The sequence below is a fragment of the Oryx dammah genome, unplaced genomic scaffold (genome assembly GCF_014754425.2).
Source record: "Oryx dammah isolate SB20612 unplaced genomic scaffold, SCBI_Odam_1.1 HiC_scaffold_28, whole genome shotgun sequence".
Lineage (NCBI taxonomy): Eukaryota > Metazoa > Chordata > Mammalia > Artiodactyla > Bovidae > Oryx > Oryx dammah.
In genome coordinates this window covers 112,327,558-112,471,070 of record NW_024070212.1, presented here as the reverse complement: position 1 = coordinate 112,471,070, position 143,513 = coordinate 112,327,558, and the positions used below count along the sequence as shown (strand labels likewise).

The window sequence follows — 143,513 nt, the reverse complement described above, 5'->3', positions numbered from 1 at the left end:
AGAGTCTCTTGATGAAGGTGATGAAAGAGAGTGAAAAATCTGGCTTAAAACTCAACATTCAAAAAATGAAGCTTATGTCATCTGGTCCCATCACTTCATAGCAAATAGATGGGGAAACAATGGAAACAGTGAGAGACTTTATTTTCTTGGGCTCTAAAATCACTGCAGAAGGTGACTGCAGCCATGGAATTAAAAGATGCTTGCTTCTTGGGAGAAAAGCTATGACAAACCTACACAGCTTACTAAAAAGCAGACATTACTTAACTGACAAAGGTCCATCTAGGTCAAAGCTACAGTTTTTCCAGTAGTCAAGGATGGATGTAAGAGTTCGACCATAAAGAAAGCTGAGTGGCCAAATATTGATGCTTTTGAAGGGTGTTGGAGAAGACTTTTGAGAGTCCCTTGGACAGCAAGGAGATCCAACCAGTCCATCCTAAAGGAGATCAGTCCTGAATATTCATTGGAAGGACTGATGCTGAAGCTGGAACTCCAATACTTTGGCCACTTGATGCTAAGAGCTGATTCATCAGCAAAGACCCTGATGCTGGGAAAGATTGAAGGCAGGAGGAGAAGGGGATGACAGAGGATGAGATGGTTGGATGGCATCACCGCCTCGACGGACATGAGTTTGAGCAAGCTCTGGGATTTGGTAATGGACAGGGGAGCCTGGCATGCTGCAATCCATGGGGTGGCAAAGAGATGGACACGATTGAGTGTCTGAACTGAACTGAACTGACTTTTTTGGAAGAAAAGCTATAACAAACCTAGACAACATATTAAAAAGCAGAAGCATCACTTTGTCAACAAAGGTCCATACAGTCAAATCTATGGTTTTTTCAGGAGTCAGGTACAGAAGCGAGAGTTGAACCATGAAGAAGGCTGAGTGCCAAAGAATTGATGGTTTTGAATATTGGTGCTGGAGAAGACTCTTGAGAGCCCCTTGGACAGCAAGCAGATCAAACCAGTCTACCCTAAAGGAAATCAACCCTGAATATTCATAGGAAGGACTGATACTGAAGCTCCAATACTTTGACCACCTGATGGGAAGAGTCAACTTATTGAAAAAGACCCTGATGCTGGGAAAGACTGAAGGCAGGAGGAGAAGGGGACGACAGAGGGTGAGATGGTTGGATGGCATCACTGACTCAATGGACATGAGTTTGAACAAGCTCAGGTAGTTAGTGAAGGAGAGGGAAGCCTGGTATGCTGCAGTCCATGGGGTCACAAAGAGCTGGACACGACCGAGTGACTGAACAGCAACAATGGCACGTTCACATGTTGTTGCAAGAAATAAGACAGAGACATCTTATAAATCTTTCATCCATTTCCTTAAAAGTAGCGCCTTGCGTAATTGTAGAACAACGCCATAGCTGGCATGGTACAGCGTGATGCTGATGCGGAGACAGAGAAGAGCTTGGGAAGACCGGGCTGTGATTAGCGTTACGCTTCCAGAAGCCAAGGAAGAATACGGCCACGGAAGCTGTAAGAGACAAGGACTCTCCCTTAGACCTTCTGGAAGGAACATGGCTCCGCTGACACCTTGCCGACCTCTGCTCTCAGAACCCAGAGAGAACAAGACGCCTGCTGCCTTCAGCTAGCTGGTTGCGCTGCTCTGTTACTGCAGGCCTTGGAAACTAAGGCTAACTTCCCTTGTGCTAAGTCACTTCAGCTGTGTCTGACTCTTTGCAACCCTATGGACCAGAGCCCACCAGGCTCCTCTGTCCATGGGATTCGCCGGGCAAGAATACTGGAGTGGATTGCCATGCCCTCCTCCAGGGGATCCTCCCGACCCAGGGATCGAACTCGGGGCTCTTCCATCTCCTGCATTGGAAGGTGAGTTCTCTGCCACTAGCGCCACCTGGGAAGCCCAGCCTCACTCAGGCCGCCTTATTTATGAAATGCACTGTGTGTGTGCTTGCATGCCTGCATGCCTGCATGCTAAGTCGCTTCAGTCGTGTCCGACTGTGTGCAACCCCATGGACTGTAGCCGGCCAAGCTCCTCTGTCCATGGAGTTCCCCAGGCAAGAATCCTGGAGTGGGTTGCCATTTCCTCCTCCAGGGGATCTTCCCGACCCAGAGGCTGAACCCAGGTCTCCAGCACTGCAGGTGGGTTCTTTACCGTCTGAGCAGCCAGGGAAGCCTGTGTGTTGGCTTGTCTTCCCACAATTTTATTTTGTATGTGAATTTGTGTGACATTACAGTAGGGACACAGAAAGACCTCATCCCAAGGATCCCTCGTGCTGCTCTGTCATGGCCAAAGCCACTTCCTTTCCTTCACCCTCCCTCCTCCCTGGGGATCACTCATCCGTTCTCATCTCCATAATTGTGTCCTGTCAAGACGCCATATAAATAGACTCACACAGCGCGTGTATCCTTTGAGATTGGTGTTTTTTTCCACTGAGCATGATTCCTTTGGGATCCTTCCTAGTTGTATGGGTGCCAACAGTTGGGGCCTCTTTTCATTACCGAGTAGAATTCCAGAGTATAGCCATGCCACCACTTTTTAACCACTCACCTGTGAGGGACATCCTGGTTGTTCCCAATCTGGGGCTATTACAAAGAAATCGACCATCAACATTTATGTAGTTTCGAGTGTGCAAAGGCGTTTTCATTTCTCTGGGATGAGGGCCCAAGAGTGCCATGTCTGGGTCGTATGGTGAGCACATGTTCGGTTCTGTAAACAGCTGCCCACGCTCTTCCCCAGTCTGGCTGTGTCACTACATTCCCACCAGTCTTGTGTGAGTGATCTGGTTTCTTCTCACGCTCATCAGCATTTGATGTTGCCATTATTTTTTGTTTTGGCCATTCTGATCAGTGTTTGGTCTCCTAACTCACTGTGGTTTCAGTCTGCATCTTTCTGGCTAATGGTGTTGAGTATCTTTTTGTGTGTTTCTTTGCCATCTCTATGCCCTCCACACCCTCTATGCAAAATGTCTGTTCCTGCCTTTTTGGATTGTTTATCTTGCTACTGATGCGTTTGGAGAGCTCCTTCATTTACTTTCGATGCAAGTCCTTAGTCAGATATGTGGTTTCCAAAACTTTCCTCCCAGTCTGTAGCTTGTCTTTTCAATCTCTTAACAGAGTCTTTCTCAAAGCAAAAGTTCTAATTTTTGATGAGGTCCAATTTATCGGATTTTCCTCTTATAGATCCTGATTTTGATGTCAAGTCTCAGAACTCTGCCTGAATCTAGGTCCTGAAGATTTTCTCCTAGGGTTTTTCAAGAAAGTTTTTTCTTTCTCTCTTAGATTTTTTTTTTTATTAAAGTTAATTTACAGCGTTGTGTTAGTTTCAAGTGTACAGCAAAGTGATTCAGTTATACACACATATATGTGTTCTTTTTCATATTCATTTCCTTTACAGATTATTATAAGGTTATTAAGCATAGTAACCTGTGCTATACAGGAGGTCCTTGTTATCAATTTTATATATAGTAGTGTGCATATGTTAATCCAAAACCTTTCATTTATTTCCCCCCCCTTCTCCCTTTGGTAACCATAAGTTTGGTTTCTATGAGTCTGTTTTGTAAATAAGTTCATTTGTATTATTTTCTTAGATTCCTCATGTAAGTGATATATCTGTCTCTGTCTAACTTTCTTCACTTAATAGGATAATCTCTGGATCCATCCATGTTGCTAAAATTTATTTCATTTTACATTTAAGGCCATGATTCACTTGGAGTTAATTATGTAAGGTGTGGAGTTTAGGAAGAGGTTTATTTGTTTGCTTGTTTGTGTTTTTTGGGGGAGGAGGGGATCTGCGGATGTCCACAGTTGCTCTGGGCTAACTTTTAATAATCGGTCTCCACCGTGTTATTGTTCCTTCTGTATTTCACTCCCGTAGGAGTCCCTTGCTCTGTGTGAGGTGGGGAGCGAGAGGGGTGTGTGGACGGTTGGATTGGGGAAGTAGAAACGGGAAAAGGGTAAGGCATCAAACGACGCACCAGCCTAACCCTCATTCCTGCCAACGACGGCTGTGCCCCCTTACAGTGCTGTGAGGATTAATTGAGGACATGTATGAGGAACGACAGGCTTTCCAGGTGGCGCTAGTGGTAAAGGACCTGCTTGCCAGTGCCAGAGACACAGGAGTTGCAGGCTGGACCCCTGGTTTGGGAAGACGCTCTGGAGGAGAGAATGGCAGCCCACTCCAGTCTTCTTGCCTGGAGAATCCCGTGGACAGAAAAGCCTGGCGGGCTGCAGTCCATGGGGTTGCAAAGAGTCGGACACGACTTAGTGACTTAGCATGCACATGTGAGGAACTATAACAACACAGCCCTCAGCAAGCCTGCAGATCTGTTTGACGTGAGTCCCGTGTGTGGTCAGGTGTTACACTGAAGCCCACCGGTCACTCACAACCCTCCTGTATTTGTAAACTGCAGTCCTCCTAAAGTGCTTTCACGTACTATCTGCCTTTGCTCTCAGAGATATTTATTCATTTTCAGGCAAAAATACTGAGGCTATTACTTACCCATCCATGTATTCACTTACTGAACATTTCCTTGTTCTTACAGAGAAATTAGACAGAAACTAGACCTAGGAAGCAAAGTAAAATCACAGATATTTACAAAAAAGAATTGGCAGTGTTGAAAAAATGATTCTTCAGCGATCGCAGACACTGAGCTTCCGGGGCTAGTGAGCCGGCCTCCGGGGGCTGCAGAGCTGGCCTTACAAGCGGGTGCCCCTGAGGGGCTCTGACATCGGTGGGTTCTCTGTACTTGCTTTCCAGTTCTTGTTTCCAGAACCTGATTTAGTTACTGCCGAGACAGGCACAAGTTAACTAGACTCGCAGCGACTGATGTGTAAACCCAGTACTGCTTTATCCGTCAATCAGGGGAGATGTGATTACTGAAAGGATGATGTGTCTCAGCTTATGGGGCTGGTTCTTCTGCAGGCTGGTCACAAGGGCATCTGGATGACAGATGCTGCTCTGTCCAGAACAGAATTGAAACAAGACCGGTGTGGGGATGTGGAAGCTCTCTCACCCTCTCCTAGCTAGAGATCCGAGAATGATTAGGCAAGCTTCCCTCACCCTCCTCACACCCCGGGGTGGCTAAGAATGGTAAAGAATCTGCCTGCAACGCAAGAGACCTGGGTTCGATCCCTGGGTGGGGAAGATCCCCTAGAGGAGGGCATGGCAGCCCACTCCAGCGTTCTTGCCTGGAGAATCCCATGGACAGAGGAGCCTGGGGGGCCACCATCCATGGGGTCGCAGAGTCGGGCACGACTGAGTGCCTGACACTGTCACCCCACCCTCACCCCCTGGTGGGCCTGGCATCACCCTGACTGTGTTTGAGCCCAGATTTCTACACCTGACCAACAGATTTCCTCCTCTGCCACAGCCTGAAACAATTCACCAGGTTTCTATTGCACAGTTGAAAACCCTTGCTTCCCTAACATCACTCCTAGCTGGGGTCTGACGTGTCCTCCGGCTCACCTTCCGCCCAGTTCGGGGAATCTTCCAAGCTGGCTGACTCAGCGGCTGGTGATGCCCAGTATGGGGACTGGACCAGCTCGACTCCAGGTTTTTAGGAAACTGTGTCAGTGCAGCCCCGAGTTCTGGCTACAGTTGGACACATGGGGTCGTCTGTTACACATGGGGTTGGCCCTGGCTTTCTGAAATGAAAAATGGAGACTCAGGAGGGGAGAAGCTGGGTGCTTTATTACAGCACTTTTTCTTCTCTTTTCCTCTGCCGTGGGTGGACCTCCAGGGCTTTGTCTGAATGCCTTGCTCCAGAACGGCAGCTCACCAGCAAGGAAAGATTCATGGACTAAGGGAACAAGCATGCATCTCCAGACAGACGCCAGGGCCAGCCTGCTATGGCGGTGACGGCGTGTTACCTGGAGAACACTTTTCCTTGTTTATGTCCCATCCCTCTGGGACCTGGCAGCTGAAGAATACCTGTTGTTATCCCCAGATCCCCATAGCGTGGTTCTCAGGAAGGCTTCACGCTACAAGGAAATTCACATCTGATTAATGATCACTTTCTGCCTGAGACAGGCAGCCCCTGCAGCCTGGCTGTAGTGGTCTGTGCAGAAAAGGACGCATTTTCAAATGCTCTTTCACAAGCAAACGTATTTCACTTGGAGCTTATAATCGCCCCTAAGGGCAGATAAAAATATGTGTTGCATGTGAGAAAATAAGACACCGTGACTAAATAAAAGCTTGCCCCAAGGTCACTCTGCAGCTGAGACTAGAGCCTGAACATCCGTCTTGGGGGCCAAACTCCTCAAATGTCCTGGGAGTTGCTCTGAAATGTTTTCAGTCTGCCTGACCTTGACCTGACCGGGGCAAGGGCAGAAGCAATTGGAATTTGCTTGGTCCACCATGGTCTTGCTGCTGGTTGGAAAATATTTGCTGGAGGGGGTTGTGGATGGGAGATGGGGATGGTGGGGTGTTCATGAACACCATCGAAATTCTGTGTCTTTGCAAAGTTATGAAACTTGGGAAATTTGCATGGCCTTCAGCAGATGCATATGGAGATCTGGCCCTTCCTCTGTCAACACAGGGTCCCAAGAAAACTTAACAAATGGGGATGGGGGTTCTAAATTGGCCTGGAGGAAAGTCAGCCAAGGATTCTCAGGGTAGAGGCTTCACGTTCTCCTTCTGGGGCAAACGGGCCAGGGCCTGCCCCTGACCTTCTTTGGCCTCAAGCAGAGAGTTTAGAGTTGACTCCAGGCCCTGAGTGGTCCCCTATAAACCTGATTTTCTTGTGCATTTGAGAGCTGAGCTTCATGACTCAGAGGTAAAGCATCTTCCTGCAATACGTGAGACCCCTGGGTTGGACCCCTGGGTTGGGAAGATCCCCTGGAGGAGGGAAAGGCAACCCACTCCAGTAGTCTTGCCCAGAGGATTTCATGGACAGAGGAACTGGCAGGCTACAGTCCACGGGGTCACAAAGAGTTGGACACGACTGAGCCGCTGAGCACACGCAGCACACGTCTTTAGTGAGAGGCTTTCTTGCTGTTACACGTTGGGAGGGATCAGTTCAGTTCAGTCCAGTCGCTCAGTCATGTCCCACTCTTTGCAACCCCATAGACTGCAGCACGCCAGGCCTCCCTGTCCATCACCAACTCCCAGAGCTTACCCAGACTCATGTCCATTGAGTCAGTGATGCCATCCAACCATCTCATCCTCTGTCGTCCCCTCCTCCTGCCTTCAATCTTTCCCAGCATCAGGGTCTTTTCCAATGAGTGGGCTCTTCCCATCAGGTGGCCAAAGTATTGGAGTGTCAGCTTCAGCGGCAGCATCAGCATCACTACCAAAAGCAATCTATTAATAATTCCAATTTTTTTGTGGCTCTTTTGTCCTCAAAATATATCCCACTGGAGGGTACACAGAGTAAACTTTTCAGAAATTACTTCAATTCACTGTTACTTTTCTCTGTGGTTAAGCTATTAGTTTGATCTATCGTTAGAATCGTCTGTTTCTGCTTGCAGTCAACTGTATTTGATCCCAGTCCAAAGCCCAGAAAAATAGAAGACAGTTACTTTATATAAAACATGTACATAGAACAACCATGAAAAATATTACTCAGGAAATGAAAATCAGTTTCAATGAAACAGAAGACATTTCTTAAGAGATTTACTAACATAGGCTGACCAAACTTATGTGCTTTTCCACCACTTTGTAAAAGATTTCTTTATTTATTTTGTTGTTTTTTGGCCGTGATGGGCCTCGTTGCTGCACCCACATGTCCTCCAGCTGCAGTGAGCGGGGGCTACTCTTTCTCATCGCGGCATCTTCCTTGTCTCGGAGCACAGGCTCTGGGGACAGTGGGCCTCAGTAGCTATGGCTCCCAGGCTCACAATAGGAAGGTGCATGGGCTTAATTGCTCCTTGGCATATGGGATTTTCCTGGACCAAGTATCGAACTGGTATCCCTTGCGTTGCAAGGCAGATTCTTAACCACTGGACCACCAGAGAAGCCCCTCCATCACTGTTCTTTTGAGCTATCTTTGGAGATATGGAAACTTCCTAAATAGTCACACAATGAACAAGGGCAAAGATGAATTTGAGATGTAGGGGTAAGTCTTAAAAGATGATCATGGACCAACCAAGAAAGGAAAAATACTGCCTGCAGAAGAAATACACAAACAGTAGTCTCAGTGGATGCAAAATAATAGAAAATAAACCCAGGTATGCACCGGGTTTATTGACTGGCCAGACTTTTTTTTTTTTTTTACTTAATACCTTCTATATTAAGGTATGGAAGTAACTGGCAATACAGGGTCACAGCAAATATGCTGTTGCCTCGTTTCTTCTGGAGACACTGCTGCCTTTGACTCTAAAATTGTTCTGATCAAAATTTGGCAGCTCAGTGACTTCTTAACATCTTCATTTTCCCAAAGTATAATACATAAGGTTAATTAAAATTCAATTCTGGAGTGATTCATACATTCCGTAATTTTCAAACTTTGTGATCCGAATTAGGCTGACCTCCCCCAAGGAGCTACTGTATGTACAACAAGGAAATTAAAATGTCAGATGTGAGTGAAACATGCTTTTCTGCCTTCATAAACAACTGAATACATGCACACTGTGAATTCAAATCCTTTCCCCTGTGCGTCTTCAAGTTACCTAGCAAGACCAGGATTCATCATCCTGGGTTTCCCTGGAAACCATTGATAAGATTTCAAAACACTTCAAAACAATGTAACCTTTCTCTGGAGATGTTTCCTTGGTTGCCTAGGAAACCTGTCTCTTGTTTTGGCTCCAGAGTGGATAGAATGAGATTCCTATGCCAGGAGCAAAATGGTATCTGAAAATTCCTGAAGGGTGGGTTGGCCCCAAGAACCTTAGATGTTTCCATCACTCCGCCTCCTGGATTCAGTCCACTGTCCTGTTAGGGGCCCTCCCACCCAAGACAAGAGGGCTGCCTGCTCTGAAGTCCACCACCCTCATTCCTCACCATCTTCCCGCACAGCTGGAGATGTCAACCTTTGGAAAATGTGTCCGTGATTCAGTGTATCAGTTTCCTGGCTTTCCTGCTGTTATCTTGGTTTCTTACTGTTATCCAGATAATTCACAGAAACTGAGTCTGCAAATCCAGGTCCCACCCTCCCCTCTTGCTCTAGCCCAGAAAGTTGTGGTTGTGGGAAGGGGTCTGGGGGTGGGAGGCAGGAAGTGGTTAATGACACAGGGAGGAAGTGATCACTGGTGTGGAGAGCAGACATCCATCAGAGCCTTGTTGGTCCCTTCCAGCCAGGGTTTGGAGCAGAGGGGGCATAGAGCCAGGGTCAATGTCAGCTTCTTCCTCTGGTCTGATCAGAAGGTGCCTCTGGGCTGGGAGGGTGCGGAGTGGGGGCAAGTGTCTCATGGGGATAAAGACAAGGGGGCAGATGGAAGGAACTGCGTGGAGCCCCGAATGGCCATGTGTATCCAGGAGTGGATGTGACCGGGCAGAGGGCCAGGATGGGCTGAGACCAGGACAGGAGTCCAACCCCCACTGATGGGAGGCTCCCTAGGGAGGGTTGGGAGGAATGTTCCAGAAGGAGCTGGAAGCATCCGTGTCCAGTCACAGTGAAAAGCCTCCTCACAAACACATAAATCCACTTTTATAGAGAAAACACAGTACTTCTTAGGAAAGTTGAACTGTGTCTCTCAGGCTCAGTTTGAATGATGAGTTCAACTCAGGGTGAGGCTTGACTCCCGGGCACCCCAGCCCTGTCTGGGGGCAGCAACAGGCCCACGGTGCCTGGGAGGGCAGAGGTCAGCTTTGGGAGCCTGGATGCCCCCAGGCACACAAGGTGCCCGGACACTGCTGAGTCCTCAAGAGACACAGGCAGGCGGGTAGGGGACCTGGGGACACTCATGGGGCAAAAGGCGCTTGCATGAAGCCTGAGGTCAGGTGCCCTGTTTCTGACCCTTGAGAAGGAAGGAAGACTGTCCAGGAGCAGTGTGATGGGAGAGTTGGGGGCCCAGTGTCCGGAGCTCAGGTTTTTGAAAGGGGGAGATACAGGTGGGTCCCAGCAGGTGTGGGGAGACTTGGGGTCCCTCTGTGGACAGCTGCAGAGCCCAAAAACCCATCGGTGGCTTCACAGCTGCTGAATATGCCCACCTTGGAAACATGGGGGATTTTCCTACTCTCGAGAGAAGGGGGATGAAGGCAGGATTTGGAGGAACCTCAGGCCGGTGGTGGAGACAGTTGGCGTCTGGGGTTTTCCACATCCTGCAGATGGGCCAAGGCGGCTGTGTGGGCAGGCTGGTGTGTAGGGGAGCCTCAGGGTCCCAATGAACCGAGGCACCCGCGCTCCTCTTACTGAGGACCACAAGTTGTCGGTGGGGACAAGGCTCCCTCACAGGCAGGGCTGATGCTCAGCATGTGGAAGGAGGCTCGGTTTGCTCCCCCAGCTCCCTCCCCGACTCCTCAGGGATGTCAGTCCTGAATCGCCCTTCATTCTGCATTATCAGTGTTTCCGGCTACAGGGTTATCCCCACTAGCGACTAAACTAAACACATACGCACACCAACAGCAAAGTGGTGACCTTCCCTGCTCCTCTGACCGCTCTCTTGTTTTCTCCTCCCCTTCGGCACTTAGCCTCCTGAAAGAGCAGTCTCGAGTGCTTTCTGCCCCTTCTCTCCTCCCAGCTCCACACTCTCCCTCTGTGCTAGTTTGAGCCCCATATACACAGAGCAGGATTAATCACGGTCCTTGATTCCTGCTCTACCCTCACAGTGGATCGTGGGTGACCCACACTGGCTTATTTACTCATTAGTCACCCTTAAGCACCTTTGGACTCACCGCCCAAAAGGAAAGCTGGCGCACTGACAGCGACCCGCCTGTCGCTACCTGCTTTTCTCTGCTTGCCCATGCTGCTCCCGGCTCCTGCTCCCGGCTCTGCTCCCAGAGGCTGATCATCACCCTGAACCCCGAGTCTGTCTCCCCAGCTTCCCTTCCTGTGTGGCTTTACCACCTGGCTGGGTGGTAGTGAGCAGGTCGCCTCTCCCATTGGTTAGCATGAGGTCGTGCCCATTCCTTGCTAAGGCCCCAGGGCTGCGGTGAACGCTCCTGTACAGGTTTCCTGCTGCACAATCTCGAGGGCTCACCTCTTTTCTTTTTAAAACACTGTATCCAGAACTATTTTCAATGCACACATATCTTTCTTCCTCGGGAAATGCCTGTTTCTACCATCCATGTAAAGCGGTCGCATAAAGTGATCGCAAAGTCCGCTTCATGGATGTGGCCCTTTACCTCTAACTTCCTTACTGCGTGACTCGTGGCTGATGCAAACGATCCCACCTTGAGTGTACTGACGGCATGACTTCCTGTGAATTCAGATTTTTGTCCCTTTTCCTTTTATATCATTGACCCCATGGACTATACAGTCCATGGAATTCTCTGGGTCAGAATACTGGAGAGGGCAGCCTTTCCCTTCTCCAGCGATCTTTCCAACTCAGGGATCGAACCCAGGTCTCCCGCATTGCAGGCAGATACCTATCCCTTCTCCAGTGGATCTTCCCAACCCAGGAATCCAACTGAGGTCTCCTGCACTGGAGGCGGATTCTTTACCAACTGAGCCATTGGGGAAGCCCTCACAGATAATTGAAGAGTAGTAAGTGGAAGTTTAGCAAATAAATAAAGCAAATGGCTAAACAGGGACCTTTCAATCCCCTCGACTGTGTGGATCTTCAAACCCCCCGTGGGTTTTCTCTTTGGCTTGTTTTCATAGATCTGTAGGGGCTGACTACGTTTTGTTAATAAATAATTGAAAGGCGCTCCCTTGGTTTTCTTAGGAAGGACAGGAAGCGTGCAGAACTCCTCCAGGCATAACAGATGTCGGGTGAGAGAGAGGGATGCATCAAGGAGACGAAAGGCTCTCCACCCATGTGCGAGATCGAGGAGCAGAGCTGCCAAGCAGTGCCCCAGCTATTTTGCTATAGAACCAAACTCCCTGAAAAGGTGAAGTGGAAAACAATATCATCATTCGTGTGGGTTTTGTGGGTCAGGAATTGAGGCAGGGTAATGGGCAAGGCTCATCACTGTTCTACCGTGTGACTAGGATCTGCTGGAGGCTGCTGCACTCATGTGTGCTTTGAAGGATGGAGTTTGACCAGAACTGTCCCCATGGCCTCTCATGTGATCTGGGCTTCTTGCACGGGTGGCAGCCTGTAGGACTCCTTTCATGGCTGTCAGGACGTCAAGCATCTTTGTGAAGTCACAGACACTAGGGGGCCCCTCCTGTCCTGGCTTCAAATGTCACACAGCATCACTTGGCTTTGCTCTGCAGGGTGAAACAGTCACAGTCCATGTAGCTTCAAGGGGAGGGTGCAGAGAATGCAGAGCAGGCTGGGAGGAGGGACCAGGTGTCATTTTTAAACTAGAGATAGCAAGGGAAGGAACTCTGGTCTCAAAGGGCAGCTCTGCTGTTCTGTGAGTCCCAGGAGAGAGCAGAGTGGGATAGAAGTGGGGGTGCTGGGAGCCCAGCCTGGGGAGCTCTGAAGACTTGGCACCTTGAAGACATTCTCCCAAAACATGAGAGCTGGGCGGCTCCACAGCATCCTTAATCCAGCCAGGGAGGGAGAAGGGCTGACTGTCCTGACTCAAAACTGCTGAACGGTCCATGATTCATGCTCTTCAGATGTCCTCACCACTGTGGTCCAGGCTTGGCAACCCCTTCCTGAGTAAGATAAAATGAGTTGAGAGTTCACTGGACTAAATGCATTCTAATGAGAAAGAAAGCCATGAAGTTAAAAAACACTTGCTCCTTGGGAGAAAAGCTATGACAAACCTAGACAGGATATTTAAAAACAGAGACATCACTTTGCCAACAAAGGTCCACAAAGGTCCATATAGTCAAAGCTATGGTTTTTCCAGTAGTCATGTATGGATGTGAGAGTTGGACCATAAAGAAGACTGAGGGCCAAAGAATTAATGCTTTCAAATTGTGTTGCTGAAAAAGATTCTTGAGAGTCCCGTGGATTGCAAGGAGGTCAAACCAGTCCATCCTAAAGGAAATCAACCCTGAATATTCATTCGAAGGACTGATGCTGAAGCTTTAATAATATTTTGGCCACCTACCTGATGCAAAGATCTGAGTCATTGGAAAAAATCATGATCCTGGGAAACATTGATGGCCTAAGGAGAAGGGTGTGGCAGAGGAAGAGATGATTCAATAGCATCACCAACTCAATGGACATGAGTTTGAGTGAACTCTGGGAGATGGGGAAGGACAGGGAAGCCTGGCAGGATGCAGTCCTTGGGATTGCAAAGAGTCAGACATGACGTAGTGACCAAACAAAATCAACAGTGGGAAAGGAAAGAAGAAAGAAGGCTGAGAGCCTGGCAGAGGGGAAACAGGGAGGAAGGAGGCGTGCAGTGGCTTTGATGGAGCCAGGAGCTGAGCGGGCTAGTAGTTTCTTAATAGTTAAGGTGGGAACAAAGGGCTCTATGTGGATATCCTGAAGATTAAATAAGCAGCTTATGTGAGTGATGAGTAGAAGACTTGTGTGTCCTTCATTTTTCTGGTTTTTAAGATGTGGTTTCCTCCTGGGGATCTTTTTAAGAGAAGTTCTGGGACCTGGAGCCACTCCGGGACCAGATCCTGCTTTCACAGCACTCTGGACTCAACCTTCTCCGTGCGTGTGTAAGCATCACTGCTGCCCTGGTCACTAGCGGGGTCCATCCCTGTGTCCCTCATCATTCCAAAGGGGACTCTGCATTGGAATCCCCTCAACCAGTAGATGACAGAAACTGGTAAAACACACACACACATAAAATGCACTCAACTCCAAAAGATGTCCTTGATGAGGCCCTGCAGCTCAGGGGGGCCTCTAATGGAGGGAAATGGAGACCCCTGTCCTGGAGGGGTTTGACACACTCTGGGGGTGGGGGTCGGGGTGGCAACAGTCACGACAGGGTTTCTTAAATCTTTCTTTCCTACAAAGTTCCTCGGGGGATTTTCAACATTTTTCACAAAGATGCCTGGATTACTAAAAAGAATTTTTGCATTGTTTTCCTTTGAGAAAAAAAAACTTTTGGAAAAACATTCTTTTGGTAGCAGCACGTTGTACCTCTGAGGGTACTGACCCTGCTGTTTACTGGGGTCAGGGCTCCCGTGGGCCAGACTGACTTGTGCTCATCCCAGGATTCAGACAGACTTGAGCATGTGTCTGCAACCTCTGGGCTGATGCCACCAAGGTCATATTGGCTGAGAGCCTTTGGAACTTCCTGCAAGATAAGTCATCTGAAGAAGAAGGAGAGAGGAAGAGCACAGGGTGACCTACAGCTAACTCAGGAGGGGAGGGGCCGCTGTGATTCAGAACGGCGTGTTCCACAAACTGTCCACAGCCCAGGCCACAGAGACTCATGCCTGCATCTTAGGAAGAGGTTCTGGAAATGAAAAAGTGAGTAGGAATGAACAGACTTAGTGTTTCACTAAACTTCTCCCATTTTGCAGTGTGGACCATGGTAGAGAAAGGATGTGCGGTTTGGTGGCTTTGCAGGCTGCCCATCAGGGAGCTGGAATCAGGGACTGACATCTCATATCTCCCTGTGACTCAGAATGTGGAGACAGTTCCTAGGAGCTGTGCATGGGATGATTTCTGCATCAAGTAGTCCTGAGGGCGTGAGGAGAAGGCCAAGACGAGAAATAGACCAGAGATGATCAAGGCTCAGCGAGGAGACTTGAGGAAGTAGGGAGATGAGTCACAGAGGAAACCCTTGACTTGAAAAAGAAGCAACAAATAACACCAGTTAAAACAGAAGGCTCCCATTTCTTGGCTATGACACTGGCAAGGGGTTTTAAAAATCATTATTCTAAGGGACATTGAAAACTGTTAGGTGAAACGCTGGTAGGCTGACAAGGGCTGATCCCACTCATCTGTCTTAATATTGCCAAAAGTGGGACTGCCAGACATCAACTACCCACTGAAGCTTTGCAATAGGAGGGTTACAGCCCCACTGGTGAAGTATCATTATGGAGAGATTGAACCTGAACCCAGTCGAGCCTCTAGACCTACTTGCCCATTCATAGCTAATGCGAGGCTGAGAAGAAATGTAAATGATGCCCAGTGAGTCAGCCGGCCAAAGCCAGAGTGAGACATTCTGTTGGACAAATGGCCTGGAAAATGATCAGATTGTTTCTAACAAATCACTGGCGTGGAAAAACTAGAAGAGGAGGCAAACTGCTAAGATTACAAAAGAATTAAGAGTCACATTATCTGAAAGCAGAGAGTAGAGCAAATGAACCCTAAAGGCACTTCTGAGACAATCAGGAAAAATTATAGATTGGTTATCAGGCAACATAAAGAGATTATTGCTAATCTTTTGGGTGTAATATGCTGTTACACGTATGTGTTTAAGCTTTGATCACTTATTTCTTAGAATGAACACTTGAATACTTATAAGTGAAATTATATGATATCTGAGATTTGTTTTCAGTACTCCAGATTTTTTTTTAAGTGTTCGGAGACCAAATGAAACACAGAGTAGAATCTGGGTAAATGCTGGAAATACGTGACAAGCACTGGAAGATCATCACCTTCTTTTCAGCACTCTTGTGCATGTTTGAGATATTTTCATATTTAAAGATAAAAAGAAATGGCTCCTCTGGATTGGCAAAGGTGTGGAGAATTTTCAGATTCAGATCTGTGTTATCCAGCTTACTTATCGGTTTCCTTTGGTTTTATCTTCTATTTCTCTCTTCTTTATGTTCTTATTTTCCTTAACATGCTTAAGCATATGTATAATAAGTTTTAAAGTCCTTCTCTGCTAATTCCATCAGTTCTCCATTATCTGCACCATTTCTGAGTCTGTGCCTGTGACTGAACTCTATCCTGGTGGTGTGGCACATTGTCTTTCACCGTTGCTTGTCTAGTAAAATTTGAGTGGATATTGGACATTATGACTATTATATAATTGAATGTCCAGATTCTTTTGGGAGGGGGCTTCCTTTAAATAGTATTGCAGGGTTTTCTTTTTGGCAGGCAGTTAAATTATTTTTTAGTCAGATTGATATATTTGAGTATTGCTGTTAAGTGTTTAGTAGACAGGTTTACTCTTGGCTGCTTTTATCTATGACTAATGCATGAACTTTCTGAGTTCTTTTCTGAATGTCCTGTAAATTCAGTGAGTTCTCTCCACTTGAGTGGTTGGGACTATGTGATCTCTAGAAATGGTTAACCTTACAAATCCCCTAATAGTTGCTCTTTCCCTGACCTTGGAGAGTTGGTCGTATGTATGCACAATATAATTTCCCCCCCGCAAGACTCAAGGACATTGAAGGAGACCTCTCAAAGAGCTTCCCCCCTCCCCCACCCGCCGTGTGGTTTATTCCACTCCCATACTCTGCTCCATAAATTTTGGCTTCCTTGGCCTCTCTGAATTCCAATTCCTAATGCTCAAGTCAATGAAAGATCTATGACTTGCTTGGACTCCCCCTCTCTCTGCTGTGGTCCAGAAAGTGCCTCCCAGTGGAAATCTGGGGCCATGGTGGCAGTCACCTCATTTGTTTTCCTTCTCTCAAAATCATGCACTGATAATCCCATTCACCATTGCAATAAAAAGAGTTAAATATCTAGGAATAAACTTACCTAAGGAGACAAAAGAACTGTACACAGAAAATTATAAGACACCAATGAAAGAAATCGAAGGTGACACAAAGATAAACTCAAAATGGATTAAAGATCTAAATGTAAGACCAGAAACTATAAAACTCCTAGAGGAGAACATAGGCAAAACACTCTCCGACATAAACCACAGCAGGATCCTCTATGATCCACCTCCCAGAATTCTGGAAATAAAAGCAAAAATAAACAAATGGGACCTAATTAAAATTAAAAGCTTCTGCACAACAAAGGAAAATATAAGCAAAGTGAAAAGACAGCCTTCCGAATGGGAGAAAATAATAGCAAATGAAGCAACTGACAAACAACTAATCTCAAAAATATATAAGCAACTCCTGCAGCTCAATTCCAGAAAAATAACCCAATCAAAAAATGGGCCAAAGAACTAAATAGACATTTCTCCAAAGAAGAAATACGGATGGCTAACAAACACATGAAAAGATGCTCAACATCACTCATTATTAGAGATATGCAAATCAAAACCACAATGAGGTACCACTTCACACCAGTCAGAATATCTGCGATCCAAAAATCTGCAAGCAATAAATGCTGGAGAGGGTGTGGAGAGAAGGGAACCCTCCTACACTGTTGGTGGGAATGCAAACTAGTACAGCCACTATGGAGAACAGTGTGGAGATTCCTTAAAAAATTGCAAATAGAACTGCCTTATGACCCAGCAATCCCACTGCTGGGCATACACACTGAGGAAACCAGAATTGAAAGAGACACATGTACCCCAATGTTCATCACAGCACTGTTTATAATAGCCAGGACATGGAAACAACCTAGATGTCCATCAGCAGATGAATGGATAAGAAAGCTGTGGTACATATACACAATGGAGTATTACTCAGCCATTAAAAAGAATACATTTGAATCAGTTCTGATGAGATGGATGAAACTGGAGCTGATTATACAGAGTGAAGTAAGCCAGAAAGAAAAACACCAATACAGTATACTAACACATATATATGGAATTTAGAAAGATGGCAATGATGACCCTGTCTGCAGGACAGCAAAAAAGACACAGATGTGTATAGTGGACTTTTGGACTCAGGGAGAGGGAGAGGGTGAGATGATTTGGGAGAATGGCATTGAAACACATATAATATCATGTAAGAATCGAATTGCCAGTCTATGTCCAATGCAGGATACGGCACGCTTGGGGCTGGTACACGGGGATGACCCAGAGAGATGTTGTGGGGAGGGGGATGGGAGGGGGGTTCATGTTTGGGAACGCATGTACACCCGTGGTGGATTCATGTCAATGTATGGCAAAACCAATACAGAATTGTAAAGTAAAATAAAAAATAAATTAATTAATTAATTAAAAATAAATAAATAAATAAAAGTTAGAATAATTTAAATATTAAAAAATTAAAATAAAATAAAATAAAAAGACCAAGTACTATAGAGTCCAAACAATAAAAACAGAATTAATACCCATGGATTTTTTTTAAAAGAAATATAGTTGCTTTATTTACATTGCAGTCTACTTATCAAATCAAAACAAATAATAAATGTAACAGTGCTGGGGAAAAAAAAGAAAGAAAGAAATCTAAGGTGACATAAACTGATGGAGAGATAGTCCATGTTCCTGGGTAGGAAGAATCAATATTGCAAAAATGACTATGCTACCAAATGCAATCTACAGATTCAACATGATCCCTATCAAATTACCAATGGCATTTTTCACAGAACTAAAAGAAAAAATTTTACAGTTCATATGGAAAGACAAAAGACCCCAAATAGCCAAAGCAGTCTTGAGAAAGAAGAATGGAGGTGGGGAAATCAACCTTCCTGACTTCAGATTCTACTACAAAGCTACAGTCATCAAGACAGCATGGTACTGGCACAAAAACAGAAACACAGACCAATGGAACAAGATAGAAAGCCCAGAAATGAACCCATGCATCTATGGGTACCTTATTTTTGACAAAGGAGGCAAGAATATACAATGGGACAAGACAGCCTCTTCAATAAATGGTGCTGGGAAAACTGGACAGCTACATGTAAAAGAATGAAATTAGAACACTTCCTAACACCATACACAAAGATAAATTCAAAATGTATTAAAGACCTAAATGTAAGACCAGAAACTATAAAACTCTTAGAGGAAAACATAGGCAGAACACTCGATGACAGAAATCAAATCAAAGTCCTCTATGACCCACCTCCTCGAGTAACAGAAATAAAAACAAAAGTAAACAAATGGGACCTGATTAAACTTAAAAGCTTTTGCACAGCAAAGGAAACTATAAGCAAGGTGAGAAGACTACCCTCAGAATGGGAGAAATAACAACAAATGAAACAACTGACAAAGGATTAATTTCCAAAATATACAAGCAGCTCATACAGCTCAATACCAGAAAAACAAACAACCTAATCAAAAAGTGGGGGAAAGACATAAACAGACATTTCTCCAAAGAAGACATACAGATGGCTAACAAACACATGAAAAGATGCTCAGTGTCACTCATTATTAGAGAAATGCAAATCAAAACTACAATGAGATATCACCTCACACCAGTCAGAAAGGCCATCATCAAAAAATCTACCCTGGAGAGGGTGTGGAGAATACGGAATGATCTTGCACTGTTGGTGGGCATGTAAATTGATACAGCCACCATGGAAGGCAATATGGAGATTCCTTTAAAAACTAGGAATAAAACTACCATATGACCCAGCAGTCCCACTCCCTGGCATATACCCTGAGGAAACCAAAATTGAAAGACATATGTATCCCATTGTTCATTGCAGTGCTATTTACAATAGCTAGGACATGGAAGGTGGAGAAGGCAGTGGCACCCCACTCCAGTACTCTTGCCTGGAAAATCCCATGGACGGAGGAGCCTGGTGGGCTGCAGTCCATGGGGTCTCGAAGAGTCAGACACGACTGAGCGACTTCACTTTCCCTTTTCACTTTCATGCATTGGAGAAGGAAATGGCAACCCACTCCAGTGTTCTTGCCTGGAGAATCCCAGGGACGGGGGAGCCTGGTGGGCCACAGTCTATGGGGTCGCACAGGGTCGGACATGACTGAAGCGACTTAGCAGCAGCAGCAGCAGGACATGGAAGCAACCTAGATGTCTATCGACAGATGGATGGATAAAGAAGTTGTGGTACATATACACAATGGAATATTACTCAGCCATAAAAAGAAATGCATTTGAGTCAGTTCTGATGAGGTGGATGAATCTGGAACCTATCATACAGAGTGAAGTGAGTCAGAAAGAGAAAGATACATATCGTATTCTAACACACATATATGAAATCTAGAAAAATAGTACTGAAGAGTTTATTTACAGGGCAGCAATGGAGAAAGGAAAGGGCAACCCACTCCAGTGTTCTTGCCTGGAGAATCCCAGGGACAGCGGAGCCTGGTGGGCTGCCATCTGTGGGGTCGCACAGAGTCGGCCACAACTGAAGTGACTTAGCAGACTTAGCATTGGAGAAATAGACATAGAGAATAGACTTTGGACATGGGGAGAGGGGAGGAGAGGGGGAGATGTATGGAGAGAGTAACATGGAAACTTACACTACCGTATGTAAAATAGATAGCCAAGGGGAATTTACTGTATGGCTCAGGAAACTCAAACAGGGGCTCTGTATCAACCTAGAGGGGTGGGATGGGGGAAGATGGGAGGAGGTTCAAAAGGGAGGGGATATACGTACACCTATGGCTGATTCATGTTGAGGTTTGACAGAGAACAACAAAATTCTGTAAATCAATTATCCTTCAATAAAAAAATAAATTAGAAAAAAAGAAAACCCATGCACTGACCCTGACTCTGGTCCAGTGTCTGAAAACTGCTATTTCCGGTATTTTTGTCCAGTTTTCTCATTGTTTATGGTGAGTAGATGAGTTCAGACCTGGTTATACCTTGAGGCTAGAAACAAGTCCAACTTAAACAAAAATAATTTAATCAATTTAGAAGCTTCTTCTAGAAAATGAACCAAGGCAGAAATGAGATCTAGACAATAATAGGTTCAGCACTGCGGGGAGGTGGGAGGGAGGTTCAAGAGGGAGGGGACGTATGTATATGTGTAGCTGAGTCACTGAGTACAGCAGAAACTAACGCAACATAGTAAAGCAACTAAACGCCAATAAGAAAAGCTATGATCAGTGTTTTATGGCCAGTATGAGGGCTGCTGAAGCGAAGAAGTGACCATGCTTCTTTATTTCTTCATTATCTTTGCAGGAAGAAAAAATAAGTGGAAACAGCCAGCAATAAACCAGAAGAGGAGAGGGAACCAGTTTCTTTAGGCCTGAAAGACTTTTAAAGGAATTCGATCCTTAGAATGAATAATAAACAAGCTTCCTGGTTAAAAACAGAAACAGAAACAGATGTATCCTTGTTCCCCAGCCACAGACCAACAGTAAATCCAGAGGACCTGATCTGCTGCTGCTGCTGCTGCTAAGTCGCTTCAGTTGTGTCCAACTCTGTGCGACCCCATAGACGGCAGCCCACCAGGCTCCCCTGTCCCTGGGATTCACCAGGCAAGAACACTGGAGTGGGTTGCCATTTCCTTCTCCAATGCATGAAAGTGAAAGGGAAAGTGAAGCCGCTTAGTCGCGTCCGACCCTTAGTGACCCCATGGACTGCAGCCCACCAGGCTCCTCCGTCCCTGGGATTTTCCAGGCAGGAGTACTGGAGTGGGGTGCCCTCGCCTTCTCCACCTGATCTACTACCCACACATAATAGTAATTGGATTCAATACATTGTAAACTTACAGTGATCTCCCCGGCACACACAGACAGCTTCGAATTTCTCATAACAGTACTTGAGTGGAGAGGTGTTGGTACAAAACCACTTTTATTAAGAGTGTGAATTCAAAACAAATGAGCCTGTTCAAGAGCAATCAACAGGGGCAGAGAGGATGAGCAGTGACATCCCACACATTTTCTCTTTAGGAAACTCTCCCCCATCCTCTCTCTCTCTCTAAGTCCTCAGATAGAGGGCAAACCAGGCTTCTCTAAGAGCTGGGGGTGTGGTGGATGTGGCAGAGATCACATCAGATCTTCCAGGATGGAAGCAGGGTTTTTCCAGAATGCAGTTCAGCCCAGAAGGACACTGGCCAACCGCTGCCCCTCAGTCAATGGATGCAGCTGTTTCTCCAGCACTCTGAGCCGACCTCCTCACGGATTTGCACTTTAACATGAAGAATCAAATATCTACCCCCACGCAAGGTTCAGGTTGACTTCACAGAGGTCATGTGTTGTTGTGTGTTTCTTCCCTTCACATGGGATGTGCGTGTATTAATATAATTCAGGAGGAAAGAGCAGCAATGGAAAATATTTGCTGCAGAGCAATGGCGAGTTATTGTCGTTTAGTCCCTAAGTGGTGTCCGACTCTTTGCGACCCCACAGACTGTAGCCGGCCAGGCTTTATGGAATCCCGAATACTGGAGCCAATTGCCATTTCCTTTTCCAGGGAATCTTCTTCGAATCAGAGATCAAACCCTTGTTCCCTGCATTGGTAGGGGGATTCTTCACCACTGAACCCCCAGGGAAGCCCAAGAAGGCTGGTAAGAGCAGTTAAAGGTAAAGTTTCCACCGAAGGCTGAAAGGAGCTTCAGTCAAGCTCCTGTCTATGGCAGCCCTTCATTTTGACAAAACTGAGCTATAAAACCACAGGTAATGGGATTCGAACCAGACGCCTGCGGGCAATTTTCAGAAACCTTACCATACATTCAGATCTCTGAGTATAAAATTTTTTTTTTTGTAAAATATGATGGCAGTTTTGTTCCTTTAAGCCACTCTAAGCACGATGGAAGATGCAGCTTGAGAGCAACTTTAAACAAGGGGAAGGCACAGCGGCAAGGAAGCTGGCTGAATTCTAGCGCTCGGGCTGGCGTTGATGGGCTGTCTGCCTCTGGCTAGAATCAAAGCACCCAGCAAAGTTCATTCTGGGTTTGGCTCCAGTTTTGAACTCTGTAGGGTGGTCAGACCAGAGCGTCCATGTGAGAATTTGGGGGGCTCATCAATGTGATGCCCGCCTCCCCAGCAACCTTCTCTTCTCCCCGCCCTTCTTCCTCCACAAGTGTTTATGGTGCAGCCGGGGATGCAGTGGTGAGCAGAGCCCAGAGTCTCACAGGGGAGGCAGAGGTCAAGGAAGCAATCACATTAAAGATGATTCTAGAACTTAGCTTCCCCTATGGCTCAGCGGGTGAAGAATCTACCTGCAGTACTGGAGATGCTGCAGAGGTGGGTTTGATCCCTGGGTCGGGAAGATCCCCTAGGGAAAGAAATGGCAACCCACTCCAGCATTCCTTAAAGGAACGGACCAAGCCAGGATGGAAGAGTATCCCTAAGACGTGCTGGGGAAGAAGCTCGCTGGGGGCTGGGCAGGAAGGAGACGACAGAGGGAGCCAAAAGAGGGGACCCCCCTCCCTGTTGTGTGTGTGTCTCCTCCCCAGGAGGCATCAGGGAACTGAAAGCAGCTTCCAGGTGTGATTTTTCGGGTCTCAGATGTGACCTTCCTGTTCATCTTTAACTCAGAGATTTCTTCTATGGTGTGGTCCTGTGCAGGCTGACATGATGTTGCTCTGGGCCTCCAGAGCCTGTCCAGATAAGGGGATTTTGGCTGCTTATCAGGGTGACCCTAGCACCTTGAGGAGGGGCTGTGCCAGACACCCAGTACCTATTTGTGGGCTGACTTCAAGACAGCCCTTACAGCTCCTACATTTTTTATGGAGTAACTCTTTCATTTTGTATGCAGCTCCCACGGGGACATTTTAAAAGATTCACAAGCTGTCGTAGAATGCTCCAAAATGCTCTAAAGAATCAGAGTACACGAAATCCACCTCTTTAAAATATTTTAAAGCTGTGATAAACAAAGAATTTTTATGTTAAAGAAACAAGGATGATAGATTTATCCTCAGTAACTAAATGTAAAAACTGATATTTCCCCAAATTATAGACTTCTGAATCACCTTACAGTTATTCCTTTAGGTGTATAGGAAACATAAATCAAAGGTACTTTTGGAAGATTTTTAAAAATACCATCATGTGTAACCAGGAAAGAGAAGCTATGATCTGAATTCCCTCTCAAATAATCTCTCTAAAACATTGAGCAAATATCCATGTATTTTGAATTTTCTCTTTTGGAGGCAAAGAAAGCGTTATTCTTTTTCTTAAGCTGTGGTTATTTCTGTAAGGATATTATTTATCCTCAATGTTTTTTTCCTTGTGTATTAGATCTTGATCTAACTGATCTACCATATTCAGGACAACCCTTATATTGTCATAAACAGGAGGGGAAACTTGAAGATTATGCTTTCCGGTAGCCTCGCTTTAAAATACGAGGTTTTCACGTTAAAACTTTGGAGTTCATGTGAAGAAAATGGAAGCTTTTTAAGGAAGAGAGTGCTTTTGAATTTGTACTCATACTTAGTTTCTGCGGAGATACTACCATTAAGTAGAGGTTGCTTGACCTTTGGAGAAATACCACACTGCAAATATTTCTTAGCAAACATTCTGAAAGGGAAGGCCATGTAGCCAAGAGCTTTCCTGGCAGTTTGATGAATGCAGCTTGGACTGTTGGACTGTTTGGATCATAGGAGAGGGGGCTGGGCTGTGGTGGGTGTGATCGTAGGAGGCTGGCTCTTATCCTCCAAAGAGACTGCTGTTAGTTAGAATACACAATAATAATAATGTCAATATGTTAGACACTCAGCCGTGTCTGACTCTTTGCGGCCTCATGGTCTGTAGCCCGCCAGGCTCCTCTGTCAATGGGATTCTCCAGGCAAGAATACTGGAGTGGGTTGCCATTTTCTTCTCCAGGGGATCTTTCCGACCCAGGGATCAAATACACAATAATAATAATGTCCATATGTTAGACACTCAGCTGTGTCTGACTCTTCACGACCCCATGGTCTGTAGCCAGGCTCCTCTGTTAATGGGATTCTCCAGGCAAGAATACTGGAGTGGGTAGTCATGCCCTCCTCCAGGGGATCTCCCTGACCCAGGGATCTAATATGGGTCTCCCACATTGCAGGCAGATTCTTTACAGTCTCAGCCACCAGGGAAGCCCCAGTAATGTCAATGTTACTTCCTTAAACTTGAATTCTATGTTATTGTCTGGACAGTCGCTGTCTGTACATCTGGACCACTGTTTGGCCATTTACATCTCATCACTTCTAGCTGCCCCTTTCCTTCCAACCTAATGCTTCTCTGGTGACCCAGCTCACTGCCTGCTCCTGCCCCAGGCTTTGGGCCCCAGTTGGGATAAACCCACCCTTGCTGGCTGGTAGCTGGTGGTGTCTAGGATGAGAGCTCAGAGAAAAAGCTTCCTTGTTTATTTTTCAGAGTGAGAAAGTGAGCCAGGCTCACGGAATCTTTTGTTGATAATAGAAGTGCCCTGGAGAGTGTGCAGAATTGGAACTTAGGGTGAATTAGGCACAGGTGGCTACTTTATTTATTCTTTTCTGGTAGGTCAGTTCAGCTCAGTCCCTCAGTCGTGTCCAACTCTTTGCAACTGCATGGACTGAAGCACACCAGGCTTCCCTGTCCATCACCAACTCCCGGAGCTTGCTCAAACTCATGTCCATGGAGTCGGTGATGCCATCCAACCATCTCATCCTCTGTCACCCCCTTCTCCTGCCTTCAATCTTTCCCAGCATCAGGGTTTTTTCCAATGAGTCAGCTCTTTGCATCAGGTGGCCAAAGTATTGGAGTTTCAGCTTCAACATCAGTCCTTCCAATGAATGTTCAGGACTGATTTCCTTTAGGACTGACTGATTGGATCTCCTTGCAGTCCAAGGGATTCTCAAGAGTCTTTTCCAACACCACAGTTCAAAAGCATCAATTCTTTGGTGTTCAGCCTCCTTTATAGGACAACTCTTACATCCTGATCTGGTAGACCATAACTCATCTGGTAGGTCATTTTTATTAAAATGCATTTTCCATTCAACTTAAAAACTGGCTAAACTCATAAACCTTCAACTTACTGCTGTATGTCAATTGTATCTGAATAAAGCTGAAGAAAAAACACAGTTTGCTCTATTTTTATAATCTTTATTTATTTAAAAATTTTATTTTTGGCTGCTCTGGGTCTTTCTGCAGTTGCAGCAAGCGGGGGTTACTCTTTGTTACTGTGCATGGGCTTCTCACGGCGGTGGCTTCTCGTGTTGCAAGCACAGCTCTAGGTGAGCTGGCTTCAGTATCTGTGTCTCTTGGGCTTGGTTGCTCCAAGGCAGGTGGAATCTTCCCAGACCAGGGCTCGAACCCGTGTCCCTTGCATTGGCAGGTGGATTCTTAACCACTGGACCACTAAGGAAGTCCAGTTTGCTTTCATCAGGAATGTTTTACCATATCCCAAGTTGCGCCATGCACTTTTATTGGAGTTATTCTTGAATAGTCTAAAATCATGTGATACTTGGCTTTGATTCTAATGGTACCAGTGGAAGCAGGTCTGTAATCACAGCCCTTGCCTGTACTTTCACAGTGAAGGTTTTAGGCCAGTTTTCATGTCCAATTGGCCAAATAATCCATGCTTGCCAGCACATGGTGGAGAAATAGGTTCAGACGCTCATGTGCGCGTGTACACGTGGGGCTTCCATTTGGGGCTGCATGAGTGGCACTGGCCCCTAGTTGTCCATCCTCACTGAATGTCTAGTTGGTTTGCGGCTACAGGACCACCAGCTAGCCAACAGACTGCTCCCCTTATGGTGGGGGGCGGGGGAGGTGTCACACAGGTTCATGGATCCCCCAAAGCTGAGGATCGTGGCGGGGACGGGGGGGCAGTGAAGCACAGTGGAATTCTACTGAGTGCAGTTATCAGAAGGTTTTGCTTCCCTTACTAAAAGAGACAGACAACTGGTAGACCCTATGCCCTTTGCCCTCTCCCCCTCTTGCCACCTGGAAAATGGACATGGTACCCAGAGATGTGGCACAAAGCCACAGGGTAAGGATGGCTGTGCGGGGAGGTGGGAGGCCGGTTCTCTGAGCAAGTGCATCAGCCCCGGAATAAGCACTCAGCCTGGGAAACTGGTCAGATGAGATAAATAAACCCCTTCCTTGACACAGCTGCTCTCGCCCAGGTTTCTGTTGCATTTGGCCCAATGCAGTTCTGGCAGACTGGTAGAATGATGGATGTGTAGAGTGATGGATGTCATGAATGTGATACACACAAGACGCAGTTGTGAAAACCTCCAGGCAGGGTGTGTGCTGGGCACTGGTGGGCTGCATTTGACCACGGCCGATGGGTGGGGCCCTCCTGCTATGTGTCCCCTTAATACTTATCAATGCCCTGAATAGGAGAGTCTTTTATACGGACATCACCATTTTTTTGTATCCTGTATGGTAGTGGTTGTTGAATTTCGGGGGATCATGAACATGTGTGAGTACGTAATAAAAAAAAAAAAATACTCTGGGACTTCACAGGTGGTTCAGTGGCTAAGACTCTGTGCTCCCAATGCAGGGGGCCTGGGTTTGATCCCTGGTCAGGGAACTAGATCCCACATGCTGCAACTGAAAAAGATCTCGCATGCTGCAACCAAGATCCAAGATCTCGAGTGTCCACAACTAAGATCCGGTGCAGCCAAATGAATAAATAAGAATGAATATTTTAAAAAGCAAACTCTAGACATCTTCCTTGGAAGATAAACAGACCAAAGTAAAGAAAAAATTAGCACCCGTTTGAGGGTTTCAGAGAAAGTCCTAAAACACATCTGGGGGTGCTTGGTGCAAGCATTCGGTTCCAACAGCCAAATCAATTTTGATGATCTCCCTCCACAGGCCCACTGTGCTAATTAACAGTATGCAAATTAAGTACTTGTATGATTTTTTGATTTTGCAAATTGGGGTATTCGTGCTAATCCCTGGATGCCTACTAATTCTAAATTACTCTCATTTCATGAATCATTATCTGCAGCATATAGAATTATGCAAATATCACTGATGCAGAGCAGGAAATGGCACAAAAAGGTGTGTGTTCGCACTAAGTCGCTTCAGTTGTGTCCGACTCTTTTTGACCCTATGGACTGTAGGCTCCTCTGTCCATGGGATTCTCCAGGCAAGCATACTGGAGTGGTTCACCTTTACCATGCCCTTCTCCAGGGGATCTTTCTGACCCAGGGATCAAACCCACGTCTCTTGTGTCTCCTGCATTGGCAGGAGGGTTCTTCACCACTAGCGTCACGTGGGAAGCCTAACACAAAAAGGTACACAAGAAAAACTGTGTCCTTCCCCAAAGGCAGATTGCCAGGCCCCAATAACCCCATGGCCACACTTCCTGAGTGTCATGCCAGGAATGCTTTTTGTGTGAGTTCCATAAATGGGAGATTTTACAGTCACGATTCAATTTTTTTTTTTTTTAACTTACTAGATCTTGGAGATCCTTTCACATCAATTACTGTAGATCTTCTGTTCCTTTTAGAGGTTGAAGAGTATTCCATCGTGTAAACATATTGTGACTTATTTAACCACCCTAGTATCAATGCACATTTCTGTAGAGGAAAATTTTAAAATCACTCTCACTTCAGCAGGCTCTTCGCTGTCTCCATACCAGCCATTGAATACGTAGAGGGAATATAAACTAATTACATCTTTTAAGCAAAGGAAATTAAAACAACAAGCAAATTACAAAACCTCTCTCCACTTCTCATTGTCTTCATGTAAAACATGCTGAACTCAGAAGTACAATGTTTGCTCTTTACCACGTTCAATCATGCAAGTCCCCATTTCTTTCTCTTAGAAAAACATAACTGGTATGGCAGGAATGGAGTCCGGCAAGCACCTTGGAGCCAGACTGTCTGGGTTTGAATCTCAGCTCCACACTTCGTAGCTCTGTGACTTTGGGGAAATTATTTAACCTCTCTGTGCCTCACATTCTCTGTAAATGTGGGTAACAATTTTACTGATCTCACGGATGTATCAAGAGGATCAAATGAGTTAAAATCTCTAAAGTTTTAGGGTGGTGACACACAGAGAGAGCGCTGAGTAAGTGTTGGCTCTTACTATCTGGGTGGCCTTGGAATAAAATGACGGTCAGTGGCTTCTGCCGTGGCATTGCTGCCCAAGGTGAGGAATGCCTGGAGGCTGTCTCAGAAGCCTCTGGACCCCTGGTGCAGGGACCCTCACGCACACACTCACGTACTCAGGCACACTTGTGCACACACAAGAACACTCTGTGCACACAGCCCCGGCATACCTGAGGTCTGCTACATGTCACAAACAGAAAATGGAGTTGCTATTTACTCGGGTATTAATGTTGGAATGCAGAACCGATTTATTTTTGTTTTGATGGTTTGAGCTACACTGTGCCTGGCATCCTGATACTAACCATCAGGACATCGCTACGTATTTTGCACAAACCTAATATTTGAAAAATGATGATTGTCTCCCAGGTCCTGGGAAAAACACATACGTCTCCAAGGCCTGTGTAAATTATTTCTAACTAGGTCAAGTGCCCTGAGTCTCTCAGTACAGATTCAGCGCCTTTCTGTCTTGAATTTCTCAACTTATCTGTCACGCAGAAAAAGTGATAATTAGAAATATGTAAAGGTGTTTTGAGAAATGACTTGCAGAAATGGAACCTGATTTTCCAAGATTTTTGACACATAATTGTTTCCCCACTAATTCACCAACTGCACAAAGAATACACATTCGTATGGCACTTCCATATACACACATGAGGTTGCAAGATCAACCCTGGGATTTCTTTGGAAGGAATGATGCTGAAGCTGAAACTCCAGTATTTTGGCCACCTCATGAGAAGAGTTGACTCATTGGAAAAGACTCTGATGCTGGGAGGGATTGGGGGCAGGAGGAGAAAGGGACAACTGAGGATGAGATGGCCGGATGGCATCACTGACTCGATGGACGTGAGTCTGAGTGAACTCCAGGAGATGGTGATGGACAGGGAGGCCTGGCGGGCTGCGATTCATGGGGTCGCAAAGAGTCGGACACGACTGAGCGACTGAACTGAACTGAACTGAAACTGACTTGTCAGCAGGGATTTTACTATAAATTCTTCATTCTGCAGATGTGGATCTGAACCAGGCTCAGGGTCAAAAATGAAAGTGACAGTTGTCCAGACCTTTTCTCTTCTAGATAAGGAGGACCCTCTGTGATTCCCCAGAGTTGCTAGGCAACCACCTGGCTGCTCTGCTCAGGTGTCAGGTGACGGTCCAGGGAGGCCTGTGACACCAGGACAGCTCACTTGAGGCTGCGGGTCTTCACTGAGTGTACCCGCGACTGTTAGTTTCACCTAGGTGTGATCGTCCACACTGTGGGTGTGCACTGATTTTATACTTAGAGCACAGAAAAAATATGCCCATGTGTAAAAAATAAAGCAAACACTTTTTTTGTTTTTTGCCCTAGTGTGAGCTTCAGCTGAGTTGAACATATGTAATGTCCGAGGTCAGGGGTGGCGGCCGAGAGTGCCAGGCTGCGACAGCACAGGAGCAACCGAGAGGAGCTACCCCCACCTGAGGCCAGGGGCGGTGGCTGGGAGGAGCAACCCCACATCCAAGGAGCGGTGGCTGTGCGGGCGCCAGAGGGCCTAGAGGAGCTATTCCACGTTCAAGGTCGGGAGGGGCGGCAGTGAGGAGATACCCCTCATCCAAGGTAAGGAGCAGCGGCTGCGCTTTGCTGGAGCAGCCGTGAAGAGATACCCCACGTCCAAGGTAAGAGAAACCCAAGTAAGACAGTAGGTGTTGCAAGAGGGCATCAGAGGGCAGACACACTGAAACCATAATCACAGAAAACTAGTCAATCTAATCACACTAGGACCACAGCCTCGTCTAACTCAATGAAACCAAGCCATGCCCGTGGGGCAACCCGAGATGGGCGGGTCATGGTGGAGAGGTCTGACAGAATGTGGTCCACTGGAGAAGGGAATTGCAAACCACTTCAGTATTCTTGCCTTGAGAACCCCATGAACAGTATGAAAGGGCAAAATGATAGGAAACCAAAAGAGGAACTCCGCAGGTCATTAGGTGCCCAATATGCTACTGGAGGTCAGTGGAGAAATAACTCCAGAAAGAATGAAGGGATGGAGCCAAAGCAAAAACAATACCCAGCTGTGGATGTGACTGGTGATAGAAGCAAGGTCCAATGCTGTAAAGAGCAATACTGCATAGGAACTTGGAATGTCAGGTCCATGAATCAAGGCAAATTGGAAGTGGTCAAACAGGAGATGGCAAGAGTGAACGTCAACATTTTAGGAATCAGCTAATTAAAATGGACTGGAATGGGTGAATTTAACTCAGATGACCATTATATCTATTACTACGGGCAGTAATCCTTTAGAAGAAATGGAGCAGCCATCATGGTCAACAAAAAGTCCGAAATGCAGTACTTGGATGCAGTCTCAAAAATGACAGAATGATCTCTGTTCATTTCCAAGGCAAATCATTCAATATCACAGTAATCCAAGTCTATGCCCCAACCAGTAATGCTGAAGAAGCTGAAGTTGAACGGTTCTATGAAGACCTACAAGACCTTTTAGAACTAACACCCAAAAAAGATGTCCTTTTCATTGTAGGGAACTGGAATGCAAAAGTAGGAAGTCAAGAAACACCTGGAGTAACAGGCAAATTTGGCCTTGGAATACGGAATGAAGCAGGGCAAAGACTAATAGAGTTTTGCCAAGACAATGCACTGGTCATAGCAAACACCCTCTTCTAACAACACAAGAGAAGACTCTACACATGGACATCACCAGATGGTCAACACCGAAATCAGATTGATTGTATTTTTTGCAGCCAAAGATGGAGAAGCTCTATACAGTCGACAAAACAAGAGTGGAAGCTGACTATGGCTCAGATCATGAACTCCTTATTGCCAAATTCAGACTTAAATTGAAGAAAGTAGGGAAAACCACTAGACCATTCAGGTATGACCTAAATCAAATTCCTTATGATTATACAGTGGAAGTGAGAAATAGATTTAAGGGACTAGATCTGATAGATAGAGTGCCTGATGAACTATGGACAGAGGTTTGTGACATTGTACAGGAGACAGGGATCAAGACCATTCCCATGGAAAAGAAATGCAAAAAAGCAAAATGACTGTCTGAGGAGGCCTTACAAATAGCTGTGAAAAGAGGAGAGGTGAAAAACAAAGGAGAAAAGGAAAGATATAAGCATCTGAATGCAGAGTTTCAAAGAATAGCAAGAAGAGATAAGAAAGCCTTCCTCAGTGATCAATGCAAAGAAATAAAGGAAAATAACAGAATGGGAAAAACTAGAGATCTCTTCAAGAAAATTAGAGATACCAAGGGAATATTTCATGCAAAGATGGGCTCAATAAAGGACAGAAATGGTATGGACCTAATAGAAGCAGAAGATATTAAGAAGAGGTGGCAAGAATACACAGAAGAACTGTACAAAAAAGATCTTCACGACCAAGATAATCACGATGGTATGATAACTCACCTAGAATCAGACATCCTGGAATGTGAAGTCAAGTGGGCCTTAGAAAATATCACTATGAACAAAGCTAGTGGAGATGACGGAATTCCAGCTGAGCTATTTCAAATCCTGAAAGATGATGCTGTGAAAGTGCTGCACTCAATATGCCAGCAAAAAAGGAAAACTCAGCAGTGGCCACAGGACTGGAAAAGGTCAGTTTTCATTCCAATCCCAAAGAAAGGCAATGCCAAAGAATGCTCAAACTACCTCACAATTGCACTCATCTCACACGCTAGTAAAGTAATGCTCAAAATTCTCCAAGCAGCAATACATGAACCGTGAACTTCCTGATGTTCAAGCTGGATTTAGAAAAGGCAGAGGAACCAGAGATCAAATTGCCAACATCCGCTGGATGATCGAAAAAGCAAGAGAGTTCCAGAAAAACATCTATTTCTGCTTTATTGACTATGCCAAAGCTTTTGACTGTGTGGATCACAATAAACTGTGGAAAATTCTGAAAGAGATGGGAATACCAGACCACCTGACCTGCCTCTTGAGAAACATATATTCAGGTCAGGAAGCAACAGTTAGAACTGGACATGGAACAACAGACTGGTTCCAAATAGGAAAAGGAGTACGTCAAGGCTGTATATTGTCACCCTGCTTATTTAACTTCTATGCAGAGTACATCATGAGAAATGCTGGGCTGGAAGAAGCACAAGCTGGAATCAAGATTGCCAGGAGAAATATCAATAACCTCAGATATGCAGATGACACCACCCTTATGGCAGAAAGTGAAGAGGAACTAAAAAGCCTCTTGATGAAAGTGAAAGAGGAGAGTGAAAAAGTTGGCTTAAAGCTCAACATTCAGAAAACAAAGATCATGGCATCTGGTCCCATCACTTCATGGCAAATAGATGGGGAAACAGTGTCAGACTTTGTTTTTCTGGGCTCCAAAATCACTGCAGATGGTGATTGCAGCCATGAAATTAAAAGACGCTTACTCCTTGGAAGAAAAGTTATGACCAACTACTAGATAGCATATTGAAAAGCAAAGACATCACTTTGCCAACAAAGGTCTGTCTAGTCAAGGCTATGGTTTTTCCAGTAGTCATGTATGGATGTGAGAGTTGGACTGTGAAGAAAGCTGAGTGCCGAAGAATTGATGCTTTTGAACTGTGATGTTGGAGAAGACTCTTGAGAGTCCCTTGGACTGCAAGGAGATCCAACCAGTCCATTCTGAAGGAGGTCAGCCCTGGGATTTCTCTGGAGGGAATGATGCGAAAGCTGAAACTCCAGTACTTTGGCCACCTCATGCGAAGAGGTGACTCATTGGAAAAGACTCTGATGCTAGGAGGGATTGGGGGCAGGAGGAGAAGGGGACGACAGAGGATAAGATGGCTGGATGGCATCACTGACTCGATGGATGAGTCTGAGTGAACTCCGGGAGTTGGTGATGGACAGGGAGGCCTGGTGTGCTTTGATTCATGGGGTCGCAAAGAGTCGGACCCGACTGAGTGACTGAACTGAACTGAACTGAATGTGAGAAGACCACTGAACTCAAACAAGTAGAGACAGAACTTTCTAGAAAGAAATCCAAGATTGGACTTGCCACAATCTTCTATTTGTTTGATTTTTAAAATCAGTACAATTGCACGCAAGGCTACTCAGACACTGGTATCTGGCCTTCATTCTCCCAGGGGAATTGGTCGGCAGTGTCATTGGAAGTTGTTCATTCAAAGGGCATTCATCCAAGAATGTACGGAGTGTGAGTTGCTTGAGTTTGACCTGGGCATGGGAGCATCTTGGTTGTCCAATTTACAGTCTGGGCACAACAAGCAAATGCGAAGCTCTAACAGACAGATTCGGGGTTTATTGTGGTAAGCCTGGAGGGCTGGCATGTGGGTTTGCGTTTTCTGGGTTCCATGTACAGCAAGAGTGTCCTCAAGAGGAGGACAAGCTGACCACCTGGAAAGCATGGTAAAGCCAAAGCACAGTGAGGAGGGTGGTCTAGGTAGAAACAGCCACGAGAGCAGAGCCACGGAAACCGTTCACCTTGTTTGTCCCTGATTCGTCCAATGATCTGAGTCATGAGAGATGTGTGGGGGTTTGCTCCTGGTGGCTCAGATGGTAAAGCATCCGCCTACAAAGTGGGAGACCCGGGTTCAATCCCTGGGTCGGGAAGACCTCCTGGAGAAGGAAATGGCACCCTACTCCAGTATTCTTGCCTGGAAAATCCCATGGACGGAGGAGTCTGGTGGGCTACAGTCCATGGGGCCACAAAGAGTTGGACACGACTGAGCGACTTCACTTTCCCTTTCACTTTTGTCATCAGCCAACATTGTACTTTGACAAGAAAGACATTAAGACAACTACGATCATTTACTAGGTCTATCAGTTACCAAAACAACTCTTTAGTTAGCGTTAAAAAGGAACGGAGGGCTTCATCTCAGGATCAGAAAGGTGTTTGCTTTCTGTAAATCTGGCTTTCGTGAAAGCCCTCTGAGCAGCGTCCCTGTTCCTCTCATCTCTTGGGGACAGGTGGAAACTTATCAGGGCCAAAAAGTGTCTGTGTATTTGGGAGGCCTCCATTTATCTGCTCTCAACATGGGGGGCCACACAAGATCAGGGTTAAGTAGGCAGGGGCACGTGTTTCTAGTCTACATGGACCATGCTGGTGGCCACATGGGCAATGCGCTGAGGAGGTAGGGCTGGGGTTGCAGGTACAGGGAAAGGTGACGTGACCAGGATCCAGGTGGAGCCCCGTAGACAGGAGGAGAAATGGGGGGCGTGACCCAGAAACCGCAGTGGTCAATGCACACTGGTGGTGGGAGTCGGGGGAAGCCCACCCAAGGACATGGAGGGTGTCCTTCCAGGTTTCCACACCGTCTGCACCAGCTTCGCACTGGTTTGTTTGTTTGTTTTGTCTAAAATTTTCAGTGATATCTTCCGTCTTTCTGTTGCTTCCAAACAGAAAGAACTCACCACTCTCCCCCGACATCCATGTCCACTGCCTGTAGCTTTCCTCCTGGACCATCCCCTCCCCACTTTCTGGTAAAGCTATTCACTGATGCTTGGAACCCGTCGTGACCCGCTGTGTTCTCAGAGGCGACCAGCCCCTCTTGGTCTCACTGCTGCTGTCCAATCAGAAGCCACACTGAGTCCATCTTCCCCGTCTGTCACCCACACCCTTCTGCCCCTGACATCCAGGTCAGTGCAGGGCCTTTGGGACTCCAGCTTCCTGTTGGCTAATCACACCAACACCTCCCGTCTGGGTCTGTCCCCCTCACTCCAGTCCCCCAAGCCCTCCCTCCCCCTGAGCCTGGCCTGGCTTCCAGGCTGCTCCTCCCTGACCCCACCTTCCCGCCCTGCTCTCTCTGCCCTTTGTAGGGCAGCATACAGCCCAGCCTCTCTGAACCTGTGCATGCGTGCATAGTCGCTCAGCGTGTCTGGCTCTGCAACCCTATGGATGCAGGCTCTCACATCCAGGGGGTTCTCCAGGCAAGAATATTGGAGTGGGTTGCCATTTCCTCCTCCTGGGGATCTTCACGACCCAGGGATCAGACTCAAGTTTCCCGTGTCTCCTGCCTTGCAGGCAGACTCTTTACCCGCTGAGTCATCGGGGAAACCCCACTGAAGCCTTCACTACTCCCCAGACTGTGCCTCAGCAGAGGCCTTCCAGGCTGTGCGGTCTACACGCACCCCCTCCCCTAAGGTCACAGTTTCCCTAGTTCCCCTCACAGCCCTTCCCTCCATCTGACCTCCAATGAGCATTGATCCCGGTTACTGGCCCTTTCCCTACGAGCATGTGGGCTCCATGGGGACAGAGGTTACGCTCCAGGCAGTGTCTCTTAGTAACCCCTTTCCCCTGCCCTTCCAGAATCTTCTCAGGATTTCCCCTCCAGCTTGGGGTCCCTTCTCAGAGCCCCCCAATACACAACCATACTCAGAGTCCCATCACCCAACAGGCTCCCTTCTCCTTTCTCGAATTCATTCTTGGTCCACCTCATGGCAGTGCAGGACACAGCAGTAGGAATGGTTGCGAGACCTACTAGCAGCTGCAGGGACCTGCTGACCGACGGAGGGGAGGTCTCGGGACTAAAACTAGTCTTGGTGGCTGTGGACAGGTGACCTGAAACTACCTGGGGGGTGGGGGCTCAGTGACCACGAAGTAAACAGTTTGGGGCCTGCCTCGTTTGCTATGACTGCACGACAGTCAGGTAGAGAGACCAAGACAGGAATGGACCATGGACAAAATTGCCCTCTTCTTGGGAAATCGGAGCACGGCTGTTTCCGATGTAGTCTTTCTCCTGGGTGTTACATCCTCGAAGTGTTAGTCGCTCAGTTGTGTCCAACTCCTTGCGACCTCATGGACTGTAGCCCACCAGGCTCCTCTGTCCAGGGGGATTCTCCAGGCAAGAATACTGGAGTGGGTTGCCATTCCCTTTTCCAGGGGATCTTCCCCACCTGGGTCTCGCTCACTGTGAGCAGATTCTGTACTGTCTGAGCCACCGGAAGTCCCTAGGTCCTCAAAGACATAACTTTCATGCCAACTATTACCATTTTCAATGTCAAAATCAACATCGTCAGGGACTGGAAATTTTATCTGAGCATCTTGGACCAGCTTAGAGAATATTCAGTAAAAACAGGACTAAGTCATTCATATTCAGACTGTTGCTGCTGCTGCTAAGTCACTTCAGTTGTGTCCGACTCTGTGTGACCCCATACATAGATGGCAGCCCACCAGGCTCCCCCGTGCCTGGGATTCTCCAGGCAAGAACACTGGAGTGGGTTGCCATTTCCTTCTCCAATGCATGAAAGTGAAAAGTGAAAGTGAAGTTGCTCAGTCATGTCCGATATTCAGACTAATAGTGCTCAATTCTGGACGTGGACAAGTAAAGAAAGAACAGGACTAAGTTCTCCTCATCTGCAACCTCGTGGACTATACAGTCCATGGGATTCTCCAGGCCAGAATACTGGAGCGGGTAGCTGTTCCCTTGTCCAGCAGATCTTCCTGACCCAGGAATCAAACCCAGGTCTCCTGCATTACAGGCAGATTCTTTACCAGCTGAGCCACCAGGGAAATGACTTTCACTTACCTGACATCATCCAGGTATGACAGGGATTTTTCCTTTTAAGAGCAAACCCCTCACCCCTCCAGCTTTCCCATTAACAGTAGTAATCTGAGAATACAGAACCTGGAGGAATGCCAGCTGCCCTTGAACCCCACAGCCTCAGAGGCCAGGCAGTAAACTCTGGTTTGAAGGGGTCATTTGAGGACCTGTGTCCTCATTTAGGTCCCTGGAGTTCTTTCTGCTCCATTGAGAGAGCAGAAGGGTGCTCAGAAGTTTCGACAGGCCAGGCTGATGCCACCTCTGGGTGGAGTCACTTGGCCACACTTTACTTGAAGGGAGGCTGGGAAACACAAGATGAGTCAGACACGGCTGAGCGACTGAACTGAACTGGGAAACACTTGAGCTGTTTGCTCAGGAAGGAAGTGGGTTTGGGTGAACCGAGCTGGTCCTGTCTAGAGTAGCTTCCCATTGTAAAGATTCACCTCCTGCCGCCCCTCTGGCTTTTGCTTAAACCAGGCAGAGACCCTGGAGACAGATCCAGCTGGATTTCTTCCCCATCCTCCTAAGCAGACCACCGCCAAGGTCTGGGTATAGGGGGCTGGGCTGCGAGTTGAGCTCTGTTTCTCAAGATCTGCTGGAAGTCCCATCCCATAGCCCGTGAATGTGACCTTGCTTGGAAATAAGGTCATTAAAGAAGATCAGTGGCTCAGATGGTAAAGAATCTGCCTGCAATGCCGGAGACTTGGGTTTGTTACCTGAGTCGGGAAGTCACCCCAGAGAAGGGAATGGTTACTCACTCAAGTATGCTTGCCTGGAGAATCCCATGGTCAGAGGAGCCTGGCAGGCTACAGTCCATAGGGTCACAAAGAATTGGACACTACTGAGCAACTAACGCGCACGCGCACACACACACACACACACACAGAAGATCGAGTTAAGATGAGGTCACACTTGATTCGGGTGTGCCCTCTCCCATAACTGGGGTCCTTAAAGAGAGGTGTGGACAGGCACAGGGGGATGGCCATGGGACACCCTGGTCTCGGGCTTCTGGCCTTCAGATCTGAGAAGATGGCACTTTGTGACAGCAGCTCCGGGCTAAAATCGCCGCCTCTGCTGCTAGCTTGTGTAAGTCAGGGGGCCTCGCTGAGCCCTTTCTCATCTGGCTGGTTCTGGCTGGTGGGGCTGGACTTGGCAAACGCTGAGGGGTGATGAGGAGGGCAGAGGTGCGCTCAGAGGCTCTCGCTTGTTCAGCACACCCCAGGCCTGGGGAGCGGTCAGCCTCCGGTGATCCCTGTGCCCCCTCAACGCTGCAGACACCCTGTTCCCCTGGTCTGGCCTGGCTGCTGCCTGCTGACCCCTTGACCCTGGATTCAAGTCACTTCTAAAGGAGGCTGGCCTCCTCCCCATCCTCCCCACCACCTCCAGGTGGGGCTGGGCCCCATCGGTTGCCCCCACCCCATTCCGTTTTCTCCCTGAGCTACGTGGTATTCCGAGAGTTAGGTGAGGGCAGGGCCTCTGGGAGTCTGTCTTGCTCTAACCTGTTGTCCACGCTCAGCTGTGTACGGTGGGTGTGGGACTGGCCAATTCCAGGTGCAAAAGACCGAGAAAAAGGCGAGCCACCTGCACTTTTGGGTACTCTGGGCCACACTGATTCCCATTAGTCAGCAATGGCTGAGATGCCTATATTCCAAGAGCAATTAAATCAGCAGCAAGAAAACAAGACCCTCACTAACCCAAATGTCACCCTGTCATCTGTGTCCTGTCACCTTGACCGTGGCGGGGGGGCGGAGTGGGGAAATGGGGCACTGTTCTGTGCACAGATACACTAGGTTTTGTGCTTTATTTAAAGTCTGGTTGGGTACAGAAAAACACACACACACAGTTAGGTTAAAATATCCAAAGAAAATTTACTGCAACTTTCGTACAATTGAATTTGTGCTACAAGACACGTTGCATAGGAAACTATTTAAAGCCCCTGAGGAAAAAAATCTCCGCATTTAAGGTGCGACTGGTTTTGTTTCTTCTTTGGGGAAAAGTGAGAGATGCTCTCTGGGAAGACTGAAGGCGGAGAGTGGAGCGAAGAATGTGAGATGATTTCATGGGATGATGGGGAGGGGAATCGTGGGGTGTCTCGGTTTTTGCAGCATAAAATCTGTAGTGTTTTTTGTTGTTTTCTAGCTGTGGGTCTTCCGAATCAGAATCAATAGCTGTAGAAGAATGTTTTAGCCCAATAAGGGATTTACATGGATTATACTAAGTAATTAACGCGCTTCCAGCAAGCAGATTTAGAGAATGAGATTCCGGAATCCCAGATGGCGCATCGCTCATGTAAGCACGGCGCATGGCCCGGCACCTTCCTGGGCATTGACTCTATTGATCCTCCAGATGTTTCTTCACGCCCATCCCTCACTTTCTTCTGAGATGATGCAACCACGCGACTGCAGAATTCAGCCCAGCAAGGCGATCTCCAGCCATCAAGTCAATCGTCAGCCAAGTGTCAGATTTTGTTAGAACATTTTCAGACAATGGTCATACTGCTCAGATAACCTTCATGCTGCTTTTTGTCTTTAAAGTTTTCCCTATGCTCTTTATTTCCAAGGAGAGGAGAGACAGACAGACTAGGAGGGGAGAAGGGCTCCATTTCAGGTGAAGTGGAGTTTGGCAAATGCCAGCAGGCATCTCTGGACATCAGCATAGGGTGTGCTTGTGGTGATGTGTTCTCTGTGCCCAGAAGAGAGGCTGTAAGCTCTGCAGCGAGCATTCCCTGCCCCCGGGAGAAGCTGGGCGCGGCCTCTCAGAGCTGCAGGGACCACTTGGCTCCGGGTGGCGAAGGGCACACAGGCAGGGGCTCAGAAAGGCTTCACCTGTGTCGTGGTTGATCCTTCCTGCAACACGAGGCCAGGGTCGGAAGGTAATAAAAATAGGAGGGAAGCGTAGGACCAGGACAGCCTCAGAAAGAACGGGCAGGCACCGACTGGACTCGTTTACTGAGACACCACGTTTGCTATTTGATTTCTTTTTCGTACACAGCCAAAAGGGTCCGGCGCCTGACAAGTGTCTTCCCGTGCTCAGTGGTGAAATGCAAAGTGTGTCCGACAACCAGAAACGCTCCCACAACCCTTAAATACATATATACATCTGTCACATAATTTAAAAAGGTCTTTATAGAACACAAAAACCTCAACAGTATCTGACCCTAAGAAGTGTTTTTTTCTTTTAATTTAGGGTCCAGTAAAAAATTAGATAACCACCTTTCTGGTACGCCCTACCCCCATACTTTAAAAAAAAAAAACCAAAAACTGATTTTAAATTTAAATTTATACTTAACAAATAGAAAGCTATTTGATTGGCAACTACCTGCAGTAGAAATTCCCTTCGGGTCCCCCCCACGATGGAGAAGGCAGGTGGAACATCATACGTGTGCTTGGTCCTGGGTGAGGGTCCAGTGGGGAGGGCCCCTGGGTCTGTCTGAGCAGCTGACCCACCCTCCCACCCCAGTGCCATGCGCCCACCTGGGCATCTGGGGCAGACAGAGGGTCTGCGCCCCAGAGCAGCAGGAGGTGGGGGACCCGTTCAAATCACAAAGTCATCATGGTCCATGGGACTGAAGGCAGAGGCTCGCAGGATGTCCAGGGAGTTTACCAGGATCAGGGTCCCTGTGAGGTGCTTCCAGCGCTTGGTGATGGGGTTTTTCATCTTGTCCAGGCCGATGTGCAGTTCCTGGATGACGTCCCGGTAGCTGTCCCCGATCTGGTGGCTCCAGGTGAGAAGAAAGTCATAGGCGGGCTTCCACATGGCCTGGATGGTGCAGTCGTCCAAAACCAAAAGAGAGAGCAAAGATTAGGAGACGGTGAGAGAGCTGGTCTGAGTTACCTCTCCTAGTACCAGCATCATGAACCCCAAAGCAGAGTCGACCCCATCCTGGGCTAGCACATTTCAGAGGGAAAAAGGCACTTTGCGTGAAAGTAGGTGGGCAGTGTTGAGAGTCAATTACTAGGTAGGTTGATAAGAAGTCCAGGGTCCCCGAGAAAGACAGAGGGGTCTGGGGCTCTCAAGGAGAAAAGGACAAACTTTCTTTTTCCCACTTTGCTTTGTCTTAGTCAATATAACAAAGTATCTTGCTCAAGTTCATATTTCTTCTTAACAAGAACCCTCTGACTAATCTTGTTATCTTAAGATGCTTATTGTGGGAGTGGGTCTGGTTAAGGCCTTTCTGTTGTCAGCTCTCATCTTAATTTGGGAGTGGGTCTGGTAAAAGTATATACGGCCTTGATAAGACTAGTGAGTGGGGGGCACTCTTCGTCCCCCTTCTGAAGTCTATGCCAGAAGATTTTTTTTGTCCTTTTCATACTTTAATAAAACTCTGCTATACAAAAGCACCTGAGTGATCAAGCTTGGTCCCTGGGCCCGAAGCTAAATCTTCAGAGATCATGAATCCAACACCATTCACTGTAAGCTATCAGTACCACGTAGTGGCCGAGCCAACAGAAGGGGCCTCTTTCCTTCCAACCCCCATAGCACTTTCCATTTATTTAGAAACTCACCATGTCAATTAAGGATGCCCTTATTCTGGGGACTTCCTGCTTCCTAGGTCTCAAGAGCCTTTCTGTCTTTCCAGAAGCTTAAAGTGACCTCCACAAAACAAGTGAGAAAACAGACTCTCTGAGCAGGGACCCAGCCAGCCTTGGTTGAAGCTGACAGCACACCACGAGCTGTCCACCCAACCCTGTGTGGGGCAGAGCCCCATCGTCCCGTGTCCTCCAACTGGGCTGAAGGTAATTTAAGATCAGGATCAGTGAGGGACCGGCAGTTCCAAGGATGCTGTTCCAATGTCCCGCCTGATGGCAGAGCAGCCTCACCACCACCCAGGGCCTGGCTCCCAACTAAGGATCCCGAGAAGGACGGATGTGCTCTCTCTCATCGTGAGCCTCCTCTGCACTGAGCACTTGCTTTCACACTTCATCATCTGTCCTCCTAAAAATGCTCTAATGTAGGTGCCGTCACCACTGCATTTGACAGGTGGAGGGAAGCGCAGCCGGGCTCACCTCACTGTCCACCACCCCGTTCCTGTCCCGGTGGGGAGACTCGTACGCGTCCATCTGCTGCTTGGACACCTTGGCGAGCTTCTCGGCCAGCTCCCGCCAGCGCTGTGCCACCTCGACCGCCGTAGTCAGGAGCACGAAGTCTTGGATGAGTCTGACCACCAGGCCCTGGCAGTCCATCTTCAGTAAGGCCTGAGGAGGAAGGGGCGGGGATGAGGCAGGGCTGAGAGCAGGCTCTGGGCTCCCGGGAAGCAGGCCTTGCAGAGACCACGTGCTGACTCCCTGGATGCTGTGTGGCTTGAGCACCCCCTCTGCTGGAACCCATGATTACAGGATGTACTGGGCACTCCCACCTGCACATCCTCGCCCTCCTGTAACCTCCTGGTGTGACTATAAATCACAGCAGGGTCTTTGCAGATGGAACCAGCTACCCAGTGGTCCTGGTGGACTAGGGTGCGTGCCCCTCACCCAACGACTGGTGTCCTTATGCGGCTGGCGTCCTTATGCGGAGAGAAACAGACACGCAGAGACAGAGGGAAGACTGGAGGTGGGGACAGGGTGATGCAGCTGCAGCACTGGAGCCCCCAGGAGCTGGGAGAGAGGCACGGAGACCCCTGCAGAGCCCCCAGAGAAGCCAGCCCTGCAACAGCCCCAGAACAGAGGCAGGATGGACCTCAACTGCTTGGAGCCTCCCGGCCTGCGGTTCTTCCACTCGGTAGCCCCAGGACACTGATGGGCGGGTGGGTGAGATGATGGCTGTTCATGTGTTCCCGCCGCCATTGGGGAAACTGGAGAAGTGATGCGCTTGACCCAGACGGCCAGTGCAGGACGGTCTGGGCGCAGAGCAGGACAAGCTGCCGTCAGCGGGTGGGGAGCCCTGACTCACAGAAGAGATGTGAGACGGGGCTCAGATTGGGACCTGGAGTGCAGAGCGAGATCCAGGACCCTTGGGATCTGGAGACACACAAAAGGCCGGGATACAGGGAGGCTGAGAGAGGCCAAACCATCAAGAGTCTCCAGAATCAATCAGACCCCACCCTTGTCAAAACTGTGACAGATTTCCAGTGTGTCTCTCCACAGGGCTCACTAACTGTGGAGGGACGGGGGATCAGGAGGAGAGAAGTGCTGTCAGCTGGGAAGGAGGCAATGGGCAGATTCCCAGGCCACGTCCCCGGGTGACCGGAACAGCATATGGCCCCTCCTTGGATGTCATCCCCCATGCAGGTGAGGGGCTGGTCCATTGGGCAGGCTTTCAACACAGGGCTTGCTGCCCCAGGGTTCTGTGCAGCCAGGCTGGAGGCGGCGGTCACAGTAACATTTCTGGCTTAAAGAAATGAATCCACATCAGTATCACAAACCCACAAGTCTGCTGTCCCCACACATCACCCCAAGCCACAGGGACGTCTGCTGGGTGTCGGGCTGTGGGTCCCACGGAGCCAGCACAGAGTGTGTGACTGTGGGCGGCTAGGATGGAGCCCCGGCAGGAGGAGAAGACGTGGTGAGGACCAGACCCACCTGAGCCACGGAGCCAAGGCTTACCCCAAACTCATTCACCCAGCAGATCCCCGGATTACAGCCTAACAGCTGCAGAAGGGAGCCTCTGGGGCCCCGGCGGTGGGGTCTGAGACGCCCTGGGGCCCTCGGACATGGCGGATGCGAATGAAGAGACACTGAGACCAGGCCCCGCCTCCTTTCTGTCCCTGTACGCTCTCTCCAAGCACCTGAGGCTGTCACTTCAAGGCTCTACAGAAAAAGTTCTAAAAACATCAAGACATCTACCAGCCAGCCCCTCCCCAGCTGAGCCAAACATGCCGTTCGCTTCAAACATTTTGTGAAGATGTGGGCAGCCTGGCATCCGAGCAAGGTCAGTCTGCTGGGCTGCTACTTGAAAGAACACAGCTATTTTAGACTAAGCGTTCTTGTTGAAGCTTTACATTTATCTGGGGGAACTTAACGAAGGGACGGTGACTTTGGGCGTGGGGGCTCTCTGAATGTATAGGCATCTCAATCTTTACCTTTAAAACATAAGCTCATTCTGAGACCATCCAGGGTCCAAGGGCTTAGCAAGTGGCTTTAAGGTGGGAAACCAGAAGAGAGAACCATGTGGTCCTTTTCTGATTTTTGTCTTTATAAATAAACCGCCATCATTGAGTCCTTCCGGTGAGCCAAGCACGGGGCTCATCTACTCCCCAGAAGCCCCATGGAGAGAAGAAAAGCTCACCCCAGTTTGCAGATAAAATCGAGAGGACAGGGGTCCAGTGTTGGAGCTGGTCTGGCCTCCAGGCAGCCTGTCCCTGGCTCCCACTCACTGTGCGGGCTGCGTGGTGTCTGATTTATAGACCCCGTAGACACTGGGTGGCCTGTCCAGGGCCCCACAGCTCGAGGGGACTGAGGGGAGGCAGGTAAGATTTCCCGGTGCTCAGGCCAATGGCCTTGCCAGCTCTGTGGGCACCACTGACTTCAGGACCTGTGCATGAGGCTTCAGCGCGATGATTTAGACATTTCAGAAACTGGTCTCTTTGAACTTAGATATCTTCAAGTGACACTGTTTGAAAAAAATGAAATGTTTACTAGATTTGTTCTGCAGAACATGTTCACAGTATGGCGGGGGGAAGGGGATGTGTGATATATTGGTAGAATTCAGGATTTTAGATTCTTTTGCTTGAATAATAATAATAATAAAGAAAACAAGGTCCTACTGTACAGCTCAGGGAACTATAGTCAATATCCTGTGATAAACCATAATAAATATGAAAAAGAATGTCTCTCTATATATGTATAACTGAATCACTTTGCTGTGCAGCAGAAATTAACACAACACTGTAAATCAACTATATTTGAATAATAAAAAAAATTAAAAGAAAACTTGTGGCGTGGTGTGGTTTGAGCCCAGATGCACAGGGGAAGCAGGGCCCCTGCTAGCCACGCTTGCTGTTCTGAGATGGATCCGGCCGACCCCCAGTGACAACGGTCCCTCCCAGGCTTCCTCATAGTGTCCCAGCAGCACGTGTGTGCTCAGCTGCCTGTTTTCCAGGTAACAGAACACTTCAGAGTCAGCTGCTTCTGCTTCGGGGATCCCTGGTGGGAGTGTTCAAAGCTGCTCTCTCCTCAGGGTACAGGGACAAAGGTCCTGAGGAGCTCAGATCCTCCCTCTGGCCCCTGAGCGGCTACAGCGGGGACCAGGTGCTGCCCACACCATCGCCAAGGGGTAGTTCATACATTTGTTTTTTTTTTCTGAAGGATGCATTTTGGGTGCCCATCAAATCTCAGAAATAACATTTTCTCAGCTGCAGGGGTCTGGTTCTGGAAGCTTTTCCCTGTGGCACCTCTTTAGTTTCCGCACACACAAGTTAACACAGGTAATCGCAGGCAACAGAACACACCCATGGAAGCAAAGCACAAAACTGGCCCCAGCTCGACTCTCAGTAGCTGCAGTGACCGTGCCTTAGGCCAGGGTGGCCAAGCTTGCTCTGTAGGGCGAGACAGGATCTGTTTCTGGCTCTGCAGGCAGGGAGGGGGTCTCTGCCTTGGCTACGTGACTGCGGTGGGGCGAGAGAGCACAGAGAGCACTTGAACGGGTGGACTCAGCTGTGTTCCAGTAAAACTTCCCTAACGAAAGCAGCTGGCCCTCCGGCCAGGGTGCCAATCCCCGTTTGAAAAGACATTCTTATGAGAATACGACAAGCATCATTCTGCGGTATGCTCATTCCAAGCTTCCATTGAGGAGGTTCAAACACCAGAAGGGCAGTCACCATGGCAACCCTGCTCCTCCCTGTATCAGCGCTCTCGGGGGTTCGGGACCACCTGGCAGGAAAGAGCCCAGAAACCTCCCTAAGTGCACAGCTGGTAGGTAGCGGCATCCTCTTCCAGGGGAGAAGGTAGTTTTGCTCCCATTTCAGAGAATTCCTTCATCTCAACCTCTCCAGCCCCAACTCTCCCTGATCTCAACACTCCCCTTATTTCCATTCGCTTCTCCAGGTTCTCGGTGTTGATTTCACCTACGACCTTACTCCTAAAACCACCACCTGCCTAGATTTGTATTCTACAGCAACTTTCTCTTTTTTCAGAGAAACTCCCCCGAGAGCGCACAGCATCCTTCCCTCCCGCTCCTGGACTCCCACCGCCACCACCCGTGACTCCTGGTCACCCACCCCGACGGCTTTGCTCCTGGTGGCCCCAGGACCAGTTCTGATTGCTGGCTTAGGCCCCTTCAGGAGAGGTCGCTCTGTCCACAGCCCGGTTCCTCCTGCAGTTCCAGCCAACTCTCCCTCCTTCCCTCCCAGCCCGGAGGGCAGACTTCTTGCTGCTCCCTCAGGGTGTAACCCCCAGAGTCAGGAATAATCTCACATGGAAAGAGTGTTGCTAAATGAAAACATTTCTAGTTCTTACAGAGCTAGGTTCCTGAGGGGTCTGTCCGCCACCCTCCACACACATGCGCGTGCACACACACACACATGCACACACACACACACACACACACACACGAGATGGCCATCACCCAAATCTTCACAGTCCTCGAGTAAGAGCCAAGCCTCCCCTCCACTCACTGTAGTCACCAAATCCTGGGACAAATACACAGCAATGCTTCCCACCTGGATTTTCAACCACACTCGGAAAACTCTTCCCCAGACCCACAAAGTGTGTCAAAAGCAGCACCAATGCCTTAAAAACAGAAGAACACACTCTTTCATTTCTCAGCCTCACGCGTGCTGCGTGTTCAGTCGCTCAGACGCGTCCAGCTCTTCCGCGAGCCCCTGGACTGTAGCCCGCCAGGCTCCTTTGCCCATGGGATTTCCCAGGCAGGAATACTGCAGTGGGATGCCATTTCCTTCTCCAGGGTATCTTCCCGACCCAGGGATCGAGTTCGCATCTCCCGCATTGGCAGGCGGGTTCTTTACCCCTGAGCCACCTGTGGAAGCCCTCTCACCCTCATAAAACAAAACTAAATCTCAGACGTGGGAACCCAAGGCTCAAAGAGGCGAGAAGGGTGCACACCCACCAGCAGGGGCCATTCAGTCCGTCGCTGCAGAGACAGAGATGGACACCAGTGGGCTTTTAAATCATCCCCCGTCACTCTCGGGCCTTGCTCGCCTCAATGTGACCCCGCTGCCACGGCCAACGCTGGCTCCTCCTTCTCTGGAGGGCGCCTGCAGCTGGCAGAATGCTGTCACGAAACGGAGGGGACGAGCCTGCAGAGTTGCGGGGCCAGGACCTGCCTCGGAGCAGTGTTGGTAACGGTGAGACTAGGCGCCACGGCTTTCCTGGAGACGGACGACCAGAGCATCTGCCCAGCTGGGGGCGGCAGCTCCGCACAGACCCAGAGCCGCCTGCTCACATGCTCCGGGGGGAGAAGCTGACCACAGACAGTGCAGGGCAAACCCAGGGAACAGAGGAAGCTCCATGGTGTCTACACTGCAGACCGCGAACACAGGCTGCTTTGGAAGATGGGCCCGGAGTGGGGGCCTTCTGCTGCTGTTTCTCAGAACTGGCAAATAACAGTGCAAAAAGAGCATCTGCCGTCTTCACAAACAGAAATTCCAATGAGGACTATCTTCATTTTGGAAAAAAACAAACCTGGGATGAGCCACAGCAGCAGGCCAGACCCAGGACCCCGGGGAGCTCTGAAGGTCAGTACGGCTGTGCACATGGCCTGGGAACCACCCCTCTGGGCCACAGCACAGACCTGGAGCCATCCGATCCCCACCCAGCATGGCAGGACGGAGAGAAAGCCCAGGGCCTCCTCGCAGGCCGCCCGCCCTCTTGCCAAGGTGGGCCAGGCTAAGGGTGGGGCGGGGGTGGGGGGCACTGCCTGTCAGCCATGTGGCTCGGAGGCCGGGAGGTGACAAGGTACAACAACACAGCTGGGTGGGTCCCCAAGGAGAAGGACACACCTGGGTCCCCTTCCCGTCCCCTAAAACACTTACCCCATCTGCTCAAGGAATAAAGCACGAGCGCCATCCAGCCTGGGCCACCCCCACCACCAGCACGCGGTCATCTCGACTCAGCCCAGCCTCTGGCGCTACCCCACCCCCTGTCCCCCTGCACCCTTGGCCCTTGCCCATGTTGCACCTTCAACCCAACAGCCCCTCTCTGCTGGGTGGGCCGCGGCCCATCCCCTGTGTCAGCCCCTCTCTGCTGGGTGGGCCGTGGCCCATCTCCCGTGTCAGCCCCTCTCTGCTGGGTGGGCTGCAGCCCACCTCCCATGTCAGCCCTCCCCCCACATTTGCCTTTCCCTGGCCCACTCACGTCAAGGGGATCTTTTCTTCGGGGCCCATCACTGATTGGTCCTGCACGCCTGTGGGTGTTCACTCTGCGTCTCCCTCAAGCAAAGGCGCAACACCCTACCCCCAAATAAGGGCACAGCAGACACCCGAGACATGTTTCATGAACATGGAGTACAGACACCCGCCCTGGCTGGACGGGGCGGCTCTTCAGAGCTCTGTTAGAAGCCGCAGCCATATGCCCGCCACCAGCTCCCCCGGCCTGTTTCTGACAACAGAACTTGACTTCAGAAGCTCTTCAAACATGTGCTGCCTCTTCCAGCATCTTCCCAACCACAAGTCCCGCCAGCCAAGCGATCCTCAGGGGGGTTCGTTCAAAGCTCTCTCATGCCTGGGGGTGCTCCGCGAGCTCCGTCCATCCTGGCTACTCTCCTCGGGGTCAGCGTCTTGCCTCCCCCCACTTTCATGATAGTTGGGGTGGCGGTAGCGTCACCCGGGTTGGACGGCCATCTTTTGTCACAGACAGGCAGGGCCTCTACTGGAGAGCTGGGCAGACCGGGGACAGAGGGGTGCTTTCCACGGTGGTTACACCGTGCGGGTGACACAGGGCTGCAGAGAAACAGCTGGAGGTCACAGCTACATAAGGTGCTGCTAGACCAGCTCTGATATTGAACAGATGCAGTAAAACGGTGAAAGAGGGAAGAACTGGAGAACAGAAACACACCTGACCTCAGGAGGCTTCGTCCAGGTCAGATTCTCAGCCTGCATCCCTCAGTCACTCACTCCTCATTCACTCACGTATTCACTCATTCATCAGGATCTGGGTGTTTCCTGTGTGCCAGCATCCTTTCCCTCCTGGAGTTCATATCCAATTAGCCTAATGATAAGGACCACGAATACGAGTAAACAAGAGCATTTCGGATTTGAGAGAGCGCCATGAAGACAAAGCTACAGTAACACAGGGAGTCTGGCGCGGTGACGCAGAGGCGCCAGGTCGCTTCACCGAGGGCGGCAGGCAAGGTCTGACAAGGACATCTGAGCCGGATCTGAAGGACATAAAACGCAACCACGTGAAACTGGAGTGGAGAGAATTCCAGGCAGAGGGAACAGCACGTGCAGAGGCCCGGGGCAGGGGCAGCCAGGTGTGTCCAAGACACGGAGAAACGGCCACCAGTGTAGCCGGTGTGCGGCAGCAGGTACGACCCCCAGTGATGGGCCAGGCGGGGCCGGGTCTTACAGGGCCTGTGGGCCAGAGGAAGGGGCTGGACCTTGTTCTAAGGGCAGCGGAAGGCTGGACAACTCAGTCCTTGGTTCCTTTTTCCTTCTCCTCTGCCTGCAAATTTACTGTCCGAAAATCTTCACCACTTTTAATTCATTCAATCACTGCTTTCAAACCAAGGAGTTATAACTGAACAGAAAGCTACCTTCAAAACGAGAGGGGTGGGGAAGAGGTGGTCTGCCTGTGACAGGGCTGGAGAGAGAGGGGTGGTTTAAATCAGCCACTGAGGCCACAGGAAGCCTGACTGCCCAGTGATTTGTTAAGTCCCTGGAAATAAAACACCTGGTTTCCAGCGACTCCCCAGACACGCTGGGATAAATCAGCCTGTGGTTTCTAGAAGTTTGGCCAACCATTCAAACCTGCCAGCCCACAAGATGAGGCGATAGAAGAGCCGGGGAGGGGCAGGAGAGGGAAACACTGCTAAACCAGTTCTACGGTTGCACCGCAAATCCAACCTTGTCCCGGGGCCACGCTCCTGCCAAGGTCGGGTTTCATTTCCTCCTTGCCTGGGAGTCCTGGGGGTGTGGGGCTGGCAGGGGATGGGGGGAGGTCCGAGTTGCACATGGAACCCCACTCCTCTCCCAACTAACCCAAGGAAGCTTCCCGAAAAACCCGCTCTCAGAGAAAGCTCCCCAAGTTGAACAAAAAGATGAAAAGAAACAAGTTGGAAATGGAAGTTGAGCACGGCCTCCTCAGTCCGCCCAGGTTCATTCATCCTGCCCCATTCAAGGAACGATTTCCAGCTGTGAGGAAGGAAAGATTAAATACCGTTCATGGTCCATGAATGCACAGCACTCCACCATCCTGGAGAATCCCTGCTGGTGGCTCCCTCCTGCCCCCCTGCACGAGGTCCATCCACGAGGGCACCGGGCAACTCAGGCTGGACACAAACTTCGAGAATTGATCTCACGGGTGGGCTGGCGGGATGAGCCCTGAAGGGGGTCCCTAGCTCCTTGCTGTGCGGGAGCCCCATCCAGGGGGGGGATGGGCAGGTTCCTCTGTTGCCCATCCCCCCTCCCCCAAGCTACCATCAGTGATGGATGCCCTCGGTGACCTCCTGGTTGCCACCTCCAGGTCCGGTCTCCCTCCTGTGGGCAAAGTCAGGCTCTTATCCTGTTCCATGTGTCTGGCACTTTGTATTATTGTGGGGCCACTGCCACGGGGTCTTTCTTGATGCCTTGCTTTCTGTGAGGCTGCTGTTCACGCTCCCTGCAGCAGGGGCCGTGCCCCCGTGGACCGTATCCCTCCTGCACCCCCCAGCCCCAGGGGGCAGCACGGGATGTGAATGCAACAGCTCCATCCACGCACACACCCTCACAAACACGCCAGGCCCGTCCATTCCAACAGGCACTCACTCAGAACGGCACGTGCTGGGGGAAGGAGGGGAGCTGAGGTGACAGAAATGCAGGGGCGCTGGGAGTCCTACCTTACAGGGCTTAGGAGGTGAAAAGGGCTGTGTGGAATGGGCAGAACGAGGGGAAAAAAAAGGTTATGACCGAGTCACCGGCTTCCCACGGAAACAAAAACTAGTGGCGTGTTCGTATCGGGGGACAGGGAAGGGAACTGAGTCGGCTTCTGTTACAGAAAGAATCAACAGAATGTCTGCTGGCATGAATTCAACCAGGGATGCCCAGAAGGCATCAAGCTTCTCCCAGGTAACTGCACCGGCAGTTAGAGGGACCAGCGCAGAGCCCAGGCCTGTTACAAGCTGTGAATGGGTAAAGAAGGCGCTTTCCGGTTGGTTTATAAGCTCGAACCAGCAGGGGGGGCTCTAACTGCCCCCTCTTTACTTAGGATTCCAGTTCCCAGTGGTGCTGGCAAAAACAGAGAATTTTCTGAAGGAAATTACCCTGAATGTTCACTGGAAGGACTGATGCTGAAGCCCCAAGAATACTTTGGCCACCTGATGAGCAGACTCATTGGAAAAGACCCTGATGCTAGGAAAGATTAAGGGCAAGAGGAGAAAGGGACGACAGAGGATGGGTGGTTGGATGGCACTGCCCACTCGACGGACATGAGTTTGAGCAAGCTCCGGGAGATAGTGAAGGACGAGGAAGCCGGGGGTGCTGCAGTCCATGGGGGTGGCAAAGAGTTGGACCTGTCAACAACTGAACAACAACAATAACAACCACAATGTCGCCCCAAATCAAACAGAAGCAAAACAGAGGAAGAGGAAATGATGCTGAGGAGGGTAGAACCTTCAAGTAAGAACCAGAGAGAAAAATTCACCTTGTGATCCAGTTAGACTTTGGGGCAGTGGTTCACCAAACTTTTATGTCACAGGTCCCCCTGGAGATCTGACGAAAGGATGGATTTCCTCCCAGGAGATCTAAACAGGAGCAGGTGGACACAGGGCCCCCTTGTGCCCCAACCCCCGCAACTGGCAGGGGGAGATGCATTCTGGACCTCTGAGGAGCTCACAAATTCAGCGGGAGGAGACCTGAACGACCCTCACGCCCCGGTGGTGCTGAGCTGTTTGGGGCTCCCCTCCCCGAGGCCCACGTAAATGCCTGTCCCCAGGTGTATGTGAGTGTCCGGGAGCAGAGAGGGGCCCCAGACCCCAGGCCCACCGACTGAGGAAACCACACCCGTGCGCGCGTGTGCCAGGGCTCTAAGGCCACACTGGGCTCCCAGCCTCCACGAAGCCATGCCCGGCCAGCCACTCACCATCATGAGCTCCTTCTGGAAGGACTTCCGGTCTTTGTTGTCCGTGTTGTTGCAGTCTTCCTTCAGCTTCTCCAGGACGGATGCTACCCGCTCGGGCTCGCTGTCCAGCTCAGCCCGGCAGAAGAAGGTGAGTGGCAGGTCCCCGTAGCCCAGGGCGTCAGCGAAGGAGCGCCAGCTGCTGACATTCTCCATGAGCAGCGTGCGGACGGAGGCGTAGATGTAGGTGAGGAACTTGCAGGGCCGCAGGATCTGCTCCAGCAGCACGGACGTGCTCAGCTCGGGCCCCGCGAGCAGGCTGGGCCGCGCCTTGCCCACCACCAGCACGTTCTTGGCGTGCACCAGGCCCACCCTGCCCTGGTGGTAGCCGATGTACCACTCCTTCGTCCAAAGCTGCCCCTTGAGCCGGATCTTCTCCTCGCTGAGGAGGGCGATGGCGTCGCCCTTCTTGTACTCCAACAGGTAGTGGTTCTTGCTCTGCCGCACCACCGTCTTGAGCAACTTGCCAAACTTGAGGCTGGACACGGGACGGTCCTGAAACGTTGGGTACTTGGTGGTGGCGGCCAGCGGGGACAGGATAATCTTCCCCACCTCGTTCTTCTTGAGGAAGCGTCTCTGCCCGGATGGCTTGATGGCGCTTTTGGGGGGCGGCTGGGGGGTCTGCACACAAAACTGGGTGAGGATGGCCTCCTGGTCGTCTTTCACCTGAACCCGCAGTGTGAAGTCGGAGAGCTCGCTGGGGTTCTGGCATGTGATGGGGAAGATGAGGCGGCTAACCTTGCCCAGCTTCACCTGGAACCCTCTCACGGCCTTGGCCTGATCGCTGGCTTTGACCTCGTAGTTGGTCATGTTGGAAAACACACAGACTTGGAGATCCTGGGGCCTGGATAGAACGAACTGGTGCTTGCCCCAGAGCTGCAGGGCCACTGGGGCTGGGGTAGGGGCCTGGCGGGTGACCTCGCTGACCAGGAGGGTCTTTGGGGCGCAGTCATGCCCGAAAATGGTCACCACTGTCTTGAAGGACGGGTGGATGTGTTTGGGGCCGTAGAGACCCACGGTGACTTTTTTATTGATGAAGTCCCAGACCGTGGAAGGGTAGAGGATGTTCGGGCCGTGGGCGACGATGGCCAGGTACATACAGGGCTCCAGGTTGTCCAGCTGGACCTGGACTGTGTCCCCGTAGCTGTAGGCGAGAGGGATGGGGACATAGGGCCCCTCTTTGGAGTCGCTCCTCAGGCACTGGAGGCCCACCGTGCTTTTGCTGAAAATGTCACTCTTCACCTCGGCTGACACCTTCATCTCCAGGATGAGGTGGGTCTTCACCTCCAGGGTGCTCAGCTTCACCTCCAGCACTGGGCTGATGGAGCTGCACCGGTCGCTGTTGAGCTCCAGCGGGGGATCCAGCAGAGCCTTCAGGGAGACCTGCTGCATCTCCCCGGGAGCCACGTGGCCCTCGGGCACGTGGATGCTGATGTTGGCGTCGGGCAGCTGCACGGCGCCCCCCGAGCTGTCCAGCTTGCACACGATGTTCGTCTCCACCGCCTGGGTCTGGCCCCACCCAGGGCTCTGGCCCAGCAGGTCCAGGTCGTGGCAAGACCGGGCCAGCTTCCGGTGGCTCAGCCAGGCGGCCCGGAAGTCCTCGCGGCTCTGGAACTGCTCGGGGGCCGGCGATTTCAAGCCCGTGAAAAACCCTGAGGACACGGGCGCATCGGACTTGGCCTGGAGCACGGAGAGCTCCGAGAGGCTGTAGGAACGCTTGCTTCGGAAGAAAGGGTTGTCTCGCTTGACGGGCGGCTCCGCGGGGAGGCGGCCGGCGGCCGGCAGCTCATCGAAGATGTTGCCGGTGCTGTTGGTGGTTGCCGAGCTGGACTCGGTGAAGGAGGATGTCCCCGTGTCGAAGAGGAGCAAGTCCACGGCGCTTCTGGGCGCCAGCTCGTCCATGCTGGGCATCGCCGGGATGTTTCCGTTGAGAAACGGGTTCGTCTGGACTCCGCTCCAGAAAGGATTATTACTGTAGGCTTTGCTGGATTCCTTCTTGGCATCCGTCCATCCCCCGAGCAAATCGAGCTCCTTGGCGACTTCATCCGGGCTGTCTGGAAGATTGTCAATCATCCCGCTGTCGCTGAGGGTGGAGTTCCGGTAGTTTAAGGGCTGCACGTAGGAGGAGGGGATGTAGCCCATCTCCGTGGTGTTGTGGGCGTACCACCACTCCCCGCCCGAAGTGTCCAGGACATATAGGTGGTCGCCCTTGGAGAACTTGAGGGTGGTGAAGTTGGTTGGGCAGTAGTCCTTGATTGCAATCACCTCCTTCGCGTTTCCAAAGGGTGTGGGATTGTCGACGAGCAAGGCACTGGGAGAAGGCACTGTGCAAAATAAAGAACAGGAGGTGAGGGTGGGCTCCCAAGAAGAGGCAGAATGTTGTCCCAAGCCACAAAGAAAAGAAGCCTGGGAAACCATCACCCCCGACATGGAGACAACAAGCCAGGCATAATTGATAGAAACCAACCAGTGAAATCTGGGGTCTGATTCACCTGGCTGAATTCTCCCCAAATTCCATCACATCCCAATCACAGTCTAAGTCAGGTAGAAAGCCTCTCCACCATCCACAGAAATACAAATCAGCATGATAGAATTATCCGATGTCCTGGGTTTTACCATAAAGCAGGCTGAGTGCCGAAGTATTAATACTTTCAAACTGTGGTGCTGGAGAAGACTCCTGAGTGTCCCTGGGACTGCAAGGAGATCAAACCAGTCAGTCCTAAAGGAGATCAACCCTGAATATTCTTTGGAAGGACTGATGCTGAAGCTGAAGTTACAAAAATACTTTGGCCCCCTGATGCAAAAAGATGACTCATTGGAAAAGACCATGATGCTGGGAAAGACTGAAGGCAGGAGGAGAGGGAGGCGGCAGAGGATGAGATGGTTGGACGGCATCACAGACTCAATGGACAAGAGTTTGAGCAAGCTCCGGGAGATGGTGAAGGACAGAGAAGCCTGCAGTGCTGTAGTCCATGGGGTCACAAAGAGTCAGATGTGTCTTATTGACTGAACAACAACAACTGGGGTTTTAAACATCTCCTTTTAACTGGACTTTTCTTGATTTAACTAACTTACTGGGACTGCTGCTAGGTCAAAAGAGAAGTTGAAAGTGATTTAGAAAAACAGTGTTAAATGACCCAATGCATGTAACCAAAGACCAGAAAAGCCCTCCAGCAGAAATCTCTTTGTGTCTAAAAACCAATTCCACTCTCTCCCTTCAAAATGAAATACATAAACAGAGGGGAACGTACCCTTGATAATCAGACCCGTTTCCTGGTTCCCAAGTTGAACCCATTTTTCATCAAACTGTTTATATGAAATAAGATTTTTGAGTCGGGTCTCTTTCAGCCTCTTTTAAACAATCGTTCAGAAGAACACCATGAAATCATTTCTCTCTCATCCCCTGAAAATTAAAGGTTGAGGTTCGGTCATAATTCACGTTCTTTTGAACAACTCTTTAAGCAATCTGAAAAAATGCCAACACTTTAAACAATTGACTCAAGGTAATTTATGGCTCTTGGTGTCCAACTATGTGTTACCAACGTAGACAGCAATTGGAACAGCAGAAAAAAAAGTCATCTAAACAAGCAGAATGTATTTTGAAAAATAACAGATAATTAAAAACCTCCCATAGGTGACAAAGTACATATACCTAAGTAGAGGATTAGGGTTAAGAGGATGAAGACATTTCTTTCTGATGGAAATAACCCCATATATTGGCTCCCTTCCTCACCCCAGCTGTGCCTTGTTTTACAGAGTTTGCTGCCTTCCTGTTACAGAAAAATGAAAGCAGATTTTCTTAGTTGTCTTAAATGAACAAGCAAAGACAGGACATTTTTAGTGGAATTACACTTTCATCTTGTCTAATGTATGACTAAGTCGACAGATATACTAGTCTATCAAATCAGCAGTCCTGCCAAAAAAACTCACCTGCCCATTTCCCTTTCCTAAAGGAAATAATAATAAATTAAATTGTATAAAGGAAATGATAATAAATTATATTGTATTTCTTCAGCAAAGTCTCAGGAAATAAGGTAGGAAGTTTCTATTTATTTACACTAACTAAATTACAGAGATATGCTTGGCAGGGTGTGTACCTGGGCCTTGGGGAGGCTGTCACCTACCACCAAGTCTGGGGTGTCAGAGAAAATCTGGCTCTGGGATCATCAGACCTGGGCTTTTAATCTGCACCCTTAGGGCTTCCCTGTGGCTCAGCTGGTGAAAGAATCCACCTGCAGTGCGGGAGACCTGGGTTCGCTCCTGGGTTGGGAAGATCCCCTGGAGAGGGGAACAGCTACACACTCCAGTATTCTGGCCTGGAGAATTCCATGGACTGTGTAGTCCAGGAGGTCACAAAGAATTGGATTACGACTGAGCAACTTCTTTTCACTTTTGCAGCTGTGGGATCTCTGGAGCCTGGGATTGTTCATGATGGATAAACCATCTATCCTCAGTGGGCTCTGGTGAGGATTAAATGAGATGATGCTGATGAAGTGATGAACATAATGATACTTAGTCCAAGCAAAGGACTCACAAAACCAATGAACTTATGGTTACTGCAGGGAAGAGATAGTTAGGGAGTTTGGGATGGACATGTACATGCTACTATGTTTAAAATGGATAACCAACAAGGACCAACTGTATAGTACTGAGAACTCTGCTCCGTGTTATGTGACAGCCTGGATGGGAGGGGAGTTCAGGGCAGAATGGATACATGTATATGTATGGCTGAGTCCCTTTGCTGTTCACCTGAAACTATCACATTGTTAATCAGCTATCCCCAATACAAAATAAAAAGTTTTAAAAAGAAAGCAATAAACATATCGAGCCCCCTCCTAATTTAATTTTTCTCCATAGCATTTATCATCAACCAATACAAAATGTCCCTACATATTTATTTTGGTTTTGGGGGGAGGGTTCCATTGCCCCACTAGGCTGTATGCTCCGTTAGGGTATGTCTTGCTCACAGTAGTTGCTTACAGCAGAGAAGCAACATCCATGTTATTGAAACAAGGTGTTGGCCGAAGTCAAAGTTAGTATTCCCCTGGCTTTGCCCTTCTGTAAAATCACACTGGAGAGAAATCACTTAACACAGAAAGGAGGGAGTGAATAAAAACAGCCAAGCCAAAGATAACAGCTTCGAGGCGGGGTGGGAAGAAGGGAGCTGGGTCAGCTGAGGTCCAAGGATAGCATAAGATCTTCCCTGCTACTTTGTTTTCCAGTCACAGGCTCCAGGAATACAACAATTTTTTGTTTCCTTGACACGTCTCATGAAAGTGTCACATAAAAATTAAAACCAAACGAAAATTAAAGAAAGCTGGCCGGCTATTAAAATCTTGTTAGACTTCCTCAAAAGTTATATCCCTATTACGTTCCTCCAGAATAATTATCTTACAGTAATATTTTTTAAAATTAAAAACCAAAGCTATTAAGCAGGATGTAGCCTGAGAAAATGTATCAGAGCAAATGAAGAATAAAAATGGTTTTACTTAATATTCCAAGCTTTCTTCTTAGGAGAGGAGTGGCTGCAGACCTCACTTAAGGATGAGGCTCATCTGATGGGAGACCGCGCCCCTTCCAGTCGGGACCCTGCGGAGGTGGACCTCGGGGTGAGCTCCCTCCTAAGACCTGCCTCTTTATCAGTTGAGTGCCACAGACACCCGGGGACAAGAGGCTGGGACTTCCATTAAGTCAGATGCAGGAAAATCCCTATCAAGCTCCATCTTAATGAATTCTGAAGAGTGCTGCCCAGATTCACAGGTACCTTGATTTTTAATACAAAAAAATATCCCTGAGTGTCAGGAGGTTCAACTTACTGAATGATACATTTCCTACCCTTAGGCCTTGGTTCTTATACAGGAAAAAACATTTGTTAGGTGTGGAAGACATTGTGCCAGATATTTTGCCTGAAATAAGATCCCACCTTCAAGCTGGCTTTATCATCAGGATGTGCAGGGAGCTGCTGGGCTGAAATGCTGCCTGGGCCACTGGTTGCCCCCTCGGGAGTGTGGTCCAGGGGTCTCTCCCCACTCCATCCCCCTGAGCTAACTGGCCCTGCCTCACAGTCCCAGCTGTCTCGCCTGCCTTCCTTCCCAGCTGCAGCATTCTTTTAGGATCAGCGTCATCGTCTTTCAACGTTCTGCTCTCTTCCCTTCATTTCAACATCCCTAGCCCAAACCCCACAACTTAAGTTCCCAGTTTCCCGCTTCAACTGTGAGTAGCTGGGTTATAAGGAAAACAGTGCCCAGTACCCGACTACGAAAAATTAATGGCTCGATTATTTATAGCAACACCCAATAGGTCCGCTGCTCTTATTAATAAAGCCTCCTGCTTCCTTGGGGCTTCAATTCAGGAGATGTAACAGATGCGGGTTCAGTCCTGGGTCAGGAAGATCCCCTGGAGAAGGGCAAGGCAACACACTCCAGTATTCTTGCTTGGAGAATCCCATGGACAGAGGAGCCTGGCAGGCTACAGTCCATAGGGTCACAAAGAGTCAGACAAAAATGAAGTGCCTTGGAGCACACACGCATGATTCCTTGGCTAGTCTTTTCTTTAGAAGAACATTTAAAGCTATACTCAGGGCCACAAGAATAAAGCACAGACAGGAAGAGGAAGAAGTTGAGGATTAACGGAAGAGAAAAGGCAGAAACGTGCACATATGTTTACTACATCAGGGTAAAGTGTCATGATTTTATCTGGGAGAAGGCAGTTTAGCTCAAGAAATATTTATTTAGCGCCGACTTTGTGCCAGGGACTAACGATATAAAGGTAAAGAGAAAGCTTTTGCTGTTGAGCTGTCTGTAGGCAGCACAGTGGATCATTTCAACAGAATTCACTGGCAAAGTCAACTGATGGTGGTGGTGATGATGATGACGAAATGTAAGATGCCAGGAACCTCACAGGAGACGCACCATGATGGCTAGTGAGGGCAGGATGAATTCTAGGAGAAAAATGACCCACCAGCATCCTCTTTAGTGTCTAAGAATAGATTTCATCTCCAGCCCAGTTTTATGGAGCTGCTAGGAAAACCGAGACTCAGTAATTAAACCCCAGGTCCACCTCTAAACCAGGGGTGGGCAAACTCTAGCCCCTGGGTTTGTCAGCTGTTTTGTGATCCAGGTGGTGGTTTTTGTCAAGTTTTGTTGGAACACAGCTATGCCTACTTGTTTACTTTCTTCTATGACTGCTTTCTCGGCACAATTGCAGAGCTGAACAGCTGTGACAGAGGCTGTATGGCCTGCAAAGATTTGAGTATTTACCCTGTGGCCTCCTCCAGAGAAGGCATGCTGACCCCTGTCCCAGACCACCCTTCCATTCTCCAGTGGCTCTCAGGACCTCATTGGCTCACCACACTCTCCTTCCCCCTGGTTCTCTGTTCCACCATGCTCTTGTCTTAATGTCACCAAAACTCACGCAAAGAGAAAGAATATTCTTCATTAAGAAGCTGTTTCATTACTAAGGGGAAAATTCAAAACAACCTCCCTGCACATCAAAACCAAATCAAACATGAGGTTGTCGTTCCAGGGCTGAATCCATAACCTGACGAAGTTTAGGCAGCTCAGATTCAGTTATCTGAACGTGAAACCTGACAGCCTGTAATTAGGAGAGTCTGTGGGTCTTGAGCGCTTGTATGTTGCGTTTTCTCCCTGAGCCAATGCCTTTCCCGGGAGCTCACCTTTAACATCATTAAAGCTCGATTCTGAAAACCCTTCGCTGAGGTCAATCAGGGTCCCCTCGGACTTGCACCGCGGGAGGCCACTGGAGTTGGCAGCCCGGATGCGCTGAGCCGCCATCCTGAAACGCTTTTCCCCAGGCGGACGGGCTAAGGTTTCATATTTCTCCCTCCAGTTATTCCAGTGAGTGCAGAAGCTGCTGTCTCAGGCAACCATGCTGCACGACGGCGTCGGCTTGGCAATGTGCTTCTTCCTGTGAGGGGTGGAAGAAAAAGAGAAATTTCCCTGGAGCAAGTGAAAAGACACGGGTTAAAGAGCAAATCAACGGCAAGAGGGACTCCTCGTTCTTCCAGAGGCCGTGTCATTTTTCCTGGCCCAAGAGAACACAGCAGGGCTCAGGCTCCAGCTTCTATGCCCCCCTTATGCCTGTCTCATGGGTCTCTGCGTGCACACAGTCCCAGCAGTGTCCCCTGGCCCGCTCTGTGCACCCCCTCTTGCTGGGGGGCCACAATGAGGTTTGTGAAATCTGCTCGAGCACCTGGCTGGCCCATTCATTATAGCCAAAGACGAGGACAAAACAGCATCTGTCCACGCTGCTAGTTCCAGGGCTCGGAAAAGGGGGACTAGAGCTCAGTGTGTACAGAAAGTGACTGGTCCCCTTGACTCCAACCCGGGGCGGGCTGTGCTTCACATCACAGCAGTGGTTGTGAAGGGCCCACTCCCTGCCCACACACTCCCCTAGATCCTCCCTGGACCCCCAAATAAACACAACACAACACACACGTGGGCACCTGTGCAGGCAAGGTGTTCTCGTGAGACTTTTGCAGACGGAACTTGCTGCACTTAAGAGTCCCCGTGCTGACAGCACACCGGGAGAGGAAGATTTTGTGGGAAAGAACACAGCTTCCCTTCGGAAGCCTCGGTTTTCCTGGGAAGGGGCACCCAGGTGTGTGTATGTGTGTGTGTGTGACAGGGGAGGGGGTGGTAGTTGGAGATGAACAAGGCAACTGGCTGTGAACAAGGCAACTGGACCAACGGACAGGAAAGGACCATCCAGGAGTCAACTTCAGAGCAGAGAAGGTCACACGCTCTCCCAGGGCAGACCTGGGCCGATGTTGCTCCGGCTGGCCACAGGTGACCACCGCACTCAGCTCAGCGGGCAACCGAGGGCAAGTGAATTTCACCCAGTAGAGCCGGGTTCACGAACCCTGGCTGCAGGGCCCCTCTTCCTGGATTGCTCCGTGCACAAACAGCGGGAGATGCATCGTCTTGACGCAGGAGGGTCGCCCTTACTCATGAGCGGGACCTGGGGCCCCAGCACTGCCCTGCGCAGCGATGCTGCGGTGGGCAGGACGGAGCCTGGCCCCAGGCTCTGTGTGCAGCGGGCAGACCCAGATTGCATGTGTGCTGTCTGCTGGGGAGGAGCCCGTGTTGAGCACCTTACACGAGGTTCGCTTTCATGTTGGTAATGTGGGACAGAGAGAGCGCCGTCCTGATTTGTCTGAAGGAGAGAGAGATAACATGGGGAAGGTGCTGAGAATGAGGGGCCGGACCCCATGACTCCTGGACCCCCCGCCTCGGCCTCCATAGCCCCTATCAGCAGCCCCAATCCTGGCTCTGAGTGACCCATGGGCAGTGGCTCAAGGGCAGAGTCCAGGCCGTCTCAAAGGATGCCACATTCCTGCAGCCTGGGGAGAAGGCTGGCTGTGGGCTGAATGCATCTCTTTTGTCAGAGCTCTGACACCCTGCAGGGATATCTGGAGATGAGGAGGGGAGGAGGGGGTGGGGTGCGGTTAGGTGAAGTGGGTGGAATCAGTGCCCTTACAGAAGGAGACCCCAGAGAGCTTGCCTCTCTCTCTCTGCTGCCTGCCAGGTGAGGTAAGGACGCAGCGAGAAGACAGCCAGGAATGAGGCCCTTAACCCAAGATCTGGGGCCGGGGGTGGGGCGGGTGTGTGCACAAGGGGCAGGTCAGGAGCGGTCGGCTCCCTGGTGGGACACTTTCCCTAAAAGCAGGCCCAACCTGAGCCCAGACTGTGGTCCCTTCCACCCGTCTCCCATCCTGGTGTCCTGCAGCCTCTGGAGTTGCCCCATCTCACACACACACACACTAGCACTCTCAGGCATGCCAGATATTTGAAGGACGATGGGGTGAAGCACCTGGATGGTTTCCCTGATCAAGTGGCTCCCACATGACTTCCATTCCTTCCCTGTGAGGTTACAACTGACCACATGCTCGGACTCCCCTGCCCCACGCCCGGGTTCCTCTCTGCAGAGAACTGAGCTGGGCCTCCATGAGAGAGGACGGTGGCAGGGACCTGGACTGGAAGCAGGAGGGCCTGAAGCCAGTCCCGGGATTGGTCTCCTGCCCCCCAGCCTGCCCCCAACCCAGAGCCCACCCTCCAGGTGGGGACACAGCCTCACTTCCCCATCAGCCACGGCGGCCACACGACTATGCAGAGGCCGTCAGAGCCAGACCGGATGGCCAGTGACCAGGCAGCCTAGGGCCCTGAGATGAGAGGACGTGAAAACATTTCGGATCCAGAAGTCGAAGCCTCATTTCCTGGAGGGAATCAACGCGGAGGATGAAATGGGATTTGTGGGCGGGTGGATCGGTACGGGGAGAACTCTGTGACGGTTCTGCGCCCATAACCTGTGTTTGACAGGTGGGCTTTTTTTAAACTAAGGACAATTCCTACCTGGGATTCCCGGCCTCTTGGGGAAGCAGCAACAGGGAAAGGAGGTGGGGGTTGGTTAAAGCCAGGAGATGCCGTCAGCTGTGGAACCTGCCAGCCCTCCCCCCACCGGGCCAGGCTGCTCCCAGGACTCACCAGCACCAGGGACGGTGCTCGGGGTCACGCTCTTAGTCGGACGCACTTCCTGCCCCACGCCCCCCAGTCCAACGCCCCTCCCACCCACAGGCTCCTGGTCAGGACCCAGGAACCCCAGCAGCAGTGTGCTCCTGGAAACAGGATCCCTGGGGCTCCCCAGGGCAGTTCACCCTGATCACCTCTCTTCAGCTTTGAGAGATCAGGATGAAAGGAGCTGCCCCCGCCCCCTGCCTTCCCTCACCTCCCTTTTGGAGCATCACTGAGCCGCCGCTCACATCTGGGGAAGCATCTAGCAAAGGGAATAAATAAAAGTGAGGATGGGCTCAGTCATGAGGCCTTACTGCTCCTGAGGACCCCAGGGCCTGTGGGACCGGTGAGGGTCCCCAGAGACGGGCTGGCTGCCCAGAGCAGGGGAAGCGGCCCAGGGTTATAAAGTTCGAGGAATCAGTGCCAGGCAGAGCAGGGCCCGTGAGTCTGGGCGACACGGCGGCTGAGCACCGCAGGAGAGGCAAGGCAGGGGCCAGTCTCGGCCCTGGATGCCACGGGAAAGCCACCGAAGCTTTCTGATCCAGAAAGATGACTTTGGCTGCTGATGACACGGCTGGAAGCACCAATGCTGTTTTGTCTTTGAAGACTGCTAACACAGTTTAGGAGAAGCCAGCGACAGACTCAAGTGGACTTGGCAACGGAGAGGGGATATCAGACAAGCCCCACCCCCTCAGAACCTTGCACAGACACCCATGTCCTCAACAGAGGAGCTGGATGAAGTCTGGATGGGCTTTTACGCAGGGCTGGGAGACTGGTGGCCAAAAAGTCAGCTGAGGCCCAAAGAGGACACACGGCCTCGTGGGAGCAGCCAAGAAAAGCAGAGATTTAAGAGTGATTGGATTCCCGCCGCCCCTGTCACTGCCAAGAAGGCAGTTGATGGGGAACCAGGGCCTCAGGGTGGGCAGGAGAACAAACCACAGAACACCCCTGGGAGTTCGGGAGACTGATCCCTGTTTCTGTTGTGTTATCGATGGCAGATACAACCATGACCCCGAGCCAGTGCAGGCAGAAAGCGTGCTGGCAGTTACAGTAAGAGACCTGTGGTCCTTGTAAAGTACAGACACCCCTCACTGCGGCTGTCGTGCAAGGAACCTGGAAGCCACCAACTGTGTGGTCCTCACATCGTCGCCACTTACCAGCCAGAGCTGAGGACTGAGGCCTGATTCCCCAATGACCAGGAGCCTCATTCACAGGAGGATGAACGCACTCATTCACGCCCTTCCTTGGGACCGGGGCCCTTTGGTCCGGAGTACTCAATGCCCTGTGGAAAGCCCAGAAAGGCTACTTTCCCCAGGGCAGTCCTGACATCCACCCCAGACACCAGTCTTCACCTGGGGATGTTACTTCACAGCAGAGAAAGAGCTGGGCCGGGCCACGCCTGTTGGGTGTGCTCCTCCCGGCACCTCCCGACCTGAAACCGTCAGGGTGAGGGTTCACGGTGAGGCTGTGAAACTCCTCCTCCAGAGATGCCTGGAGGAACTCTTCCACCCCACCCAGCCAGGAGGGCGCCAGGAGGTGTGGCTGCAAAAAAAACGCTCCCTGCTTCCCGCCTGCCTAACACCAGAGCTCACTTTATTGCTCCTGGCTGTCAGACCCCTGATTACCACCCTGGTCCAATCCATGAAAATGAAATGAAAGGGAAACGGGCTCGGTCGTGTCCGACTCTTTGCGACCCCGTAGACTGTAGCCCGCCAGGCTCCTCTGTCAGTGGGATTCTCCAGGCAAGAATACTGGAGTGGGTTGCCATGCCCTTTCTCCAGAGGATCTTCCTGATCCAGGAATTGGACCCAGCTCTCCTGCGTTATAAGGGGATTCTTGACCATCTGAACCACCAGGGAAGCCCATGCCCTTAATTTTCTCACAGGTCCCTCCAGCTCAAACCGCCCCCCGACCCGCACCCCGCCGGGTGTGGTTTGCTGCATTTAAACCTTCGAAGGTGGACTTCCCGCCCTGGTACTCAGAGCACCCCCATCGTGCAGCTCACCTGGGCATCCGGGTTTACTCACCTCCACCCCGCGTGAACCGGGGACCACTCCTCCGCCCACCCTGCATATCCTTTGCACCTTCTGCCCCTGGAATCTGCTCGGTGCCCTCCCCTGTGCCTCCTGGAAACTGTCTTCTCTCTCCCCACCCTCCTAGGGCTCCACCCTCCTCCCCACGGCCCTGCAAGCTGAGCTCCAGGTGACTCACGGGCTGGCCTCAGCCCTGCAACCAGCAGAGGAGTTCTGCTCCTCTCCTGGAGGAACCTCCGATTCAAGTGGCCCAAGGTCAAGAGCCACGCCCCCTGAATTAGTCCTTGCTTTATTCAAATAATAATAATAATAAGGTGGGGGTAAATGGCCTGATGCTCTGATCTGCTTGGCAGTGAGTTCACCAAGGTTCATCAACACTGTATTTTACCATCTGTTATACTATTCCCAGGGCATCCTTGGTGGCTCAGCTGGTAAAGAATCCGCCTGCAATGTGGGAGACCTGGGTTTAATCCCTGGGTTGGGAAGATCCCCTGGAGAAGCGATAGGCTACCCACTCCAGTATTCTTGGGCTTCCCTTGTGGCTCAGCTGGTGAAGAATCCGCCTGCAGTGTGGGAGACCTGGGTTTGATCCCTGGATTGGGAAGATCCCCTGGAGAAGGGAATGGCTACCCACTTCAGTATTCTGGCCTGGAGAATTCCATGGACTGTATAGCCCATGGAGTCACAAAGAGTTGGATATGACTGAGCGACTTTCACTTTTCATACTATTACTATATATTACTATACATTATGCTTTCTCTACTTTTTTTTTTTTTACCATTTCTCTACTTTATTATTTTTTATCATTATTACTTTCCTTATGTATTCCTTTTACTATTATCTTATTTAGGCATGGGTTTGAAAATGTTCCAAATGAAACATTTTACAAAATTAGGGAAGTATTATTAGGAAGCCTCCATCATTCGCCTCTCCAGGAGGGATGTGTCAGGAATGAAGGTTTGAATATATGTGTGTATCTGTCTCTTTGAAAGAGAAAACCTCTAAGGAGCACTAAATGCAAGTGCCCAGTGGTCTCGCGGCACAGCGGGACATTGCAGGGTCCCCGCTTGGTTGACAAGTGGCCCCAAGCTCCAGACGTGGCCACCGGGGGCTCCCCTCAGGACTAGCAGGCATCCTGTTCCTCCCAGTCCAAACCCAACTCCGGGTTTGCCCCAAGCCTCCTCCCCAAAGCCGCTACCTTTAGTCAACAGGAGAAGGGCTCACTCAACCAGCCCCAAAGTCCCTGTCCCTCCCCAGGGCCCCTCCCTCCCCGGCTCTCCACAGTAGGGGTGCACAGTGGTGTGTGCTCACACAAAGGAGCCTGCAGCCCGCCAGGCTCCTCTGTTCATGGGATTCTTCAGGCAAGAATACTGGAGTGCGTTGCCATTTCCTTCTCCACGGGATCTTCCTGACTCAGGGATCACCCCCACACGGTAGAAGTCAGGTCTCAGAGTCAGGAGGGAGCATTAAAGCTTACTAATGTCTGACTCACAATTAATGAGGTTTTCTTTTCTTTATATACAGGCCAATTCATTCAGAGAGAAAGGAGCCCATTGCCAGCTGCCTCCCTGGTAACTAGGGGGCTGGCTTCTGGACAGCCAACACCTTCGTACAAGGTCACAATTATTTACAGATGCTGGTGGCACAGTCAGGAACCCACACACAGCTGCTCAGCTGCCCCAGGGGACTCGTCACTCCCAGGATCCTGGAATCCCAGAATACTACTGTGGGGGGGGCCTATGTGCCAACATTCTGCCCGACGAACAATTAAAAAGCAAAACAAACTGGGCTTCCCTGGTGGCTCCACGGTAAGACTTCGCCTGCCAATGCAGGAAACACAGGTTTGATTCCTGATCAAGAAAGATCCCCTAAGCGGTGGAGCAACTAAGCCCAGAACGACGGAGCCTGGGCTCTAGAGCCCGGGAACTGCAACGGCTGAGCCCACGTGCCTCATCTACTGAAGTCCCCAAGGCCTAGAGCGTATGCTCTGCAACAAGAAAAGCCACAGTGAGAAACCCGGGCACCGCCACCAGAGGAAAGCCCGTGCAGCAACAAAGACCCAGCACAGCCAAAAAATAAATCAGTGAAATAAAATTATACAGAAACGCAACAAAAAGCAACCAGGAAAAAGGACAGAAGCATCTGTGGCGTGCAGACGCCCTGCAGTCGGGACCCCAGTGTGTGCACCAGCCAAGCACCAGGCCCGCTGGATGACCCGGCCCAGGAAGGCACAGGAGGCAGGCGCTGGGCCTGGACCCCTGCTGCGGGAGGCCCCGGGCGCCAAGACAGCCCTCGGCCTCCCCTGGGTGGATTCCGGTCATGCCTTGTTTTTAAGATGAGTCACTCTCCACGTCGGATTTTAATTTCTGGAGTGGGAGTATCATGTGGATTTCATCAGATTTCCTCCGGCTGAAAAGAAAGCACGAGTTTCGACCGGCTCCAGGGCGCCTCGGTCAGCAGGCTCTGTGGACACACACTTCATCCCGTCTGACATCGCCTCCCCACCCCCCCACTCTCTGCCCAAGAAAGAGTGTGATCCCGAGGACTTAAGTCAACCAGAGCTACGCTCCCTCCCTCCCCCAGGAGATCCGCTTCCAGCAAGCAGCCAGAAGAAACCCAATGTCCGGGGCTGAGGCTGAGCCGGCTGCCGCAGAGAGGCCCACACTCCACACCCGGCCAAGGCTGCGGGGAGGAACCTAGCTTTATGGGTTCCTCCCCGGGATCGAGGCAGAGCCCTGAGGGAAGCGGGCTGGTAGTGACCCAGCAGGTGAGTGTGAGCCCGTCTGCACGCCTGGAAACGTCTACAACAGCCTCTTCAACACCCTCTTCCCTCCAACGCCAACAGCCAGAGAGGGAGATGTATCCCCCAGCCTAAACAGCACCCTATCTCCCTCTGCCTCCTGACTTCCTGACCCTGACCTTGGCCAGTCTGGGCAACCGGCCCAAGTGAAAAGGCAGCACGTGACTGGTGTCCCTTCCCGGCTTCTGCTCTCTTGGCTGGGAACGCACGGGCTCCAGGTAGGAGAGCTCCGTCCCGCACAGGGAAATTTGAACCTTCCTGTCGTGGGGCGGGACACTTCCTCCCACCTTCAGAACCTTTCTGCGTCCTGCATGCACTTGGAGCAGAGATGAAGGACCACGGTGCTGCCCTCTGGTGTGGCCTGGAGAAAGGCTGCCTCCTTTGGGGGTAAAGCCCACGGTCCCATCGGAGAATCGGGACCACGGGGAGCCCAGCTGCTTGTTCCAGTGTCTGTCTGCGACGTATTTTGCTTTGGTTCAACGAGGACCTTAACTTAGGAGATAAGCATTGGGAGGGAGGTATCAGAGCACCCCGCAGCCGGCTGTCTGTGCAGAGTAATGAGGTTCGTGGGCAGAATCATCCGTCCTGGCCCCTGGGCATCTCCCGAGCAGGGGACCACATCTCCTGGGTGAACAGCTGCTGAGAGCTGCACCTGCTTCTAGAACAGGCTCTGTGCACACTGGGCTGGCAATGTGTCCATGTTCAAGGCCTAACTCTGTTCACCCAAAGCTGGTGATCAAGTTCAACCCCCCATGGGCTCTACGGGGTGCACGGGAGGGACCTCGGTGTTGTGGGCACCACTTTCCAACTGCTGCTTTTATGGTGTCAAGTGTGATGGCTGGAAGGACCCAGCCTGAGGACCCAGCGTTTCACCTAGTGCTCAGTCATGTCCGACTCTTTGTGACCCCAGAGACTGTAGCCCACCAGGCTCCTCTGTCCATGGGATTTTCCAGGCAGGAATACTGGAGTGGGTTGCCATTTCCTCCTCCAGGGGATCCTCCTGGCCCAGGGATCAAGCCTGTGCCTCCTGCATTGGCAGGAGGATTCTTTACCACTGAGCTATGGGGGAAGCCCCAGTGTTTTCATTGGCCAGTGACAAAATAAGAAAATCTGAGACTGGAGAATTGCAGGGTCATGGGCAAGGGTCAGGGAGGGGAAGCGATGGCCAAGTGCCTTCCACTGCCTCTGCAGGGCCTGAGCTTCTTACTCCCTGGCCTCCTGCCTCCAGCCTCCTGGATGCCCAGCTGTAGAATTTTTCTTTGGGGTGGGCTGGACCAATCCCACCATTTCCTTGAGTCAAAACAACAATCTCAATCCGTTCAGGGGCTCCTACAGTCTGTAGAAGACAACCGACACCTGGCTTGTCTTTCCAGACCCTCTCTACACTAAGCCACCCTCCATGTCCGTATTACACTCACCTTTGTCTGCCCTGAGCTCACCAAGCACAGTGACCAATTCTCCCACTTGGCTCTAAACATCCCTTGACCACCTTGCAATCTCAAGCTTCCATCTCTCTTTCCACCCCATGGACTTAAATGACCCAAGGGAGCCCCCAATTTCTGCTCTGTTAAAACCTACGCATCTGAGAGGACCCTCATCATATGGTGCTTTGGAAGACAGAATTCCACCTTTTCTCTGAGCTCTCTTGGGCTTTATCCACCATCTTGTCTGGGCACTTACTGCTTTCACTCTGGGCATCAGAGCTGTGATCCTGCACACGATTTCATAGTTTCTAGACAGCTACCCTCACGTCCTCGGAAGCCAACTGGATACCTCGCTCCTCTGTAATCGTCCAGCACCAAGCACATGGGCCTGGCCCCAGCTGGGGTTTAGTCCATCTGCTGAACAGACAAATGCTTCATTCAAACATTTGTTCAGCATCACAGTGCATCGGGGGACCACCAAAGTCACAAGCGGATGGAGATCCAGTCTCTTCCCTGGACTGCTCATCACTTAGCTGGCGCGACAACGTGCAAGGAGCTGACACCGAGGGGAGGGGAGGGCTGAGGTCTGCCCCACGCCTTCTGAGCCTGCACGGGACGAGAAGCCTGCATGCCTTGGATTGCCAGCACACTGCATGTGCCACACGGACACCCTCTATCCACCTGCCCTCCTGTGCCCTCACCCCACTGCTGACGACCGCAGGGAGTTCAAAGAGGACCCGACCTGTGCATGTCGAGTGCTCCCCAGGCACGGGGTTTAGCCGCTCTGGTGGGGTGGGGTTGCCCCCACCGAGTCACATGGGAAGAGCTGTGGCAGACAGGCTGGGAAGTAAAATCTTGTGATCAGCCCAGACTAGAAAAACTTCCCCACTCTGGTACCCAGCCAGCAACGAGAAAGAAAAGGCGTGATTATCTCTGAAGATGTTATAACAGAGATGAGAAGAGAGGCCCATTCACTTGATGAGCCGGAGGGAGGGAGACTCAGATTCTTGACTCTCATCTGACACAGTCAATCAAACCGCAAAACATCAGTGCTGGGAGGACTTGTGGTTTCCAAGCATTAGTCTCTGATTTACTGCTTTCCTTTAAAAAAAAAATCAAATTATTTAACACTTCTCTTTAAACCAACCTACTTTCTAACAACGTAAGCTTATTCAAAAAATTATTTTAAAGGCAGCTTTCTATAGCTTTAAAAAGGAAGTTTCTAGATTGTTTTTTCCTTTTTTTAAAAAAGTCTTCCTTAGACTGATAAATCTTTTCTAGTATATATTAACTTAAAACATTTTTTAAAAGCAAAGGGATGGGGGTGGGAGGAGGGTGATGAGCGGGCAGAGAACAAAGCCACACCCACCAGGAGGCACTGCTGAAAACGACCAGCAGATACAGTGCAGGGCTGACACTAACCCCAGAGCCTGTCCGCGAGCCTGGGAAGAGAGGGCTGGCTCCTGAGGACGAGGGGCTTACTGCTGCCCCTCAGCCAGGCCCTCCCCAGCACCCAAGGGAACTGCGTCAGTTTCATTCACCTGCTTATCTAAGAGCCAGCAACTGGCATAGTAAGCAACAGATGAAACTCAAGGAATGAATGAATTTCTTTACAGAAAACCTGCCGTGTCCATGGCTAGTTGAGATATCCTGGGCAATAAACCAATCACCAATCTCGACACTTCTTCAGTATTTATTAAGGGAAGGAGAGAGGACAGGACTCTTATTCCTGCGCCCCTTCCACTGCCCCTCAGGCTCTCTGTCCTTAGGAGAGCAAAGCTGTAGGCCAGGCGACTTCCGCATGGCGGTGTTTACAGTGGTACAGGAGAGCTGCTGTTGTTCAGCTGCTTGCTCAGCCGTGTCTGACTCCCTGCGACCCCATGGACTGCAGCACGCCAGGCCTTCCTGCCCATCACCAACTCCCGGAGTTCACTCAAGTTTACATCCATTGAGTCGGTGATGCCATTCCCCTTCTCCACCCCCTTCTCCTTTGGCAGGTATGGAAACAATTAACATGTGGCCTGAGGGTGTTCTAACTCCAGCCTGGGTTTATGCAGCTGTTAAAATTAATTTTCTAATACTCAGAAGAATGGAAAATCCACACAATAGAACTTTGAGAAAAATGAAACCCACAAATATTACAATAATTTGTTCTTAGAAATGTGTATTTGCTAGATAAAGAAGAGTCAATTTCACACTGAATGCTGATAGTGATTATGTCCATGTGGCAAGCGTATGGATCATTTAGTTCTTTTTCTCTAAAATTTCTACTTTTTGTAATTAAAACACACACACACATTTTATAAAATAAATTTCCATCCTCCTTCCCAAACACCATGATTCCAGCAGGTCATTTCCAGCTTTGCAAGACCATTTTCTAAGTATGTATAACAACAGTATGCCATCTGCCAAGCTGATTACACTTTCAAACACTTGACTGAGCATCTAGAATGATGCATTCATTAATCCCCATGGATCTAAAGCCAGCCTTCCCAATTCTAGCTCCATGAGTTCCTATTCCTCCTGGCCTCATGATTCTACCAACTAGGAAACACAGGCTATCTGATTTGCGATAGTGTGATTTATTTTATATACATATGGGCTTCCCTGGTGCCTCAGCGGTGAAGAATCTGCCTGCCAGTGCAGGAGACACAGGTTCGATCCCTGAGTCGGGAAGATCCCTTGGAGAAGATCGTGGCAACCTGCTCCAGTATTCTTGCCTGGAGAATCCCACCAGAGGAGTCTGGTGGGCTATAGTCCATGGGGTCACAAAGAGTCGGGCATGACTGAGCAACTAACACTTTCCCTTTCTCCATAAGCTCTCTGTAAAAACCCAAGGCTGGAGTTCTGAAGGCTTCAGGGCTGGTGAGCAAGTGGAGATTTGGGGAGGGGGTGCTAGGAGAGGGAGTGGAAGCCCTGCCTCCTTTTCCATACCTTGCTTTAGGCAGCTCTTCTGTCCGGATGTTCCTGAATTATATCCTATCTACCCTGTTGGAAAAATGTTTGAGTTCCATGAGCCTCTCTAGCAAATTAATCAGACCCAAGGAGGGGATCATGGGAAACTGCAATCTCCAGCCAGCTGGTCAGAAGCACATGTAACAACCTGGACCTGCGATGAATATCTGCAGTGGGGCGGTGGCAGCAGTCTTGTGGGACTGAGCACCCGGCCCGGGGGACCTGAGCTCATCTCCAGGTACAGTGTCTGAATTCAGCCGCACTGCAGGACTCCCAGCCCAAGTCTGGGAACTGGTGGTGGGTGGGGGGAGTCCTCACACGTGTTGGAACCACTCGTTCCCGATGGGGAGTCATCAGCAAAGACACAGCACAAAGGAGCTTGGGCTGCACAATGTCCTTGGGCACAAAGGACTCACCGGGCTTGTTTCCAGGTCTGTGGAGGGGGGAGCACCCTGACCTGTGGTTGCCCACAGGCTCCCCGCTTTCGCCCACAGACTCCCCGCTTTCTGCGGCTATACACGGCAGGGTGGTGGCCGTCTTCATCCCTAATCTCCAGACTGTGGATCATTTTCTTAAGATGAATTTCTAGTAGAGTATGAAGCGTTGCCAAACTCTTTCCTGGAAAGCTGTAGAGAGTTACCCTCCCAACAGCAGCAGACATTCCTTCCCACCCTTCTGATGGAGGTTCAAGAAAAGGTTCGCTTAGCTGACAACTGGACGATGAAATACCAAGTTTAACTCCACATTCCTTCGAAACCATCTATCAGAAAATGTTCAAATGTTGATTACATCTTGTTTGCTGCTTCATGACTATCATTACGCATCCTTTACTCGATTAGACTGTAAAATTTCATTTGTTGTCGTCCAGTTGCATCAGAATTTTATGACCCCAGGGACGGTAGCCCTTCAGGCTCCTCTGTCCATGGGATTTCCCAGGCAAGAATACTGGAGTGTGTTGCCACTTCCTTCTCCAGGAAATGTCCTATCAGTTACAAATATCTTCCCCACCGTTGCTCACACACATGAATCCATTTGCTAGCTGAATGAAGTCTCAATTATCTCACCCTGTCAATCTTTCCTTTGTGATTTCACACTGAAGCGCAGAAAAGCCTCCCCCATTGAAAAACTTGATAAACATTCACATCTATTTTCCTCTATTAAAAAAAAAATGGCGTGTGGACTGACATTAATGTACAAAGAATTTATTTGGCTGCTCAGAGAGGAACTTCACAAAATTAATTAGCAAACAGCTAGGCAATTACCCGTTCACCAATTCCTGCACAATCTGTCCTCTCCGTGATGTCACTTGGTGCTTTTTAAATGTGTATAGATACCAAGGTTTGAATCCGCCCGATTCTGTGTCGTGAGTCTGCCTATTTTTATCACAACACCAGTCCTTATGTAATTCCCAGAGTTTTACCACAGTTGGCCATCTAGGAGGACTAGCCTCCACGACTCCTTCTATTTCAAAGCCTCCTATCAGTTATTTTTACCTATTTTTTTTCCTTCCAAATGAACTTCAGAATAATGTAGTGATATGTCTTTCCCACCTTTTCATTCCTTCAGAAAAATTAACCCCACTGGGTTTTGCTTTTTGCTGGCATGGCACTGGTGAGAACTGAAAACTTTTTACTATTTTATCTTTTCCTCCAGAAATATGGTGGGTCTGTTTATTTAAAAATGAGTGCCAGAACAGTGTGTGTGTGTGTGTGTGTGTGTGTGTGTGTGTGCGCAGTTGCTCAGTCGTGTCTGGCTGTTTCTTACCCCATGGACTGTAGCCTGCCAGACTCCTCCATCCATGGGGATCTCCAAGTAAGAACGCTAGAGTGGGTTGCCATTTTCTTCTCCAGGGGATCTTCCTGACCCAGGGATCAAACCCGGGTTTCCTGCATTGCAGGCAGATTCTTTACCTGCTCAGAGCCACCAGGGAAGCCCAAGGAAGCCCAGCTGGTTTATAGCTGCTGCTGCTGCTAAGTCACTTCAGTCGTGTCTGACTCTGTGTGACCCCATAGACGGCAGCCCACCAGGCTCCCCTGTCCCTGGGATTCTCCAGGCAAGAACACTGGAGTGGGTTGCCATTTCCTTCTCCAATGCATGAAAGTGAAAAGTGAAAGTGAAGTCGCTCAGTCATGTCCAACCCTTAGTGACCCCATGGACTGCAGCCTACCAGGCTCCTCCATCCATGGGATTTTCCAGGGAAGAGTACTGGAGTGGGGTGCCATTGCCTGCTCTGCTGGTTTATAGAGGCTTTATTAAATGAGGACATATACTTTCTTTATAAATTACTGATCACTTCATAAATTCTACCTCCACTGCTATTTATTACAACTGTGGGTTGTGTGTAGTGAAGGTTTAATATCACTGCACCTAACTTCCATTACCTTGAGCTATTTAAGGCCCAGCCACAGGGTTAAGGTCAGGCACTTGAGCAAGCATCTCTTAGCTAAAACCTAAAAACCACCAGGCTGGGGAGAGCAGTCCTGAGCAGTCACACATGTTCACACCTTTCTCCTACCCTCACATTATGAACTGAACTGTGTCCCCTGCCGACGATGCTGAAGTCCCAACCTCCGCTACCTGCCAACACAACCTTATCTGGAAACAAGGTCTTTGCAGATGACCGAGTTCAGATAAAGCAATGAGGGCGGGCCCCCATGCAATATGACAGGCATACTTACAAAACGGGGACGCTGGGCACAGAGGGAAGGTGGCATGGAGGCACGGGGAGGAGGCGGCTGTCCAGAAGCCCAGGAGAGGTGCCCAGGACGCTTCTCCCTTGGGCCTCAGAAGGAGACAGCCCTGCCGCCACCGCAGCCCTGAGCCTCAAGCCTCCGGAGCCGTGAGAGACAGAAGCTCTGCTGTGCTGAGCCCAGTCCGCGGCAGTGTGCTCTGGGGGCCCCTGGAAGGTTACACAGCCTCCTGGGAGTGAGGACACTGATCCACCGCCTCAGCCCCTTGCGCTCCTCAGCTGGCGTGGCCTCCCGCCTCCCGGGAATTCCTCTTTTCCAGCCCCTCTTTGTCCCAGCTGACACAACCGGAACTCAAGAAGCAAATGAGCGTCCGGCCTCTGCAAAGTGTGGTCTTACCCCGACACTTCTGGAATGTTCTTTCCTAAGATCCCAAACTCCCAGGCCATCGGCTGGAGTGCTGCTCACCCCACATTCCCGAAGGCGGAGTTGGACGTCGGCGGAGAATGGCACCCACAGACCCGGAGTGCTTCTGCAGAAAACCTTGCCACCTCATGGGCCCTGCAGAGGCATTTCTTTGCAGCAACCAAGTACGTGGGGGTTGGAAAACAAGCAAGTTTCACCACGATTCTGGAGCTCTCTGAACTTTTCCACTCACTGAGAACACAAGGGAACCACCAGAAAATAGGGTCAGGGGGAGGGCAAAGCAGGTCGGTGTCCCCTAAGCTACGGGGAGACCCTCCCCACCAGAGGGCTCCATCTCCCGTGGGGGAGTCCAGCCCGCTTGCAGCAGGAAAAGACACCCTTCGTAGTCACAGCACAGAGGCAAAACCTTGGCTACAAATTTCCTGCAGCTGGCGGAAGCCGAGTGAGAAAGCAGCTGAGGGCAAGAGAGGGGGCTTCAGGGGGCCCTGGGATCCCCCAGGGACATGGAGACAGAGCGGGCAAGACAGCACAGCTCAAAATACAGCGAAGGTGCGAGGGACCTGCTGTCGAGAAGAAAGGCCGGTGAGAATGACAGGCCCACAGGAAGGGCAGCGGAATGGAGGCCAGACAGCCCAGAGGATCGGCATTGAGGGGTGTGCTGTGTCTCCTGGCTTCCCTTGTAGCTCAGTCGGTAAAGAATCTGCCTGCAGCACAGGAAACCCGGGTTTGATCTGGGTTTGGAAGATGCCCGGAGAAGGAAATGGCAACCCATTCCAGTATCCTTGCCTGGAAAATCTCATGGACACAGGAGCCTGGTGGGCTGCAGTCCATGCAATTGCGAAGAGTCAGGCACGACTGAGCAGCTAACTTACACTTGTGTCTCCTGGCACAAATCGAACCCCAGCTTCACTGATTCCTCAAGATGCAATCATTCTGGAAAAGACCAGCGCAGGGAAAAAGCTGTTCTGGAAACATCTGTTTCCAGACAAAAGCTCATCTTCTCCTGCGGGCCTGGGAGATATGGAGGCTGTCGGCCTCACCAAGGGGAAGACCCTGTGGTCTGTACGCTTGGCACCCTGCCTCCAGCCTAGCTCTGTTCCCAGGCTCTGCTCGCTCCTCTAGCATGTGGCTTCCTCACCCGATCCTTTTATCACCATCTTCCTCCTCCTCCTCCTGGCCTGCAGCCGGGACTAAACCAAGGTGATGCCACCATACCAAGAAGGGAACACGAGGTTTTGGAGTCAGGCCTGAGTGTGACCAGCCGCTCTAGCTGTGTGCTCTTGGACACATTACTTAGCCTCTCCGAGCCTCTATTTGTATCACCTGCAGCAGAAAGATAGTAAAATCTGGCTTGACATGTGAGCACATAGTAGGTGCTCAATGAGGACCGTTCCTAGTCATCACTGTGCCTGGAGATGAAGGCCAGCTGGCCCAGCACGGATGTCCCTGAACAGCGACCTGCCAGGGGCTCAAACCCACTCACGGATTCTCTGCATTGGCAGTCAGAGGCGCTGGCATGTACTCGAAACCAAAGTCACTACCTTCTCACCTCGATGAGCTCTCTCTTTACTCCACCGTGTCACTTGGCTCTAGGTGGGGAAGCCCTCTGGCGAGCAGAACTCAACTGCTTGGCACCTCCCTTTCTCCATCTATAACACAGGGATGACACACTCTCTGCCTCTTCCAAGTGTGTGGGTAAAGTCGGCTGGTTCATGCCGAGTGCTTACTAAGACCCAGCAGGCGCTCTGTCCCCAAGTCAGGGCTTCCTGCTCTTGATGCTAGAAACATTTTGGATGTGTGTGTGTGGTTGGGTGGGGCCTAGCTGGGGGGCGGGGGGTGCCCTACCCACTGCAGGACTTCTGGCTGCATCCTTGGCCCACACACCCAGAAGCCGGGAGCATCTCCCCTGGACAACCCAACTCCAGGCACCACCATGTGTCCTCTGATATCACCTCTTTGAGAACCACCGTCCCTGGTGAGGGCTACTGTTATTAACGTTATTTATCCTCTTCCTTTACCGTTTGGGGCTTCCCTTGTAGCTCAATCGGTAAAGAATCTGCCTGCAGTGTAGGTGACCTGGGTTCGATCCCTGGGTTGGGATGATCCCCTGGAAAAGGAAATGGCAACCCACGCCAGTATCCTTGTCTGGAAAATCTCATGGACAGAGGAGCCTGGTGGGCTGCACTCCATGGGGTCGCAAACAGTCGGGCACGACTGAGTGACTAACATACTAACACACTTACCTTTAAAACTGAGCTGCCAGGTCGTGTTTCCACCTCTCCTCTCTGGCTCAACCTCCACCCCATGGCCACGCCTGGCACCCCTGGGCCCCAAAGGGCTCCCCTTGACAGTTTCCCCACCCTGGATGTCGATGACAACCGCCTGGGGAGGCTTTGGACTAACACGGTCCCACCCAGACATTCAGCAGCATGTTTTCAAAGCGCTCACGCGCTCCCAATGCACACACAGGGCAGAGGGTCTCTGTGCAGCCCAGACTCACCTATCAGTCAAAGAATTCTACAACAGTCCTTCCTTTAGAACCCAGACCCCGATCGCTCAGCCTCCACTGTGAATGGTGGTCCAAGGTCGCCCCTGCCAACCCCACACCCTGGCCTCCTCAAGCCCCAACCAAGCTCTCTCTCCCTATTCAAGACCTGGCCTTCTCCAAGGTCCTCCAGATCCCTCGCTATCTGTACGGCCTTATTACTCAGAAGAAAGCCCACTTGCTCAACCCCTGAGATACCACTGGTCTCACCCCCCCCAACCCCAAGCCCCCAGTTGCAGGCCCTAACGACCAGCTAAAGGCCCCCTCCTCAAACTTTGCACACTCAGCCAGGCATGCCGCTCTCTGGAAGATGCTCTCTGACTCTTTTAAGCCTGACCAAACCCATCTACCCTTTAATAAATCCTCCCTGGACCGCTCTGCTGTCACTGACCCTAACCCCGACTCCATCACAAAAGCACCCAAGGGCAGCGGCACTTTCTGGGTGTTACTCACAAGGTCCTGAGTCTGTACACTCAGGGCACTAAGTCCTGGAGGCGAGCTCTGCAGGCACACACGAGGTGCACACAGGACCCTCAAGTGACTCCTACGCGGGGCCCAAGCCCGCAGGGCAGGCGATGGCAGCTCTGCGAATCCGCCGGCCACTGTGCCGGAAAGAGCATTTTGACCTTGAAGGGATCAAGGTGTGTTTTAACAGGTAAGTAAGGGCTGGAGGCCAGACAGAGGGTCATGAAGGAGCAGACTGAAGTGGCCCCAGGAATTCCAGCAGCTTGGCGTAGCCTTCAACCCCGACTCCCAGTGTGACTATTGCTGCCTGCAGAACAGATCCAACCAAACGTCTCTGGGCCTGAGTCTGAAGTGAAGCAGATCACAGAAATACAAGGCCAAGCACTGGGGAGAACTCCCTGTAACAGGAGGGCCCCAGGGGCAGGCAAGGTTTTATTTTTAGAAGCAGGACACATTCTTCAAAGGAAATCTTTGCAGAAACCTTGAGCCAAAACCTCGCCTAGGTGTCCTGGGGTCAGCGAGGCCCAGATGCGTGGGTTCCCAGGGCTGGTGTAAAAAATAACCACAAACTGGGCGGCTTAACACCAAGAAACACTCCTCCCCGAGTCCTGGATGCTGAAGGTCTGAACTCAAGGTCTCAGTGGGCATGCTCCCAAAGGCTCTGGGGTGAGCGTGTCCTAGGCTCCCTCCTGGCTTGTGGCTTCACGGCAAGCCTTGTCCTTCCTTGGCTCGTAGATGCCCCTGCAATCTGCCTCTGTCATCCCGTGCCTTCTTTCCTGTGTGTCCACACGGCCGTCTTCTAAGGACACCAGTCACGGGATTAGGGTCCACCCCTGGTGGCTCAGTGGCAAAGAATCTGCCTATCAATGCAGTTGCTGTGGAAGATTCAGGTTTGATCCTTGGGTTGGGAAGATCCTCTGGAGAAGGGCATGGCAACCCACTCCAGTATTCTTGCCCGGAGAATCCCATGGGCAGAGGAGCCTGATGGGCTACAGTCCAAGGGATTGCAAAGAGTCAGACGCAACTGAGCATATACACAGACTTCAAGTCAATTACATCTGCAAAGACCCTACTTCTAGATAAGGTCATACTCTGAGCTTTTGGTAAATGTGACTTTCCGGGGATACTCTGACCCTGGACATCGAGGTACGGGGGACAGGGTAGGGGCAGGAGGCGAGGGGAGTGGGAGGAGGCAGGCTGGCTCCTGGCTAGGGCAGGCAGGAGCTGCCAGAGGTCCGAGGGGTGGCCAAAGTCCTTAAGCCAGCAGGCTGCCTTCTGAGTCAACGCCACGTCTGGGGTCACCAGCCCCTGCGCCCCGTGCTCCCCTACAATAGGACTGATCACTTGACCATGACAGCTCTTTTAACTGCCTGCGTCTCCAGCCAGGCCAAGAGCTCAGGGTTAGCAAGAACCTTCAGCCTCCCTGGCACACAGCATCACTCAGTAAGTAGTCCTTTCACCAACCAAGGATTTGTGGGTTGCTCCCATCTCAGTGTATCAGTGGGCTGCCTCTCCAACCGGGACGTCTTGTGTTCCCAGCCCTCTTCACATCTGTCTAGTGCAGATTTCTGTCCTAAAAACTGGAAGGTTATCAGCAGCGGCGTCTTCCTTAGTGTCGGTCACTAACGACGGGGGTACTGAGCCTTGTCCTGCACTATGCTAGCTGCTATGTTAGAACACAGAGAGAAGGAAGACCAGCCTGCCTAGAGGGCTCACAGAAATGAGGACGACGCAGACACTGAACTACAACAGAAACCACGATACAGGTTAAAACAGCCAACCGCGCCCATAACAGGCAGTTGAATGGTGTCCCCCCAAAAAGGGGCGCTGGAATCCTAAACCATAGTATCTGTGAATTGACGTTTGGAAGCTGGGTCTCTGCGGATGTGATCAAGCTAAAATGAGGTTACACTGGTTTAGGGCAGGCCCTAAATCCAATCTCTGGCGTCCCTGTAAGAAGAGGGGCATTGGGATAAGGAGACACAGACACGCAAGGGGAAGATAACTGGGAAGATGGGACAGAGACTGGAGCGATGGAGCTCAAGCCACCGGGCATGGAGATGGTGGGTGAATGTCCAGAGCTACAAGGAGGAGTCCTCGGGGGAAACCCGGCCCTGTAGACGTCTCCTCTCAGACCTGCGGCCTCCAGGCTCGAGGGAACCCCCTTCTGCTGTTCTAAGCCAGGACGCTTATGGCCACTTGTTATGCAGCCTTGAAAAAGTGCGGGCAGACCCGAGACACGCAGGTTCAGTGCCAGACCGCCGCAATATAACCAGCGTCAGGACAAAGCGAGGGGGCTTCCCCGCTGGCTCAGCGGTGTAGAGTCCGCCTGCCGATGCAGGAGACATGGGTTCAATCCCAGATCCGGGAAGATCGCACATGCCACAGGGCAATTAAGCCCATGTGCCACAACTCGAGAGCCTGTGCTCTGGGGCTCGGGAACCGGAACCACTGAAGCCCACGCATCCGAGCCCGTGAAGCCACCCCAGTGAGAAACCCACGCAACCGCAGCTAGAGAGAACCACACGCAGCAATGCAGACCCAGCACAGCCAGAATAAATAAATAAAATTATTATTTAAAAAAAAAAAGAAACTTAAAAAAGATGAAGTCACGTGAATCAGGGTACCCCACCCCAAAACTGGTACCGGTCAGGTCCATGACTTGTTAGGAACCAGGCTGGTGAGCGGCAGGCAAGTGAGCAAAGCTTCATTGGTGTTTATAACTGCCCCCCATCACTCGCATTACCGCCTGATCACTGGCAGATCAGTGGCCGCGTTAGATTCTCTTAGGAGCTCGAACCCTGAAGTGAACTGCGTGTGCGGGGCGCCTGGGTGGCTTGCTTCTTGTGAGACCCTTAACGCCTGATGATGTGAGGTGGAGCTGTGATGTGCTTGCTTGAAAGTGAAGTCACCCAGTTGTGTGCAACTCTTTGCGACCCCACGGTCCAATCTATGAAAATGAAATGAAATGGAAACGGGCTCGGTCGTGTCTGACCCTTTGCGACCCCATGGACTGTAGCCCACCAGGCTCCTCTGTCCATGGGATTCTCCAGGCAAGAATACTGGAGTGGGTTGCCATGCCCTCCTCCAGGGGATCTTAGCAACCCAGGGATTGAACCCGAGTAAGTATACGATAGGGCTTTCAAAAAAAAATGTGCATGCCTTAATTTAAAAAGACTTTTTATTGCTACAAAACTCTAAGCATCACCTGAGCCTTCCCTGAACTGTCTTTTTGCCAAGGTCACATCAAAGATCACAGATCACAGATGCTTAGAACAAATATAGTAGCTATTATTTGAAATATTTAAATATTTAATTTAAACATTAATAAAAAGTTAGAAATCAAGCATTGCTGAAATGTAACAGAGACACAAAGGGAGGAACTGTTGCTGGAAAAAAGATGCCAAGAGACTTGGCTTGATGCAGGGTTGCCACAAATCGCTGTCAATCTGTAAAAACTTGCCTGTCACCCCCTGACCCCACCGCCCTGAGGGCATTTGTTGGGTGCGTGTCAGGCGTTATCATTCTCAGTGCTTCTGTGCTCACTGATTTACACGTGACAGCCACCCCATGACACAGACATTATTCCCCCATCGAATGGTTGGGAAAACCGAGGTGCAAAGAAGCCAGGTCTCTGGTACAAGGATCCCAGCTGGCTGGCTGCAGGGGGGAGCCCATGAACCCAAGGCTGGTGTGAGACCCACACAAGGATGGCTGAGCTGGAGAAGCCCCGTTCTAGACAATTCCAGGACCATCAGCTGTTCATCCCCGCTGCCCACTGGGCCGACAGCAGCCTGGCTCCTGGAGACCAGAGCAGGACCCTCAAGCTGGGCTGCTGGGGCAGAGCTGACAGGATAGCCCAAACGTCTGCTCAGTGCTTTTTTTTTTTTTTTAATCGATGCATACATTAGCAGGAGCTTCCTGAGTGGCTCAGATGGTAAAGAATCCGCCTGCAATGCAGGAGACCAGGGTTCCAACCCTGGGTCAGAAAGATACCCTGGAGAAGGAAATGGCAACCCACTCCAGTATTCTTGCCTGGAGAACCCCATAGACAGAGGAGCCTGGCGGGCTACAGTCCACGGGGTCGCAGAGAGTCGGACGCGACTGAGCCACTAACACACACACACACACATATTAGCAAGCCTGGTGTGAAACCACCCTGTTTGTCCGCAGAGCTTCTGCTACCCGTCTGTACCAGGCGGAGATGAAACAGAACCCGACTGACCCAGCAGCTTTCCTGCGGGGAGACGGAGTGCCCCAGAGGCCTTGGAAGCCAGGCCCCTGGCCTTTGGATAATCGGCTAATTTCCTTCCAGTTCCAAGGGTGACGCAAGAGCTTGGCCGGTGGGGGTAAGATTGTGACCGAGTCAGAGGGCAGTCAGGGAGGAGCTTTCCTTTCGCCTCCCAGAGGGTGATTATTTTATACAGAAGGTCAGAAAAAGCATCGGGAGGAGAAAAGAATCACCCATGGGCAGAAGGGGCACGGCTCGGTCGATCCCATCCTCTGCTTTCTCTGTTTAGCGCTCGTACTTGGCCGTCTAGAGGATTCTCAGCAGCACCTTCGTCCTGCTGCCCCGCCCCACCCTTCTCCCTCCTCCTGGTCCACGGGAGGTCTCTGTGCTCTATCCTGCCGCGCCTGGGTTTGGACCAGAGCCCCGGGCAGCTCCGGACACCCTCGCCTACGGCACCAGCCGCTGGCTCGAGCCCAGGGCTCCTGGCTGACTGGCTGGTGCCAGCGCCTTTCTGCTCACAAACACCCTCCCTGGCTGCCCCCCCACTGCCCCTGAAGCCGCTCCTGCCCCAAGGCCTGGACGCCCTGTTCTCATCGGAGTTGATAAGGCCGTGGGAGTGCCAGGTCCTGAGGGCGTTTGCCCACATGCGTCTCCCCGGGTGGCTTTCGCACGCTGACCGCTCTCCCTGCTCTGAGCCGGCCTGCAAGGCCTGTCCTGCAGGTCTCCTCCCGCACTCCCATGGCTGGTCCTCCCCCTCGCTTCCATGCTTTCTCCCCCTCTGCCGGCCCATAGAGTGTCCACTGTCCCCAGTGTCCATCCCTGCCCTTCTGCTTCGTCACTAGGCGCATTCTCCTTGGGGGCTGGCCATTGCCAGGCCACCCCTGGGGACAGGGTGGGGAGGGACCGCCTAGTCTCTGCTGATGTCTGAAGCCCGGTCTCTGCAGTACCTGCCCACGCCCTCAGGATGGCCACTGCAGGGCCAGACGGCTGGGTCCTCCCCACCGCCGGTCTGAGCCCACCGCCCCCTCTCCTGCATCCCTATCCTAGCAGAGGGCACCACCCACCTCCCCCAGCCGGTCAGTTCTGGAGTTGAAACAGAAATGCTCTTCTGAATGGCAGTGTTTCTCAACCTTGGCCCTACCGACATTTGGGGCAGGATCATTTTTCGCCACAGGACCCATCCAAGTGCATCCCAGCAGCACGCCCACCTCTACCCACTGGATGCCAGGAGCCCCCCCCCACCGCCTCAGCTGTGATGACAGAAGCATCTCCAGACACTGCCAGATGGCCCCTGGTGACACCCTTGCTGGAAAGGGCCAGGCGGGGAAGACGACAGGCTCTGTGGGCCACGTGGCCTCCACTCAAACCATTCAGCTCCGCCCTGCAAAGGCAGACACGGCCACAGACAATGAGCGGGTGCGGCCAGGCTCTGAGAAAAACTGATTTGCAAAGGCAGAGGGCACACCAGATTTGGTCCACTTGGTCCTGAGACCGCAGCCTCCTGGTCCTTCTCTGGACGCACCTGCTCTCTGGCAGGCTCCCCTCCGCATCCATCCCCTCCTGTTTCTTCTTTTGGGAATTTCCCACACATCACCTCACTATACTGCCTGTGGCCTGGGCCCCCTACTCAATTTCTCAGGAACGAGTCCGCTCTGACCCTAGGAAAACAGAAATCGTTTGAATCCTAACTAGGAAGATAACGCCCTTTACCCTGGGCCAGGCCCTGGGCTACAGGCTTTACCAATTAATTTAAACCTTTAGAACAGGTTCAGTCAGTAGAGGGAATGAAAGAGATTTGGGGAACCAATTGTCCACAGAATCTGTGTGGGCCCCAAACCTTCATCCTATCCCGGGGATATCACGTGGACCATTTGCTGCTATCCCTGCCCGCTCCCCCGGCATCTTCCTCCTTCACTGTCTCCTTTGGTCTCAGACCCTCTGAGACCACAGGCAGGGCCACAGGTGAAGGGGTGGTACTGGAGGCTCACGGCAACACGGACCAACACCACCATCCCTGCACGGGCACGTGCCTTTGTGGGCACACTGGCCAGGTGGAAATCTGGGCCAGCAGCCCTGGGTGGCATCTCAGCGTGAGATCCGCGGTTCTGAGCACCCCACAGTCCCGGCTGCCTCCAGCCTGCTGGTATTTTTTCTGGAAGGTTTTTGCATCACAGTTAAAAATCATTAAAAATGAAAAAGAATATACTTTGTTTCTCGTAAAGATGCTCTCCAGAGATTTCCGGTTGATCTCTCCTTTATCAAACCCTGGAAATGTCAGGTACAATACCTTTGAAGCAGCAGGTAACCCTTACGAGGTTTTCTGAACATGCTTAGGAGCACAGGAAAAGGAAAAACAAAACAGAAAGGAAGGAAGCAACAGCATCATCAGGAGGAACAGAGCAGGGAGAGACAGGGAGGGTGAGGCCATGCCCCTCTCCCCAACCTGCTGCCTGTCCTCTGCTTTGCGTCTCTCGCAAGAAGAGCGGGTACCCGGCACGGTGTCCGAGTACAGAGAGAGTGGTTTCCTTAGTTCCCCTGACTCGCCCAGCCCAGGACAGGATCAGCGGCTGCAGCGGCTCCACCTGCTCCCCACCCACCTGAGGTCAAATCCCCCCTCGCAGGACACAGACGTGGGATGCTGCCTGAGTTGTTCAGTCGCTCGGTCCTGTCTGACCCTTTGCGACCCCATGGACCGCAGCACGCCAGGCCTCCCTGTCCATCACCAACTCCCGGAGTTCACCCAAACCCATGTCCATTGAGTCGGTGATGCCATCCAACCATCTCACCCTCTGTCGTCCCCTTCTCCTCCTGCCTTCAATCTTTCCCAGCATCAGGGTCTTTTCCATTAAGCTGACTCTTCACATCAGGTGGCCCAAGTATTGGAGCGTCAGCTTCAGCATCAACCACCTGAGTGCAGTCACCGAAAGGGAGCCAAGTGCTAGGGTGTGACCCCCTGCCCTGGGGAGGGGGTGGTTCTCCCCTAAGCCAGGCACTGACTTTCCCTTCCTGTCCCAGCCCCCCACGTCTGGCCTATGAGAAAGTGAAAGTCGCTCAGTCATGTCCGACTCTCTGTGATCCCATAGACTAGAGAGTCCATGGAATTCTCCAGGCCAGAATACTGGAGTGGGTAGGCTTTCCCTTCTCCAGGGGATCTTCCCAACCCAGGGATCAAACCCAGGTCTCCCGCATTGCGGGTGGTTTCTTTAGCAGCTGAGCGACCAGGGAAGCCCAGCCTATAAGAAGCTCTGCGTAAGCTGTAGATCCAGATGTCACGCAGGATTCAGTACCCATCTGCTCTCTCAGATGGATGGATGGACGCTCCAACAGGTGCAGACAGGACAAGAGTGCTCAGGCTGGGATCTGAATCCAAAAAGGCTGAGTACGTCAGTGACTACCTGGGCTAGTCGGGTTGAAGTGCAGGTCCCTGGGCCCTGCCTTGGTGTTCTCACTGTGTGGGGACCGGCTAAGCTGTCACTCAGATTAGCATCATTTGAGTGCAGTTTAGTGCATCCTAAAGGAAATCAGCTCTGAATATTCATTGGAAGGACTGATGCTGAAGCTGAAACTCCAATACTTTGGCTACCTGATGCAAAGAGCTGACTCCTTGGAAAAGACCCTGATGCTGGGAAAGATTGAGGACAGGAGGAGAAGGGGACGACAGAGGATGAGATGGTTGTGTAGCATCACCGACTCGATGGACATGAGTTTGAGTAAACTCCGGGAGTTGGTGATGGACAGGGAAGCCTGGCGTGCTGCAGCCCATGGGTCGCAGAGTCAGACACAACTGAGTAAATGAACGGAACTGAACTGAATTGAAAGACAATGAGATGTGAGGAGGGGGGCAGCGAGTGTAGGAAGACCCTGGAGTAATGACAGTAGGAAGGAAGGGATGGGGAGGCAGGTACTGGGGATCCAGGGAGTGACCACCCCAATCTCCCCTGACCTCCTCTCCAGCCTGATCTTTCTACTGGAGGCAAGGGAGCCCACCCGATGCAGCGGTTTCAGATGAACCCCCAGGCCGACCTCCCAGCAGGTACAGAAAGGACACAAGGGGAGTCAGCACACAGGAGCCTGTGCAGGGGAGCTCACTCATGAGTGGCACCCTGAAGACTTCCTACAGAAACTGAGCATCCCAAATGAGACAGGAAGGGGGCAGGGTTTAGGAAAATGACATAGTCCGAGGACACAACGTAAACCATTAGAACCAACGAGGTCCAAGGTGGCAGACAAGTGGACCTCCACTAGACCTCGAGCCTCAGTATACACTCGCTGTAGCACACCAGCAACCTAAACCACACACCCCCACCCACAGGCATCAGGAGAGCTCCAAGGCCGACCATAAAAGGTCAGAAAACGGGGAGTTGTCTTTGATGTCTTCCATCAGTGTCTTATAGTTTTCTGTATACAGCTCTTTTGTCTCCTTAGGTGGGTTTATTCCTGGGCATTTTCTTTTTCTTGCAATGGTAAATGGGATTGATTCCTGAATTTCTCTTTCTGATTTTTCATTGTTAGTGTATAGGAATGCAAGTGATTTCTGTGTATTGATTTTGTACCTGTAACGTTGCCAAATTCACTGATTAGCTCTAGTAATTATCTGATAGTATCTTTAGGGTTTGCTATGTATAGCATCAAGTCATCTGCAAACAGATGAGAGTTTTACTTCTTCTTTTCCAATGTGGATTCTTTTTATTTCTTTTTTTTCTCTGACTGCCATAGCTAGGACTTGAGAACTATGTTGAGGAATAGTGATGAGCCTATCTGAAGGGCAGCAATGGAGATACAGACATAGAGAACAGACTTATAGACACGTGGGGGATTGGAGAGGGAGGAGAGGGTGGGATGTATGGAGACAGGAACATGGAAACACATCCATTAACATATGCAAAACAGATAGCCAACGGAAGCTGGCTGTGTGACTCTGGGATCCAAACCAGGGCTCCAGAACAACCTAGACTGGCGGGAGGGAGAGGGAGGTGGGAGGGAGGTTCAAGGGGGAGGGTGCGTATGCATACCCATGGCTGACTCATGTTGCTGTATGGCAGAAACCATCACAATATTGTAGAGCGATTATCCTTCAATTAAAAATAAAGAAATTTAATCATAAAAGATGGGGTGGCTCAATTCCTGGAAATCCCCACCTCTTCCCCCAAACAGCTTGAATACTCCTCTCACTCATTAGCCCTCGGACTCTCAAGGAGATCAAATGTGTCAATCCTAAGGGAAATCAATGCTGAATATTCACTGGATGGACTGATGCTGAAGCTGAAGCTCCAATACTTTGGCCACCTGAAGTGAAGAGCCGACTCACCGGAAAAGACCCTAATGCTGGGAAAGACTGAAGACAGGAGGAGAAGGAGGCAACAGAGGATGAGATGGCTGGATGGCATCATCGACTCAACAGAGATGAGTCTGAGCAAGCTCCAGGAGATGGTGAAGGACAGGGAAGCCAGGAATGCTGCAGTCCAGGGGGTCAAAAAGAGTCGGACACAACTTAGCAACTGAATAACAACAATAACCAACAACCCCATACCTCGGATGCCCTCACCTTCTGAGATGGCCTCACCTTCTGAGACGGCCTCACCTTCTGAGATGGCCTCACCTTCTGAGATGCCCCTCACCTTCTGAGATGGCCCTCACCTTCTGAGATGGCCTCACCTTCTGAGATGGCCCTCCCCTTCTGAGATGCCCTCACCTTCTGAGATGGCCCTCCCCTTCTGAGATGGCCTCACCTTCTGAGATGGCCTCACCTTCTGAGATGGCCTCACCTTCTGAGATGGCCCTCCCCTTCTGAGATGGCCTCACCTTCTGAGATGGCCCTCCCCTTCTGAGATGGCCCACCCTCTTTCTATGGAGTGTGCATCTCCCTGGATTAACCTTTTTCCTCTTTACCATGGCTCACTCTTGATTTCTTTCCCGCTAGAAGCCGAGATCCCTCACCCGGCGGCCGTCCCAAGGACTCAGATGTGACCTGGGATGTAACCATTCTCTCAGGTCCCGCTCTCCTTCCTGCAAAACGGGGAGGGCAAACTATTTCCTAGTGACGTGTGCCAACCTGCCTCCCGACAAATACAGATGACTGGTTCTCAAGTTACGTCACGTCCTTTGGAAATGAAGAGATCCCAGCTAGAAGGGACATCCACCCAGGCCCCACCTGGACTCTGCCATGCGTCCCACTGATGGACAGTTTGCAAACCCGGCCTAGCCTTCCACCATCTGATCTCAGCTCTTATTGCTGTGGGGAGCTGTGTACTGGCGTTGGGGTCGGGGGCCCCATTAATCACTCATGCTCTGAGTGAGTAGGGGCTCATGCTCTGAGCCCCCATTAATCACCGTTGGCCTTCCAGAGCACCACCTCATCAGTAAGAGGAGGCCACGGATCCCTACCTGGCCTTACCTCTTGGAGAAGGTCAAAAGGTCAAGAACAAATCCGAGAGCTCTGCAAACTGTAAAGCACTCTGCAAAATTTCAACATAAAATGAACCTACTGAAGAGCTCTTTGAGCATTGTGCAATACCATCTCCTCCCTGAAACCTCCTCGGCTAAATCCACAACAGGCCCCGACCACACACAGCGTGCATCAGAAGCCCACCTCCCCTGAGAGCCCATTCCCAAATTCTTCTTCCCATGCCCCTCAAACCTGAGCACCGTGCAGACAGACAGTTCAGGTGGGCCCCCCCTCTCCAGCCACTGACCCATGGATGGCCTGCCGGTGGCCCTGGCCCCCTCTCTCCAGCCACCAACCCACGAACAGCCTGCTGGTGGCCCCGGCTTCCTGTCAAACACCCGCACAGCATCTCTGATTTTCAGGGGTGGGGCAGAGCAAGCCCAAGTCAGCTAGAATCCAAAGGTGATTTTCATAAGCCAGGTCCTCCCCACTCTACAACAGAGCAAATACCATTGGTATTTGAATGGAAAGCAACAGAAATAAGAACCAGATAAAGGAAAGAAGGAGTCTTCCCGGTGGGGGCTAGTGGTAAAGAACCTGCCTCCCAGTGCGGGAGAGAGAAGACGCAGGTTCGTTCCCTGGGTGGGGAAGATCCCCCAGAGGTGGGCATGGCAACCCACTCCAGTGTTCTTGCCTAGAGAATCCCATGGACAGATGAACCCAGTGGGCTGAAGAGCACAGGGTCGGGGGTCACAACGATACAACTGAAGGGGCTTAGCGCTGAGCGCTCTTGGTCAAGGGCAGACCTTCAGCCCCTCGGTCTGACCCAACACTGGCTTATCTTCCGGCCACCTTATCTCTATGCTGGCCTTAGCCTTCTTCCAAGTCAGCCAAAACTCATTTGAGGAATCTGACAAGGACTGTGGGCTTTCTCTTTAGAAAACCAGCTATATCTGTAAAAGTTTGCTTGACATGTTGGGACCTTAAGGACCCTCTCAACAGGCTGCTAGAAGTCCCATGGGGACACGCCTGCTATTGATGAAGACGATGTTCAAGGGGCCGAGGCTCAGGCCACCGTGATACACAAGCACACCTACAGCACCGATCAATGCTTTTCACAATTACTTTCAAAAAAACCAAAAGCAGAGATGAGGCTCTATGTTCATACAGGAGAACAGCAAATGCAAACAGGATTTATGATGGGAAATGATGAAGCAAGAAGAATCAAGTTTATGGAACCCAAAGTCCAGGGCTGCCCAGGAATTGGGGGTGGGGGGTGTCCTGTCCTCTACAAGCCAGGGCGAAGGGCTTGAGAAACTGTGTGAAGTATCTGGGGCAGGGCAGCCCTGGGGCCACATCAGTGACATGTTCAGAGACTGATGCTCGGGGGCCCCTCGATACAGACACAAGCCAAGGGAGTCCCTGGGAGGTTAAATGGCTTACCCATCTGGTGGGGTGGCAACCTCAGAAGGAGGGAGGGAGAAAGGGAAGGAAACAAGGAGGATGGGAGGGAGAGAGAGAGGGAAGGAGGGAGGGGAGGTACGTTTGCATAAAGCCCCGGGGGAGGGTGAAAGCTCACCACCTCCTCACTCTGCTGGGCGCTTCACTGCCTGGTCCAGGCGCTCCTCCAGCCTGAACACCCCATGGCCCTGTCCCCTCCCTCCGATGGACCAGCAACAGACCCCACCTGCAGGTGAGCCAATCCACCATCTGCCTCTGGACCCAGCAACTGTGGACCTGCTCCAAAGAGTCAGCGGGCTCCAACCCACTTCCAAGAGCAGAGAGCTGAGAAAGGCAAAAGCACCCCAGGGCAGGTCCTGCTCACGGACTGCTGGACCATGGCTGGTGGCCATTCCTCTGCACACTGGCTGAGTGGTAGAGGCCGGGTGACCGGGGAACATGCCACACGATTCCTGAAAAGCGGTTTCATTTCTCCAACCCTGGTCCCCAGGTCCCCTGAGATCTGGGGGCTTGACCTCTGATCTGGGGGCTTGACCTCTGGATTTTTCCAACAACCCTCCACTGTTTCTCTTGAGCAAGCTGGAGTGCCTATTCCATTCCTTTTTATCTGAGAAACTTCTGACCTGGGCTCCGTCTTTACAGGTGAGGAAACCGAGTTTCAAGGAAATTAGTTTATGCAAAATGCTTGCGCTCATTATTGAAATCTGTCTTTGCATGGAAAAGATTAAAGCTGTAAGTTTTTGGCAGAGACGTTTTTCTGACTACAAACAGACATTTTTCTGACCCAAGAATGAAACACATTCACTCTGTTCTTCCTGAGTTGCAGCTGACCCAGTCAACTTCAAAAAACAGATGAACGAAAGGGGAAAACTCCAGCCAGGGATGGGGACCCAGGAGTTTTCTGATTAGATTGGGAAGTTCTTTGTAGCCTACGCAGATTTCAGCAGGGGACTGGAAGGCTCTGGAAATAAACAACTGCGGGATCTTTCTTCCACTCACCTTTTATCTCCACAGCCTCAAGTATGTCAAAAATGTCTCAGCGGTCCTCATGACACGCCTGCTTTAAGAAGAGTGAAAATGCAGGCTGGTGATGAAACTAAAACACAAGGCCTGTAAGACCACAGGGGCTGTTTTCCGTTTAGTACCTCTGCCCAAGCACTCAGGTTTCTCACCCGCCCGCATTCCCCAGACTTCACTCTGGAGGCAACTGACCTCACGGTCAATATGAGGTTTTTAATTTTTATTTAATATAAAATTCAATTTTATTAAATTTATTTTTAATAAATATTTTTAATTTAATGAGACAGCCCCAGCGTGACTGAGGCTCACTCATGCAGAGCTTCTGAAAGAGGCCGAGCACTGCTTCACATTCAAGCGATATGTGGCCAGGTCCCACTGTGATGACGGGCCTCACCTCCAGGGGGCGGCCTGCAGGCCTGGGTGTCTGCAGTTAAGGATGCTGGCCTTGGCTGCGCTGGTCCTGAGGACCTGGGAAAACCATGATTTCCCTCATCAGTACCAACAGGCTGGCGTCCAATTCAAACCTCAAGAGTAAACCCCTTGGTGGCTGCCAGGGCAGGAGTGCAGTGGGCAACAGGAGTAGGCCCTGAGGGGGAGAGGGGTCTTCTTCTGAGGTGATGGAAATATTCTGAGACCAGAGACAGGTGCTGGTCACATGACACTATGAACTAAGTGCCAACTGGACTGTATACGTTTAAACGGTTGGTTGAATGCTACGCAAATTTCACGTCCCAAAACCCAAGCTCACATAATCAGAAAATCTGGCAATACAGTCTGAAAAGTAACCCCTGAAGAGCAAGAATCTGAGTGTCCACGTGGACCAGACCTTGGCCAAGGCACTCCCTACAGGGAGGGTGGACGGGTCCACGCAGCTGGACAGCACCGATCTTTCAGACCACCCAACTCACTTCCTAACTGTAGCCTTGATTTTTAAGTAAATTTACAGTTTTAAGAGAAAAACTTTAACCTGCTGGATTCACAAGTGATTTCTACTGGCCAGAGGGGGACTCAGGGATACTGGCCCCGTAGCTCATGTGTCCTCTCAGTAAGGAAGGATGACTTGGGACACACAAACAAGCTTATTAATAACCCTCTGAACCTGAACTTGAATGGGGCACTCTCTGAGCCTGACTTCTTGTCTGTAAAATGGACAGGATGTGTTCCTGGGCGGGAGGAGACCTAACATGCAGACAGCGAGTGAGCGAGGCTGGAGCTCCTGCCTCCACAGCCATTGGCAGGATCGTGGGAACTGGCCTTGACCCTGCTCTCCCATCAAGCCCCTCCTTGGTTGGCACACTCCCTGAGGAGCCGTCGGGCCAAGCTCTGCTATTTGCCAGTTATGCTGGTCCTTCACACGAGTCTTAAAGTGAAGGGAACTGGAATCAGGCATCATTCCTGCTCTCTCACCTTGAACAGCAGCATCCACTGGCCTTTTAATAAATGATTTCTGGCGATAACAGGGGATCAGTAACAGGTAAAGAAACCGACGCCACGTGAGTGGAGAGTGAAGTACTAGGTCACTTCAGTCGTGCCCGACTCTGTGCGACCCCGTGGATTGTAGCCCGCCAGGCTCCTCTGTCCATGGGCTTCTCCAGGCGAGAATGCTGGAGTGGGTTGCCAGGCCCTTCTCCAGGGGATCTTCGACCTAAGGATCAAACCAGTGTCTCTTAAGTCTCCTGGATTGGCAGGCGGGTTCTTTACCACTATCGCCACCTGAGAAGCCCGATGTGTATGTAATTCCACGTGGGTGGAACTACTTGCAAATCACAAAATTAGGCACTGGTAAAACCCCTTGAGGGTTTCCCTGGTGGCTCAGACAGTAAAGAATCTTCCGGCAATGCGGGAGACCTGGGCTGGATCCCTGGGTCGGGAACATCCCCTGGAGAAGGGGATGGCTACCCACTCTGGTATTCTTGCCTGGGGAATTCCGTGGACAGAGGAGCCTGGTGGGCTACAGTCCATGGGGTCGCAAAGAGTCAGACACGACTGAGTGACACTTTCACAAAACCCCTTGATGCTCCTCCTCACAATAAACTTAGGACAAATCAGGTCTTGAACATTAAGAAGCAAAGAGAAAACACTGCATTTGTGTTTCTGTAAGGGCGAAAAAAGCCACAAAAATTGGCCAAATGTGTGAGGATCCTGTCTCTTTAAATGCTGGGAGACACACATCCACTCCCTAAAGCCCCCACAGCCGTCTGCCATCTCCATGGCCAGGAGAGGTGTGAGCCCCGCTCTGGGAGCCCTTAAAGACAGGATGGAGACCCCGGGGGCAAGGCCCACCCACCCTGCTTCCTCTTCCCAGGGGTCCTGCTGCCCTGGGTACCCTGGCTCAGTCCCAGAAAAAGCAAACCACATAAATGACACCCAGGAAACTGTTGGAGCCGAAAAGGGGTCTTAAGTAGAGCTCCCCGTTGATCTCCTGCTTTGCTCAAAAGGGGTCCACCCTGGCCAAGCTGTGCCCTCAATTCAAACCCAGAGGAGGTAACCTGGGCGAGGGGGCACAGGGCAGGGAGCCCAGCCACACCATCCCTGGTATCTACCAGGGTTATCTCCAGAGAAGAACCAAGCCACATGCTTGCTGTTTGAGTTCAGAAACCCCAGCTTTCCGGCCAATGCCAGTCCAAAAGAATGTGAGGAATGTGGATGCCTTTCACGGGGTTTCACTGCAAACCCAAACAGATCACAACCTCCAGGGCAAAGGCTTGCTGACAGCCGCTTCCTGGGCAGAGGTATTTTAAGTCCCTAAGACCTCAGTGGGGACCAGAACACTCCTGAATTCCTCACCCACTATTAAAAGCCACAGGGTCATAACCTGCAAACCTCCTGCAACATTCTTTCTTTATAGCACAGGCTGATACTAGAAAACAAAAAGATATGATATAAAAGGTGGGGGAGAGGTGGTGAAAGCTGAAACAAAATTCCAATCAGCTGCCCCCAGGTGAACAGAAGACACAGAGGATTTAAGGATAACCTGCACTGATTCAGACACTTTATCCGGAACAGCTTTTATTATTCAACTGGGTCCTGCAAGGATTTCCTGGCTTCCCTGGTGGCTCAAATGGTAAAGAATCTGCCTGCAATGCAGGAATTCTGGGTTCAATCTCTGGGTCGGGAAGATCCCCTGGAGAAAGGAATGGCAACCCACTTCAGTCTTCTTGCCTGGAGCATTCCAGGGACAGAGGAGTCTGGTGGGCTACAGTCCATGGGGTCACAAAGAGCTGGACACGACTGAGCAACTAACATTGGACTCTACAAGGAAGCAGGGTCTGGGGTGTTCCATCTCAATCCCCTTCTTCAACCTGTGTCTGCAAAGGACCCCGTTTCATTATATCTGATCCTTTTCACCCCGAGTTGGAAAGTCTCCTTTGTTTTTAAACATGAAGTCTGCAGCATGTTACGTAGATAATCTGACCCAGCTGATTGTACAATAGAAGGTTTTTCCTACTAGTATTACAGGTCACGGGGATAAAGATCAAGAACAGCAAATATCTGAGAACGTTCTACCCGGCCACCATTCACTCTCCCTTCCTTCTGCCAACTCACTTCTTCCTCCTGAGCAGTGGCTAAAGCTTCCTGCTCACGTTCTCTGCCAACCCCACACTCCTTTCCCAGGGCACACCTGTCCCGGGGCCACACAGAGCCAAAGGCGTAGCATCTCATCACTGGTGGCCATTGTTCGCGAAGCTCAGAACCTCTCCAGCTTTAAGAATAAAGCTCCTTTGTGCAAACACACAGGACAGCCAACTTGGGCTCCGTCCCCCCGCTGTCAGGGAGGCAGACAAGCGGCCTGGCTGGTTTCTGGGCAGAGCGAGAACGTGTCATAGGTGGACACAGAGGGAAGTCACCGAGGTAAACAGAAACCCGGAGCTGTTCCGGGAACTCGCCCGTGCCAGGCACGCCGGTGACCTCTGACCTCCTGCAGGCACGTGGAGCGCTGACAAGGAGGAGGTGAAGACAGGCCTGTGCGAGGGGATGGACGGTGCTGCAGGGTCTGGGGGAAGCGACTTCTCCCTCCTGAGAGGCTGGTGGGCACTCCGGGCACGCCCCCTCCTGGGGGTGACACCGCCCCCTCCACGAGACAGGCCCCGGTGGGGGGCGCACTCCGGCGCCCTGCCTGCATCGCTTACCTGCCACCGGCCCCAGCTCCCTGACGTCAGAGCCCCAGCCCCAGGACGCGGCCTTCTGTCCAGAGAAAGGAGACGCTGCAAGACAAAAGGGGAATGGAGACTGAGAGCCAGAGTCCTGCACAGCTGAAGAACTCATTTCCACCTCTTTCCTCAAGGCTCTTCCACATCTGGAGCCGGTTACGTTGGCCACTGCGTTTACCGGGGAAGATGAGGGTGGCAGTGGATGCTGGAATCGCCCCGGAACTCTTTCCATTCCTGCTTCCAGGTGCGTGGCCGGCTTCCTAGAACCCCCTCCCGGAAAGAGGCCCTCCTCCACCAGGTCACGGCCCTGCTGGGGCAGCCACTCTGCCGTAAGAGGATGCCCCCGACCTCCCACCCAACCCAGACAAGTGGGAAAGGGCTCTCCAGGGTTGGAGTGTCTGTGGGGTCTCAAGGGCTCCCCTCTGCACCCCCAACCTCAGGTCCTTTCCAAAGGGTCTGACCCCAAGAGTGCACCCCAGTAACTTGCATCACAGTTGGCTTCCAGGAGCCCAGTCACCACAAGGGCATTTTTGGCTTGTTTCTTCTCAAGGCTGTATTATCTTCCCTCACCTGCTATCACTTCGGCAGAGATGGGCAGTGCAGGCTCAACAGAATAATCTTATCAGCTAAACCCAAGAGATGGATTCCCTGATGGCTTGCCAGCAGTGGGGTTTCCTCCCCACTTGCTGGTCACTTAGGAGGTGGTGACTAACAGTAACCAAGGAGCCCATGTTTGCAACAGGTTCCTTAAACAAGGATGATGATGGCGGTGGGATCGAAGGTGCCACCGTGGCATGACACCCTGGCCTTCTGAATGGGAGTAACAGGGCTGCCCCAGGCTTTACAGGAGCCTTGCCCCTGGCCAGCCTGTGAAACAGGAGGAAATCCCATCCTGGGCACCTTCCCCAAATTGCTGTCCTCCCCTGGAACAGACCCTCAGCCACGTTATCAGTCCACATGCAATTACAAGGAGCATCACAGGAGGGCAAGAATTATCCCGAGATGCTGGGGCAGCTGGCTGGTCTTCACAGCACCGTTTCCTCCGGGGCTTCCATGGCGAAATGAATTCCAGATGCACAGAAAGGTGAGAGGACAGGCTGGGAGGCGTGGAAGGAAATCAACCAGAAGGAAAGAGAAAATCCAGCTCTTGTACACTTAACTCTTAAGGTAGAGACAGACCTAAGTGCACAAGGAATCTAGGAAACACAAAGGCAAAAGGAAAAACCCCAGTGAGATCAATGAATGCTACAAAAAGGCAGCAACAACCTGGGGAAATATATCTGAACGTGACAAAAGATTCAGACCCCGAGAAGTTCAGAAAATGCAAGGTGGAGTAGGACGTTCAAGGCTCAGGATGCAGAGGCCGCTGTCCACCCATCACCTGGATTCTGGGCGCATCTGCAGACCTTGGCGTGTCAGCGAGTTGCTCGCAGGACCGCAAAGACTGTCCAGACAGGGCAGATGAGAACCTTGTCACTTTAAAAGGGGCGGAGGTACTGGAAAGGCCTGGGGGGAGTGAAACAGTGCAGGGGTGGCCGCTCAGAAGTGGGTTTTTGGTATTTTAATGCTTGTTCCCTGGTAGCTCAGTTAGTAAAGAATGCACCTGCAATGCAGGAGACCCTGGTTCAATTCCTGGGTCGGGAAGATCCACTGGAGAAGGGATAGGCTACCCACCCTAGTATTCTTGGGCTTCCCTTGTGGCTCAGCTGGTAAAGAATCTGCCTGCAGCGTGGGAGACCTGGGTTCAATCCCTGGGTTGGGAAGACCCTACAGAAAAGGGACAGGCTACCCACTTCAGTACTCTGGCCTGGAGAGTTCCATGGACTGTATAAGTCCATGGGGTCGCACAGAGTCAGACATGACTGAGTGACTTTCAGTTTCACTTTCAATGCTTGTTCAGACTTCTCTAATCTTTCCAATTTGCTCTATGGTGTGAAGGGCATACATCTCTGTTGTTCTTTTTTTTTCTTTTTAAGTCACTGTATCAGCCTGAGGGGCTTCCCAGGTGGCACTAGTGGTAAAGAACCCGCCTGCCAATGCTCGAGATGCAGGAGATATGGGTTTGATCCCTCGGCTGGGAAGCTCCCCTAGAGGAGGCAAATGGCAGCCCACTCCAGTGTTCTTGCCTGGAGAATCCCATGCACAGAGGAGCCTGGCGGGCTGCAGTCCACGGGGTCACAAAGAGTCTGACATGACTGAAGCGATTTAGCATGCATGCATGCTAAAGTTCCCAAGTTCTCAAGTCTGAGAACTTGGATGTCTCTGCTTTACAAACCATCCGCCCCCTGGCATCTAGGCTGGGGGGGCAGGACTGGCTACTCTTCCTCCTATCCAGGTGCCCACTCTGCTGGACCTCTCACCTCTGCACAGGTCCACCTGCAGGCCCTTCAGGAAGGGCAAGAAGGGGTCGGGGTTGGCAAGGCCACAGAGTCTCATGCAAAGAGTATCTCTAGTGGTCAACGGCCTCTACTTCCCACATCTACATCACGGCTCTCCCTAAAGCCCATTTTCCAGATGCAAAATAGTTGTGTGCTCTGCACAACCAGAGGAGACCACCACCAAGTCTTTTATGAGAAGGGGAGGACTTTATGAAGAGGGGAGGACTGCGTTTCCTCTCCCAGGCCAATTACAGCATCCTCAGTCAATGCAGCTTTAAGTGCTGGATCACTCCACATTTTAGGCAAGAGCCTAGGAAACCACTGGGCTTTTCTCTTGCTCACTGCAGCAGGCTCCTGAAGCTCTGTTCCCTCATAGGGATTCCTGGTAAGGTTCCTAGATAGATCTGTGGCAGGACAGGTGCACACCCGGAGCCCTCTGCCCACTCAGTGTTCACGACTCTGGCTGTGAACGGGCGTGCCTGTGAGGTCCAGGGTACGGGGACTAGGTGAACAGGATCAGCCGCTTCCCACCTCCCCAGCTGCAAGCTCTACCTCTCTGGAAGCCCCAGGTTTCTGCACAAGGACCCGCTGACCTGAGGAGAGGGATGTGGTCCTTCAGCCAAGGAGGGAGCCGCCAGAAGCCAGGGGCCCATCAGTCCCTACAGCCCGCAAAGAAAACACAGGACTTAGTGTGTGTGGCTCAAGTTAGGCCCAAACCCTGGAGTCTAGAAGATGCCCGATGTCCTGATTTCGTGGTTTGTTTCCAGACACATCAATGCTGTTACTGCCGAAGTTAGGGGGGAATCTCCAAGAACCACAGAGCTGTCATAAAGCAAAGCTGAGAAGGCTCTGTTGTCTTCAGGAGCCTCCAAACAAGACCACAGTCCAGTGAGGACACCATTGACATCACTGCCCCGGATCACTGCAGCTGCTTCATCCACAGCTTACCATCTTGGCAGGTGATGGGATGACAGGGCTTATCCTACCTGAGGACATCTGGAAAGCTCAGCAGGTAAACTTAGAGGCTCAAGAAACTTAGACGAGAAGCTATTCAAAGACAGAGCCTCATCCTAAAGTCTCGCCCCAGGACAGGGCCCAACAAGACACTCAGCCATTCTCTCCCCGTGCCTGGAGTTATGGCCAAAATCATGCCCCCTATCCCATGCACACAGGCATCCCAGGTGGCACTAGTGGGAAAAAGAACCCATCTGTCAATGCAGGAGACATAAGAGACTCAGGTTCCATCCCTGGGTCGAGAAGATACCCTGGAGAAGGAAATGGTAACCCACTCCAGCATTCTTGCCTGGAGAATCGCAGGGATAGAGGAGCCTGGCAGGCTACAGTCCATGGGGTCGCAAAGAGTCGGACACGACTGAAGCAACTTAGCAGGCACACACGCTCCCCATGGATACACTGAAGCCCTAGCTGCCAGACCCTCAGAATGTGACCATATTTGAAGAAAGGGTCTTTACAGAGGTAATTCAGTGAACACGAGGTCATGAGAGGGAATCCAAATCCAGTTTGACAGGTGTTTTCACACAGGAGGAAATTTGGAGGCAGATACACAGATAGGGAGCACTCCACGTGAGGATGAAGGTGAGGGTCAGGACGATGCGTCTACAAGACCAGGTTGCCAGCCAACCACCACAAGCTGGGGAAAGCCTGGGACCATGTCTCCTGCATAGCCTCAGAAGGAACCAACCCTGCGGACACTCCATGTTGGACTTCCAGCCTTCTCTGACTGGGAGACGATACATTTCTATTGTTTAAGCACCCAAGCTTGGGGCTCTTTTTTACGGCACCCAAGCCAACTCATACAACCAGTCTCATACAACATACAAAAAACCAGGAGAAGGGATCCTCACGAGGCCACCTGTCTCAAGAGCTGAAAGTGACAGGTTCAGAAACACTCTGAAACGTTCCCTTTGCTCGACCTACAGCTTGGTTCGTGTTAACCCCATGAGAGCTGGCCACCCTGCAGTGCCAAGCCTCTCAGATCAGGACCTACGTGGCCCGCCAATGTCACTGAACACCCAAACCTCCACGCTTTGCTCCTACAATCCCAGCAGTTGCTCAGTGGCCCGGCATCTACGCAGTCGCCCAGCACAGTTCTTCACAGCTGGAGGAAAAGCATTTCTAGGGTGGTTCTGGGGAAACTGGCCTATTACCTGGGTTTCTAACCATCACAATGGACGTGTATGGATCCACTGGCCAGAGGGTCCTTTACATCAGGCACCTGTCAGTATCTAGACTGGGATCTCTCCAGGGCAAGATTTGGTCTCACCCACTCTTGTGCCCACCACACTTGAAAACACCAAAGTAGTGGCACAAAAGCACAAAACAGAGCCAAACCCAGCCCAACAGCTGTCTCTGCCCACGAATGAAGAGCATTTTTCAATAGGGAAAGCACATAATAATACACAAAAATCATATGAAATGTTTTAAAAATATGAAATTCAGATCGCAGTGTGCAGAAGTACAGTTTTATTGAACACAGGCACCCTGTCCCTTTACGGATTTGTCTGTGGTTCTTCTGTGAGTCAATGAGACACAACGGTAACTGCCACAGACACCTGAGGGGGCTGCAGAGCTGAAACACTGCCTGACGTTCTACAGTGAAAGTGTGCTGACCCCTGTCTACACCAGCCCTATGCAGGCTGCAGGGCAGAGGCCAGCCTGGGGGTAGGCTCAAATCACAGAGGTGGGCAGCACCCACGGGGCATGGCCAATGCTCGAGGGCTGGCCAGGTAGCAGGCAGCATCTGAGATGGCAAGAGGAAGGGAAGGGCAACAATGGGAGGTGTGGCTTGAAAAGGAAGCAGAAATGGCCCAGAGGTAAACTTCAACCAGAAACTGCTTCCTAGAGCCCGCTCCAATCTTCGAGGGGAGAGCTCTGGGCCCCTCTGGGGCACAGGTTAGCACCCCGGGTCCCTCTGCAAGAGACGCTCATGTGAGCATCGGGGCCCAGGCCTGACGGTGGACTTCACTCTTGGTTCTCCATTGTTTATGGAAAAAAGGACAAGGCAACCAATTTATAAAACAGAAAATTCATGCTTCTGCAGACAGACCTTGGTATTTAACGCTAACAAAATAAACAGTAGTGAAACAACAGTACTTAGGTGTGTGGTGGGTGAGACAGCCAAGTGAAAGTAACACCTGGTCTCTGGGGAAACCTTTCTTACAGAGAATACCTGCTTCACCTACTTCTCCTAAAATTTCATAGTATTTCAAATTTTATAGATTGAGGGGCAAGGAACAGCCTTTCCTCTCTTGTGGAGGAAGCCTGGATTGACTGTGAAGCACAGAGGGTGGGTTACTGAGACACATGTCGACCAGATGCCTGCAGCGACTTCACCCTACACACCTGTACGTTCCTACCCGGCGCTTGGCACAGTATCAAGTTGGTGGTTTGGTTCACGGTTCGTGGCTGGCATTCTGTGCCTCCTTCCTCCCCAGCAGGGAGGGGACGAGGGTGGAGGCTCCCGTGTGTGGGGGTGACCTGTGCCCACTCGCTCTCAGGTATGTGGACGCCCACACCTGTGGCCACAAGGCTGCCTTCTCCTCCTCCTCTGGGCTTCTGCTCCCACTGGATGGAGCTGATGGGCTATGCTACGGACATTTTAATGGATCTAATTATCACATAAATCATCACGGGAGATGAGCAGCTTCCAGGACCAGTCAAGTGGAATATTTTGTAAAGAGCTGATAGTGGGGAATGACTTAAAACAGGCTGGCAAACTAGACCACACTAAACATTGAAGAAAAAAAAAATAAAACTCCGGAACTCTTGACTCAGGCTGCTTTGTCAGCCTTTGTGTCATCCCTTGACTCTAAATGGGGAATCGGGACTTCCCTGGGGGCACAGTGGGTAAGAATCTGCCTGCCAGTGCAGGGGACAGAGGTTTGATTCCTTATCCGGGAAGGGCCCACAGGCAGCAGATCCTCTAAGCCCTTGCGTTGCACCTACCGAAGCCTGTGCCCTAGAGTCTGTGCTCGCCAACAAGAAGTCATCACGATGAGATGTCCGCACACGCAACTAGAGTAGCCCCTGCTCCCCGCAACTAGAGGAAGCCCACGTGCAGCATCAAAGACCCAGTGCAGCCAGAAACAAACAAATAAATATAATAACTGTAAAAAAATAAATGGGGAATCGTGAGGCTGTACTAGGCTGTGGTCCATGCATGCCAGTTACAGTCATCAAACACACACTCAGAGAAAGACCATCACCCAATGTAGGAAGACTGGAAGATCCGCGGACACTGGTTTTTTTCCATTAAAAAAGAAAAATTCTAATTCTTCCAGGCTTTGACTTTTTCCACTCACTAATTATTTAGGACCTTTACAATCTGACTGGGTCACAGATCTGGGCTCCCAGGAGGGCTGGAGGTTTAAATCCAACATCATGACAATCCCCACTGCAAAGCTGATGAAGGAGCTTCCAGGAAGTCTGAGGTTTTCCATCCTGACTGTAGCCTCCTCCTCTGAATAAGTGGGGAGGTGGCTCCAGCCAGGGGCAGGGTGTGTGAGATGCCATTTGGATGGGGAAAGCCTGGATACAGAGATGTCTTTCTGAGATGACCCCGTCAGATCCAAAGACTTGCATTCCAGCTCTGCCCTTCATGGGCCTGATAACCTCTGCCAGCTTACCTAACTTGACTCTGGGTCTGGGCTTCCTCAAGTGTAAAACTGGGCTCTCCACGTCATGCCGGAGATTACTCTTTAGCTTTTGTTTTCTCTACTCTATCATCTTTTTTTCTCCCTATCATGTAGAGTAGACTCTTCCCGTCTTTTCTGTTAGTCTATGGACTGCAGGGAGATCAAATCAGTCAATCCTGATAGAAATCAACCCTGAATATTCACTGGAAGGACTGATGCTGAAGTTGAAGCTGCAACACTTTCACTACCTGATGCGAAGAACTGACTCATTGGAAAAGACCATGATGCTGGGAAAGACTGACGGCGGGAGGAGAAGGGGGCGACAGAGGATGAGATGGTTGGATGGCCTCATCGACTTGATGGATATGAGTTTGAGCAAGCTCCGGGACATAGGGAAGCCTCTGGAAGGACAGGGAAACCTGGCATGTTGCAGTCCACAGGGTCACAAAGAGTTGGACACGACTTAGCAACTGAACAACAACATGGGCCACCTTAAGGGCAGAGACTCTGCCTTTCTCCTCTTTGAAACCTAAAAGTCCAGAGATACAGCCAAATGCATAATGGAAATCTCACGATGATGCTTATGGCATAAATGGCTGAGAACGAAACTTCTTCTGTATGAATGAGGCGGTGGTTCTCAAACAAGGGCACGTACCAGGCTCACCTGGAGGGTTTGTTAGAACATAGACTGCCGGTCTCCAGCGTGAGGCCTGGGCTGGGCCTGAATGTGCATTCCCAACTTGCTCCCAGCTGATGCTGGCGCCGCTGGTCCCTGGCCCACACTAATCCTACGTGGGGTAGCTGACAACAGTGTGCTTCTCCATCTGGCCTCCTGGAGGTTGGAGGGGGCCAGAGTCAGCACCATTGTGTCCTCAGCAGACTCAGTAAGTGAGGTTCAACAGGGTTTCAGTGACTGACCGAGGTCAAGAAACGGGAAGCTGAGATCATAACCCACTGGTCCAAAGCCACCCCCAGGACCTCGATGAACAAAACAACCGTCAAGCACAAAGAAAACAGAGGCCGGCAAAGCAGGCTGCAGGCAGACCGGATGTCTCTGCCTGAGGGCATCAAATGCCAGCCCGGGTTCCAACGCTACCCTGCCTTCCTTCTTTCCTTCTTCCAAGACAGAAATTATAACCTCCCCCATCTCAAGTCTCCTAAAGTAAGAAGAAGTACACCATCCTGCCTGGTGTTTATGAGCTGCAGGAAGGGGGGCTTCTGTGCCAGGCCTGGGAGCCTCCCGATAAACCCAGAGAAGGCGGAAATACTGGGACAAGTCGGCGTGTGCAAGCGCAAACCCTATTTGAACAAAGCCTCAAATCCTGGCTTCGGCCGCTGAATCTGAGACCCGGGACATGCACCCTTGCTCTTGGCGCCCAGGGGGTGGGGTGGGGAACTGCCTGGCCTCGAGTGCGTGCTGGCAGGGCCTGGCACACGTGGGCTCCAGCACGGTCCCTTTTCTGCCAGGACCCCAGCAGGCACCTCCTTCCCCAGAAGTGCCCTCCTGTGGGTCACCCCTCCCTGAATGGGGTTGGCGGGGAAGACCTGTCAAGGGGAGCACCACCCACCCTCTGACCTCGCAGATTCTTCTTTCTGGAGGTCATGTCTTCACCCCGGCAACCTCTCATCTTAGCAACAGTGAAAGAGGGGGAGATGGAGCCTGAGCCCTGCCCCCACTAACAGCGGGCCTTTTCCAGCTGACCCCAAATCCCCTCCATGCCGGGCTCACCTCCCAAGAGCCCCCTTCCCCTCTCAGCTCTGCAGAGTGGGCTGGGGGGGCCTCCACCTGCCTTGCTGTTGGACTGGGGTACCGTTCAGTTCCCAAAACCTAGCCAAAGCCGCGGGAAAAGGGCGGAATCCCTACTCTAAGAGAACACGGACTGCTTTGTCATTTGTTAATCTGCTGTGTACCCCAGCCCACTCCCACTTTTAGATAACATGCCCTACCCTCACAGATATGCAGAAATGGGTCAGAAACAGACTCACTGCAACAAACATTTTCTGAAGCCCAAGACCCAAACCAGGTTATAAGAGGACAGTGTGTTTTTATTCATTTCCCCCAAAATAAATCCCCAGTTTCTAAATCTCTCCATTGAGATAAGTATAATGTTATCCAGAAATGCAAGGTAGTTCCCAACCCCTGGAACAGCCTACTTTTGTAACAAGACTTAAAAAAAAAAAGCAATCTTCAATACATATAGATAAAGAAAATGCCAACTTGAAGCTATTTCAATAGATGCCTCTGTGCTGGAGAGGTGGGCATTTGGGGAGACACTCGTATTGATGGACACATGCTTGGGTGACCATTACCTGCCACCAGCAAGGCTGGACCAAGGGCACAGCTCCATGGGGTCACTTTCCTCTCTGACCCCACAGCTCTAACTACAGGCTGGAATAGGTGTGTGGAGCCAGGTCATGTCAGAACACCCCGGCCCAGGTGGCTATTATGGGACAAGAAAGGTGGGTTCCTTGGCCATCCTTCACTCCGCGCCAGGGCCATGTGAGCCTCTCTGATGAGACTCTCCACCCAGCGACTGTTCCACACAGTAAGACCTCTGCCATCAGCAACCACCAATCAGGCGTGAAAGGTTAACACAACTGTGAGCACAGCTCAAGCCCTCCTGGCTGGTGCTCATTTGGCTCTGAGGGACAGGAGGTTAAGTGTCAACAGATCACTCCGTCATCTCCCAAATCTGCACTTGGGCTCTGTTCCCTGCAAGGTACAGAAGGACTGGCAAGATAAATAAAACCAATGGGTCCTGCACTCTAGACGGGAAATAAGAGACAGCAGGGACCTGAATATAAGACAAGGCTGGGGGCTCCCCTGGTGGCTCAGTGGTAAGAATCTGCCTGCCAATGCAGGAGACACGGATTCAACACCTGGTCCGGGAAGATGCCACGTGCGGAGAAGCAGCTAAGCCTGGGAGGCACGACTACGGGACCCTTGAGCCCTAGAGCACATGCTCAGGCAGACAAGAGAAGGCACTGCAGTGAGAAGCTCGTGTGCCTCAACTAGAGAGGAGCCCCTGCTCTCCGCAACTAGAGAAAAGCCCATGTGGCACGGAGACCCAGCACAGCCAAAAAAAAGGCTGAAAATGGAAGACGCCAAGACACACAGCTGCTTGTGTGAGTCTAGAACTAGACGGAGAGAAAACTCCTGGATGGAGGAGGGGCTCCTGGGAGACGGGCAAGGAGGTACCACCTGCGCTGACCGGGTTCCAAACCCGGTCAAGAGAGGATGCTACACACAGGGGTCAAAAGTCCCTCTGCGGGCGAGGTGCTTGGTGCCTCTGTGCTCCCATCACTCCTCACACGTGCATTTGAACGTTCTCCAAGCCTCGCCCGAACACCGTCTGCTTCACCAACCGCGGACACTCATGAAGACACGCCTGGGAGGCTGTCTCAGCTCTCGCTGGAGGAGGCGGCTGAAATAGCTGCCTTTCTCAGGACCCACGGGGAGCGTGAGTCTGGATTTAGTGGAAGCCACACTGTATTGGCTTTGTGTACAACGAGTCACCCCTCACTGTGCTGTCAGGATGCCCTCCAGGACTTCCCTGGTGGTCCAGTGGTTAAGAATCCACCTGCCAATGCAGGGGACATGAGTTCAATTCCTGGTCTGGGAAGATTCCATGTGTCACAAGGCAACTAAGCAGGACAGCTGCAACCACTGAAGCTTGCTTGCTGCAACCACTGAAGCCCTGCACCGAGAGCCTGTGCTTTGCAACGAGAAGCCGCTCAGCGAGACGGCCAGGCACTGCATCTAGAGAAAGCCCACAAGCAGCAAAGAAGACCCAGCACAGCCAAACAAGGAAGAAGACCATACCCTCCAAATGGGTGGGTGTGACCCCCATCACAGCACCCCAGGTCCCAGCCCTCACTAAGCCTTCAGGGCACACTCCTGTGGCTGCCCCATCCCCCAGAGGGACCATTCTAAGGTTCTTCAGGAGGGCCCCCAGCACTCACAGTGACCAGGAGCCCACTGACTCCCCTTGTGCTTGCCTCCCTCACTTCCTCATGTCGCCCTCCTGCGTCCCCACTGCTGCTTCTGGGGACCACCTCTCCCCAAAATGTCAATCCCCAAGCCCTCACTTGGGGATCCCAAACAAGAAGAGATGGCAAATGTCAAGCTGGCACTTGGCCACTAGGCCTTTTTTGGCCAAGACACAAGCTGAGTGACATGGGTGCATTATTTCTGGCCAGTTCTGGCCAAAGCCAGCGTGCTATTTTGTATCGCTAGGAACTCCCAATTTAGAAAGACAAGGAAATATTCTGTTCCATTAATAAGATACACATACACGCAGCTAAATCTGGAGAAAAGCAGTTGACATTTTTACATTCAGTTCAGTTCAGTTCAGTTCAGTCGTTAGTCATGTCCAACTCTTTGCGACCCCATGAACCACAGCATGCCAGGTCTCCCTGTCCATCACCAACTCCTGGAGTCCACCCAAACCCATGTCCATCGAGTCGGTGATGCCATCCAACCATCTCATCCTCTGTCGTCCCCTTCTCCTCCTGCCCTCAATCTTTCCCAGCAACAGGGTCTTTTCAAATGAGTCAGCTCTTTGCATCAGGTGGCCAAAGTATTGGAGTTTTAGCTTCATCATCAGTCCCTCCAATGAACACCCAGGACTGATCTCCTTTAGGATGGACTGGTTGGATCTCCTTGCAGCCCGTGGGACTCTCAAGAGTCTTCTCCAACATCACAGTTCAAAAGCATCAATTCTTTGGTGCTCAGCTTTCTTCACAGTCCAACTTTCACATCCATATATGACCACTGGAAAAACCATAGCCTTGACTAGACGGACCTTTGTTGGCAAAGTAATGTCTCTGCTTTTTAATATGCTGTCTAGGTTGGTCATAACTTTGACTGTGTGGATCACAATAAACTGTGGAAAATTCTGCAAGAGATGGGAATACCAGAACACCTGACCTGCCTCTTGAGAAAACCTATATGCAGGTCAGAAAGCAACAGTTAGAACTGGATATGGAACAACAGACTGGTTCCAAATAGGAAAAGGAGTACGTCAAGGCTGTATATTGTCACCCTGCTCATTTAACTTATATGCAGAGTACATCATGAGAAACGCTGGGCTGGAAGAAGCACAAGCTGGAATCAAGATTGCTGGGAGAAATATCAATAAACTCAGATATGCAGATGATACCACCCTTGTGGCAGAAAGTGAAGAGGAACTAAAAAAGCCTCTTGATGAAAGTGAAAAAGGAGAGAGAAAAAGTTGGCTTAAAGCTCAACATTTAGAAAATGAAGATCATGGCATCTGGTCCTATCACTTCATGGCAAATAGATGGGGAAACAGTGGAAACAGTGTCAGACTTTATTTTTCTGGGCTCCAAAATCACTGCAGATGGTGACTGCAGCCATGAAATTTTTACATTAAAAACATATAAATTCACTGCAGATCATGTCCAGGCTGAGGGCCACCAGGGCTCACAGTCCCCAGGGAATTCCTGACTCGAGGCTGGGACTGGATCCAGGGCAGGCGCCATGGTCACAGCCCACAGGTCAGCAGGGCAGCCCACCCTCACATTCTGAAAGCATCGTGAGCTCTGGTTCCCACCCCTTACACCTGAAATAAGCAAGTGAAGGCGTTAGGCGCTCAGGCGTGTCCGACTCTTTGTGACCCAATGGACAGAACCCACCAGGCTCCTCTGTCCATGGGATTCTCCAGGCAAGAATATTGGAGAGGGCTGCCATCCCCTTCTCTAGGGGATCTTCCCGATCCAGGGATTGAACTCGGGTCTCCTGCATTGCAGGCAGATTCTTTACCGTCTGAGCCACCAGGGAAAGTTTCTTATTTACATCTGGGCTTGGCTCAAACATCACCTCCTCAGTCCCCGGGCTTCCGTGTTCCTTTCCTAGGGAAAGCATGTGACAGTCCTAGGAACTGTCACAAACTGCCACAAACCTGGCGCCTTAAAACCAGTTTATTCTTACCATCTGGAGTGTACAAATGTGAAACCAGTTTCACTGGGCGAACGTCAAGTATTGCTGGGCCTGGTGCCTTGTGGAGGCTGTACTGGGAGAATCCGTGACCCTGCCTGTTCCACCTTCTGGCATCCTGGATTCCTGGATTCCTGGTTTATGGTGCCTTCCTCCAACTTCAGAGCCCACTCACTCCAGCTCTGTCTCCATCACCTTCTGCTCTGCAGTCACATCTCCCTCTGCCTCTCTTACAACGACAGTGGTCATTACAGGACACTCAGGGCCCCTCCAGGTAGGCAGGGTCATCTCAAGGTCCTTCAGTTATCACAGCCACCAAGTCCTTTTTACCCTATGAAGTACCATTCCTAGGTTCTGGGAATTACCACATGACGATCCCTGGGGGACGTGGGAAGGGACAGTCAGGCTTCTACGGGAGTGTGTGCTAAGTCGATTCAGTCATACTCGACTCTTTGCAACTCTATGAGCTATAGTCCACCAGGCAACTCTGTCCATGAGATTTCTCAGGCGAAGAATACTGGAGTGGGTTGCCATGCCCTCCTCCAGGGGATCTTCCCGACCCAGGGATCGAACCCACCTCTCTTGTGTCTCCTAAATTGGCAGGTGGGTTCTTTACCACTAGTGCCACCTGGGAAGCCTCTGAGCCTACACTCCCTCTTAAAACAGCACAGCTTGTCTGCCCATCCCGCTACCCGGCTTCAGTGATCACTCCCAACGCTCCTCATCATCCGTTTATTTCCTTTCTCTCCCTCCAGAGGAAAGACTCCTGGAAGGCAAAGACCTCACCTTGTCCACCTGGAACACAGCAAGCACTCAGGGAACTGCTATAGATTCCCCCAAGGAATCAGCCCTGTATCTCTCACAAGCGTATCTGTATGGCGCAGAGAGCAGGAGAACAGCTGTTGTGCTCAGCGCTGCATCCAGCCCCGACGCCTGCTTCACAGAGCACACAGTAAGACGCTCCACCAGTGGTACCTGGTGCCTGTACATAAAAGGAAGCCCCCCCTGCCGCCTATGATCTGCTGGCCATCTTGGAGCAAACAGTCAGCTGTTCCCCAGATGGTCCCAGCTGCATCTCCACTGAATCCATCCTCTGGCTCCCTCACCTTCAGCGACTGTTCCCCTGCCCATGAACACAAAGTGCCCTTCTCCCTCCTGGCACCAGCCCACCTGAGGCCAGGCATCCCTGCCCCAGCTCAGGGCTCTCCACAGCTTGGCCCCATCCCACCAGCCTCCTTAGCACCCACGCCAACTCCCTTCACTCTGGCCAGGGGAGCCACCCCCCAGAAAACTCCTGCGTGCACATCTCCCCTCTTCCTTCGAGGTCCAGGGGTGGCCCACGACTCCCACCAAGAGACCTGTGACTCCGGGTCTGGATGGCATGCTTGCCGCCTACCTCCATTAAAGGGATGGCACTCCTGGGCAGGCCAGTGAAGTGGGCTGGTGATGCCCCTGGTTCCGTGAACATGAGCTTCTGATGAGCACATCTGTTCTCCAGGGAAATGACGGGCCAGCTCCCCTGTGCCCTCCAGCTTCTGGGTGTGGCGTGACGAGGCGTAAGGACCCTGATGTGCGTGAGCGACTCCAGACCTCCTGCATGTTCTCCATCCATGGAACGCGGGCAGCACGCCCCATGATTGCCTGACTGAAAGCCCGACGCCAGCAGGTGAGAGCGGCCGGCCCAGCGCCATCAAGAGGACGTGTCTGAGCTCCTAGCGATTAACCTGGAGAAGCCACAGGGCCCACCAGCCAGCAAGAAGCAGGCGATGTCCCTTCCTCATCTGGCAGGGGCTCAGGCTCCACGAGAGCAAGACTGAGGACCACAGAGGAAAGCCAGAAGTGATCTGGGTGTTAGGACACCCTGTTAAATCTAAATTTCAGATACGCAACAAAATTTTATTACTCTAAGTATGTCCCAAATAGTCAACCACGGCAGGGTGCAGTGTATTTTTATTTGCTAATCCTGGAGATGGCGTGGGAGGATGCTCCCCTCCCCGCCTACACCAGTCAGAAGGGGCTCCCCCAGTCACAGGGGGCTCCCCAAGAAGTCCCAGCCTCACAGCCAGGAGAGGTGGCCTCCCCACAAGGGGGCGGGGTGATGGGGAGCCAAGCCCCCGCAAGGGCCCAGGTGCACTCCTTCCAGGGTTCAGTGACAAACAGATGCACTCCACGGTATCAACTTCCCATTCAAGAGCTTTCGCAAAAAAAATAAAATAAAATCTTTTTCGCTAGCCATAAAAAGGAGTTGTTTCAAGACTATTTTTCCATGCTGGCACAATTCTCCGAGAATTCACAAACAAAGCAGTGACTTCAACAACAAAGATCACCATGGAAACGGACCACCTCCATCCTGCAAACCATGACTTCACCGTCATATTCCACCAGAAACCGACCCCAGATTGTTACCAGAAGAATCCTTGTGCAAACAAACACCAGCCAACTGCGGCTGAATGGCAGGAAGTGTAACTGCTTTTTCTAATTTTAACTTCCTCCAGGAATGCATTCCTTCTAAACAGGCTGCATCCAGGCTCCCCAGACCCCACATTCCTTTAGTAAAGCTCCCACCTCCAGGGGCCACAAAGAAACGCAGATTTAAAGCTGCCCGGCCAGGAGGGGCTGTGCCCCAGGCCCAAGGTCCTGGGCTGACTCACTAATTTTCCCCAAAATGACTAAGAGACCAAAACGATTTGTGCAGGAAAGCACTCCAAGACCCAGGGCGGGGGTGGGGGTTGAGGGTGATCCGTGAAGGGGAACAGAAAGTGAGAGAAGGCAGTGACGGATCATTTCAATAAGCTGGACCTATGACCTCCCAGGCACGATGCCTTGGCCGAGACCAAGGATGCACCGGCCCGAACTAGGAACGCTTGGAAAACAGTTCTGTAAATTATCCCCCAGGACAGATTCGGAACGTGCCTCATTGGATTTTTAAAGCACGTGTGGGCAAGTATACTAGGAGGCAATATTTGCAATGCTCACAGCCAAGAAAGACTTATTTTCCAGAAAAGTCGAAGAACTCCTACAGTCCAGCAAGAAAAAATGGGGAAAACCATGGGAAGGGAGAAGCTATACCAGTCTCTATGAGTGGTCACTGTTTCTGCCATCTTCTATTCATCCCAAATATTTAAGTGTTATTTGTATCTACAGGCTTCCCAGGTGGTGTTAATGGTAAGGGACACGCCTGCTAATGCAGGAGACTTAGGTTCAATCCCTGGGTCGGGAAGATCCCCTGGAGGAGGATGTGGCAACCCACTCCAGTATTCTTGCCTGGAGAATCCCGTGGACAGAGGAGCCTGGCAGGCTGCAGTCCACTGGGTTGCAGAGAGTTGACACAACCACGCACTCACACATGCATTCAAGATTTAGGAACCACATGGCCTGGCCCCCTGATAACCCAGTGGAATGGTAAGGACAGGCACTGCAGGCCTGGGGAAAAGGCGGCTCCCTTCCCGATCTCCTTGCTCTGCAGAGAAGTGGCCCAGCTGTGACCTGGAAGTAGGGCCCCAACTTCCCAGAAACCCTCCTAGAAACCCTCCTCCCAAACCAAACTCACAGGCCTCCAGCCTCACCTGTAAGCCGTCTCCTCCTGGGCTGGGTTATGACTGTAAGAAATCGCCCCACCTCTCCCCCTCCCTCCCATGCAATTAAAGATGCTGGTCCCAGACGCTGCCGTGCTGGGCTCTTCATTAACCCAGGGCTCCCCCCAGGGCCCCCGAAGCGCCCTGTGGTTATGGGGTTTGTCCCTCTCCAGGCAGTGGAAAACAAGAACCTTCGATTGCTGGAAGCTGGGAGTCACCCAGACCACATCCTGTCTGGCAACAGCAATGGATTCAATCATGCCAATAGCACCAAACAAAAGAAACCTTCTACGCAGGCTGATGGGCGAGACTGCGGCTGGCAGCAGCGCAGGGGCCCAGCCAGAGTTCAGCGTACAGGGCAGCCCTGGTTGGTGAGCACACAGCCCAGTGCATGCCAGCTCGGCCTGGGCCCCAGGGAAAGGGTATCTGGGCCCTGCTGCCCACGGATGGAAAGTGGACTGTGCCCGGGACTCTGTCCTTTGCCCCCTCCATGATCCCAGGTGCAGCAGGCTCTCAAATACTTGTTGAATGAGTGACAAAGCACTTCCAGCAGGAGTGACAGAAGGCAAAAAGTGCAAACCATGAACATCACCTGAAGGGGACGAAGCTGCCTTTGGCTACAGGAGCAAAGCCCTCAGGGCCATGGCAAGGCAGCCTCCCTGCTGTTGGGGCTTCAGTCCCACGGCCAGGAGAGACATGGGGAATGTCCAGGACCTAAAGATCAGGCCGGCTGTAGAAAACCGCCCCACAAGCTGCACAGCCTGCTTGCATGGAAGAGCTGAAAAGGACCAGAAAACGAGTTGGCTCAAACACACCTTGAGCATGTTAGGAATCTGGAGAGGGTTCTTCCCAGGGTGGCTGGGGAATGCGGTGGTGTTAACTCAAACGTGCGGAGTCTCAGATCTGCACACCTGAGTGGTAAGAGTGGCGAAGAGAGAAACTTCTGGAAAGCTCTGACAGCAGGGAAGTGGTCCCTGGGTGTGGGGTGTGGGGGTGGTCACTGAAGCAGCCATCCCCGCTCTATGTCCATCGCGGGAGTCTCTGGGTCCAGAAGTTGTCAAGAGAAGGGCGACCACAGAAGCTCCCAACACCAGGAGCTCGCCCAGCGCAGGGACCCTAAGTTCTAGAGTGATGCCTGTCTGAGTAAACACACTGGCTGGGAAACTCCAGCTGTCCCACCCGAGGAGGTGCCAGGCTGGGTGGGCTGCCTGGGGCCCAGGAGCATCACTCCCATGCCCTCCCACTGGCAGGACCTTGAGCTGGGAGCAGACCTGCCTTCATCTCTAAAAAGGGGCACCCAACCTACAAGCTGTTGTGGGGAGTGTATGTGTGAAGCGTTTAGAAGAGCTCGGGGCCTACAGTTGGCGCTACATAAGTGCTCCAGGATTTACCCTGTGATTAGGAACCAATGTGTGCACACAAGGGCCACCCAGGATGACTGCCATCTCTGCTCGTCCCACCTGACGCCCCCTTGTCTCTTTCCAGCTGAATCTCAGCCCAGACAGAGGCCCCCTGCCACTCAGCGTGCGGTCCCCACATCAGCAACCTCCTCCCGTCACCAGGAGCTGCTCAGAACTGCCCCCATCTCCGGCGATCCCTGGGCACAGAAAACTGGCCAGAGGACGGCGGGTCCAGCTGGAGACAGACATTTGTCCCCATGCTGTCCCGGAGCCAAGTCCCCTAAGAAAGCCTTCTGGCCTAAGAAGATTACAAGCTCAAGTGCAGGGGCCGGAGCCTCCATGCCTGTGTGTGCGCTCAGTGACTTTCCCGGTGCGGGGCACGTCACAGTGCTTGCTCACCCAGTGCTGACTCAGGGCATCAGCAGAAGATCCCTGAAGGAGCGGATGCCTTGTGCAGCTGCGCATGCTGCAGTCAGCCCCCTTCGGAGGAGAGACAACTTCACCGACTCATCCTCTCTTCCACGCATCACCCCCCGAGCCGCTAACAGGATTACTGGGGCCCTTGGCCACCCCGACCACCCCTCCTCAACAGCCTAATGCTCCAGACTCGGAATTGCAGGGCAGTTTATACACAGCCCCACTGTTCCCGCTGCTCCGCTGCCTTTCTCAAGTTCAAGTTCACCTGGCAGAGCTGACCTGTGCTTTGTGTTTGGAAGCTGGCTTCCTCGCTGACCTGGAGAGCAGCTCACTGTTAAAAGTCTACTCCAGGAGAGAACAAAGAGCCTGCTGACTGGAGGAGACAGGCCAGCGCCTGACCTGGAGGGGTGGGCATCACGCTTGGCAGAAGGTGAGGGGGCCTGGGCTCCTCCCTGGCGGGGGCCGCCCAAAACCACCGGCCCACACTGCAGGGCACCCTCTGGACTCCAGCCACGGTTACCGCCGACGGCAGATACCAACCAGAGCCAAGGGCCTGAGAGCCACGCCCTGGCAGCCCTGCCTCCCAGCGGCCCTCCTTGCCACCGTCTTGTCTCTTTTCTAAAACAAACTTCCTTTTAAAGTGGATTTGGATGCACAGAAAAGTCGTCAAGATAACACAAGGTATCCCCATATGCCAACCAGCACCTGGCTTCCCTGTTATTAAAATCTCCCACTAGGATGGCCCATTTGCCCATGAATGATGACGGGCCTTTAGTTCAGTTCACTCTATATTCAGAGTCCCTTCCTGTTGTTTAGCGGTTGTCATGTCCAACCCTTTACTACCCGGGAGACCGTAGCCCATGAGGCTCCTCCGTCCATGGGATTCCCCAGGCAAGAGTACTGGAGTTGTCATTTCCTTCTGCAGGGGACCTTCCAGACCCAGGGATTGAACCCTCATCTCCTGCACTGGCAGGTGGACTCTTTACCACTAAGGCACCAGGGAAGCCCTGAGATTCCCTGAGTTTCTCTCTCATGTCCTTTCTCCATCCCAGGATCCCTGCCAGATATCACACGACATTCAGCCCTGTCTCCTGAGGCTCCTCTGGACCGTGACAATTCCATAGGCACTCTTTGTCTTCAGTGACCTTGACGGTTCTGAGCAAGACCAAGCAGGTATTGGGTAACTGCCCTTCAGCTGGGGTGTGTCTGCTTCTTTTCAGGGTGAAGACTGGGGCTGTGGATCCTGGGGAGGAAGGTGGCTGGGGAGGTGCCCTCTTCACCCCGCACAAGGGCATATACTGTCCAAAGGGCTTGCCACTGTTGATGTTGACCTTGGTCACCTGGCCTGACCTCTACTAACCCCCTTCTCCAGGCCACTCCCTCCCTCTTTGCTGCCAGTGGGAAGGGCATAAATACAAGCTCCTCTATTTATTACAAAACAAGCAACAGTGAAAGAGCACAAGGCTGCAGGCAGCTGTTTGTAAAAGCTGCTCAGTCACACACTCTGCCTTCCGCCCTCCTAAGGACTCAGGTTAGACTCAGAACTGTCCGCTGACTAGAACATCAATAGGAAGTTACAGCCTGAGAGGCTGGATAAACAGAGGTGATAACCTGGCCTGTATTTATAAAAAAAACAATTTATAGAAGGGCCCAGACACCACTTGCTCGGGCCTTTATGCAATACCTGGCCAGGTGAGCAGGGGGGCCCCCCGTGCAGGGATGGATGGGTTATCTGAGGAGGTCCCCCGGGTCTGCAGACATCTTTCAGAGGGGTCTCTGGGTGACAGCTCGGCCCCCAGCCTCGGAGACACCAGCCCGTATGGAGGACATGCAGCGTCCCTGACGCCGAACTCAGCCGTGGACTCCTGGGCTCTGGGGTCATCAATCAATTCGGAGAATTGATTGCCCTCTGCACAGGACTTGCAAACGCTGGACTGGAGGGCATCCAAGGATGACACAGGAGGAAAGAAACTCATCCCCTTTTAGCTTTGTTCAGGACGAGAAGCGGGGAGGTGGTCGGGGGAAGGGGGGTGCTCCAAGTCAAACCACATTTGTTTGCTTTCTGACCCTCAGAGTTCAGGGGAACTGCTTTGTGCCCCCGGGTTTCCCCTAACGCTGAGTGAAGACACTCACAGTGCCTGCTTCACAGGTAGGATTCTAGAGGCAGGCATGAGTCTCCAGGCAAGGGCAGGTGACAGCTGTTCCAGGATGGAATTCAGGCCCTGATGGAAGGGGGCCCCAGGCTTGGGGGCAGGCCACGTCTGGGAGGAAGGCGGCCACAGTGGGCCCTGGGATGTGGCTCAGCTTCCCCAGGGGAAGCTTCTCCATCTGTGAAAAGCGAGAAGGGGCAGCACCCATGGGCACGGCGCTGCCCTAGTGCTCACAGGCCAGAAGGACTCCATTTAGGGGAAAGCAACTCAACCCAAACCAAACTCCTTTCCCTGGGCAGAGCATTCCAGCACGGAGCTGCTGGATGCCGTCTGTCCAACTCTGCACCATGCCGATCCAGAGAGATCCACCACGCCCCAGTCACCGCCCGCCCCATCCCCAACCCCTCGGGCTGCAGGCAGCTGCCGGCTGGGCCAGCTCGACTGCTCCCCGGGCGGGGATGAGCCATGAGTCAGGCAAGCTCCACACGCGCCTCTAATCGGGCAAGTTATACAATTATCCCCATCACAAATCGCCACGTGTCGCGGCGGGCCTGCACGGTTAAGGATGAAATTCTTTCCCAGGGTGGGTGCAGAGACCGACTCAGAGCCACCTAATTCCTGCCGTTCCTCCCCCCCAGCAGCCAAAAGGGACCCCAACACTTGCCTGTGAACAGGGAAGGTGAGGGGCAGAGAGAAGTCAGACCAGCTGGGCTGGGCTCAAACCCCTCGCCCTTTCTGAGCTAAGGAAGCTGGACCTTGCAGCGTGGGAACAGAGCTCCTGCCTCCCGGAGCAGTAGAAGGGCCTACCCCTCAAAGCAATAGCCTCAGGGCCAAGTCCAGCTAAAGATTCCAGGAACTCCTGGGCTCCCAGCGGGACTGGCAAACCCCGAGTTGCATTTCAGGATAACTGTCAGCCAAGGGTGCGTGTCCACAGGCCCACACACTCCACCCGCCCCATACACTGTGTGTTTTCAGTTCAGTTCAGTCACTCAGTCGTGTCCAATTCTTTGCGATCCCATGGACTGCAGCACGCCAGGCCTCCCTGTCCATCACCAACTCCCGGAGCTTAGTCCATTGAGTCGGTGATGCCATCCAATCATCTCATCCTCTGTTTTCCCCTTATCTTCCCACATTCAATCTTTCCCAGCATCAGGGTCTTTTCAAATGAGTCAGCTCTTTGCATCAGGAGGCCAAAGTACTGGAGTTTCAGCTTCAACATCAGTCCTTCCAATGAAGAGTCAGCACTGATTTCCTTTAGGATGGACTGGTTGGATCTCCTTGCAGTCCAAGGGACTCTCAAGAGTCTTCTCCAACACCACAGTTCAAAAGCCTCAATTCTTCAGTGCTCAGCTTTCTTTATAGTCCAACTCTCACATCCATACATGACCACTGGAAAAATAATAGCCTTGACTAGATGGACGTTTGTTGGCAACGTAATGTCTCTGCTTTTTAATATGCTGTCTAGGTTGGTCATAACTCTTCTTCCAAGGAGCAAGCGTCTTTTAGTTTCATGGCTGCAGTCACCATCTTTAGTGGTTTTGGAGCTCAAAAAAATAAAGGGCAACAAAGTGGAATCAAGTTCATGACTTTCCTGAATTTCTAAAGGACCTTCCCTCAGGCAGGTGAGGAGCTGATCCACTGAGATAAGTGTAAATATTTTTTCTGCAAGGATCAGCCTAACTTTCCAAATCACACCTATCAAACCATACTGGGGAAAGCACTTCGAGAATGGCTCATACTCTGTGTGGGCGGGTTTCTCTAGTGGCTCTGATGGTAAAGATTCTGCCTGTAGTGCAGGCGACCTGGGTGTGATCCCTGGGTTGGGAAGACCCCCTGGAGAAGGGAATGATTACCCACTTCAGTACTCTTGCCTGGAGAATTCCAGTGACGAGGAGCTAGGCGAGCCCATGGAGTCACAAAGAGTCAGACAGGACTGAGTGACTAACACTTTCACTTTTCACTTAGAAATAAACAGAAAAGACAACTGACCTCCACTCCTTAGAGGCATACTATGGTATGTTAGTCACTCACTCGTGTCTGACTCTTTTCAACCCCAAGGATTGTAGCCCGCCAGGCTCCTCGGTCCATGGGATTTCCCAGGCAAGGATACTGGAGGGGGTGGCCATTCCCTTCTCCAGAGGATGTTCCCAACTTAGGGATCGAAGCCGGGTCTCCTGCATTGCAGGCAGATTCTTGACTGCCTGAGCCATGGGGAAGCCATAGTGAGAGGCACTGGGTGGCTTCAGTTCTTAAATTTCAAATCGACAGGGTGACAGCCATGTTCTACAGGTGTCATTCATCAGAACGCACTTGAACACTTTAAACAGCCTGCAAAGGGGCAAGCGGCTTTCTGGGATGAAGGCAGGGGACGGGGGACAGTGAAGGAGGCGATCCCCCTTTTTAACAAGGAGCTCCTCCTTCTAAATGGTCTGTTCAAAAATAAGTTCCCCCAGCACATCTGCATGGGTCAAGGCATGAAACCTCTATCAAGTCACTTGAGTTTTCATCTTACCAGGAGTATGAAGAAAAAGCCTCCTCAGAAACACTTTACAGAAACATCTAAGTAAATGAATGCCATTTAAAAAGGGCAGGCTAGCCAATAAGCATATGAAAAGACGCTCAATACCGCTAATCAGAAGGAAATGTAAGTCAAAACCAGGAGATGTCACCTCACACCCTTTAGGCTGGCTGTGTATAAAAATCAGAAAGTCACAAGTGTGGATGAGGATGGAGAGGCTGGAACCCTTGTGCGGAGTCGGTGGGGATGCAAACTGGTACCACCGCCGGGGAACAGAGTATGGGTTTCTCAAAAAATCTAAAGCGAAACTACCCTATGATAAAGAAATCCCACCTCTGGGTATCTATTCAAAAGTGAAAGCAGCTTCTCAAAGAGATATTTGCCCACACCTATGTTCACAGCAGCACCATCCACAGTCTCCAAGAGGTGCAAACCAAAGGTCCAAGAATGGATGGGTGGGTAACAAAACACGGTCCCTCCATATAATGGAACATCCTTCAGCCTTAAAGAGGAAGGAGTTCTGCCACAGGCTACCACCCAGATGAAACCTGAGGAATAGTCTAAGTAAGATAAATGCCAGTCACAATAAAAGACAAGTACTATATGATTCCACTTATATGGGCTATGTGAAAGAGTCAAATCCATAGAAACGGAAAGTGGAATGATGGCGCTCAGCTGGTGCTAGAGGAGAAGGGGAAACCGGGCAAGGGTTACTGGGTAAGTTTCAGTTTGGGAAACTGAACAAGTTTTGAAGACCCGCTGTACAACCATATGAATTCACTCTACACTGTTCAACTGTATGATTTTAAAAACTGTCAAAATGGTAAATTTTACATTATGTGTTGTTTTTTAAAAAACCACAATTTAAAAATAAATAAAATTTCTAAAGAGAGAGGGAGGTCCCATACAGTGGCCTATTTTGTTTTCTTCACAGAGTTTCTGAAATTGGTGTTTGGCAGCGCCCTGCCGCAACACACAAGCTAAGTCCTTGCCATTGACACCTGATGCCCCTCAGGATAAGTCTAAAGCAGTTTCTCAAAAGTAAAAATAAAATAAAATAAAATAAAAGTCCCCTTGCCAGTTGCTTTACGAGGCAAAAAGTGATCTTGATCCCCAAATGATAAACAAAAAAAGGAAATTATACCTAAACCCCACCTGGGGATACAGAAGCGGAACCCTGAGTGATACAGGTTGGCAGAAAAATCTACAACCTGATGGAATTCGCCCCGGGAAAGTTGTCAGAAGCAGAGATACAGCCAGCCCCAGTGGGGGAGAGTGACTCACTCTTCACTCTCCAGGCGACGGTAGTATTTGGAATGATTACAAAAGCACGTACTTTTCTTACAACAAAACAATGTAAGGCACACTGACATTTTTGAAAAACCATCATCTGAGGAACGTACTGTTAAATACGTGGGTTCCAAAGGGGTCTCTTGAAGCTGTGCAGAAGGTCATTCAGCGTGCCTCTATAATTGAGGATGCAGGGGCTCAGCCTGAGGTCGACTGACTCTAACAGAGGGCCCCGAGCAAGACTACCACCCTCACGGTGAATCTGATGCTCAGAGAAGGAGAGACACCCAGCCCAGGTACATAGACTCACCAAGGCCTGCCTTAAATCCAGGAGCAAAGAAAGGATGCTGTCCGGGTCAGTCACCAGTGATGGTGGCTGTTCTGACCAATGTTCAGTTCAGTTCAGTTCAGTCGCTCAGTCGTGTCCGACTCTTTGCAACCCCATGGAATGCAGCATGCCAGGCCTCTCTGTCCATCACCAATTCCAGGAGTTTACTCAAACTCATGTCCATCGAGTCCATGATGCCATCCAACCGTCTCATCCTCTGTTGTCCCCTGTTCCTCCTGCCTTCAGTCTTTCCCATAATCGGGGTCTTCTTCGCATCAGGTGGCCAAAGTATTGGAGCTTCAGCTTCAACATCAGTCCTTCCCATGAACATTCAGGACTGATCTCCTTCAGAATGGACTGGGGTTGGATCTCCTTGCAGTCCAAGGGACTCTCAAGAGTCTTCTCCAACACCACAGTTCAAAAGCATCAATTCTTCGTTGCTCAGCTTTCTTTATGGTCCAACTCTCACACCCATACATGACTACTGGAAAAACCATAGCTTTGACTAGATGGACCTTTGTTGGCAAAGTCTCTGTGTTTTAACATGCTGTCTAGGTTTGTCATAGCTTTTCTTCCAAGGAGCAAGTTTATGGCTGCAGTCAGCATCTGCAGTGATTTTGGAGCCCAAGAAAATAGTCTGTCACTGTTTCCATTGTTTCTCCATCTATTTGCCATGATCCTAGTATTCTGAATCTTGAGTTTTAAGCCATGATCTTAGTTTTTTGAATAATATGTGTTAGTCGCTCACTCATTCCCGACTCTTTGTGACCCCATGGACTGCAGCCCTCCAGGCCCCTCTGTCCATGAGATTTTCCAGGCAAGGATACTGGAGTGGGTTGCCATTTCCTTCTCCAGGGGATCTTCCCAACCCAGGGATGGAACCCGGGATTCTTTACCAACTGAGCTACAAGGGAAGCCCCAAGTTTTTTGAATGTTTATGTTTTAAGTTTCAGATCACCAGTATGTCTAACCAATGTAGCTGGAACAAAAACAGGAAGACATTCAGGGCCACCGTGTGTGAGTGCCCGTGTGAGACATTTATCCTCAAGGCCTGTGGAGAAGGGTCCATACACATCACACCAGGGCATCACCATGTGGCATCTCGGGGACCAGCGGGCCGGTGCAGAGAAGGGCAGGCTGGAGACGGACAGCTCAAGGACAGCCTGCCAGACCCAGTGCTGGGCTGAAAAGGCCAGACTTGCTCTGTGAAACCAGGATGGCCTCGAACGTGTGCAGGCCTAGAATAAACACGGTCAGCTCCTGCTCTCAGTTCTTGGCAAAGGGCAAAGGGCACCGTTGAACCGCGTCTAGTGCACTGAAGCCACCAGGCGTGTCTGCAAAGCGCACTGATGAGCAGGTGAGCAGGAAGAACAGGAGGGGGTCGGCCTCCCAGGCAGACGCAGGCCGGAAAGCCACATCAGGCGCAGCTGAGGCCAGTGCCCAGCATCACGTGACTGCAGGGTCCTATCAAAGCTCACAGTCCACGTGACACACACAACCGCCCAGGCACACAGAAGGGGCTGCACACGGGGAGGGGCACCCCGAAAGTCCTCAAGCGTCAGGGCACACAGAATCAAACCACACACTCAAGGCTGCAAAGCCCGACTCATTAGAGAAACCTCGCCACAGAGAACGCAGCAGCATCACAGATGCCTCATCACCGGGGACACAGAGCCCCGGGGCCCTGGGGAGAGGGGACCCGGGGAGGAATCCAGGGTGAAACACTCGATCTGCCCGGGGAGCAGCAGAATGCCTGAGTCCCGACACGGCTCTCGACACGCACCAAGCACTTTCCGTCAAAATGTCCTCCGTTTCAATGAAGGTAACTAGAGCCACGCTCTCGGGTCGTTTAGCTTCCAAACCACGCTCAAAGGGAGGCTAGAAGGAGCAAACCCTTCATGGGAGAGGCAGTGATGGAACCAAGCATACGATTGTTGCCGACATAAGATGTCCAGGAAGGACCGCTGACACCGGGAGAAGAAAAGCTTAGACTCCACGAGACGCACATCTGAAAATGACCCTGGAGGGAAGACAGTAAAGCAGGATGAGAAAGGTACAATTCAGGCCACAAACACTGAACACATACGGGAGAGGATTTTCTGATTGATCCAAAGATCCAATCACCTGCCAGAACAGCTCATAAATACAGAGAAGCTGTTAGGTTTGATCCAGGGAACACAGTCCCATCGGGAAACGGGAGCCCGACCCTTGACTCTGACAGCACAGCGAGCAGAGCACCTTCTGGCCACCGCGTGAAACGTAATGTAATCAATGAACGTAATCTGATTGATCCACATTCACCTGCGTGTCCTGGAGTAAACGCAACTGCCGCTCGAGTATCCAAGGAGCGTTCGCACACATGAGAAGCAACCTGGAAACCCCAAAACTCTCTAAAGAAGAAAGCTGCACAGGGCATCGCTGACTCCAGTTGAGGAGAAAGGAAGAGGAAGGAAGAGGAGGAAAGAGACGAGGAAAAAAATTAAACACTTAAGAAAAGACCTCTTGGGCTAAAGAGTATATTAAAATTAAAAGAAGAGATGCCTTAGAAAAAAACAACAAGGATGGCACTGGGGTCCACCTGGCTCCAGGCACTCAGGTGGCTCCTTGGGATATCCCATCCCAGAAATACAACCACCAGTGGTACTACTGATGTTGCTACTTTCAAAAATTCCCTCTTGAGTTCAAGCACTCAAAAAGGCAAGACCCGGGACATTCCATCCGTCATCACCAAGATAACCAGAGCCCCAGAGCTGCTGGTGGGCCGCAGCCCACCTTCCCCTCCCTCAGCTGTGCTCGGATGGGTCACAGGGGACCAGATGGTGCCCTCACCTGATGGAGGCAAGTCTGTTGGGGCTCCTCCGAGGGTGGCAGGCAGGAAAACCAGGGGCACCAAGCCTGTAAGTGAGAGCTTCCCGTACTGCACTAGTTCTTAGCTGAACATATAAGGGCTAATCAGATTCTCGGATTCAGTTGCTAAGTTGTGTCAGACTCTTTGCGACCCCAGGGACTGCAGCGCACCAGGGCTCCTCTGTCCATAGGATTTCCAGCACTGCTTGCCATCAACGAAAAGAACTTATTTCTGAAGTTTCTGAGTATTCTTGTAACTCTAAGGAAGCTAAGTGGGGGTGAGGGGTCAAGGCACAGGAATCCTCAAATGCAGGATGTGAGGAAAGAGTCACTATTACATGATACCGGGGTCTAAGATGTGTTCAAATGGGTGGGAAGTGAGCAGTGTGCTATGTGGATTCCAGGTGAAAACGCTAGCATGGCTCTTATCTGACAGATGCTGGTGAATGAATGTCCTCCAGGGCAATGTCTGGTTTGGGGTCATTTTCAATGCACTTAATCCTCCCACTCTAACGGTGTATGTTTCCACAACTGAACAGCTGCATGCAAAGCCTGGCATTCATGCTTTGGATAAGTAACCCTCTCGGTTAATATCCAGCCATAAGGACGACATACAACAGCTTACTCCCTGGGGGTTTTGGATACTCCCTGTGTCCAGGGACACAATAATTACCCTTTTTGGCTCCGGATTCATCATCGGAAGATGTGAACAAAGCCACCTATCCTGCTGGCTTTTAGAAGAAGTGAAGTCGCTCAGTCGTGTCCAGCTCTTTGTGACCTCATGGACTGTAGCCAGCCAGGCCCCTCCATCCATGGACTTTTCCAGGCAAGAGTACTGGAGTGGGTTGCCATTTCCTTCTCCAGGGGATCTTCCCAACCCAGGGATTGAACCCAGATCTCCTGCATTGTGGACAGACGCTTTACCATCTGAGCCACCAGGGAAATCCGCTGGTTTTTAGAAGGATCTTATATATTAAAAGTGAGAGCACCTGTTATACTGAATGCCTCTATCTGTTTGACAAATATTAGCTACCTTTTCTCCTCTTTCTCCCCCAAACATGTTAGATTTACAGTATACTTTTTTTAAGGACAACAAAGGGGGTTTTAGGTGAATGGGGAGATGACCACCCCAGACCGGCCCATCAGTTTTCACACCCAAACCATTTCTGTACACTCCCGCTAGCCTGGTGTGCAAGTTCTACGGAGCTGTCTATTTGCAATTCCCAGCAGTAAAACCTGAAGCCAAAGGATAACTGCAAGCAACCTGACATATTCAAAGTCACACTCGCTCAAGATTTTCCCATAATGTCTAATTTACAGTGGTCTGCTAAGCCGTAAATCGACACTTTGTCCTGAATGCCTTGCGCACCTGTTACAGCCTTCCAACACCCAGTCCCCATGGGAGTCACCCTCTGCTCTGCGTGTTCCTGCTCATCAAAATAGCCCTGCTTCTTCCCAGAATATTCATTAGACCCTCCATTTAGCAAGCGGCCAATTTCTTGACAATTTCACTAATGACAAAAAAAAAAGTGGTATTTATGACATCATTGTCCAGCTTTTAGTTCTGTCCCTTTTAACCTTGATAAAGGAATGGCTTTACTCCGAGAGCATGATGAACAGTGGGTTGTCTGACTGGCGCAGAAGGTGGGACTGAAGTTTTTCCCCAGAAGTAGACACAGAATTAGCCAGGTGAATGTGGGTTAAACACAGAAATATTCTGGAAGTCCAGCAAAGCTGCAACTTTGCGGCTACAAACTCAAGGGGGGTGGAGAAGGGGGCCGTGGGAGGGGAATGACTGCCAGGCCTGGTGAGCGTGGGGTTGAGGGGGACAGCCATGCTCAGAAACAGCCAGGGACTCCACTGACCAGGGCGAGGCACTCGGATCTGTCTCACCGGGTCCCTCCCACGTCGTTTTATCCAGGCAGCCTCTGCATCTTGATCCACACCTTCTCCTTTCTGGAATAAAAGATGCTATGACTCGATAATCCGACAGCTGGCCCAGTTGCTAGGTGTCATTTGGGTAACGAAGGTCACTCTTAAAACTGTCCAGGGTGGTCGTTTAAACATTCGGATGATTCTACGATACTCTTCACAGTAGGTCAGAAGGGTGTGGCTCCCCACGTGGGTTGCAGAGTGGGGCAACAGGAGGGGACCCCAAGATAGCTGCGGGGGGATCACGGGTGTGAGCAGGGAGACGTGGTCATCTGCTCAACTTCTGGACCCCTTGCAAGTCAGGTTCCTTGTCATCATCTTCCCGGTGGCCTGAGATAAAAGTTCAAAGCCGACTGATGACCCGAAGGACCCACCCTTCCAGACGCCTGCCACCCGCGTTTCCCATCCCCTCTGCGTGCTCCCAGAAAACTATCACCTCTATTAGTTCCTGGGATTCACCCAACCACCCGCCACACGTAAGTATCCATTGGGCTCCCACTCAATTCCTTCGGGGCCTCCACTTAGCAGGGCTTCTCTGGGGAGCCAGTCCTGACCTCCAGCACACCTGGGGAGCCCTGACCTCTTCTCCTGGGACACTGGCGTCCGATTCCTGGCATAGAGGCTGTCCCTGGTGGACTTTCCATCCCCTCCATCCCCATCCCCCCATCAATCTGGCTCACAGTGAGGGAGGAAATGCATGAATTACAAGAGGGCCTGGTTCTCAAGCCCAATCTAGGGGCTCCCCACCCCCTCAAACTCCATGAGGTGGGCCTGGCAGCCTGGACAAATAACCAGCATGAAAGAGCAGTCCTCCTGCCTCCCGGCCAGCCTGAAAAGTACCGCCTCATCTTACGCTGAGTGGACGATGACTCACGGGAACCCGGGTGCCAAGACAGAGGAGGCAGCCAGGTCTCCCGCAAACCACGCTCAGGACATGGGCCAACCAATATTCCGCCCATAACTCAGCTTCCCTCTCCTGCCAGAAGGAAGAAGTGCTGTGACGCCAGACCGCAGCTAGAAATCAAAATTACGGCCTTACCATCAGTGGAAGGTATCAAGTACTTTCTGCCCTTAATGAACCCACAGGTCTCAGAAATCAAGTCTGCGCCATCACCGTGTGCTAGATCAAAGTGCAGTCCGTCAGGTCACAGCTCCCCAAGGGACACGGACAGCCCCACGGGTCACTCCTGACGTCCACAGTAACAGGAGCCTGGGGAGCTCCAAGTGGCAGCTCCTGAAGCCGAACGCGTGCACATCAGCCGCTTCCCTTTCCAGCAGGGAGAGGGCCCTGAAGATGTCCAACAGAAACATTTCCCAGGCTTCAGGACACACGACGTCCCCATATGGTACTGTTTCTGAAACTGGCATGTATGTACATTCCCCAAAACCGTGATAAGCACTTCCAGCCCCTGCCTGCCAAAACTCACAAGGTAGAGTTAGCACCCGGTCGGTCAGAAATCAATTCCCCAGGAATTCCCCGGTGCTCCAGTGGCTAAGAATCTGGGCTCCCGATGCAGAGGACCTGGGTTCAATTCCTGGTCAGGGAACTGGGTCCCACATGCTGAAACTCAAGATCCCGAGTACGGCAACTAAGACCCGGTGCAGCCAAATAAATAAGTACATTAATTAAAAAAAAAAAAATCAATTCCTTGCAAAGGAGTGCCAGAGAGGCTGAGACTGACCTCAAAGTTCACCAAGTTTCACTCAACAGATAAACTCTCCTGGATGTCACTCCCTTTGGGCCTGCTTTTCTGAGCAGTGATTATGTATTTGTGTGTGCTCAGGGGCTAAGTCGTGTCTGACTCTGTGACCCCATAAACTGTAGCCCACCAGGCTCGTCTGTCCATGGGATTCTCCAGGCAAGAATACTGGAGTGGGTTGCCGTTTCCTCCTCCAATTATACATTCACCCGATCATTAATAAAGTTAGAAGTTCTTTACAGAAGTTAAGAATAAAAGAAAAGAAAATCATTGGAAGAAAAAACTTACATGTTTTGAAAGATGTTCACTGCAATAATGTTTATAATTTGGAAACTGTCTATGAACAAGGACTTGTTAAGAGAGTGCATCCCCTAAGAGATTGACAGTAAAACTGAGGATGCAAATCTGTACTTATTGATCTGAAGGTATATCAACAATTTTTTGGTAAAAGGCGTAGTATTCATTCAACAGGGAAGGACTAACTGAAGGATAACTATGCGTCAGGCATCTGGTGAACAAAAAACCAAGTTCCCACTCCACCATCTTGTTCCTTTTGGAAGGATCTAGATTTACATGTCAGAGAAGGTGATGGCACCCCACTCCAATACTCTTGCCTGGAAAATCCCATGGACGGAGGAGCCTGGTAGGCTGCAGTCCATGGGGTCGCTGAGGGTCGGACACGACTGAGCAACTTCATTTTCACGTTTCACTTTGATGCATTGGAGAAAGAAATGGCAACCCACTCCAGTGTTCTTGCCTGGAGAATCCCAGGGAAGGGGGAGCCTGGTGGGCTGCCGTCTATGGGGTCATACAGAGTCGACACGACTGAAGCAACTTAGCAGCAGCAGCAGCAGGTTTACATGTGAAATTACCTGAAAAACACAAAAATGCCCAGAGCAGTTACCCTGAGTGGCAGAATTCCACTGTGAACTTTTTTCTTCTCTTGCATTTTCTAATGTTTCTAAAGGGGCTCCATGACGGCTCAGATGGTAAAGAATCTGCCTGCAATGCAGGAGACCCAGGTTCGATCTCTAGGTTGGCAAGATCCCTTGGAAAACAGAATGGCAACTCACTCCAAGATTCTTACCTGGGAAATCCCATGGTCAGAGGAGCCTGCTGAAGTATAGTGTACGGAGTCAAAAAGAGTTTGACACAATCAAGTGACTAAAACACAGACACACACACACACACCGTTTCTAAAATGAACACATAATTACTTGAGGAAGGGGAAAAAAAACTTAAGCGGACACAGTTTTTTTAAGAATGAAAAATCACAAAAGACTCTTCCCAAAACAATTCATATATCTAGAAAAGATGTCTGTTGAACACTAGATGCTTCACCTCCCTCCCTGACCTCCCAAGGTAGCGAGGACACGTCAGGCCTTCTTGCAAAAGGCACAGAGCAGCCACTGGCTGCTGGGGCCCCCAGTCTACAAGCCAGGACCATTCTCCACCCCAGGTCTCAGACTGGAGTGAAACTTGCTGACCCCATCCCTCACCTCTCTTCCTGCACCAGGAATTTCAGAGACAGAGCAAAGACTGGGGATTCTAATCCTTAGCTACTTACCATCATCTTTAAACATCAATACTTACAATGGAAACACTTACATTATTTAAACAACAGACTGAATATCTAAATAATATCAAACTCCTGCACTCCTGTTTAATTCAGATGGTGAGGCATCACACAAAATTGCTACTTAATATTTTTTAAAAAATCTACAAGTGTGCAAAAGACCCCAAAGGCCACAATCATGAAAACCTCCCCAGGACAGGTATGGGGCTCAAAGCACAAGAGAGGGTGATACAGTAAGGTCCATTTCTCCACATGAAAATCTCCCAGCCAGGGAAGTTCTGTCGCACCAACACCGCTTTACAGGTAAGAAAGCCCAGCTTCAAAGAAGTCAAACAATTTGTCCAAGGTCAAAGCCAGAAGCAAACAGAAGTCAAAGATGCAAACACAGACAGGTGTGTGGGATTTGGAAGCTCATGACATCACCCAGAATAAAATAGATCTCAACAAAGACCACTGGAGACACGCCTGAGAAAAGGAACTTGTCACATTCCAGTTTGCCCTGACAATGGCCTCAGGTACAAAAAACAGTGTTTGGAAGAATATGATGGATGGTCAGTCACTTAATTTTTGAATCTCCTCTGATGACTCTCAGTTGTGCAAATCAGACTGTTTCATATTTGGCTAACCAAAAAGAAACATGTGATCAAAATTTGAAATTTTGATCTCCTAATCCAGGACAGAAAGGTGAAATAGCCTAATGGCTGTGGACCAGCACAAAACCAGAATAAAGTTTCCCTCCTTAAGATGTCATAAACATTTATTTCTGAAGCCAGAAAGGTGAAAAAAACCACAACTTCTGCCAGAGGATATTTGGGCCAGGATGACAGGGAGGGAAAGGGAGAGCAGACCATAGCAGCTGACTGTTTCTACTACCATTGCCATCACCACCACCTGCTGCTTTGAGAGGCCCTGGCTCACAGGCCTGGCCCTGAGCTTGACATGAATTATATGCAGAACAGTGACTCCAGCCATCATCCCCAGTTCAAACACGAGGCTTTATTTTCCACTTCTCTAAGGGACACACAACAAACATCTGACACCACTTGTCAAAACAACAATTCTTAGGGTAATTTTCGAATGTTTAAACGAAGTTGCATTTTTCACATATTCCATTTACAGATGGTCCCTGACTTACTGGATGTTATTACCGACTCACTGGACATAAGTGTGAGCAAACTCTGGGAGACGGTGAAGGACAGGGCAGCCTGGCAGGCTGCAGTCCATGGGATTGCAAAGAGTCAGACACGACTTGGTGACTGAACAACAAGTTGGCTCAGTGGTAAAGAATCTGCCTACCAGTGCAGGAGATGGGAGTTGATCCCTAGGTCGGGAAGATCCCCTGGAGAAGGGAATGGCAACCCCCTCCAGTATTCTCGCCGGGAGATCCCATGGATAGGGGAGCCTGGCAGGTACAGTTTATGATCCCAAAGAGTCTGATGTGACTCAGTGACTAAGCACAGGCATGCACACCTGACTTGCATCTCTTGACTTTACCAGACTGTGAAAGCAACACGCACTCAGTAGAAACAGGACTTCAGATTTTCAATTCCGCTCTTTTCTGAGGCTAGTATATGTGGGTCTCACACTCTTCCGTGATGCTGGGCAGGGCAGAGAGTGACCACTGGGGCCAAGAACAGACACAAAACTATTCTGCACCTAATCATTCTGTCTTTCATTTTCAGTACAATATTCAATCAATTATGTGAGCTATTCAACACTTCATTACCCAACAGGCTTTGTGTTTGATGACTCTGCCCAACTGTGGGCTAACAGTGTTCAGAGCATGCTGAAGTTAGGGAAGGTTAAGCTACGACTCTGGGGAGCTTAGATGCATTAAATGCATTTTCAATATGTTCGGCATAGAATGGATTTATCAGTACATAACCTCATCTGAAGTCAAGGAAGAGCTGTACCTTCCTGTATCCTAAAGTTATAAAAATTAAAATCCTTTCCAAAAGGGTGATAGCACAAACAGGTAAACAAAGGCAGGAAGTTGGGGTAAGTGAGACGGCAAAGGGCAGAGCTGTGAGGGGACTGCTGGGCAGCGTGTCAAGTCAGCTCATTATTATTCATAGGAATCGCTTTCCTCCTCTGGTATAATTTTAGCTGTGAAGATAAGAAGAGACCATCAGCATCGCCGCTGCATGGTTATAGGGCAATCACTGCCCTGGTCTCCACCCTGCTCCCTCCTGGTTCACAGGATGCGTTGTCTGTACAGCAAGGATGCGAAGAAAAAGAAAGTGCAGCTCCTTGCCCAGCAGAGCCCCGCCCAGGGGGATGACAGCAAGGAAGCAGTGGTCAGCTCCTGACCTCAACAGTCAGAAAAGGCTTCCCTGAGGAGACTCAGGGAGCTGGGTCTTGGGGACAAATGAGGACAGTCCCCCTCACCCCAAAGAAGGCTGGTAAAAACAAGCAGCAGATGTACAACATAAAAAGGCATGGAGGAGGGGGTGAGGGGGAGTCTTTTAAAGAGTTTGTCCCCATGACAACCTCTCACACCCACCTCTTGCCCTCACAGTCCCCGGGGCCACTCACCCCCTCACTGGACCTCCATCACTCTGTGCTGGTCCTACGCCCCCCAACCAGGCCTCCACAGGCTCAGCATCCCAGCCCCTCTGACACAATTCCGGGTCCTTCCTGCCTTGACATCCTCAAATGACACTAACACTCAGTGTCAGTGGGCTACATGTCTCGTCCTTGGTTTTCTAGAATCTTCCCCAGGAGCACAATCACACAGTCCTAATGAACCAAACCCAGGGGCCCCTGGTCTTCCAAGTGTTTACTTCTCTGATCATTCATGACCCAGAATTGTCCTGTTTGTACTGGGCTCCCAGACCCCTTCCTCCACATCCCAACCTCCTCCTGGGTGCCTTGTCATCATGGAGTGACTGAGAGGGGTGCTCCCAGGCCTGCTCCCCACTCAAGTCTGCAGTGAGCTCTTCCAGGGTGATAGTTCGACTCTAAGGAAGTGAGCCTCCAGCCAGCCCCTCTCACACAGCCGCTCCCTGACCCTGCGTGTGTATCATACGAGACAGATGCCTCCTTGAGCCTGCGTCCCAGGCCTGGTGGCCCCTTCCTGGTCCCAAGCTGCTCACAAGCCTGGCTCAGCCCATCTCCTTCCCACGCGCTTGCTGCCTCTCAAGGAAGCACTTACATTTTAAATAATTTGACTGCTAATTATGAGAGCAAAAAAGTAATCAGCTTATGTGCAACCAAGCTCAGACTCTTAAAGGGCTCTCAGCCATAGAGTTTCTCCCTTCTTCCCTTGTACGATCCTAGGAAGGTCCTGTGGATGCCGGCTCTGTCTCCCTTACTCCACACGGTTCAACTCCTTGGTTTCAAAAACAGAGGTGACCATTCCTAGTCCCTAGTTTCCTTCTTATACAAATTCCCTACGTCGGTGGAGTTCAACCCTGGACACACATCAGACTGCTGATTCCACTGCTGCTGCTAAGTCACTTCAGTCGTTTTGACTCTGTGCGACCCCATAGACGGCAGCCCACCAGGCTCCACCGTCCCTGGGATTCTCCAGGCAAGAACACTGGAGTGGGTTGCCATTTCCTTCTCCGAGGCATGAAAGTGGGAAGTGAAAGTGAAGGCGCTCAGTCGTGTCCGACCCCACGGACTGCAGCCCATCAGGATCCTCCGTCCATGGGATTTTCTAGGCAAGAGTACTGGAGTGGGGTGCCATTGCCTTCTCCAGCTGATTCCACTGGGGAGCTTTAAAAGTTTCCAGGTGGCACTAGAGGTGAAGAATCTGCCTGCCAATGGAGGATATGTGGGTTTGATCCCTGGGTCAGGAAGATCTCCTGGAAATGGCAACCCACCCCAGTATTCTTGCCTGGAGAACTGCCATGGGCAGAGGAGCCTGGTAGGCTACAGACCACAGGGACACAACTGTGCGCACACGCACACACACATAGGAGCCTCGAGTTCTGAAGCATTCGGCTCTTGCTGGCCAAATTAGGCTACTCAGCGACATCCAAATCCTTTCAGAACATACAGCTCCCGGGCAGCCGTGGTCCAAGCAGAAGCCAGGCAACCGTTTCACCCGTCCTACAAGGGGGCTGGGCTGGTGAGCTCAGTGCAATGAAAGGCAAGCTGGAGCCCACTCTTCCTGGCTACACAGATCTTCAGATACTTCATAATCATATTGCCAGACCCAGCTGGCACCTTGAACTCAGCCATGGGGGCAGGATGTACACCAGGGCAGTTGGCATTTGCTCGCATCAAGGCTCTTTGTTTTTCCCCTGAGAGCAGGTTGACCAGCACACTTCAGGCTCAGAGACCAAGGAAACATTTAAATTCCTTTTATGCCTGCAGACCTTAGCAAGCTTCCCTGTTTCATGAGAATGGGGCAGCATTTTCCTCAGTGAAGCAGGCTGGGAGAACAGGGAAGGGGCGGGAGAGAGGAGAGGGTGATTTAATAAGAATTTGGAACCACAAAAACTCTTTCACGGAAAGGATTCTTTTCAATTGGTTCAGAAGAGCTGGGCTACCAGGCATCAGCACAGAGTTCCCTGAAGACGAGGCTTCATGGAGCAGATAAGAATAATCTCATTAGTGTCTCCTTTATTTGATTGCACAGTGGAAGGTGGAACTTATCTTACATTTACTCAACAGCCTTCCTATAATCTTAATCTTATTCTAGTGACCCCATCTGCCCAGAATATCCTCTTTTCATGGTACAAGGACAAACTTCAGAGCAGATTCTGAGCTGTCCCCAACTTAAAATCATCATCTTCCAAATACCTCAAACTTTACCTTGTAGATAGGATGCAAGGGCATGGCCCTCTGGGGGATAAACGGACTGCCTTCCATTTAGGCTGCAAAGATTTCTCAGGTTTTGAAGATTTCACCACCTTTTTGTTATCACTGTGTAAAGGAGGTAGGCACTCTGCTATTTCCATGCCTGTGTCTTCACGCTCCCAAAGGTGTGACTTGTTTCTTTCATTTAGGCACACGGGGAGATGTGATGAAGAGCTCTGGGTTCAGGCAGGTATGGGTTTAAATACCAGCTCGAGTACTTACTGGACAATAAGGCTGGAGGAGCGACTTCAGTTCTGGTAGTTTTCCTGTAAAAGGGAAACCCTCAAGGTTTTTGTGAGGATTTTAAAGTCTGCACGCTGGATCAGGTCCATCACAAACCCTTAGCAAGCAATCCCCGTTTTGTGCTCAGCTGTGTCCGACTCTTTGTGATCCCATGGACTGTAGCTTGCCAGGCTTCTCTGTCCACGCAATCTCCCAAGTGAGAATATTGGACTGGGTTGCCGTTTCCTCCTCCAGGGGAATCTCCCTGACCCAGACATGGCACCCAGGGATCAAACGCGCGTCTCCTGCATTGGCAGGCAGATTCTTTACCACCGTGCCATCTGGGAAGCCCAAGGGATCCACATTACAACACCCCAAATCTCAACTTACAAGTCCATATTTGCTTACCAGTGGTTTGGGAAGATATTTTGTACACTTGGCAGATGGGAGGCAGTGATGAACTATAAAGAATTTCACCCTTCCTAGAATCACATCACACACTCTTGTGTCAACATCCTTCCCCCAGACTCTGGTCCTGAATGCATCAGATGCTGTCCAGTAACACACGATGCCTGCAGGGCCCATGGAGAAGCAGGCTCAGGCTTCCTGGAAGACCCTGGTAAGTAGTTGGGTGTTTAGGGGCTTGCTGAATTATTTTTTCTGTCACTCTTTCCCTGAAGGGTGAAGGCAGAATGTGGGGCTTCTATTGTGCAAGCAGCGGGGAGGCAGGATCCAGCTTGCAGAAAGCTGAGTGTCAACACTGGACTGCTCCGGGCTCCCCTCCTGGCCCTGAGGTCAGGGTAAAGTCTATTTAGCTGCCCAGTTCCCAGCTGTCAGGCGGTGCCCTCAAGACAAAGCAGTCCCAGTGCTCATCTCCAGGGCCTTAGGAAACACATCTCAGGGAATCGACTCCAATTCTCAGAAGAAAAATTGCAACGTGGCCCAATTCAGGTGTTGAATTTGAAAAGAACCAAGCTAAAGAAAACCCACGTGGCTGGCCCCGACCCCACAAGGCACATGCAAGCCTGTTTCCTCAAACGGAGCCACGGTGGTTTGCCCCCAGCTGGGGTAAGGTCAGCCAGGGCCCAGTGAAGTGGCTTCTAACCTTGTTCAGGCCAAGGACTCCCCTAAGAAGCTGAGGGAAGCCAGGTGGCCTCCTGCCTTGCAAGAAGGAAGCGCACACATCCTTCCCACACTTAACCGGCCCGGAAGCCAGGATTTAAACATGGGAGCGGCCTCCCAGGACCCAGGGGCGTCAACCTCGTTCCTATTCCTATTAGCGTATCTTATTATCACACTAGTACCATTAGAATGAGAAAAAAGTCTGTTGAAGCAGCCTGCAGGGAAACAATTCCAGGCTACTGGGTGACTAGAAATTGAGTTAGCAAACAGCAGAGGAGAAAATCCAGGACTCCCCCTTCCTCCTAACTCAGAGAACATTCCGGGCACAACACTAAGAGCCCAGGAACCTAGAAGGATACTTATCAGTAACTCGTCCAGCCCATTTTCTGGGTCCTTCCGGGAAGCCCCCTGTGTCTGGACTGTGCTCAGCTCCTAGCCCTTGGGCAGAACAAAGTGCTGGTGGGAGTGACAATTAAAAAAAAATGAAACTATCAAATGACAAACTGGAACCCTCCAGACCTGCTACACAAAGAGGCGCTTCCACGGCTGCTTTGCCAGGGGAACAAAAGGCAACCTGTGTGGCACCTCAGATGGCTCCGGCTCCAGCTTTTAGTATCTGAAATTAACAAATGATCCGAGTCCCTCCCAATTGCTTTCAAAGGCTCCTTAAAGCATGGTGCCAGAGTCTTGGGACAACAGGAAAAAAATTAAAGCTCACAGAAGCTTCTCAGGCACCACAGATCTGAGCGGGTCATTGTTCATTTGGTAAACAAGAGTGCCGTAAAACAAACGCCTAGGAAGCCAGGGTTGTTCACTGTCTGAGTCCTTCTCCCAGAACTAACTGTTCCCTCTTAGAGCAGCGCGGCCTCGGCATCAGGCCTATGAACCCCGTGGCTTTAATGCCAAAGCCCCCTTACACTCTGGGCATCTGCCCATGTGCATAAAGCAGATAGGGGAGACGGATAAGGGGGTTCTGTCGCCTTCCAAGCCTCCCACGCCCCATTTCCTGAGGGACTTGTCCTGGAAAGACAGTGCTGAGCAGGGAGCTGGGAACCTTCTCCAGACTCCACTGGACACTCCCGTTTCCTAGTTGGGATGACCAGGTGGGAGGTAGACTGTTTTATTTGATGACGAAAGCAAAGGACACGAATGAAATGCTTCCTAGCCCCTCAAAGTACAGCCGCTGTCGATGCAAGGATGTCGAAATGCTTTGCAAACCACCCATTAATTTTTATGGTGCCCTGAGAAGCAGATTGAGAATCATTACCTTCATTTTTACAAGGCAAGGAACCCAAACCACAGCCAATCCCCTCTGAGCCAGTGGTCTAGCTGACTGCCGGCTTCTCTCTCCATCTCTGGCCTGCAGAAGGCATGGAAAACACCACCCACTACAAAGGGGACCCCCGGGGCCTGAGAAGGCAGCCAGGTCCAGACACCCAAACTTTGGTGCTCAGAGACAATCAGGTTTAGAAGGCGGGGAGGGGGAGAGCTTCACAAAGGGATTGCTTTCATTTAGTCAAGAGAGGGTCAACGTCTAAACTTACCGATTAGATCAGCAAGCGGGTGCAATATGAATATCAAAGAAGGTAAATACTGAAGCCGGTAGGAACTGTGGGATCAATGATGGTTTCTGTTTTACTGTTTATATTTCTATGCTTTCCACCCAGAAAATACAGTGTTTCTGTGATCCGAACAAAAGTTATGTGTGAACTTCTAACTACTAATAAAGCACACAGTACCGATCTAGTTGCACTAACTTGGAAAGAAAAGCGCGGATAACATCCTGCCCGGGTTCCCTTTTTGAATCGCATTGACCGGTAAGGCTCCACCGGCCTCTCCGCACGCAGGAAGCCCGGCCGCCGTCCCCCTGGCGGCACCGGGGGCCGCCCAGCACCCCCGGGAGAAGGGCCAGAGCGGCCTGGTCCCCTCGCTACCCGGCCGGCCGGGGCTGGGAGCCGCCGGCCTCCAGGGATAGGGTCCTACAGACCACCAATACGCATCGCGGAGCCGGCTTCCCGCGAAACACCACTTAGCAACGTGCGTCTCCGCCAGTCTTCCCCGCCCGCCCGCCCGCCCGCCGCTGCTGCTGCTGTCACCTCGCGGCTGTGGGTCACCGGACGGCGAAGCCAGAAATCGGGATTCTCATTTCCATCCTAAAATGAGGGGGGTCTCGGAAGAAGTTGAAACATGCATTGTCATAAGTTTAACCCCGGACTGCGCGCCCTTCCCTTCGCCCGGGATCCGCGCCAGAGAAAGCCCCGGCGCCTCCAGACCTCGGAACACCCACGGCCCCCCGAGCCGAGCGCCCCGAGGACGCGAACAGTCGCCGAGGAGGGTCACCTCTCAGGGCCGGCCTCGCTAGGACCAGGGAAGGGGGATCTGCCGGGCTCACGCGGGGCCGTAAGTGCGGCTCGGCTCCTGGAACCCCGAGCCAGGCCAGCCTACGCCGAGGTGACGGAGTCCCCAGGGAGCACGAGGGGCGCGCAAGGCTTCCCGAAGCCGTCTGGCGCCAGCCACGCCCGGGCACCCCCGGATCCCCGAACTCGGGCGGCGGGGGATAACGATCGGCACCCGCGAGGCGCGCAAAGCCGCCGAGCCCCAGAAGGCGCCGCGGGAGCGCGGCTGGGCACGGGGCTGGAGCGGCCCGCAGGGGCCGGCCCGGGCGTGCAGCCTGCCTACCTGGCTCGCATTGCGTCCCGCGGGCTCCTGCGGTTCTCCTCGCGGTCTGGGAGCGCGCCCGGGCCGGCACCGCGCGCCGATCCGCGGGAACCACCGCGCGGCGGCAGCTAGTTGCCGGGACCGCCGAGAGTGCCGGGAGCTCTCGGCCCCCGCCTGGGAGGGCTGAGGGTGGTCCCCGCTCCGGGGCGGGGCGTGCGAGGCGGGGCGCGGGGCGCGCGAGGCGGAGCGCGGGAGGCGGGGACCTGGGAGCGGGCAGCAGTGATGGGGCGGGGGTGTCTCCTGGCTCGGGCGGGGTCAAGACGGCGGGGTCTCGGAGCGGGATCTCGGGGGAGGGTGGTCCTGCGCCGGAGCGGGGCGCCTTGGGCGGTAGGAGACAGAGACTGCGGCGAGCGCCCTGGAGAGACAGCGGTGGGACGACGCCCAGGACCAGTAGGCGACCGGGTGCTAGCCCGGGCCTCCCGGAGCCAGGGGCGGAGCGCGGGCGGGCAGGGGGCGGGGCGAGCTCGGAGGGGGCGGGGCCCAGAAAGTGGCCAAAAGGAGGGAGAGGGGTGGGAATGAGTGGTGGGCGTGGTCATGGCGGAGGGCGGGGCCTGCCTGGGGCGGTGGAGAGGAGGGCGTGGGGCTGGAAGAAGCAGAGGGCGGAGCCGAGCCGATGTGGCCTGGGGCCTGAGGGAGGGGCGAGCGGCGGGGGCCGGGAGGCGGGGCGGGGTGCGGACAGGCAGGGGGGTGGGGCAAGCTCAGAGAGGGCGGGGCCTAGAAAGTGCCTAAAAGGCGGGGGCGGGGTGGGATTGGTTGGTGGGCGTGGTCACGTCGGAGGGCGGGGCCTGCGTTCGGTGGAAAAAGCAGGGGGCGGGGCGGAGCTGCTGTGGCCAGGAGCCTGGGGGACTGGCGGGCCGCGGGGGCCGGGAGGCGGGGGCGGGGTGTGGGCGGAGGGGCGGGGCCGAGCCGGAGAGCGGTGAGGCCGGGCGGGGGAGCGCTCGCAGGCGAGGGTCTGGCGCCGCGTCTCCCGGAGCCGTGGCGAGGATCCGGCCTCGGCGTCTCCTCCTCTTCCTCCCTTAGGCGGGGGCCCCGGAGCGAGGTCCAGGAGGCCAGGCCCCCCCGGAACCGTGGTGGTTGGTACCGAGCAGATCTAGAGGTGGCGGTCGTCTCGAGACGTTTTGGCCGCGCTCGCAAGCCCCTGGCATCTTCCTCCGCCCACCCCTTCTCTAGGAGCCCCAAGCAGAGACCCCTGGGTGATGTTCTGATCCGCAGACTGGCTGGCGTCGGCCAGATCGCGGACATGGGCACCTGATTCTCAAAACCTTTCTTACACTCGTCTAGGACCGTAGAGAAAAAAAAAGCATGTGGGGACCAGCGCAAAGTTTAAAAAGAAAGAACAAGAAAAAAAGGCAGTCTCGTGGAAAATTACAAAGAATTTCCTGCTGAGCAGATCGCAAATGGAATACACAGCATCTGGCCGTGTACAAGTTCTCTGGTCGGTACACCGCTGGGTCATCAGTGCCTAGAATATGCCTGGCACGTAGTAGGTACTCAATAAATGCTCAGTGAATGAACGCACCACTTACTGTGTAGCAAGCAGTTTCCATGGACTGGAACATTTAATCTCCCCCAAATCCCACACTTGGCTACCCTCATTAGTCCATTTCATGCCTGAGTACACTGAACCTTGCAAGAGAATTATTTTGAGAATTAATTTGACAGCAGGAAACTGGTAGAACCAGAGTTTGACCTGAAGCCACTCGGGATGTTGGGCTCTAGCCATTTCGAGGACCACTAGTTACCATATTGAAGGACTGGGTGCCCCATGCAATGCAGAAACCAGGAGGAAGAACAGGTCTTCAGCAGGGGGAAAGCTAACATTTGTTGTTCCATGCCCAGAAATATTGTGGCTCAGCTGGTAAAGAATCTGCCTGCAGTGAGGGAGACCTGGGTTTGATCCCTGGGTTGGGAAGATCCCCTGGAGAAGGGAAAGGCTACCCACTCCAGTATTCTGGCCTGGAGAATTCCATGGACTATACAGTCCATGGGGTCACAAAGAGTCGGACACGACTGAATGACTTTCGCTTTCGCTTGACTTTGGCTTGAGTCATTCCCCACCCGTTACCTGGCAAAGTCGATATTATTACTATTCTCATTGTGTAGATGACTTTAGGCCTTATGTGCTGCTGTCATGAGCCCTTGGGCCATGAGTCTAAATTCAAATCTTGGGTTTTCTGGAGCCCAAGCCCTTGCAACCTCATTGGTCTTTGAGACCTCCCTTTAACTTAGGGATCTGATTTACTGCCACTTCAATGTGAAGTTCCTGATGAATTTTTGGAAGGAGACATAGGAAGATAGATACATGGACCTAGAAGGGTGGAGACTGGTGTTTTGATTTGGGTATCATCCATGTGTCAGTCACTCAGGCGTGTCTGACTCTTTGTACCCCATGGACTGTAGCCCGCCAGGCTCCTCTGTCCCTGGAATTCTCCATGCAAGAATACTGGAGTAGGTTGCCATATCCTCCTCCAGGGGATCTTCCTGTCTCAAGTATCAATCCTGCGTCTTCTGCAGCGTCTGCACTGGAAGGGAATTCTTTACCACTGAGCCACCTGGGAAGCCCGTCATCTATGTGTTAGGACAACTGAATTCCTGAAAATAGATACAATTAACCTTAAAATGTATGCTATGCATTTCAAAGGGAAGCTGTCACCCTGAAAAGACCTCAGAAGAAGGGTGTAAAAGGCCTGTGGGAGGCCTAGGGGGTCCTTAGTAGTCTAAGTACACGTTTGGAGCACTGGCCTGGAAGCCAGCCTGCTAGAATGTGAATGTGTTTCCACTAGAAATGCTTATTGAGTCATTGAATGTTATAAGTAGCTTTTTTTTTTTTTGCCTTTGGAAAGAGAACTAGCCAGCCTTGCCTCTCTGTGACTCGGTTTCTTAAATGAGAATGAAAACTCAGTGCAGCGTGTAAGGTGCTTAGCAAAGAGCCTGGCACAGAGTAGCATTCAGTTTGCTTTCTCTACTATTATTACTGCTATTCCCAATGACTAACATCCTTACTGTGTAAAAATGCCTGTGAAGCATTGAAGAAGACAAGGCAGTGGAAAATGGACAAAAGCTATGAAAAGACAATTTCCAGAAGCTCACGAATGGCCAAACACAAGCAAAAGTGGCCACACTGAGGAAGGGAGCTAGGGCAGAGCACAAAAACAATCAAATAAGAAAGCCAAGGACAAGTCTGGGGAAAGCTGAGTTCACTAAGCAGTGAGGGAAGAAGCATTAAAGTGCACAACAACAAAGTGAGGTGGAAATGCAAGATACAGCGCTGATAGCAGAGTGCCTGCTGCGTTCACCTTCGGGGGCAAAGAGTTGTCTCATGGTGTCCACAGCTATACCAGCCCAGGACTTGGTATCGTATCGTGGTGCTATAAGCATCTTCAAAAGCAGCCTGCATCCTAGGAGAGGAATTTATGGAGGTCAGAATGTTTAAAGAAAATTGAAAAAAAAAGAAAAAAGAAAAACCTGTGAACAGATTCTCTTGTACTCTCACTCCTGCATTTCATGGATTTGACGTGGGAATGAGCTGGGAGAGACAGTGCCTCATGGGCAGGTATGAGTTGTCTGTGGACTTTTCTGTCTTTGAAGTTCTGAAAAGCAAGATGGTCTTAAGATGTTGTTCCCCATTAACTGTATGCTTTCTCATTTTACCAAGTTTTCCTAGTTCTCTCTCCAAAGGCAAAAGAAAAAAAAAAGCTACTTATAACATTCAATGACTCAATAAGCATTTCTAGTGGAAACACATTAAGCAAATTCAATGACTTGTTTTTTTAAGTACAAGAGTAATACCTGTTTGTTTCAAAGGATTCAAATGATTAAAAGAGTGGGTCCAAAGTCACTGTGGATGGTGACTGCAGCCATAAAACTAAGACACTTGCTCCTTGGGAAAAAAGCTATGACAAACCTAGACAGCATATTGAAAAGCATAAACATCAGTTTGCTGACAAAGGTCCATATAGTGAAAGCTATGGTTTCTCCAGTAGTCATGTATGGTTGTGAGAGCTGGACCATAAAGAAGGCTGAGGGTCGAAGAATTGATGCTTTCGAACTGTGGTGCTGGAGAAGACTCTTGAGAGTCTCTTGGACTGCAAGGAGATCCAACCAGTCAATCTTAAAGGAGATCAGCCCTAAATATTCACTGGAAGACTGATGCTGAAGCTAAGCTCCAATACTTTGGCCACCTGATATGAAGAGCCAAACTCATTGGTAAAACCCCCAATGCTGGGAAAGATTGAGGGCAGGAAGAGAAGGGGGAGACAGAGGAGGAGACGGTTGGATGGCATCATCGACACAATGGACATAAGTCTGAGCAGACTCTGGGAGATAGTGAAGAATAGGGAAGCCTGGCGTGCTGCAGTCCATGGGGTGCAAAGAGTCAGACATGACTTAGCGACTGAACAATGAACAACAAGGGTAACAAGTAGGCATTGACCACAATTTCACACTCTCTGCCAAGATCCCATGGTTAACAAAGTATTGTTACGTGTCCATCCAGAAACCTTTCCTTAAGCATTTATAATATGCTAGAGTGTATGAATGTATATATGAAACATGTGTGTGTTGTAGGGGTGTGTGTGTGTGTGTGTTTGTGTGTATACAAATGTGCATATTTGGTACTGAAATCAGGCTGCCTGGGGTTAAATACCAGTCCCATCACTTAACAGCTGGGTGTTTTCTCATCTGGAGCTGGGCATAATATTTACAAGGATTAAATGAAATAATGTGTGCAGATTGCTCAGCGTCGAGCTTACAGTGTTTATAAATATAAACTACTGTCATTTTGTATACACACACATACTTACAAGTTAATATTTCATTCCCAGTTTTATACCAGCTGTATATAGAAATAACTTTTTGCAAGCCACTGTAGTTCAAGGAGCTGACCACATTGCCCTGGCAGAAAAGCGCTGATGAGGGAATCCAAGAAAGTGACCTTCAGACTTCACAAAAGGATTTCACCTGCCAAATTCCTCTCTGAGTGTAGGCTCCTTTATAATGGCATGCATTCAGTGTATTGGGGGGGGGGGAAATGCCATCTTAGGAAGTCTCATGTGTTGGAAAGTAAGATGCCCAAGAAGTTAGAGGAGGCTGGCATGGATTTGGACCGTCAACATGGAATCACTGATATTTAAACCAGCAATAGCATGAGCTTAATCCATACCGACCACCACCGCCTATCGTTCATTCTGGTAGCTTCTTAAAGTACACGCAGCACTGCTAGAAACAGCAGTTCAAGCAAGAATAAGTGGTAAATACTGCCCTGAGCTCTACCAAAGCTTGCTAACATTGTGGCATTCTGGCCACTTGTAAAATACATTTCACATTAGGGAGGAACTTCTCAGAAATCGCACGTGGGCTTATTGTGAAAGTCTCTTTCTAGGAACAAGGGCATTCTCTACAAGGAAATAAAAATAATGTTCTTTTGGAGAAGTGAGATCAGTTATGATCAAAATGCCCATGTCAAGGGGAAAGTAGAATTAAAAAAATACAAAAAGGGGGAAAAGACAAGTGTAAGGCATTAAGGTATTTGTCCAATGGAATCTATAAAATAGGAACTGTATCATCCACATGGTCGAAGAGAATTTCAAACTTGCTATCTCTGACTCAGAGTGTGAAGAGGGGGCTTCTGGGAAAAGCCTAGCCTGGCTGAGTAGCCTCTGTGGATTTCAACTGAGGGAGAGGATGCTCCTGACATGAGTCACAAGCCTGAAGAGTGACAGTTGTGCAATTCAGACATACACATCAAACACGTGTGTGCCAGGCCCTGGGCTCAGCCCTGAGAACTGAGGATGGGTGAGACAGCATCAGCTCTGCCTTCCTGGTGCTGAGGGTCCAGCGATGACTTGAAACAGAAGGAAAGGGACCAGCTCGTGGGTGGTACGAGCTGGAAAGGAAGTCACCCAAACCAGGAGACAAGAGACTCCCCGACTGAGGTAGGACAGCTAGAGAGGGCCGTCGGGGGAGGGGACATCCGTGCCAAAGAGAAAGGAGCCAGGGAGGGGCATGCAGGCGGACAGCACAGCAAAGGCCAAGTCTCTTAGGAGTCGACTGAAAAAAAAGCGGGGGGCGCGCACCTCAAAGATGAGAGCTGTGTTTGATTCGGCGGATGTCCTGAGAATGTCAAGCCTGGGACACAGCATCTCAGCTGACACTGAGAAACTGCTCTCAAGAGGCAAGGGTGAGGGCAGCCAGGATATAGAGGAGTTTTTGCAACAAAAGGCCTTGTCAGAACATCAAAGATTACTGTTAATAAAAGAAAACCAGATGTCTCAAGTTAAGGACTGTAGTGTTTGTCTGTGCATGGGAAGACGCAAGAGTCTGGGCTCGCTGAAATCATTCCTTTGACATGCTGCTCAGCTCTCTGGGGCCAGTATCCTGTGCTTTCTCATCTTAAGTCTCCTCAGGGTGCACGCTGGGTGGCTGGGGTGGGTGGCTGCAGTCTGACGGTTCGAAGAGGGGAAGCATCTAGCCTCCACTCAGGGTTCCGTCGGAGCTCGCTCTTGGGGCCGCTGTGATGTGATGGCTGGATGTCTGCAACGCCCTCTGTTTACTGGTTCAGTTCAGT

The 143,513-nt window shown here is 51.1% G+C and overlaps 1 protein-coding gene across 1 annotated transcript; it reads right to left on the bottom strand.

The window, feature by feature from the left end:
• Window positions 1-38,816: 38,816 nt before the first annotated feature.
• SH3BP4 (SH3 domain binding protein 4) lies at window positions 38,817-137,059 on the bottom strand. Its single transcript, XM_040231819.1, has 6 exons — window positions 136,910-137,059; window positions 95,332-95,406; window positions 59,916-60,166; window positions 52,205-54,564; window positions 42,041-42,229; window positions 38,817-40,793 (listed from the first exon to the last, which is right to left on the bottom strand). Exons 3-6 carry the CDS (start codon window positions 60,031-60,033, stop codon window positions 40,569-40,571), a joined length of 2,892 nt encoding a protein of 963 aa, XP_040087753.1. The 5' UTR covers window positions 60,034-60,166; window positions 95,332-95,406; window positions 136,910-137,059; the 3' UTR covers window positions 38,817-40,568.
• Window positions 137,060-143,513: the final 6,454 nt, after the last annotated feature.

Coding starts and splice junctions, on each gene's coding strand:
- SH3BP4 (XM_040231819.1), bottom strand. CDS start 60,033: ATGGCGGCTCAGCGCATCCGGGCTGCCAACTCCAGTGGCCTCCCGCGG. Junction 54,565..59,915: donor GAGCTTTAATGATGTTAAAG/GTGAGCTCCCGG, acceptor TATTTTGCACAG/TGCCTTCTCCCAGTGCCTTG. Junction 42,230..52,204: donor TCCAGAAGGAGCTCATGATG/GTGAGTGGCTGG, acceptor CTTCCTCCTCAG/GCCTTACTGAAGATGGACTG.